This window comes from Plectropomus leopardus, chromosome 9, assembly GCF_026936395.1.
Source record: "Plectropomus leopardus strain MGB_pleo_1.0 chromosome 9, ASM2693639v1, whole genome shotgun sequence".
NCBI classification, from domain to species: domain Eukaryota; kingdom Metazoa; phylum Chordata; class Actinopteri; order Perciformes; family Serranidae; genus Plectropomus; species Plectropomus leopardus.
The window spans coordinates 21,776,962-21,920,621 of record NC_142184.1 but is presented as its reverse complement, the minus strand read 5'-3'; the positions used below and the strand labels follow the sequence as shown (position 1 = coordinate 21,920,621).

General features: G+C 39.6%; 10 protein-coding genes across 21 annotated transcripts in view; 5 read left to right on the top strand and 5 right to left on the bottom strand.

The window, feature by feature from the left end:
• gnai3 (guanine nucleotide binding protein (G protein), alpha inhibiting activity polypeptide 3) overlaps positions 1-11,993 on the bottom strand; it is a 21,510-nt gene extending 9,517 nt beyond the window's left edge. Inside the window, exons 1-4 of the mRNA XM_042491000.2 lie at positions 11,416-11,993; positions 2,614-2,656; positions 1,988-2,129; positions 112-269 (exon numbers count right to left, since the gene is read on the bottom strand). Of these exons, the coding sequence (XP_042346934.1) occupies positions 112-269; positions 1,988-2,129; positions 2,614-2,656; positions 11,416-11,533 (461 nt within the window). The 5' untranslated portion in view covers positions 11,534-11,993. The remainder of the gene's footprint in view (positions 1-111; positions 270-1,987; positions 2,130-2,613; positions 2,657-11,415) is intronic.
• A 7,699-nt stretch (positions 11,994-19,692) lies between these two features.
• gpr61 (G protein-coupled receptor 61) lies at positions 19,693-24,227 on the bottom strand. The gene is made up of 2 exons (XM_042492497.2): positions 23,437-24,227; positions 19,693-21,409 (listed from the first exon to the last, which is right to left on the bottom strand). The coding sequence occupies exon 2, from the start codon at positions 21,168-21,170 to the stop codon at positions 19,752-19,754; it is 1,419 nt and encodes a 472-aa protein (XP_042348431.2). The 5' UTR covers positions 21,171-21,409; positions 23,437-24,227; the 3' UTR covers positions 19,693-19,751.
• A 25,546-nt stretch (positions 24,228-49,773) lies between these two features.
• amigo1 (adhesion molecule with Ig like domain 1) lies at positions 49,774-58,772 on the top strand. Its single transcript, XM_042491093.2, has 2 exons — positions 49,774-50,408; positions 51,635-58,772. The coding sequence occupies exon 2, from the start codon at positions 51,738-51,740 to the stop codon at positions 53,274-53,276; it is 1,539 nt and encodes a 512-aa protein (XP_042347027.2). The 5' UTR covers positions 49,774-50,408; positions 51,635-51,737; the 3' UTR covers positions 53,277-58,772.
• Positions 58,773-60,512: 1,740 nt separating this feature from the next.
• Positions 60,513-67,654, bottom strand: atxn7l2b (ataxin 7 like 2b). The gene is made up of 10 exons (XM_042491937.2): positions 67,496-67,654; positions 66,777-66,851; positions 65,529-65,838; positions 63,983-64,227; positions 63,644-63,726; positions 63,237-63,451; positions 62,650-62,821; positions 62,417-62,538; positions 60,996-61,671; positions 60,513-60,817 (listed from the first exon to the last, which is right to left on the bottom strand). The coding sequence occupies exons 1-9, from the start codon at positions 67,623-67,625 to the stop codon at positions 60,999-61,001; spliced, it is 2,025 nt and encodes a 674-aa protein (XP_042347871.2). The 5' UTR covers positions 67,626-67,654; the 3' UTR covers positions 60,513-60,817; positions 60,996-60,998.
• A 1,302-nt stretch (positions 67,655-68,956) lies between these two features.
• On the bottom strand, positions 68,957-75,225 carry sypl2b (synaptophysin-like 2b). Its single transcript, XM_042492360.2, has 6 exons — positions 75,024-75,225; positions 74,794-74,871; positions 73,066-73,184; positions 72,059-72,260; positions 70,479-70,667; positions 68,957-70,388 (listed from the first exon to the last, which is right to left on the bottom strand). The coding sequence occupies exons 1-6, from the start codon at positions 75,039-75,041 to the stop codon at positions 70,266-70,268; spliced, it is 729 nt and encodes a 242-aa protein (XP_042348294.1). The 5' UTR covers positions 75,042-75,225; the 3' UTR covers positions 68,957-70,265.
• A 4,318-nt stretch (positions 75,226-79,543) lies between these two features.
• sort1b (sortilin 1b) lies at positions 79,544-100,011 on the top strand. The gene is made up of 20 exons (XM_042491507.2): positions 79,544-80,394; positions 84,293-84,352; positions 84,578-84,651; positions 84,742-84,838; positions 84,929-85,090; positions 86,201-86,274; positions 87,358-87,407; positions 88,078-88,205; positions 89,509-89,653; positions 91,062-91,217; positions 91,608-91,714; positions 91,975-92,077; positions 92,264-92,435; positions 93,662-93,852; positions 93,958-94,147; positions 95,105-95,221; positions 95,959-96,067; positions 96,166-96,278; positions 96,462-96,594; positions 97,432-100,011. The coding sequence occupies exons 1-20, from the start codon at positions 80,122-80,124 to the stop codon at positions 97,444-97,446; spliced, it is 2,469 nt and encodes an 822-aa protein (XP_042347441.2). The 5' UTR covers positions 79,544-80,121; the 3' UTR covers positions 97,447-100,011.
• Positions 100,012-100,740: 729 nt separating this feature from the next.
• ngrn (neugrin, neurite outgrowth associated) lies at positions 100,741-103,110 on the bottom strand. The gene is made up of 3 exons (XM_042492217.2): positions 102,679-103,110; positions 101,714-101,824; positions 100,741-101,484 (listed from the first exon to the last, which is right to left on the bottom strand). The coding sequence occupies exons 1-3, from the start codon at positions 102,915-102,917 to the stop codon at positions 100,860-100,862; spliced, it is 975 nt and encodes a 324-aa protein (XP_042348151.2). The 5' UTR covers positions 102,918-103,110; the 3' UTR covers positions 100,741-100,859.
• A 1,097-nt stretch (positions 103,111-104,207) lies between these two features.
• Positions 104,208-113,630, top strand: nfyal (nuclear transcription factor Y, alpha, like). Of its 11 annotated transcripts, none has more exons than XM_042492246.2 (10): positions 104,208-104,366; positions 105,157-105,261; positions 106,571-106,654; positions 107,923-108,069; positions 108,882-109,013; positions 109,112-109,214; positions 109,331-109,500; positions 110,456-110,629; positions 111,142-111,255; positions 112,574-113,630. In XM_042492246.2, the coding sequence occupies exons 2-10, from the start codon at positions 105,181-105,183 to the stop codon at positions 112,637-112,639; spliced, it is 1,071 nt and encodes a 356-aa protein (XP_042348180.1). In that variant the 5' UTR covers positions 104,208-104,366; positions 105,157-105,180; the 3' UTR covers positions 112,640-113,630. The 11 variants fall into 11 exon arrangements, with proteins under 11 accessions (XP_042348180.1, XP_087938345.1, XP_087938344.1 ...); XM_088082219.1 differs by having other exon boundaries at positions 106,571-106,657; positions 109,331-109,482; positions 111,145-111,255; XM_088082218.1 differs by having other exon boundaries at positions 106,571-106,657; positions 109,331-109,482.
• An 819-nt stretch (positions 113,631-114,449) lies between these two features.
• Positions 114,450-139,859, top strand: ahcyl1 (adenosylhomocysteinase like 1). Of its 2 annotated transcripts, none has more exons than XM_042491780.2 (17): positions 114,450-115,135; positions 126,242-126,356; positions 127,968-128,111; positions 128,893-128,993; positions 129,097-129,199; positions 130,555-130,649; positions 130,787-130,893; positions 133,064-133,180; positions 133,290-133,353; positions 133,498-133,586; positions 133,737-133,807; positions 134,108-134,202; positions 135,341-135,439; positions 136,341-136,409; positions 136,554-136,632; positions 137,435-137,555; positions 138,551-139,859. In XM_042491780.2, exons 1-17 carry the CDS (start codon positions 114,944-114,946, stop codon positions 138,555-138,557), a joined length of 1,668 nt encoding a protein of 555 aa, XP_042347714.1. In that variant the 5' UTR covers positions 114,450-114,943; the 3' UTR covers positions 138,558-139,859. The 2 variants fall into 2 exon arrangements, with proteins under 2 accessions (XP_042347714.1, XP_042347715.1); XM_042491781.2 differs by lacking the exon at positions 114,450-115,135 and adding an exon at positions 121,758-121,905.
• Positions 139,860-140,208: 349 nt separating this feature from the next.
• Positions 140,209-143,389, top strand: hspa1b (heat shock protein family A (Hsp70) member 1B). The gene is made up of 2 exons (XM_042491247.2): positions 140,209-140,366; positions 141,328-143,389. Exon 2 carries the CDS (start codon positions 141,350-141,352, stop codon positions 143,267-143,269), a length of 1,920 nt encoding a protein of 639 aa, XP_042347181.1. The 5' UTR covers positions 140,209-140,366; positions 141,328-141,349; the 3' UTR covers positions 143,270-143,389.
• Positions 143,390-143,660: the final 271 nt, after the last annotated feature.

Here is a 143,660-nt window from a genome sequence, read left to right as displayed (position 1 = left end):
AGATTTCTTTTCCTAAATCAGTGCAGTCATCTGTAAATTGACTCATTTAATAGTCTTTCAGTTGATGTTTGGTTTGTTTGTGTGCAGAGAAGTGAACAGTGAGTTCCTCACTATGAAGCAGAGTCATTGAGCTGGTACTCTCGTGATCGATCGAAGCACGTCTGAACTCCAGCGTCGCCCCACAGTCTCTGAATCACGCCGGTCAGCTCTGCCGACATCACCCCTTCCTCTGCTGAGCTCGCCAGGACAAACAGCTGGCGGGCATCATCCTGTGATGAAGACAATAATTGCTGTCATTGTGAACTTTTTCCTGAGGTGATTCATTCAATAAACAAAGACATATTTAATGCAGACTGAATATGATTTTTGTGTCTAAGTGATTAAAGGAGACAACTGCAGTGGCGAAACTGGCTGAAATGTAACAACACAGGGCAAATAAATGTACTTGTTTTTGCCACTGACAGCATCCTATTGTTGATGTAAGTGTCTGGCAACATTATGGAAAGGATTCCTACAAAGAAATGAATGATTTTTCTTTCCCTTTCACTGGTCTTTTTGTTATTGTCTTGCTTTAAGGTCCAGTGTGCAGGATGTAGAGGGGTATGTTGGCAGAAATGAAATATAATATAGAAAGTATGTTTTCTTTAGTGTATAATCAGCTGAAAATTGTAGTGTTTATTTTACCTTGGAATGAGTCATTTATATCTACATTGGGAGCGGATCCTCTTATATGGAGTTTGCCATACTCACCATCATGTTTCTCCATTAGCCTTAAGAGGACAAACCAAACACTGATCTGTAGTGTAAAACTGCTTAATTCAGCGTTTTTACCACTTTAAATCATCTGGTACGTTTGTTTTCGAGAGAAAGAGACCTCTGCAGATAATTTGGCTCCCAGTAAAAACCTCCTGAACAAAGAAAACCTGAGGAATCCTAACTGGAATTATCAGCTGGTTGCAATCTGCAGTTCTCACTGGTAGATGCCACTAAATCCCCCTTCACTTGCATGCTTTACCTTTACAGAGAAGTTTCATTCTTAAATCTCATGAAAGGTGACTTGTTGCAGGAAAAACAATGGTGGAAACATTAGTGAGATTTGGAGAGACGAGTGCCCGGCAGAGTTTGTTGTGTTGGAATACAGAAAGCCTTGCTCAGCATTATAAAAAAAGATGTTCAAGCTCATGGGTGACTATTTAGATGATTTCAACTGGGGGTCGACCGATATTGGTTTTTCAGGACGAATACCAATACCAATTATTAGTGGTTTGGTATTCGTCAATTAGTAGTAGACCAGTAACTGATATTTGGAACCGATATGCATTTACAATAAAAATGAAAATCTGTCTGTCAAGATGTAGAATTGGGACTATAACAAACTCCAACACAAAACTTTGTTTAAATGCCTTTAGCAAATGTTAAATCAAAACTGAAACGTTCAACATCCTTTCCAGAAAAATCCAAGCAACTTTTTTTTATAAAGTCAAGTGAAAATTTAAGTAAAAAATGAATTAATAAAAATATCAACCTGAGATTTTACAAAGTAAAGGTTCTTCCCATGCTGACACTTTCTTTGCACTTTTTAATTAATTAACTGTATCAAATAAAATGCTGATACAGATAATTGGCAAACTGCCAAATATTGGCCCGAGTACTCAACCAGGCCTATAATCTGTTGAACCCTAATTTGCACAATGTGGAAAAGTATTTCAGAATTGAACTTGTCCTTGAGTGAGAGAAAAAAACATTTTATTCTCCTCCTTTTCCATAAAGTTGTCAGATACTTACGATAACAGTCCGAGCCCGTCAGTGACAAAAACAAACTCTTTCAATGTACATACATAGACAATGCACAATTGCTCGTGAGCCTGTTTCGCCGCTGCAGTCACAGGACCGTCTCGCAACACTGGACCAATTTCAAAAATTGTTGTCTGCATTGGTCAAAAACAGGAAAAGAGGGTTCAAAAACACCAAAATTCCTTTTACTTACCGCCCGTGCAGCATCCCCAAAATCTATCTTTAACCGTCCCATGGCCCTGATGATGGCCATGATGGACTGGATGGTGTTGCTGTACACCACCACTTTGTACTGCTTGCACTCCTCTTCTGAGTAACCATCTTCATGAATGATTCTGACACAGAAACAAAATCCAAACAGGCTTTTAGAGTCTGGATAAATATCTGACAGTGTGAACAATAGCTTTAACAAATGTGGGACAGATTACAGATTTGAAACATTTCATGTAACGCTGTCATTAGTGCTGGAATTTGAGCCTCAGTGAGCATGCAGCATGCCTAATGTGGGAACTGGGGGAGTCTATTCAGGTCCTGCCAGGCTGTGGCCGGCCTCTGTGCCCATTGTTTAACACGTTATGCAAAAGGGAGCTTCCTACACCGCCTAAGCAGAGTGAAATGAGGGTCCCACTTTGCCTCCACAGTATTTCTACGAAGATGAGCTCTGTTTGTAACCACAGCTCTCCCCACATTATTAACCTCGGACTACAAGGCTGCAGCTGAAAGTGGGCGTGAGCGACTGTCTTTTATCAGTGTTATGTAAAAAAAAATGACAGCATTTCTTAAAGGATGTCGGGGTTTGTGTTACAAGCTGTAACTTACTTCATCTGCTTTACTATTGTGCTCTTCCCAGATTCCCCAGCACCTGAAAAAAGAAGCGCTTATATGAGAACAGCCACAAAAAGTCACCCACATAATATCTGACAGATCCAGACCCCTCTCACACAGACAATGGATCAAACCAGCTTTTCACAGCGGTTAGACTTAATCTGATCTCATTTAATCACGCATCACACAATGTGCAATATGTTTGCGTCAAAACAGCCGAGAAAAAGCAGCCTTGTGATGGACTTTAAAGGCAGGCATTTAAGGAGGGCCTGAAGGAAAGTACATCATGGTCATGACTTACTTCTTTGCAGCAATGAAACCTTATTTTTCTTTTGTAAAGATGTTTTTATTAAAGCAAAATAGAGAATTTCCCAGAAACAAATACACTCAAACACCCAGCCCTGATATGGTAGAAATTTCTCACTTGGACATAATTGAAAAATAGAGCAAATAAAATCAAGTAAGGTATGAGGTCATGCTAATTAGTGTTGCCATGATACTGGAATTTACAACTTTGATACATTACCTTGAAAGATATTATTAGTATGTTTTGATACTGTTTTCAATATTACAGGGACAAATAGACATTAATCAAAAGTTACATTTTACAAGGCTATAATATGAAAGCGATAACTGTTCTTTCACTTGGTTAGTGGCAGAGAACAGTAGAATGACTAAAGTAAGAGTGAGTAAGAAAGTGCAGCTGGTTCGGGTGTATCGATACTGTAGAAACTCTACTGAGCATTGAAACCCTTTCAGATATTCAGAGTTCATGCATATCAATATATATATATATATATATATATATATATATATATATATATATATATATATATATATATATATATATATATATATATATATATATTCTCTTCATACTGTACGAGATCTTTTCAGGTCTGCTGTAGCAGTTGTTTCCAACTGCTGGGTTGCGGGTCCATTCTTAATGGACTGCAAGGGAACATAACAAGTTTAGAAAAAAAACTTGTTAAAATGTGTTAAAAAATCATAGAAACTGTTGTATGATGATATGCTGCCTCTGCGAAGGAGGAAGTTCAGATTCCCACTTTTGTAAAACACACTTTTTCCCAGCTGTTGCCGCAAATAACATGAAGTATTTTTTATTACGGCTCACATTAAGTCCTTGTCTGTCTCCCAAGATCCAGACTCTAGGGTCGGATTAGATTTCAATTTAATAACATCTGAAATTATTTTCATGATGTATTTCCAAAATTCTGTCAGATAAGAGCAGTGATGAACAATGTGATGCACCAGTCAGCATGTCAGAGAGTATGAGCACATTTGCTATTTGTCATTAGCCACAGACAGACATAGACACCAGTGTCACACGGAGGAATGAGGTGCTAACTGCTTATAATAAAATGTGTGCACCACAGCCTGGAGATTAAGAGGTGCAGAAACACAGAGAGGATGATGGGAAATAGTGTGATGAGCTGCGGCGCCTCTTTTGGGAAGTGTGAGCTTTCACAATATTGTCCATCTGTGACAAGTGATGGACCGATGACCCGCCAGTTGATATCAGAGCCTCCATTTCAATAAAGGCCATTGTGACAATGATGAGCGAGAAAATTATTTCACACGAGGAATCTTTAAATTATTTCTACAACAATCATCCAAACAGGAAACAGTTGTCACGCTTCTGGCTGAGCCAGTGTTTTTCCACTGGAGAGACGATCCCAGATATCTTGCTGTTCTGGCCGTCAGAGAGCAGAGGGGCCATAAAAACATTACATGATTAAAGGGTCCGTCTGCAATCTTAAAAAAACAAACACCAATGTGTTCTGTATATAGTATATCTGATACTTCACACCAAATTTGAACAGTATCATCATAACATGTTAATGAGCACAAAGTGTTCCTTTATCAATTAAAAAGATTATTCTATCCATGATCTCTTATCCAGAGTTACAGGGATTAAATATATTTATTAATTAGAATGGACCTGATTAATTTCTCATTATGATATTGGCAGCCACTTGCTTTTTTTACCATCTGCAAGGAGTTTAACAGTCTGCCATTGCTTCTCTTCTGACCAGCATTACAGATGTATAATTGTATAGCATTTGTACGATAATTTTGCCCTCTGTACAATCAATAGTGACAAAGAGTTCCATAATGTACAATAATTTAATCATTTTGTGACACGATTAGTAGTTGGATTTAATCTGTGTTGTCTCATTTTCATTAATATCCTGACATGATCAGAAAGGCATCTGTGTTTATGTGTTTTTTCTTCACATGACCTCTTTGTACCCAATCATATTCGGTGTGGGCTGAAATGAACGTGACTCACGACCACAGCTGTCATTGGCGATTAAACATTCACACTGAGGTATGCTGTGTTCAAGTCCAGTAGTTTTGAATGCATTAGTGAGCCCAGTTATTTTATTTGTTATTCTGTAGCTTACGGTGTAAACTGTTTTCGTACAAAATATGAATAGGCTTACAGTCATGCTGTTTTGTAATCTAATTTTTGTAATACCAGGCTGTTACAAAAATAATCAGACTGATGGACTTGCGGACTCACACCCACTCCCATGCACCGTAGCTACATCAGCTTGCTTAAAGAGAAGTCGTTTAAATGCATGTTTTGCAAGACACACACGGCACACTTATGCCATCGAAGACGAACTATGGTGAAAGTCAGAAAGGTATGAAACATCACATACCAGCAAAGCCTAATGTGTTGATATTTACTGCTGCAGTACCATGGTTGGCCTCCTGAACAAACTGCCAGCCTGATTAATTGTCCCGTGCTAAATATAGCCCTCCTGACTGATCGATGGTAAGAACACACGTTGTATGTCACTGCTGTGATTTGAGCTCAGGTGTCTGCGGTGGCGAATCAGTGCTTTGCCTCTGTGCCACACGTCGACTCACTCTGGAATCAGTCATTTTTCATAACTGAAGTTTAATTAAAGAGGCATGAAAACATGTGTGCACATGAAACACTGGATGTCAAACTCACACAAGCAGTGAGAAATTATTTCCATAAACATCTGGGGGGGGAGTTTACACTGGCAGAAGAGCCTCCTTTTGCTTAATATAACTGCAACAATTGTTAGCAGGATGTGGACGTTTTCAAGCGCTGGGATTTGAAATATGGATAACTGCTTTGTTTCAAAACAGCGAGAAACAAGTTTGAATGTGAGAAGAATTTGGAAATAAGGATGTCTTAAAATTGTTGTTTCCCTAAAAGGTGGTGAAACACGTTCCTGCTGCCAGTTAGGAATCCTTAGCAGATGAATTTTGTCAAGGAGGCTTACAGTAGAGTAATATGTTTAGATGGCTGGCCAACAAGAATTAAATCCACAGATTCTTTGGTTAAGCTGTCACCAGCAAAAGAGATTTACGCCCGCTCACACAGACAGGGAGGGGAGGACAAATTGTGTTGATCCCTTTCCTCAGTTCTGTCAGTCACCAATTCTCTCATTCATGGCATTTTTGGGGGCTGATCATCAACCGTGGCCTGCTGCCAGTTCACGGACCAATTTTAAGCAGACATTCACTTAGTCGTCCAAACCCATGCAGACTCCAAACCAAGCCTCATTTAACAAGAATCTAAAATGCAGATTTTTTATGAATTGCCATTCGTGGTCAAACCAGAGGCCGTTTTCATTGGAGGGGTGCGCCGGCTCTCCAGCTTTGTGGTTTCATACAAAGAGCAGCAGCCGAACTCCTCTTTGTTTTTCCCCTATAACTCTCATTCCAGCACAGACAGGGGGTGGAGGGCACTGCCTGGAAAAATAACTTCAGCCTCAACTCTGTAGTCAAAACCTTAAAAATATCCATACAATGAGATTTTAGTCTGAATTGTACTTTTGCAGAACCACATGGTCATTCTCACAAATCAGTCAGCTGCAGGTGGGATTCATCCATCGCTGATCCAACAACCATATCAACATGACCTCAGGTTTGACTTCAGTCAGGGCTCGAGTACCTAAAATAGCTCATCTTCCACACAATGAAATGACGCAATCAGGCTGAAATCTATCAACAAAACAGCGGAAACAGATAAAAATCAGCTCACAGTTTTGGGTACAAGTGGCTCTGAAATGTAAGGAAGCAGATTTACTGGCATGGTTTTGTTCTGTCATATCTTGTAGATCAAGGTGCAAGAAAAATCACGTAAACATGAAACTGCCTGTCTTTTTAATGATAATGCTACTACCAGGAATGTGGTCTGACTCACAGGATGTAGACCGTTACTGGTCCCCCATCTAGTTCAAATTCTCCTCCCCTTCTGCTATCTCCCGACACTGGGGCTGTATCTGTAAAAGAACCATTTCTAAGCAGAAGACAATAACGTTATTTTACAGCCTGACCAGGAAAAGCCTTTCTTCCTCCCAGCAGCTTCCTCTATCTCATTCAGATTCATCCTGGGTCTGGGTACGCAGCTGCCTGTACCAGAGAGCAGCGCTCTGTCTGTAGCTACATCTGAGGACCGAAATGTCCCGAAAAGTATACTGCACACTGACTGCAGTGATGATCCTTGACTCCGGGGGGCCCCATACTAAGACGCACTGTCCTAACTAACTGTTTCCAGCTGTCCGAAGGTACCTAGAAGGAGTCCTGCTTAGCCTATACCCTTTTTGACCACAATTAGTTTGCGTAAAATAGGCGATAGACTGTTTTCCCATTGCCAGTAGACAAGCAGACAAGTAGGCCTATGTCTTTCTGTTTGTTTTTTTTTGCTGGTGTGCTTTGTTTTGTATTTTCTTGGTGTGTCACATTCAACGTCACTGACAACCCAGAAAACAAGTTAGTTGGTAGCAGAATGGAAATAACTGAAAATATGACAGAGGTTACCTTCTTTATGTCTCTAACTTATTCAGTTTCCCAAACTTTGTGCCAGCTGAAATTGGAACAATGTTTGAGTGCTGCTTGGACAGAGACGGATGGTATTTTGTGGCAGCCCACCATTGTATCTCTCCAGCAAAGGCGCTATAATTTACGTGTCCACCATGGTGTCATATTTCCATCACTGCTGAGCGAAGCTGGTCGGAGGTGGAGCCAATAAATAGGCCGACCTGTGACTACTGCAGAGTCATTTGACAGGGACTTGCATGCCAAATGTAACCTTTTCCATTAAATACAAAAGCCAATTTTTTTGCAGTGGGAAATGCACCCTCTGATTTTTTTGGGTGGGGCAGTGGAGATGCACTGATCTTTACAGGAGGTTTAAGGGGGTTTATATATTTGTTATTGCAAAATGTACCAATATGAGAGGCTTTCAGGGGCCCCTTTTTTCCTTCCAACTGGTTTGTGTTTCCTGACTGTGCGTCCATGAGAGACTGGCAAAAAAAAAACCAAAAAGAAAAAACACACACACACTTGAAGAATCACATTAGGCTGAGGAGTCTCTGACCAGTGATTAAGATTTTTGACTCTCAGGGTGCAGCCCTACCCAACACAATTTTACAAAAGAACGGTTAGACATTTCTCCAGCGCGTGCAGAGACACTTCAGGTCTTGTTAAGCAAACTATCAGAGATATGGTCCAGAACACAAACAATAAGGACAAAAGCAGGACAACACTTAAAGAATAAATCATGTCTGTTTTGAGATTTGCAAATCGTGGAAATCATGTTAGTCATGATCAGTAACTGTAAGTGCTGACTACAGTAGTTCCTGTTACGGTGATTATTGCTGAGACATGAATAAGTGAAGTAGGAGTGTTTCTCTGATGTAATAAACTTGTTTCAGGGCTTTGCCTAATTCTTCCTACTTGTCCCTCCAGAACAAATCACAGCTACTACCTAATATCTTCAGCAATTGATTTGTCTGTTTAACATCCCAAAACTGATCCTTCTAAAAACAGGTGTTAAGGGGGATTAAACACCATCTACTGTGAAGGAACATGTACGTCATGGGGAGATTTTTCATGATCAATGACATGATGCATCTTGTTGTGACGCAGCTCTCTGGGGGCGATCATTACGTTGTAATGTCTTCAGGAAGTCCTGCTGCGTGAATGAATGTAGTGATGATTTCATTGCGATGACTAATTCAATAGCTGTGCTCAGAATAATCCATTTAATTAAATACTAGTTACTCGTTTATTCTGGTAACATGACATCATGTTACAGGAAAACACACAGTGAGGACTTCACATACAGATATATTCCACTTAAATCTCTCTTAAAACTACATCACTTAATACCACAGTCTCTGTTTATATTCATCGTGTCATTCTTTTGACATGACTCAAGTATCTTGCCCAACATTTTGTGAGAAAAAAGCGACGTGACAACCAAAAGGTCAAAAGAATCACATCACAACTGTATCAGTACAATCAGCTTGTGTAGTGCTCACTTCTTTAAAGTGCAAAACATTCTGAGGGCAACACATATCAGATGCTCTATGTTTAACCGTTTTATTCTTTTTGTACTTCTGTATAGTTTCAGTGGATTTTTGGACCATTCATTAGGTGTACTGTTGGAATAAACGTTATCTGAGCGTACTGAGCGCACAGACAGAGCGCAGTGAAAGTGAAACCTAACCATTCATTCTGCTGGGTCTAAAGGTTTGCTTTCACTCACAAACAGCTGCTCCTCTCTCCCATTTACTGATCAATTATCCACCTCATAAGTCAATACTCCAAGCTACTGCTGAGGAGCAAGAGAAGAGATCTGCCCCCACTGTTTTAAATGTAGAGAGGGGTCACACACACAAGGAAGGAAAACGAAAGTTCATAAAATTATAAATAACTTCTGTTACTAGGCCAAAAGTCCCCTTACGTACATAGAATACAGAGCTTTCTCTCAAACAGCAGTTCCTCTGATGGAGTGTGGTATTGTGCCGGAAATGGCTATAAATTGGGGTCTCGAGATAAATCATCAGGGGTCATCTTGTGATTTCTCAAATTTTTGCTTTTTTTCTTGTGAAATACTAGTTACTTTCACTTCCCTGGGCCTTTATAAGCTCTTCTGACGCCACAACTTATGATGACTGTCTCATTTGAAGGGGTCACAGACTCATCAATGCTGATGCAGAGGTTACACATTATAGATAATGGGATGTGGTGTTAAATAACTTTCTGAAAACTGGCACAGGACAGGAGGTCCTGCTGGAGAGCAGAGAGCATTAAAATGTTGAGTGCTGCTGGATTCAGGGCATTTAATCCCACTGGCACGTCTGTGCAGTCCACACCCACAGTGTGAGGACCAACAAGTATGTGTCAGTAACGAATACCAGCAGGAAGTGCAGAACATACAGTCAGTGGTCAGTACAGTGTCATTAAACTGAACCTGGAAGTCACTAATATCAATCACCTGAAGTTTGAGGTGAGATTACTTAAATTAAACTGTAATGGCCCAACACATTTTCTACTTCTACTACTTATAGAATAACTTAAATTACCAAAGAAAGAGCAGCGCAAGACGAAGAACAATGACCAAATCAACATGGCTGTAATGATTGGTTGATTAATTTGATCATCAGTTGATCAATAGAAAATTAAGGGGCAAGAATTTTGATGTATCTATTAATCGTTAAAGTAACTTTTCTAACAAAAAAAGCCAAATATTACCCAGTTCTGGGATAAAATTATTAAATCGTGTGGCTCTTCTAGACTTTCAACATTTCATCAGACACACAGCAGGATCCCGGGTGAAAGTCCAGGGTTTGTTGGACGTATCCACCATGAATCCTGCCCACCCTGTAGGGACTTTCAAGCTCCTTGTATCACGGCATTACCTAAACTTTCTAACTGATGCCAACCATTGGTATATTATACCACCACGACAGGTGCTGTCCAGATGTTCGACCGCATTATAAACTGATGCCAAAATCACTGACCAAATGGTGATATTTGATGACTTGGGAATGAGAAGAGGCTGTGTAAATGGACGTTTTGATACTGTTTAGCTGTCTTTGAAGGTGGTCCCCTATGACTTCAGTTCATCACTAATTTTAAGGTTTTTTGGTTTCTTTGTTCACCGTGGAGGCATTAGAGAAAAAAAAAGTTTTACTCTTGAACTGCACGTTACACAAGGTGAGTAATTGATACACAAATGATCATTTTGTGGGTGAAGTATTCCTTTAAGAAACCCGAGGACATCGACTTGAGCTTAAGAAAATTGATAGCTGTTTTCTGACACTGACATGATTAATAGGCTATACCAGCAAATGTCAGATTAATACGAAGTCTACAGCCCTAAAAAATCAGTACAGGCTGTATCGTGATTTACAGTGTGTAGAGATACAAGAAGACAAAAGCTCATGATACTCCTCACATTGAACTTGTGCTAAGGTAAAGCTCAGCTTTTTCACAAGTCATTTTGGGACAAATCTGACCCAGTGATGGATTTGTCTTTCTAACACTGACGCCAAATTATGTGGGACAATTAAATAAATTTTAACACAGCATTCCTATTCATACTAACCAGCTACAATACAGATACAATCATTTACTTCTCATTTCTCAGTGTTTACAGGTCAACAGTCTGACCAGAGTCAGAGTTTTGTTTACAGGCACTGAAGTAAAACAGGCCTGCATGAGTTACAGCGTGCTTTGTGACAAGTGACAACACTGAGTCAACAAATAGTGTCCTCTGATTGCAACTCAGAAAGCTCCGAGTTCACCACCAACATCTGGTTTACTTCTAAAACTTCTGTCAGTGGAGACGTGATGAGCCACAGCTGCTTTAAACCAACACAGGGAGGGGTGTGGAGTCATGAAGACTGCAGTGAAAACGTGAAAAGTAATCAAACATTTATTGTTATTCATGCATTGACTTAACAAAAAAGAGAGTGAGAGAAACACAGTTCCTACCGAGAAGAAGCAGTTTGACCTCTCTGGAGGATTTCTCTCTGTCCTCCCGCAGGTTTTTATCAATCATTTTACTCCTCTCCACCGCAGCTTTGTCCTCGGCGCTGATCGTGCAGCCCATTTTCACTTTTTAAAACTTCTTTTCTCTGACTGTCGTTTCAGCAGCTCATTAGTTGAAGGGAAACGCCGTCAGACGCCGTCAAAGGTCGGTGTGAGCTGAAGTTTCCAGCCGAGGAGAAGCGGAGAAACAGAAGAGAGGAGAAAGGCGTTGGCACCGGAGACTCGTCTGTCCAACTGAACCACAGTCTGATACTGAGCTCACACTGCTCCAGTCCACACACTCCTGTCTGTACAGGTGATCACACGCGAGATTCAAAGGGAAAAAACTCCCTTCAAATGTTTTAAATCTTTTTTATCCAAATAATCCGAAGTTTACACTCACGGAGGAACAAAAAAAAAAAACTAGGAAAGAAACTTACAAAATGAAAATTTGAAAGAAAAATCTGAGTATTTCCAACGTTTTTAAGGAAAACCCCGCTGTAAAAACCACCAGGTTTTCCCCTCAAGACTTTTGCTGCTGCGCAGTCGCGCGTTCATCCAGCTGATCCAGTTGCAAACCCCGAAAAGGTACTGAAAAAGGAAAATTGATGCGGCCCAAGGGGCTGATGGGAAATGGAGTCGTGTCTAGACCACCATACGTATGAATTCTGCCAGTGAAGCTTAAATATTGCTCAGACTCGGAAACAAATCGATATGTTTCTTACATACTCTCCCGTGTTGATGTATAATGTCGTTAAAACAGTAAGAAGATGCACGTGCAGGTTTTATATTCGTTTACACTCGTCAGAGTGCAGCACGAGCTTTGTGTGGTGTGAGGGCGCCTCCACTAGATCCACAGGTGAACTGCAGGTGTGGATTTGATAGATCAATCCAATCTGCACTTCACTGCTGAAAGACAAGAAACGACTTCTCTGGCAAAGAGATCAAATTTCAGTTTCAGTCTTTTTTCTTCATGATTTTAAACCTATTTTGTACCTTATGGCAAGCCGAGAACTTCTATTGGATTCAGTCTAAATTGAAGTGAAACATGTAGGCTATCATTATGAAGAGATTGTTGGATTTCATGTGATATCCCACTCTGAATTTACCTCACCAGTTGGCAATTTATGTCAGACTGTGAACTCCTCTGCTAGTTAAAAGGTGGGTAACACATGTTTAATTTGACAACATTCACTATTGCAAGGACACTTTCACAACAAGGAATTATAGTAGGCTTTATATTTTTGTTCTCTCCACCTTGTCTTTAATGTATTGTTACATTGTACATGTGTTGTTTTTTTTCCTCCTTCAACATGATTACACCTTCTACACCTGTGAGCCATGTTTACAGCTTTCTGGTTGATGATGATTCATAGGCCTGCTTGTACCAGCCAATGGCTTTTTTTAATAGTGAATATATAAATTTACCAATGCTTTCGTGATAATAAGCCATCAAAAGAGATGGATGTTAAATTTACAGTATATTTATGATTCAGTCTGGGCTGAGATTGCTTGCACATGGTTCTCATCATGGAAGTGGCTGAGCTAGTGGCTAGCAGCTAACAGTGCTAATGATGTCAACAGCACCCACAGTGTTGACAGAACTAATGGTGTTAACGTGTGGGGGACTGCAGGTGGGTGTGACGCCAGTGACACACTGTATGCGTGAGCTGCGCATGATGACTACCCTGCTGAACTGCTGCAGCTTGCAAGCTTGGGTGTCTGCACTGAAAATGTTGTTGCTGAAGTGCAGCTGCAGAGCAGCATGCTGCTTTAACTATTGTATTTCCACAGTCAAAAGCCATTACTACACTAATTTATGAAACCCTGCAAGCTACTGCTTTGTCAGCAACACAGTCCTGCAAATATTTCACAATAGAGATTCTACTGACAGTCAGCGGGGTTTTATTTTGAAGCAGAAACAGAAACAAGAAAGGTTGAGTAAAACAAATGTATTTGTATTTCTTTATGTCTGTGACGGATACAGACATTGTAACTGTTGTCAATAATATTATTATCAAAAGACCATTTTTCCCTGTCTATTTATGCTGAAAACACATTTCGCTGGAAAAACATTGATAAAACTTCGAATCTGTAGATGTGTTGCATCTGAGCAGCAGTCAAGTTGCACCTGGGCAGTGCTGCTCTAACCTGTTAAGATGACCACAGAAATAAAAAGAAAATTCTGTGACGCACACGCATGGAGACAGTGTGGCTCAGGTGTTATGCTTCTTCGAAAACGCTATTCCACCTCCATGTGTCAGGATGGCATAACACACACATGCAGAAGGGTTGTCTGCCACAACAAAGAACAGAGAAACTGGGAATACAACTCAAAGAGAGGGAGCGTGACTCAATTAAATAGTTGTTTGCTACCATATTAATGCTCTAAATGTTGCATACAGCAGCTTTTATGCAAACTAATTTTGGGCTAGTTTAAGGGATTTCACAAAAATCCCTTAAACTAATGAGACCAGATGACCACTTATCATCTGGATCAAAATCTATTTAGTCCCAATCTATCTATTTAGTCCCAAGCATTTCTTAAAGCATTATATTTATGACTACATTATCTCAAATCAGAAATGATTAAAAGCAATTAAAACAACTTTGTCCTTGGTAACGGCTATTAACTTATCTAACAATTATAAAAGATATTTGCTACAGCTTAGAAATCCTTTATTAGAAAGTGGTGTAGTCATATTATATCATGTATCAGATGCAGATTAAGTAAAGAATTTAATTTCTGAGGTGTAGATTTAGAAAACAATTTTAAAGACCAGGAAAGTTATTTGAAATTTACTTTGCTAGTAGTGATTGGCCAATTATGTCCCTAAACCTCTTTATTGGAACCAGTATCTAGTATATCTTTACTTATGACTTTATGTCTGTGTAACAATCCCTAAATTTTGCTCCAGTCTCGTCCTGCCAAAGCTGCTGTCATCAGCAGGTTACAGAGGCAACAGCTGATTTCAGAGACATAAGGATAAATTGTGTTGAGTGAGAAATTCATGTGATTGAGTTAATCTCTGTGATGGAGACTTTTCACCGCCTCCATGCTCACATCACGTGACTCTTCTGAGGAAGACTGCAGGATGATAGCAGTCAAAACACATCAGAGTAAAATTTAACACTCTTTAATAGTTGTCTGTCAACAAGAAACAAAGTAAAGTTCATGCTCACAGATAGACAGGTTTTCTCCAAACCTGTTGCTCAGATAATCCCAGCTTTCTGTTTAGTTTATAAGAAACACGCTCCACTGATGGACTGAATGACTGAGCACTGCACCCAGTGGGTGGCCCCCTAGAGTGACATGATGATGGCAGCTGCCCTTGAGCACTTTCGCTGGGTGTGTTGTAGTCCATCACAAAGGTCAGGCTGTTTGAACTGTTTCTCTGCGCTGCAGGAGGCGCCCTCCACAGCTCAACATGAAAGCTATGAGTCACACAGGCCAATGGGGAGCAGCACAGGAGAGGGGAAGAAAATTAGGATAATCAGAAAAAAAGAGGAAGAGCCCCGGGTCCTGCTGGGTGGATGGAGTCTATGTTTGGATTTTTCTGGTGAAAAACAACTAAAATTAAATAAAAACTGAAAATGCATCATAACTAAGAAATATTGAATATGCAAAGGTTTTGGGATTTTAATCATGCATCAATGTGCAACTGTTATATCGCATCTACTGCTGGGTAACTTAATCTATAACAATATATTTATACAAAATATTAGTCCTTTAATGTTTTGTATAATTAATTTGAGTATCTGTTTAAGCTATCAGATAAATGGAGTGTACAATATTTTCCTCTAAAATATAGTGGAGTAAAATATAAAGCAGCATAAAATGAAAATACGCAAGTCAAGAAGTCTACAAATATATTGAAAATGTGGTTTCCACCACTAGAAAACATTTAGGAATAATGGCTTAGAATTACATGCTCTTATTGAAAAGCGTGTCCCCAACAATTTGTCCATTAATAAATGCATTTGGGTGTTAATTACATTATGTAGAACCTGATGTTGTGATATGAGGTGGTCAGTGTCTGTAAGGTGTAAGTTCAATTGTCGAGAATTACAATGTCGTCCACAACATCCCCTCACACTGACAAGCCTCAGTATCCTGCCTTCCTCCAAATGTCACTCCTCTTTCATCCTGTTCGCATTGCTCTATTTCACAGAGAGAGAGAGAGAGAAATGCTGGTTCCTCAGTGGTTCTATAGCACATAACATTTTTACACCCTCTATAGTTCTGTTAAGGTTCTCAGCTGCTTCTCAAGCTTAGTTAAGCTCAGTTTACTGGAGAAAGAATCAACACACTATATAAATATATATATATATATATACACACGCACCCACACACACACACACACACACACACACACACACACACACATATATATATATATATATAAACAGAGGCTGCAAACCTACAAACATTTGGTGCAGGATTCTGAATCGTTAAAGCCAACATTATAAGAACTCATTCATAATCATTTATATTTTAAAGGTCTCATATTGTAAAAAGTCAGATCAGCTTTTATTTTTTTATCAAAAAGCAAGTAAAGGTGCTATATAACTACTGTGAAAGTATGAAAGCAATAAATAGAGGGATGCACGCAGTCTGCATTCAGAAGCTGAGCCTTTAAATGAGACGTTAGGACTACAGTGAAGTTTTGATGTCACAAATGGCAACATTCTTATCTACAGATTTCACTATTTGTGTTTCCATTTTTTATATATATATATATATATATATATATAAAGTAATTCTACTGGTCCCCCTTTACGTCTAACAGTGGGTTTTACCATTTCTTAACAAATGAAATGTATTTTAAGGTTGTAACTAAACCTCATATCGCTATGGTTTGCACCTTGACAGCAACAAAAAATACTATATAAAAGCAGAAACTGCACCTGCAGTGATGTTACTGTCATTCCCCTACTGCAATAACAGTGCAGAGATGCCAAGAGTGCAGATGTGGGAGACCTGGACACAGTGACCAATCGGAGCAGACTGGGCTTTTTTGAGAGGTGGGGCTTAAAGAGACAGGCACTAAAACAGAGTTTTTCAGACAGACTGTGAATACAGCTGTTTCAGAACAGACAGTATGCGGAAAACAGAGCATTTTTTGAGCATTAAAGCAAACATGTTCTAGTAGAAACCCAAAATACAAGTATGAACCTGAAAATAACCATAAAATGGGACCTTTGACTCATTCATGATAGGCTTATTATATGGCATCATTCAAGGACTCCCAAGCTCAAAAATAAATAAAAAAAACACTATAGTGCTGTATTTCATCTCTAATGGTTCTGTATAACACTATTTGATTATGGCACTGTGCAGCACCTTTAAAAGATAGGTGCCAAAACACCATTTTTGTTTTAAGTGACAGTGGCAGGAGACAAAGAGATGATGTGGGGATTGATCATGTGATAGATGATCTGAAAATGTGTGGTAGCTACAACAACAACCATGACACTCAATTTAATCTTCTTGCTGTGTCTTTAATCATTTCAGCTGATGGGTATAACTAATACACAAGGGAAAAACAAACCCCAATAATGATTTCAAATAGTTTTTTCAGCTCAGGTACAAAAAGAAAAAAAAGGAGGGTGGGGTGAACATATTGACTGTATTAAAAACAAATAAAGCTGTGGGTGACAGTGTCCATGAATATTCCTGAAGCTGGGAATATTATCTGCCCTTCAGAACAGCTTACATCTCCGTCCTCATAATCAACAGATGGTGGCAGAAATAGAGCTTAAAGCGTTTAATCAGATTGGCCGGGGGCAATTTTGCTGCCAAGGGTAACGGAAATCCAGCTGATTGAGTAGTGGATTCAATCAGCATAAGGGGCTTTGTAATGACCCCCAGACTGCATGAAGTATCAGTGAATTTATTACAACACTGTACCATAAAGGGGAGATGATCAATAATGCCCAATGAGGAAGGGCATTATTGAAATACAGAGGTTAAACTCTTGTTTCTGTATGCTGGTGGAATCAATGTTGTATAAAGTTGTATATTAATAATTTTTAAAGAAATGTATTGTGTGGTTTTAATGTTAAAAAAAAAAGACGCATACATACTGCAAAGCATTGGGGGTTATGGCAACGGTTTCATCTTGTGATTACATTTGGGCTTGCACCATCTTTTTAACAGAAAAGACACATTTTAAAACATGATGACCCCATCTGAAAAACAGAAACAAAGTCATATCTCCAGAAAATTAAGAACATTATGTCTCCTCTGGACAAAGGGGCCTTTTTTATGTTCTGACTCCCAGCAAAATATTCCCTATTCGCCTGGTGTTGGGTGTCTTGTGATCATGCCAACAGTCTGGTACGAGGCAGTCCAAAATAGATGAAGGCAGCAAGAAAGAGCGAGTATAAAAAGAGACAAAAGTGTTTAGTCAGAGATTTGTGCCTTTGTAATTTTCTTTGGAACATTTGTCACTGCTCGTGTGACTTGTGCAAACTGTTTGTTTTCCACCTGAGATCAGAGAAAGTATCACCAGTGTCTTTCATTTGTTGCTAAATGAGGCCAAAGGCGAAGCTTGCCATGTGTAAGCTTTGTCTCACCTGTGTGCTGCCGTGTAGCCACAACAAGCCTGGTTGTTTAGAGCACAAACACAAGCGTGCTCATACTGTTTCTGTGTTTACCTGTAAACAGCACAGACATCACAGGGTGACAGGGACTGGTCGTGGTGTCCGAATCTGTCCACATGCCAGCCTCGTTTCCACAAACTGAAAGTTGAACTGTGCTGCTAGCTGGGTGTTTTCACAAAAGCTTAAATTCTTAACACCATCACTGTCATGCAAATTAAACCAGTCACAATGTTTTTCTTTGAGTGGAAGGGGGTGAAATCACGAGTCTGCTGATGTGAGATGATTTTGGTGAGGAGGTGATAATCACAAGACCGAGAACAGATAAACATGATAATAATGTTCCTGAAAAAAGGCTTAAAATACGCTGCTGTGCCAGCCTGTTTATTATAAATACCACCAGCAGCACCAGCTGTGAAATGATCCCGTTCAGCACACTGAATATTTTAAACAGAGACAATTTTTAAAATGGCTCACTCCTTTCTGCTGGGAAAACAGCTACATTTTGCATTAATTCCTAGGTGTTTTTAGGAGATTTGCAAGTTGAATAAATACACTTTGATGGAAACAGATCCGAAACATTGACAGCTAACTTACAACCTTTACTTTTTTAGGTTTTCTTCCACCAGTCAGTTCTAAAAAAATAGCATTTTGCTGGAGATGAACTAATGTTAAAATAGAGGTGCAGCAGGGTGGTTTTTATGGTTGGATCATCAGTTGAATTAATAATACAACAGCTGTTTGTTCATTAAGAACCTGCTGTGTCAAATTGAATTGATTGTCAAGGGGCTTCTTCAAGTCATTGTAATCACAGTAATGCATGACTTATTTCATACTGTAGATTATATTCAAATGACTGATGGAGAACCAAACTTTTAATGATGAATGGACAAATGAAAACTAACATTTCACTGAGCATTTGTCTCAAAATTGTTTTTAAAAGGTCCTGTATGCAGGATTCAGGGGCATCTGTTGGCAGAAATGGTGTATAATACTAAGAACTATGTTTTCATTTGTGTATAATCACCTGAAATTAGAAATGTTGTGTGTTTGTTAACTTAGAATGAGCCATTGATAATCTACATACGGAGTGGGTCCTCTCCCACAGAATCCGCCATGTTGTTTCCAGAGTAGCCCAGGACAGACAAATCAAACACCTGCTCTAGTGGGTCCATTTGCATTTTCATGTCAGCCAGGTTTGACCCACTGGAGAAGATTCAGTTTGGCAACTTCACCGCAAGATACCAATAAATCCTGCAGACTAGACCTTTAATGGCTCTTATAGTTTTCCATCAACTGTGAAAACTTTGTTCCCCCTGAAATTTTGCTCTCACAGAGTTTCAACACTTCTTTACATTAATGTGATGTTTGTCACACCACTGACCTGTGATAAACACAACAAGGGTTTACTGTCCATCTGCTAATATCACACCGAAAACAGCCTGACCGCTTTATGGCTCTGAAAACATGTAGTGCTTCATGACTGTTGAGATTATGCACATGATATATGCAGCTTTGTCCTTCTCTGAAAAACTGAAATTCTTCATGTTTTGCAGTTCACTGGATTTTTAGCTTAAAAACACTGTTGTAGCATGAACACAAGACGTATTTCATCAACAAATCTTTAGAAAACATGAATAAAACTAAGTATATTTATTGGATTATAGACGGAAAAACAGTCAGTACATGAAAGGCAGCTACAGCTCTGGGACAGTTTTGCAGCAGTTCTCTGATACATGCAGCTCATTGTTCAGCTGTTGCCGCTGTATGAACTCTGAGGTTTCCTCAAGGATCTGCCCTGGGATGTGGAAGTCAGCTGGCGTGTTCTGCTGAACAGCTGATTCCTGAAGGCCCTCAGTCTCTGGCTCCTCTGGGCTGGCTCTGCTGTGAGAGTTGCAGGGCTCCAGATTGCATCCAGTGCCCTGAAGGAACTGCAAAAAATTCTCTTCAATCGAGGCCTCACGGCTCGGCAGCTGCTCCCCTTCGCCCGGCCCGGCCCGCTTGAAGAGGCAGGCCAGGTGGCGGCCCAGCTCCTCACGAATCTGCCGGTTCAGGCAGCCATAGAAGAAGGGGTTGGAGGTGAAGCAGAAATAGCCAATCCATGTGACCACGTCCTCCAGCTGGGCCAGCGAGGCAGGAGAGGTAGACGCCACGGCCGAGTAGAGATGGAAGGAGAAATACGGCAGCCAGCAACAGAGGAACTGACCTCCCACCGCCACCAGGACCACCGCAGCCTTCCCGCCACTGAAGGTCCTATTCGGGGTGGTGCGGGCGCCAGTTCCACCGAGGCTGGCCGCCATGGTGGAGTGGCTGCTGATAGACTCAGACCGTTGCCGTGGCGTGTCCATCCATGTGGGAAGGGGGCCGTGCTGCATGGCTGCTACCCGCGCCACCTTGAACATGTTGCAGTATACCACCAGAATGATAAGCATGGGGCACAGAAAATAGATGAATGTAAAGAAGACCATGAAAAGCAGCCGTGTGGTCCTGCCTCCCACCCAGTGGAGGGAGCAGTGTCTCTGACCCTGAACAATGACTGACGGCGTCCCCATGCCCTGGTTCCCCTGGAGCAGCCATCCCAGAAGAGGCAGCACTGACATTACAACGGCTTTAATCCAAATTCCCACGAGCACCATCACCACCACTCCCACTGTCATCTTCACCTCATGACGCATAGGGTGGACTATGTAGTAGTAGCGCTCCACATTTATGGCAGAGATGGTGAGGATGGCAGCGCTCACAAGACACACACTCAAGCAGAGGTAGCTCCGACACAACGCCTCGTCCGCCAGGATTCGGTCTGACAGCATCCCCAAAGGCATTAACACTAGTGCTGCCAGCAGGTCCACCAGACACAGGTGGAACACAAAGGCAAACTTGCGCAGCTGTGGTGTTTTGGTGATGACAATCATCACGGCTAAGTTCCCCACCACCGCCAGCACGTCAATGATGAGCATAGCACACAGCGCCAAGGACTGGTTCACATCTACCCCACCTCGGCTGCTCGCAACCGATGGGGTTACGTTAGAGATATTCTGATGCAGTGAGGCTGGAAATGTGGGGTGGCTGGAGAGAGAAGTGTTCCAGGAGGGGCTCGGTGTGACGGGACGCTCCATGAGAGGATGGGATAAGGAGGAGAGAGGCCGCTGAACTTCACGGGCCCATCACCCATCCTCCCCTGTCATAGGGTGTCACTGAGAAGCTCAGGCGGTGGTGTCTGTCATGTCAGCTGGAGCTGTGCAGGCCCTGACCCCTGGCAGAATTTAGCCTGGAGCTCTGCAGTCACAGTTCTCACACTTGTAACTTTTAGTGATGTCGTCGTTCTCTCGCCAATATGACCTTTAGATGGAAAGATCTGAAACAGCAGAGAAAGTCCTGGTTAAAAGAAGGCACAGGTGAAGGTTGTGTTAGTTTGATGATGCGTTTGAGTTTACTGGAGGTCACTTAATGATGAAAACTACAGTTTAGATTATGTAATTTTAAGGATATTTTATGATCAAGACATCAATGAAACCTAAGGTAGCAGGTTGTAGTGTGGAAATATGACAACTTGATAGATTTGTCTCATGAAAAACCACCTAAATCATTTTTTTTTTTGCTCAGACTAAAATTACATTATGCAAACATTGGAAAGATAATCCCTAGACCCATCAATCTAATCTACTATTAATGCAAATACTGTCATTATAATCCCGTTGTTTTTAGTCTGTCCGACAATAAAAAGGATAGCAGATGAATTCTAAAGCAATCTCATATTTGTCACTTATATCAAAATGCAAAAAAGGGTTTTTAGTGCAGTCCTTTGTGTAAAAAAGAAAAAAAAAAAAGGTATCATCTTCTCTGTTGCGGTGACTCTGTGAAGCCGTCAGACTTGATGCAGCCTGCACTCACTTGTAGCCTGGGTCATAATTCACTTCATATTTGACATCTGCATCCTCAGATGTGTGTTTTCAGGGCAGCTGGTGCCTCAGGGAGAAGCTAACAGTGCAGAGTGGACCATATGTCGCCCTTAACAGAGTCAAGAAGCAAAGTGGACAAGCGAATGAACTGCGAAACTCAGCACTACAGAGCTGCCTGCTGTCTCAAGTGATGGGAGGACAGGATCAATAAATCATATTAATACAATCATGACACGATAAATATGAAAGCATCCCACGATTTTCTAATTTATGGGGAAATACATTCTGAGAGGCTAAATTCAGTCTGAGAGGCTAAATACTCTTCTGAATTAAACCCATGCAGCTAAATTATCATCTACAATTCATGTGGTAGAGCAGTGAGTGTTTGTGTGGCCAGTGGAGAAGTGGAGAGGCCCCACGCTGTGTTTACTGTCACAACCTCACCTGGACACAACCCCACACACTGTAAAAGCCGTGGAACGAGCACCGAGGCTTTGGTACATTTCCACATGCCGTAACACCTGCATGTGCAAGTTTTCCATTTCACAAGTGTGACAGGCTTCATCCCTGCGAGGCGCCTCTTGTTTTCCTGCCCACATATGCGCACCGAGCACGCAGTCACCAGACAGACGCAGGCGTACGTAAGGTGGCCTTTGCTGAATAGGTCAAAGGGTTACAGTCACCTTCAGCCCAATAAAACAACCAATAAACAAAAATATCTTGGCTACAATGGAACAACAAGCAGCCCTCTGGAGATTCTTAGTCCAGTCTGCACTGATGGTTTTATTGCTCTCTGGTGTCCGGGGTCACTTTGGTGCTCCAGCTAAAGGAAATTATCACCACAACTCTGCATGACCAAAAAAAAGCATCCAAATTGGCGCTGTTAGCTGTTTTGAAGTTGATTTTATCAAGTCGAAACCACAAAAACTGAACAATTTACATGATAACAAGGAACATTAGGGACTTTGTGGCTCACATACAGCACATTCCTCCTGGTCTGTGTGATCAAATCAATGAGATAAGTGCATTTTAGAGTCAAACTCTGCCTCAGAAGCTCTGAAGAAATTCACACAAAATCTTGAGTTTAAGGTGCAGCAGAATCTCAGCATCTGCCTGCTGGAAACCATATGACCCAATAATATGCACATGACACGATGCTTACTGCAAGGAGAGAAACAGCCTGTTGTTCAAGTGTCCCTTTCATTACAAAGCACATTCTCTCCTCAGCAAGTGGCAATCAGGAGTTTAAATAGGAATACATAAAATCTCTTCCCAGAAATGCCATTTTAACACAGATACACCAAGATAACATGACAAAACAAAACATTTGTTCTAGTCTCGTCCTCTTCAGTCAGATCTTGCTCTCTCCACCTTTTCAGCATCCTCACATCCACGCATTAAAACCCACACATCTCCCTACACACTCCGCTAACAGGGCAGGTATGTGTGGAGATGTGTGTGTGATGATAAGTCAGTGACATACCTCAGTCTGGAGAGGGCTGCTTCCTCCTGTGCAGGTTCACAGTCTACTGAAGGAGAGCCGACCTGTTTCGCTTTCTCTCCCCCCCTCACACATACACAGCAAACACACACACACACACACCACGTCACAGACAGAGAGAGAGAGACAGAGAGAGAGAGAGGAGAGGGGTGCTCCTGTGTCTCCTCCTCACCTGGCCCCTTTCATCTCGTCATCACCTCCCACCCAGCCAAGCTGACCGCCCCCCTCTCCATCCCTCCAAACACACACACCTCCTTCCCCTCAGCTCTTGTTCAGCCAGGTCTTCGATTCAGGTGAGAGAGCTAGAAGGAGAGATGGCACAAAAAAAGAGGAGAGGGCTCCTGTCCTTCAGTCTGTGTTACACAAAGAGTGGACAAACATACACACACACTTTCATACACACTCCGTATTGTCTCCGGCACGAGCCTAGGGTAACTGCAGAGCCGTGCAGGGCAGACAAGCAGGCGGCGGGTGGGCAGGCAGTACCCAGCCTACCCTGCTCTCCACTGGGTCTTAGTGCCTCACTTTCTCTGGGCTCCTCATGGAGGGATGGCTTTGCTTTTTCAGCCTCTAGGACTAACCTCCCTGCAGGTCACATCAGGTCCCACCAACGGGTGCAGAAGCCTACAATTAGGATAGAAAATCACATTTATCCTCTGGATCAGCATTTCTCTTATTCTGTCTCCTTATATGTTCAGCTTTCCCTCTGTGCACAATCCGGCAAAAGCTCTCTCACGAGGCTGGATTATTGATTCACAGAGAGGAAAAGAATCCCAGTGGTTAATGTTAATGAGCTGAGATTAACATTTACAAAAGGCCGGCCCACACAACATACATATTATTACACTTAGTGAACTATTTCTTGCCCTGAGGATTGACTCTGTTTACCACTGGAGCGTGAGATATAGTATTGTGCAATTCAGTAGTTAATCACAACCAGAAAATTTTGAGCATGACGGACTGAATTTCCTGCGTTTTGATGTATTTTTATGCTCTAATTTGTGCTTTTTTGCATCACTTTGTGGTGCTACTTTCAAACTAAAAATTGCACCCCGAAATCTACACCTGTGTAATCATCTGCCCATCAATTGCATTTCTTCAATTGCAACAGTGGAGATTTTAAGCCAGGTTAAAAACTTTTAATACGACACTTTATTGAGTTATACATTATTCTGGCAATCATACAACTATTTCCATTCCGAGTATGTTTTCTGTTTATCCAAGTAACACCTGTTTGGAAATTTGAGTTGCTGGGTCAAACCACCAGTTGGTCATGTGATAAAGTCATGTTGCTTGAGTATGCTTCATTATCAATAGTCTGTTGCTAAGGGCATACTTAATTGCTCATTTATGGGCAGTATGCAGTACATTCAGAATACATTCAAAGTATGTAGAGTGCAGTATATATGGCATATTTAAGTCTAAACAATTGATTGAGAAAAATGTATTCGATAATGGAAAAAAGTCTTAATTGGAGCCCTTGTGAGAGTAAGTGGGAACCTCAGGCTGAAAAATGAAGCCAATGTGGAAATGCCAACAACTGCAGTTCATTAAATGGCCACTTGAGGCCAACTCCAAAACAGATTCAGTCTCCATTGAGCTGCATCTTTAAATGCCAGACTTCACAGCAGAAGTAAACATGTTAAAACCCTGGTACAAAACAAAGTTAAGTTTCTTTTGATAATTTCAACATTCATGAGAACTGTAAAGGGAGTGAATTGTTATATAACTCACCTGTTCACACGCGGGGCTGCTTGAGTGACAAGCTGTCTGCAAGGCTTTGCAACAGTCTGTGAGTCAGATCTGCACCTTTCTTTGTCCACAGCTCCAACCTCTTGTTAAATACAGTCACTTTTGGCGCCATATATCCAAGATGGTGACGGCCAAAATGACGAACTGTGATGTCACAGTGGCCGGGTCTATTGTTTAATACAGTCTATGGATTAGAGTCATAATAAAGCTTTAAAATCTTAAGTGGGACTAAGAGAATTCAGCTTGTTTGCAATTCATTTCAGTGAAAATGTACATAATACCTTAATCCATTGATGTGTACATATGAGGGAAAAATGTTGCTAAAAAGACAAGAAAATAAAGTAAGCACCATAGGCAATGTTTTCCAACAAAATAATACAACAGAAAATAAAAACAAGATGAATAAAACATGTTATCAGATTTTCAACAGACCAGAAATATTTAGGCTGAAGCTGTCCAGCTTATTATGCCTACTCCCCTGACAATGCACAGCCTATTTGGCATCAAAAGTAATATCAGACAAAAATATCTAAAGTTGTTTGGATCTATCTCAACCCCAGTGTTTGAATAAAAAGAGAAGAGATATCTGGTAGTTTCAGATCTTATTTTTTTATTATTTTTTTTAAACTTTGTTTAGTGTTGGGTTTTTTTGTAGGTGTTACAGTACTATGATGATATATTTAATGGCATATTGCCTACAAAACACTGACAAGAAACACAGAACATACTGATAAAAATAATAATATTAAAAGAGACAAACCCCCAATAATCAAAAATACATAAATAAAATGCAAAAACACAAACTGCAGGGCTGTATTGGGTGAACGTGTTAAGCTGACTTTTTGATTTAACAAAACAGCGATCAACTTTTCTTTAAGAAGGGGATTCCATACTTAATTAAAGGTCTTTATGGAGCCCCTTAATGAGTATTTTATTTTCTCTAAATTTTTTAGATCTTTTAAAGCAGAACATTATGAATAAAATGAGATGATAAGGACTGACTCTGTTTTCCTATAAATTTGGTCATTTTTGGGTTTATCTCATTAGCTTTGGTATCTTATTTTTGGGTCAGACTGTTGTAAACAGGTTGTTGTTGTTGCCTCTGGCTCATGTCCTCTGTTGTTTTCTCTGTGAATCATACTTTTAGTAATTGTGCCAAATGAGATGTTTTAATAACAATGTGCTTTGCAACCCTTTGATGCATGAAGATGGCTGTTGATTCTGTCAAATCTAATAATTTTATTTCCCTGTTACTGTATTTTACTGCAGATATCCCCTTTGATTTCAAGCCTACAGTATATAAGCTTTATTTTTAGGTTTTCTTGTCTTGATTGATGTGCTGAAAATTGTTTATTCCTCCCTCAGGATTTGCATGAATGGACTGTCCCACACATCAGTGTGTGACATCTCTCTTTCATGCAGTGTATTTCCTGAGGGATTCATTCATCAGTGGAAGCGCAGCTCCACCAACACTGATTAGTTCATGAGTCATTGCCTCTTATTACTGATAAATCAATTGGTAAATTGATCCAAGTACTGTTCAGCCAAGGTTATCTGACATTAGACCAGCTCTATGTTGGTGTTTTTGGGGTGGATTTAGTAGCAGGGACGATCACTCTGTATGCTGCTGCTCATATGATCTGTACGTAAGGAAGAAGGCTGTATCAGATGTTTATTTTCCCTGTTAATTTGTGTGTTTTAACAGTAAATGGTGCAAAGGGGACTGATGATGAATAATGCCCCGAGAGTTTTTGTGTATAATGATCCAGTATGTGATGATAGAGATACAACTAGGGTGATTTGAGGGGGAAACTAGGTATAGAGGAGCCTTTGTTTGTGTTTGTCAATGCTCCACTATTCAAGTTCCATGTATCCCGCGTGTATGTCTGTGTGTGTGTGTGTGTGTGTGTGTGTGTGTCCTGTGACTGTGCTTGTGTCTGAGGTGTTGAATAATGACAGAAATAGCAGACACTTGCTCGTGCCAGCAGCACCAATCACAAGGGAGGGAAATACAATGGTTTCCATGGAAACCCCGACTTCAGCCTCCCTGCTTGCCTGCAACCCCCACCTGCACCACCTCCACCCCCACCTTCATCCCACCACCCCTCCGATCCACCCACAGCAGATAAGAAAAGTGCATCAGCCTCTGAGCACAAACACATACACTCTCTCACTCACACACACACACACACACACACACACACACACACACACACACACACACACAAACTGCAGCCATCAGGAGAAGTGTTCAGTGTATTTTGCAGCCACGTCAAGTCGGTGATTATTCTCAGCTTCCCTTTTCTCTATTTAACTGAACACAGGTGGGCTGATTCACGCTCAATTTCAGCTACTGATCTAATATTGTTTTAACTGTAATTGCAGGTCTCGTCAGGAGGGGGAGCTCTCACATTTAACAAGTAACTGAAGCACACAGAAAACTACACACACCACCTAGAGACCTACTGATAAATGCTCACAGAGCAGGAATTTTAATAACATTTAGTTCTTCATATGGTGTGTCATCAACATGGCCATCAAAGGTTCAGTGTGTGGGATTTAGCAGGGTATTCTGGCAGAAATGGAATATAAGAAAATAAGTATTTTTTTTTGGTGTTTAATCACCTGAAAATAAAAAATTGTGTTTTTGTTACCTTCAAATTAGCCATTTATAGCTACAAAGGGAGGGGCTCCTCGTCCATGGCATGATTGTATTAAAAGAACTGGATACAGGGGCCACATTGATTCCTATGATAGTTTGCTCAGAAGTGCATGAAGCCAAAATTGTTCAACTGCCTTGTATAAAATTGATTAGTACTTCTGACTGTGTGGCCGATGCTAAATGCATCCACTGATTTACAGACGTGACTTACACCATATAGCCTAAATCAATGGGAAAAAGTCTGTTTGGGATGCAGGGGCGTCACGTGATGGTGTAATTACACTTTTTGGCCTATAAAAGTTGGCTTCAAAGCCTGACACATCTCCTGGAGGGCTGTTCCATGGAGTCCACCATGTTGCACTGCCATGTTTCTTTAGTAGCCCAGAATGGACAAATCAAATACTGGCTATACAAAGGGCCATTCCCGCTTTTCCGTTTGCTAATATGGCTAGCAGACAAGCAGTGTCAGAAAAACACAGATTTTTTTAATGTGCAAATTCTTTATTTATTCTGTATAACCAGTTTAAATCACCAGGTTCATTTGTTTAGCAGAGAGAGAGAGACCTCTGCGGATAATTTGGCTCTCACTAAAAATCTTCTGAACTTCTGAATCTTTAGTAATCAGAGAAAATAAGTGAAAACACATTTGCAGGTGCTGGGCTGGCTTCTGTCGCTAACAAACAGAGGAACATCGAAGAAACATTTTTAACATGAAATTGCTTTATTCGGTGTTTATAGTGGTTTAAACGCCTGGTTAATTTGTTTAGAAGAGGAAAAGACCTCTGTGGATAATTTGGCTCCTGATAAAAACCTACCAAACAATGAATTCTAACTTCACAAAGTTTCAGCTGGTTGCAACCTGCAATCCTCACCACTTAAAATCCACCTAAAATCATACACACTGCTATTTTAAATCTAAACACAGACATTTTTGGCCTTAATCAAGTGCACATAGTGCAAGCAAAAGGTGAGGAACACTAGAAATTAGCTCATTTTCTTTAGCTATTTTTTCAAAGTCAAACATGTTCTGGGCAAAAACCATGAAAGCAATATGGTAGTCAACACATTTATAAAGCATGTGGGTAGCCAGTATCTGACCAGAGTTAAATCAGCCTTGCTCCAGTTTCATCCGCCCACGGCACCTCAGAGAACAACATCCACCTGAAGGGCCACATCAGACTGATTACTAACACCCCATAATGCAGATTGGGGGAGGGCACACACTTATCTGAGCTGATAAAAAACCTAACAGCAACATTGTGCTTCCTCATATAATTCAGAGATACTGCTGATCAGAAAGTATGTGAAATTCAGCTATGTGTGGCTGCGAGGAAAAGAGCAGTGATCCAAAATAGATTTTAGGGTGTGTTTTGTCTGTTTAAACTACAGTGATAGAGAGAACGACAGGCTCCGAATGGTGATCTACATGCTCCACTAACTCCTTTAGAGTTATTAGAGCATGTAGATCTTAACATGTTTTATCCTGCCTGATTTTAAACATTTATTCTGCAGCATTTAGGAAACAGCACCTGACCATTTTAGACACATCACATTCTATTTAAAGAAATATCATACTTTACTGCAAAGGTTTTAGTTTTTATAATTTCACTGCAGGACTGAAATCTGCTTTTTGAGAGCTGACTTTAACAATAAAGAAGTATAATTTGGTATAGCTCGCTGGGAGTTGTGGTAGAGCCAGAGAATACACCAGCGACGGTAACTTGTGCTGTTTGATTTCCCAGACTAATGCATTGGAGTCCAAACAGACACAATTAGCCCTCTCTGTTGGCTCCAGGTTGGCACTGTCGTCCTCTGCACACACTGAGTCACTGATGAGTGCCGACGCTCCGGGCGGCTGTCTGTCTGGGGACGCATAACAACACTGAACCTCGAAAAAAGGAGCCAACGATGTAATAAAAATAAAATAGTGAGGACAATATGGCCTCTTGCAGGCATTTGAGTTCCACAGTATCATTCCCTTATCACTGCTATAATCTGTTGGACCATCTTGTTTTTCCTTTTTCAGCATGGTTCATTTGTAGTGATTCAAGTAAACTTTCTATTACTGACTGGAAAAATACAACGCAAGCACGCAGATGCTCGATGACTCTTTTCAGTGTCACACTTTTTATTGTGAGAACATCATGACTTCGAGCTACTGTTTTTTATTCACCATGAGTAGTTTCATGTCTTTGGACTGATTCATTTGTTAATTTCTCATTGCTGTAAAAATGAGTCTTTCTAGTGAAACTCCAAACTGAATGTCTTTTATGACATTTTGATACTGCAGTTGTAGCATCTGGTTGGTGGTGCACTGAGGTGAAATGTCCTTGGTTGAGTCACAAACAGCCTACAGGGGTTTTACTACACTGCGGCAAGATATGACCTTTGTTATAAGGACACACAGCTCAAAACCACTTGAATGGACCTGGTGGACCAGAAACACAGGAGGGGACACTTTGACATGAACTGCTGCACAGCTTAATTAAAGTCAACACATTCAAAACTGTATCAGAGAGGTGAGATTTTTCTCTACAATGATTTCTGATTCTCTGTGCACTTATTCTGTACATGTGGTGGGAAAAATGTTTTTTCTATCTGTAAGGACTGAGCCATCACATAAAAAACACACTTTTTTCTTAAATATTGAAAAATACATTTGAACACACTGTTTATGAAACATGAACAGTGTGATGTCGCTGAAGCATTTGAGGGGTGCGTTAAATAATCAAGTGTTTCAAAACATGCTTGCAAGTCGCAAAAGTTTAAACCGTCATCAGTGAAACATGGCCGGAAACAAGTATATTTTGATTTAAATCAAGTCTTCATCAGGTAGTTTAGAAATCATACAGATGATGATCATAGAAATGAGTGACTACTGTACAGTAGATACAAATCTACAGCCAGCAGCAGGTTACCTTAGCTTAGCATGAAGACACAAAAAGTATTAAAACATCGAGTTGTATTTTTATGGATGGATTATTTCGTGATGAGCAGAGTTATTCCAAGAAACAGTCTTTGATTCTCTGCCTGAACCTGACTGACCCAACCCATCAGGTGCAGGCCAGCCTGCAATTTTTGAAAGATTATTTTTTTGGCTTTTGCTTTTGTTGTATAAGATAGATCAAGCGTGAAAGAGGGAGAGAGAGAGAGGGGATGACATGCAGCAAAGGGTCACAGGCAGGAATCGAACCTGCAGCTGCTGCGGTGAGGACACAGTCTTACATGGGGTGCCCGCTCTACCAGGTAAGCTAATGAGCACCTCAGCCTGTAAATACCTGACATTGCCCCGGACTTTGATCAGGTCAGGTTCAGACCAGTTTCCAGAGAGAGAGAGAGAGAGAGAGTTATATTTATATATGAATTAACAAACGGTTAAGTTTCACTTTTCAGTGTGCTTGGCAGTCTGCTGCTCTGCCAAGAGTACGCGCTGCTGCTCTGTGCTCTGAATAACCAAACAGCCCTCCAAAAATTGCAAATGGTCCAGTTTGTGCCACAGTGTACTGTGGTGCGCAGAGTGACTATTTACGAATGCATCCTGTGTCACAAATGTCTCTTACTGCACTGAAAAGACTTTTGTTGACTTGTAATCAAATGTTTTTACAGTAACATTCATGAATGTTGAAATTAGCTATAGAGACCAAAACCAGGCTGTACCAGGCTGTTAACATGTTTATTTCTGCTGTAAAGGTTGGTATTGTAACATGAGGGTCTATGGGGATTGACTCTGTTTTGGAGCCAGCCTCAAGTGGCCATTCAAGAAACTGCAGTCTTGGCATCCCGCATTGGCTTCATTTTTCAGCCTTCGAGGTTACTGTTTGCTCTCACAACTAAGACTTCCATCAATGAATAAATATTTTTCGATTAATCAAGGTGTTGGCTTCATATTTTCAGCCCCAGAAGTTGTCGCTTTGACAGAAACCACTTGGGCCTGATCAGAGCTCTAGCACATAACCTCAATTTATCCTCAATTTATACTTTGTTTTTTTGCAGAGATTAATCAAAGAAGATATAAAATACTAATCTGTGTGGGCACATGAACTTTGTTACTTATGCAAGCGCCTGTTTACCCCCGTTTTATGCTGAGCTAAACTAATTGTCAGCTATTAGATCGGTGATCAGTCCTCTTCTTGACAAGAAAGTGAGTATGAGTATTTTTTGGAAACGTTCAACTATTCTTTTGAAGCCAATACATGCTGTATCACAGTCTTATCTCCCTTCATCCTCAGCAGCGCATTATCATTAATTCGTAATTTAACTGTTATTACTTCATACAGTAACTAAATTTATGTATTTGAATGTTTATTTCTGTAACACGTGGTTCAAAATACAAACAGCAGACTCGAAGTATGTCTCACAGCTGCAGTGTAATTTTCACAGAAACCAATTGGTGCAGTCAGTAGGTTGATTTATGGCTGTATCGTCAAGCAGAACCAAGGCCGAGGCCTTCACATCCCCCCTCCTCCTGTCACTCATGACAAGTCTCCTCTGATAAAGACAGCACATTTGCATTTATATTCTGGACCCTCTCTCCCATCGTTGCACTCATCAGGAGTCTTGAGCTCAGCAGTATTACATGAAACATCGATATCTACCATAAATATTAGCACTCAGAGCCTTCTGACAGAAATGCATTTCCTGTCAGTGAGCATCTGCACGGCTGAGCCCAAATGCATCTTCACTTAGCCCACCTTTCAATTTTTGGTTTATCCTTTTTGATATTATGGGGTAGGTCGTAATCTGCAACTTTTTATTTTTCATAAGAGGATTATTGTCATTGTCGCTTCAGAGAAAATGTGTAGTTGCATAACAAATGGGCCTATTGGTTTTTTTGTGTTTTAAAAAATACCCTAAGTCCCCCCTCTCCCCCTCCTTTTTTTTTCAAGAATATGTTATCATCTGTACACACTGGAAATAGTAACATGGAAATAAACATTTAAAACAGTGGTGGTCCAACAAAAAGGCTTAATCCATCTTAGTCTGCCTACCATTTAATCTGTGAATACAGAGTTGATCTTTGCATCTGGACTCTGACCTCTTCTGTTCGCGAAGGCAAACATCAAGGCTCAGGCTGAAGAGATTGGGGAGTGATGAGCATGGGGGGCAAGGCTCAGAGTCTACAGGTGGATGGAGGGGTGGAGGGTGGATTGGATTATTTTAACATTAACTGCAGTAAAATAAGAGTATAGAGCGGCTCTTTGAGGCTGTAGGGGAGACTGGGGTTTGTTGGCACACAGCTGGTCCTTTGAGGGTCAAGGAAACAAAAATGTAACATCAAAAATGTTTCTTGACCCACACTCATCTACTGTGTTAAAACACCTTAAAGTCACTAACTTTTGTGAGTGAAACACTTTAGTTTTATTGTATCGAGAGAAAAAAGGTATTATAAAACTGAGCTAAACAGAGATTTTGGAAATGTGCTCCTTCTAGTTCAGAGGCTTAAGAATCAGCTACATGTAAAGATAAGATTTGAAGTCTGTAATGAGTGATCTGGTGAACATAATTTCATCAAAAAGTTGGGTCAAATGTGAGCGGGGTTGGTGGACATACAAATTTTAGATTGTGACTATAAATGTATATTTTGTTTTTAAAAAATGGGTAGACGTTCTATTAAATGTCCCTGTTTTCTATGTGAAAATACCTTTGTCTTGCTTGAATTAAATATTCATTGTTTTCTACTGAATTCTCAATATTTTTTGGTAACTATAGCATTTTAACTTTGTGCCAACCAACAGCATGGTGGAGCTGTTTGGCACAAATGTACAACATGGCTTTAATCATGAATCACCTCATTTTGGAAAGCATTTGTGTACATTCAGACATGTTTAATTATAGCTAAGACCTTTGCTGCTGGTTAGAATATTTTAACATACATTATACTGAAGAAATGCAGCAGAGAGTGAAAACAGACTATAGCCATCCCCTATATGTACTTATATTGCTTTGAGCTAAACACTAATGATGAAGTTATTTATGCAGCACTCATTAGATAACAATGCGCTTTACAAAGAAAGTGCATTATATACTAATCAAAATGAAAAGGTGTAAACTTTAGATGTCATTAGTTTTACCAAACAATTATTAAAATGAAAATGTAAGGCTGATAATCATGTTACATGAAAAGAGATCACCACCTGATTTCAAATCATAATGAGGGGCTTGATGTCCATGTAAAAATTTAATGGCAATCAGTCTAATAGTTGTAAGTAACAGCCTCGCTGCTACAGTAGCAGAAAAGTTGATGTTTAAAATCTTAAGAGAAATAAAAATTAAAAGGTTTCCATGAAAATTCTTCCTTACATTCAGCTGTGACAAACGTAATACACTATTTGATTCTCAGTTTGAAATAAAACTGTGACTGATAAGGCTTATTAGTAACATGTCAAATTTTAATTTATTTTATATGGTAATATTTTCATGCAAGGCAGTTAAATGACGTCAGTTTCTGAACAGCTTAAAGGTCACAAAGTGATCAGTGAAATAATGACTTATTGTGTGTTAATGTCACACTGCTCAGCCTATTCTCTCTGGTTTGACAGCCTATGAAAAAGCATTAGTCACGCTAACTGTACAAATGAACATTAGGTGACAGAAATCGTCATGACATACATATTTATGAGAACATTACAGGACTGCTCAAGTGAAACACTCACACAGCAACTTGCCATGTCTTGAGCACAGTTTTGATCTTTTCACTCAGTCTCATCAAATTAAATGCAGTTTTATCTGCTGGTGGTCATTCGTCTAGAAGCCAGCTCCTATGACACAACTGAAATGAAAACCATCAATATCTGGATGTATGAAGAGAACTGGATACAGTGTTGGAGGCATGGCCCCATTCATTCTTATGAAAGTTACTCAGTGGCACATGAAGCAAATCCTGTTCAACTTGCAGGTATAAAATTACCCAGATCTGACACGTCCATGGTCCCATCGAGCAAGCATGCCAGTGTCTTCTTTAACCCCACCTCCAAACTACACTTTCTCAGGCTCGCACATGTTAATTAAAGCAAACACAATATAACATTACAATATAACTTCGGATTCTGGACGGATTGAATTTTACAATTTTAAATTTTAACTTTTTACAACTATGGGATTGCTAAAATTGTCTGTGGGAGGCTCTAGGATATGTCATTCTTGACTCAGGACTTGACTTTCTTGACTTGGGATTTGTTTTAGGACTTGACTCTGAACTGGGACTGGGACTTGACTCGAGACTTGACTGTCTTGATTAAGGACTTAAATGCAAAGACTCGAGACCGACTTGTGACTTGTCAAACAATGACTTGGCCCCACCTCCGGTCTGCTCAGTATCTGTTTTACTCTCAGCCGTAATCCTTTCTCTGCCATCTTACTCATGTCTTCTGTCCTCATTAGAGCCAGAGAGCCAAGTTGTGCAGGCGGGATGTTGTGAAATACAGACAGATGTTACACAGTTAATAATGCAGGCCAGCTGTCAGCATTCAGAAGGGTGAGAAGCTGGAAATCAGCCAAACAGCCTCCAAGCTAGTCGGGAACTCAGACACAGTGGTTCAACAACCTAAAAGACATTTTGACTTCTGCCACAGCAGCAGGTACAAGTTTACAGTAGCCTACTGTATTTTTCTTTTATCTGCCATCTGCAAAACACGAAAACCTGGAGAAAAGCAAATGTTTGACATTAAGAAATAAACTTATTTGCCTTCTTGCCGGGTTATAGAAGACATATCACTCATATCTGCTTGTTAAACATAAAGCTGCAGCCAGTTTCAGTTAGCTTAGCTTAGCATAAAGGCATCCAGGGGAAAACATCTAGCTAACAGCTAGATGTTGTCACCTGGATGTGACAGCGGTTTGTTTGCTGAATTGTCTTTTATTTTGGTATGGTTGAACTAAATTCAGTATAACTAATAGATAGTTGGATATCATTAGCCTACCCTTGGACGGAGCCATATTAACTTTTAGCTTTTTCCTTTTTTGTGCTCAGCTAAGCTAACCAGCGGCTCACTGTAGCTTTATTTTACAGACAGACATGAGAAAGGTATCATTCTTGTTATCTAATGCTGCAATTTATTGCAATTGGCAGTCATAACGTTAATTCAAGTCAGCTTGCGCAAGATCTGTCTAGCTCAAGATTGCTAAAGTAAATACACCAGATGGCAGCGATTAATCATGGCAGCGTACACAGTGAACTGTATGCAGGATAAACTTTTCATCAATTGTTTTACTTTATTTAGTGTTTCCGTTTACATTCAGTTGATTTGTGCTTGATAGAGTATTTGTGAGTATTTATATCTTTGTCTCTGCGCACAAAAGATGAATGCACACAACAACGTTATACTATTGACTGTAGTGGTTTCATTCGGCACCCGTTTTTAGCTGTTGTACATTATTTTAAAGAGCAAAGACAAGCAGGACAGCTGACTTATTTCATATGCTGCCTCTCTATGCTGATGGGGCTGTGATAATTGATGCTGCTCCTCTGTAGATGCTTGTGAAGCTTAGAGCTTTCTCCGGGCATCCATGTTTTCATGAGAGATGCACTGGGACGTATTTAGATCGGAAGTCAGACCCAGAGTTATCTATGTATATCTGACATGCACTGCTTGTCTGCATGTAAAGCAGTATATGTTCTTTTAACTCAGTGCAGCAATCATTGGATGACACACATAATAAAAAGATGTATATATATCTGCACACTACTTTCTTGTTAGAAATTCCTCTTTTATTGTACATGTTCACAATAATATTTTCACCATGAATAATTTTCTGTACGATAGGGTATAGGCTATGTAGGGGGAAAAATGCCAGCTATCATATTTAAAAGAGAGGAAAAGCATAAGGATAACCCTGCATTTTTTTCTCTATACTTTTTGAAATTAATCTTCACGCTATAGCCTCACATCAAATATAGCATACTGCAAACAAGTGAAAAAAGTGTCACCCATGTAATTACATCTGCTTCCCTCTGCCTTTATTGACCTTAATTGCATATGATCAGTGATATATGCGTGAGCAATCAATAATAATAAAATGTTTTTAATATCATATTATAATTAAACAGAGGGATCTTTCTCTGTGTCTCTTGTAGCCAGATCAGATGTAAAAATAAACCCAGAAGTAGAAACGAGGTTACAAAGAGGACAGTCAAGTGCTCAAGGGCAGCACATCTTCTAAGAATTGCATTGTTTTTCCTGTTTTTTGTGTAAGAGGAAGAGTTTTCTTTGTGCTTGTCACTGAGCACACAGCTCAGTGGTAATGACAGCAAAAACAGGATGGAATTGTAATAATGACCCTGCATTAAACCCGTTTCCCAGAAAACGTCCACACACTACAGAGAGTGGAGGGCTGTGATTAATAGAGGCAACAGCAAGAGAAGCAGAGCCTTTTAAATCCCTTAAAGCTCGCCACAAGGCTGTTCCCAAAGCTGAAGATTATTACAGACTGACACAGGCACGAAACAAATCTGTTTAATTTACAGTAGAGCGCTCTCTTTCTCTCTTTCTCTCTCTCTGTCTTTCTCTCTCTCAAGATCAGGCTTTTTCTCTTTATTATGGTTTTGTTTGCAGTGTGTAGGACGCCCCTGGACCCTGGATAACCATTATCATGACACAGATGTCAGAGACTAAATTTGATTGTGCCAGGGCTGCAGTAGCATTGGTCTATATGAGTCACCCGAAGCCTCTGATGGCTGAAGAAACTTCAATATAATCACTGTGAAAAGTAAAAAAGACTGAAACAAAAGGAACAGGCAAAAGAAGTATTTAGAAAAAAATGATAGTAGCACCACAGTGTAAAATAATTCATTTACAAGCAAAAACATGCAAAATATGAGTTATAGCCACTCTAACTGATATTATTGGAAGGAATGATGCGAAAACGCTGTTGTGTGAATGAAAGGTCAAACTGCAAAAAAGTTTAACATTTCTCACAGGAACTGTTGCCGTGTAAACAGGCCCTTAGTGGCAAACCTACAGATGATTCACCCCGATCCCACTCTCAGCTCATTGAGTATGGATGATTAATCATCAGCCCTCAGTGTCAGATACAGATGCTCAGAGGTGCCCTTTAGCAGCAAGCAAGTATGAGTTGCAGCAGGCGGCTGAATTTTTTTATATTTTGGGCAAGTGCTGCAGTATAAAGAGCAAGAAAGTCTGCTTAAAGCAGGCATAAGGAGAGGTGGATGGATCCAACAAACTCTGGACTTTCACCCAGGAGACCACTGTTTATTTGTAGTGCCAAAACTTTTGGTAAAAACCAAAAGTAATTCATCCATCCATCTATATTCATCTGCTAATCTGTGCTAGGTCAAAAAAGCAGAAGGCTGAGCAAAGCACTCCAGAAATCCCTTCTCCCATTAATGCTTTCCAGTTCCTCTTAGGGGATCTTGAAGTATTCTCAGGCCAGATGAGACATATAATCCCTCCAGCGTGTCCTGGGTTTGCCCTGGAAAACTCCTACAAGTTGTATGTGCCCGTAAAACCTCTAACAGGAAGCACCCAGGAGGCATTCTGATCAGATGTCCAGACAACCACGAGTGACCTCTTTTACTGATATTTTGACTTAATTTCTGTACAGTGGAGGTAAGTGGAGACATGTTGTCCATCTTTGCATAGAGTCTATGGTATTAAGTGGAGTGCTGTTTTTTTGGGGTGTTTGCTAGCGCAGGTAAATGGTTACTATTTCTGAACTTAGAAAAGAGCGATGACTGCTGACAATGAAATTTCAAAAACATGCAAATCCAAAGAAAATGCCTGCTGACTGACGTCACACAGGCAACACTGTCTGGATGTCTAGGGACCCTGTACCTCTGGTACCTATAGCACGTTATATAATGATGTGTAGCGTCACTGACCAAACGTTGGTATTTAAGTTGGGATGAGAATGTTTTGTGTAATGTGCATGCTGACTCACTGTCACACTGTCATGGCTCACTACTGGGACACTTCATTAGCTATCATTAATGTACTTTTTCGACTATGGAAACAAGTAAAAATGCATGCTGTGAAAAAGCCTATAATAGTACATTTTCTGTCTATAAAAACGACCTCTGCTTCTTGAAACTGAACTGTGAATCACTGGAGGGTCTGTGTATCTGCTGAGTGTCCGGTCTTGGCTGGAAGATGGGCACATGGGAGAGCACCCGAAGGCGAACCCACACCTGAATAATAGATACATCCTCCAGCACCAAAGTAACTGACTCATTCACTCGCTCATCATACAGTGCCATCAGCAGCAGCATCAGCAGCTATTATATAACAACTGCAAAGGCCAGTTTCAGCTTAACAGGGTCTGCCTCTCTGCTGTCTGTCTGTCTGTCTGTCTGTCTGGAGCTGCTGCTGAATTGGCTTTTTGGGCTGACCTCCTAGTGCATCGTGGGATTCAACAAACAACATGACAGCAGGACAGTGGAGAGAATGAGTGTTGATGAGATAGGGGAAACGTTTAAAACCTGTTTATAAAATCCTCTTACTCGCACTGGAGTCACTACAGTGCACTCATGCATGAGGGGTGTGCCTTATGCAATCAGAGGCAGTCTGGTTTTGTTTTGGCTGTCACCAGAAGGCCAGAGTTCAGGCAGAACAAGAGGAAGTGATGCTCACAAGGGAATGATCTCATCCCAGTATCTGAAAGTAAACCAGCTAATGATGGGAATCGAGAAGGTACGCTTGAACACTTTCTGAATGCTGACTAAATTTAGATGCAGCATCAATGTGTCCATTAATCGAAGAGGAGTGCACTCAATTACACTAGCAAACACACAAGCTGGCAAGCACACACACAAACACACACATGAGCAAAAATAGAGAATTGATTTCACTCAGCGTCTTCAACCTGAGCTGACATGGAACCTCCTCAGTGTGTGCTCCATTATTCACAGCCCAGAGCTGAATAAATGAAGGCACACAGTAAACACCCTGATCTAATGATGCAACAGGACACTTGTTTTAGAAAGCCAAAGCACATTCCGTCCAGCTCTTTCCCGCTCTGCCACCCTCCCTTCTCCTATTGACGATCTCCCCTTTCAGAACCTCCTCTCCTCCATCAAAGCCTTGCAAACGCCTCCCTCCGTCCTGCTCGTGATCCAGCCACTTGCTTTACGGTTGGAGGACATTACATCAGCGTTTCATGCGAAGGTGCAGCAGATTTATGTTTTCTTTAATCTCTCATGACTGTGGAGGTAAAGCCACTCAGCCTCTCAATTACACTCCCTTCCCCTATCATATAGCACTCCATTATAATGTAATGTTTCCAAATTTAGCTTGCTGAGGTTTAGAGAAAATGATTCCCCGTTACACACGAATTTCATTCATGCACAGTGTGGAATGGCATCCTTATTCCATTTTGCTACTGCAGCAGTGTGCTAGTTGAATGAACATATTGTTAACCCTTTGAACCCTGAGCAAATTAGTGCAGTTTCTTTCAAAACCGTAAAAAAAGTGAATAAGAAACTGGGTAGAAATGTTCCACATATTGCAAGTTGACTGCATTAGTAGATTTAGAAAATTTGTTTCGAATAAGCTTGGAGAAAAAAAAAGGGAAAAAGAAAAAAGCTAGGGAAAAACTATATTACTTATGATCATAATTATATATTCAACCCACTGAAACCTGAGTAAATCCGCTTGATTTCTTCCAAAAAAAAAAGGAAAGAGCCAATAAGTAACTTAACGGTATATGTATTTTTGATAAATTCTAATAATCTAATCACACCTAACTGTCAAGTCAATTTCTCGTTGTCTTTTACTAATTCTTTTTTAGTATTTGCGGGACATTGCTTGCCAAGGTTTTAATTGCCTTTTCCCCACTGTTTTCAAAAGAAATCAAACCAATATTCACATCTATCAGAGGTGGTGTCAACAAACTGTTGAGGATCCAGATTGTAAAGGGTTAACCTGTAACTGCATCTTCTAACATTTTATTATGATGGGGTTTTTTTTTATCTTTGTCTATTGTTGTGTCTTGTTGCTATCACTGTTCTGCATGTCTGCACATAAAGCCTCGCCGTGTGTTGTTGCTTCATGGCGCTTGCATGGCTATTTGTGCTCCGATGCTGTTTGCTGTTTCTGTGTTATTGTTTTGCACTGATGTTCTGCTGTTTGTTGTTGCTTTGCATGACTCGTGTTCTGTCTTGAGAATTCCTGTTGCCTCTTGGACAAATAATCAGTGAGTTCAGCAACATCTCTTATCATTTATATGCTGATGACATTCAGCTGTATTTTTCATTTTAACCTTGATGAGCTCCACAAACTGTCTATATTGGAAAACTGTTTACTCGCTATTAGGAGCTGGATGGTGAATAATTTTCTGCAGTCAAATGTAGATAAAATTGAAGTTTTGATTATTGCCCCAGATAACCTCCCATCGAAAATCAAGCAGAAGCTCGGTACCCTTTCATTTTCCTGTCAATATAGTCTGTAATCTTGGCGTAATATTTGATCATTCCATGAGTTTTGATAATGACATTAAGACACTGACCCAATCATGCTTTTTTTTCATCTCAGCAAAATAGCCAAACTTAGGTCTGTTGTATCAAGAAACAAAATGGAGATGCAAATACTTGCATTCATCTCTTCACACTTAGACTACTGTAATTCTCTTTTCACCGGCCTGAACAAATCCTCATTACACCGTTTAGAAACCATCCAAAATGCTGCTGCTTGGCTCCTAACTCAATTCAACAGATGGTCACATATCACTCCAATTTTAACCTTGTTGCACTGGCTTCCTGATAATTTCAGAATCTATTTTAAAATCTTGTTGCTCACTTACAGAGCCCTACGTGGACTGGCTCAACAATATATAAGTGACCCTCTATTCCCCCATACTACAAGCAGAGCTCTTAGATCCTCTGCCCGGGGTTTTCTAAGTGTTCCTCTGACACATTTCAAGACTCGGGGGGATCATTCCTTCCGACTGGCAGCCCTTAAGCTTTTGAAGAGTCTCCCAGCTTTTTTGTTTGTGAAGCACTTTATGACTGGTGTCTGTGAAAGGTGCTTTATAGATAAACCTTGCTTATAGCTCTTGCTGTCTTTATTGTGTCCTGCTATATTTCTGTGAATTTCATTTTCTTCGTTTTTTTAAAAAAATACCATCTTACCAAAGGACTACATTTGAAAATAGCATAACTGGCTAACACTGGCACATTAATAGATATTTGATTAATGTGTTTTTCTCATAAGTAAAATAAAATAAATGAAATTAAATTAAACTGTATTGTTGTGGTGCAGATAATTAGGCTATTTCTTGTCTTTAACGTACAGAAAAATGTTTATCCTAACATGGCACCACCATCCTTCGGTATAAAAAGAACATCAGATTTGTACCCTGTTACTTCTTTGCATGCCTCCCTCTCAGCCTCATTACACTCCACTCCAAAACGCAGATGCAATTTTCTGCTTCCCCTGGAGCACAATCATTGCCGTTTGACTGGAGAGCTGTAGAGAAGACCTCTTCACTAAGGCTTGATGTGCCACTAGTGGCCACAGGCACAGCCACAGAAAAGTGAAAAGTGAGGGGGGGGGGAACAAAAGCCAAGTGCTCAGCAAACAAGGTCTGCAGGTCAGCATTTTAACCTGTCCACTCTGGCTTGACGGGCTCTTAGAAAAGATAACAAGAGGGACTCTGCTTCGTACACAGTCTGTCATTTGCGGGGAAGTCCTCTTTGCCAAGTAATGGGCTCTGTGTTTGCTGCTGCTGCTGCTGCTGCACCTCTGACGTGCTTCCAAAATGGCTCCACAGCAGGGAGTTATAAGAGACGAGGACAAGAGGCTAGTTATAAGAGAGTGAAAAAACTGAGGAGAAAACCGAAGAAATGTGAGGTGCTGAATACAGAATGTACTGCAGGTAAAAACCAGCAGCACAAACATTCACATCACGATGAACGTTTTGAATTATTTTTTCTGACACAGAGAGCCAAACATTTTCAAGGCAATGAGTCACTGACTATTTAGAGACTTTGCTGCCTTCTCCAGGGGACCTCGTCTTATTGGCCGAGTGCAGGGGCACGGCTCTTGTTGCAAAGACAGAGGATCATCGTTGTTTTCCCACATAGTTAATTAGAGAATAATTTGCTTCCTTAGGGAACAGCTCACATGCATCAACTCCTTTATCTTTGCCCCAAGGAAAGGATTAACAGGTATTAGAGATACAGAAAGGAAATGCTTCCTCTTCCAATATCTCTCTCATTCTCTCTCTATCACAGAGCTGCATTATATCATCTGCTTTGGCTGCCTCTACGGCTCACTTGATTGCAGATGTAATATTTCCAAAGCTTTAAATAGATCTGCAATGGGTCCTCCTCGGCTTGACAGTTTCACCTGACGAAGGTAATTATGCCCAGTTATTATTACAGCAAAGCTTGTAACTGCATTAGTGACAGCTTTAATTAGTGAGTGAAAACAATGTGTACCCTGCCTCTTGATTACATCCATCATACCTGCTGCCCTTTCCCCATGATTCAAGAGAAGCGATCGCCATCGTCGTCGACAGCGCACATGGCTAAAGCGCGGCCTGTTGCTAAGTGATGGGAGAAGAAGATGTGCCAAGATTACAAACAGCTTGGTTTTATCGAAGCATGTGCCGTCCATGTGGGCTATTTCTCTGAGAGATGATTGTCGAGTGACCTTGTTTCATCCCTGCACTTCTGATCAAACACAAAACTGAAATTGTTGCCATGGAAACCCAGAGTAGTCCAGACGCAGGATAAACAAAGATTACGGTTACTTTTTTCCCTCTCAAGACTGTTCCTGCATGTCTCAGATCTTTTGTTTTGAAGCCAGAGGAAAGTGATACTGACCTCTGATGAGCTAAACACCTCACTTAGCTACGGTTACCTGCGTCAGGTACAATACAGTTTGACTGATTTATTTACAACGAATACATTATTAACAGCGTCTTTGGTGCGAGCTGTCTCAGTGTTTACCTGCATAATCATTTAACACCAGATGTGAAAGCATGACACTTGAGCCAATTAACACCTCTAAGTGAGAAAATGAACCATAAATTCACCTGGAGGCCTTTTTTAAATGCGTAACAAACAACAGAAGATTCATCATCATGTGTGCAAACCATACCATATTTTACATTTTAAATCTTTGAACTACAGACACTATTTATAATAAAAATGTATCAAATGAAAATGTGACAACAATGTGATGGTGTGAGAAGGGGTCGCTCATAGTGATGAACCTACAGAGAAATATCACCTGATTCTGCAGCTCCCCTCAGTTTTATGGCAAAGATTTACTGAATGCTGCAAAGTTCACCACAATTCATTTGATATTGCATGCAAGTAATTTGCTTTGAAAGACATTGTTGCATTTTAGGTGAAGTGGTACTGGCCAGTCATGCAAAAAACTTCACTTACATGAGGCAAAAAAACCCCCAACAAAATCTGCAAAAAATGGCAAACTTGGCCCTTGGCAAGAAACTTTGTGGTGAATTGTTGAAAAACTGGCAAAGGCATCCATTTCATATGTCATTGCTCTATCAATTAGGAGTTAGAAGTGGTTATCATATAGGTTAGAAGGGCCTTGCAACACCAACTAGTACGTTCAGACTGTTGTTAGCTGCTTTCAAAGGGATGCCATTTTTCAACCAGCTTTGTATCAAAATAATGTGGGTAGTATGTGTAAATAAACTGCGGTAAACGTCCCCGTCTAACCAGTGCCTCGACAGCAAGTATTTGCATCTTTCTACTATGTAGATATTTTGTTTTATTTAAAGGCCATCTTTCCAGCAGTGACATACCTCTTTGAACGGCTGTTGGCGAAACTACGTTTCTTTATGTTTCAACATGTGGTGATGTTTAGGCTCAAAAAACACTTGGTTATGGTTTAGAGAAGATCATGTTTTGGCTTAAAACACCCATGTTTGGTGACACAAAAGCCGCTAAAAACACAGTGACAATGTGCTAAAAAAAATAAATACACATTTTAGGGCACAATCACCCCTAGAAACATCCTAATGTCTCACTAACAACCATTGTTGTTGGATCTTCATCTCAGAGTACATGTTATACATAACAACAAACAAGGCCATTAAATAGCTGATAAGAGCATTTTTAAACATGCTAATTGGTGTATCAGGAGCCTTCTAACCTATAACTGTAATGCTGATGACCACTAACGCCTATTTAGAAAAAAAATAGTGCATAGTTGTTGATTTCAGGGGGGATGCAGGGAGCACATTCCCCTCAATATTTAGAACATGTGCATCTGTTTTTTTCTATGTTTGCAAACAAGCAGGTTACCTGCTAGCTTGTAAGCATTAACATGCCCACAGCAATGACTAAAAAATTAGCTTTATAGGCATTTTTCATTCATTATTTAGCTGTTCAGCCCACTACTTTACTGTTTTGGTTCACTCTCAATGCATTGTTTGTGGTCTCAATGGTTCAGGAGTAGGTTGAGACCAAAAACAAAGCTAAAAGAAGAAGAAATATTGAACTTAATACTGGCCATGGGGTGGGAAACAAGACTCCAATTGAAGGATAATGTTGCTCTATGTGTCAAGGGTGCATCTGTGTGCTTACAAATTTGCCATATCATCTTAAAAAGTGATTATATGCATATGTGGTTGCTATTACCATTTTAAAAACAGGGTCACAATTGCAAGGAGACAGTGAAAGTAATCATTACTGTCAACAAAAAATAAAGCTTTGCGCCATGTTGTGGACGCAGCTGAAGCAGACAGCACGGAGTCTAGTTGCATTCAGTTGTGTAGGCTGTGTTGTGTAAACCAGTCGGCTTGGAGACAAGAGTGTATGTTTACCATGTCAGCAGAGAAGCCAGGTGGAGCACAGAAAGAGCCTGCTGTATGTAAACACCATTTACATCTGTGTGATGGTGCTGATAATACTGTCAGGCAGAGAATGACGTTGAAAGCTTTCACAGTGCACAGTCTCCATGATGACATGACATTTATGAAATATGATCGGGTCATCTCAGGCGAAGAAACAGCTTCCTGTCCTGTCCTAAGTGCTACAAAGTCACTTAATGCTGGAACTAACTTAATGCTTAAAGAGATGGTTCAGTTTTTTTGAAGTGGGTTTGTATGATGTAGACAGTATGTTACTTACAACAGATGTCAGTCAGCACACCCCCAGTTTGGAAAAGCAGGCTGGAGTCTGGCGTAGCTGTGGAGGACTCGCCAACAAAATGTATTTTAGCCACCTAAAAAAAAAAAAAAAAAGAAAAAATCAACATTAGTTTAAGTGTAGGCTATATTTAAAGTACACTTACAAACTAACCAATCAAGGCAACGGTAAACCAGCAGCTCCTGTGTTTAGCATGATAAAATTACTATAAAAATCTCTCTGAGGCTCAGTGTGCCCAAATATATTTCAAGCTAGGAACCTTAGGACATCTGGGGCCGGCCTACTGACCTTTGCAAGAGTCAGAACAAAAGATCGTGAAGCAGCGTTTTATTATCATGCAGCACAAACCTGGAATAACCTCCCAGATGATGTTAAACAAACCCCGACTCTGATCACTTTTAATTCAAACCTCTTTTCTGCACTTTTAAATAGGGTTTGTTAAAAAAAAGTGAATCATTTATCAGTTAATTTTACCTTTTACATCTTTTCTCTTTACTTTTTTATAGTAATTCTTTATCCTTTAATATCTAATATCATTGGAGTCTGGTGGCTTTGACAAGAGCATAGATGGGGAACTGAAGCTGTTAACGGCTCTCTGACAGAGAGGTGAAGTGGTGAAAATACTCTCAGTATCACATGCATTTACTTTTGATATTGATTTTTTTTTTTTACGTGGGACATGCCTCTCTAAACTGGAGACATGCCTACTGATATCTGCTGCATACAATATACAACCCCTCATCACAATATCCAAACTATGAGTTGAGGATTTCCACTTGCCTTGACTGACAGTTTTCAGAGAAACACACAGGTTCTGTCCCATTTTAAATAATTTAGTATATGCTGATGAATAATGGACTGGGAAAGTAAATTTGGTGGCAGGTGTCTGTTCTCGTGTTCATGGAGAGGCGTTCTCTTTTTTTTTTTTTTTGCCAGCAATCGAGACATCGATCTGTGTTAGAAACCCCATCTGAGCAGGTACACAGAGATAAACAAGAGAAGGCAAGGCCACCTCAGATTTGCCACGGAGCCAAAACAGTCAACGAAAGGCCGCAGGCAGTTGCCAGGCAACACTATCCCTATCACAGCAGGAAGTGGAGTCGAACAGAACATTAATCACTTTCAGCTCCATCTCACCAGAGTCACAGTGCTACAGCACTCTGGTCAGACAGAGGTTTCTCATGCTCAGTGACACTGGTTCGTACCTGTATTTACTGGCATTTTGCTGGAGGCCCACTGAGAAAGACCCATCGCCTGCGCTTATATTATTCACTTAATAATACAATGCAATCTGAGAATTAATATCATATTAGTCCATTTTTGTCCCACCTTCTCAAATGCAGTCTGACTAGAACATAATCAGGAGATTAAGTGTCTAAAAATGATTTGTTTACAGAGGGGAAACTGTTTATTTTGCGCTTGGAGAATTTATTTGGCACCGAGTTTCCTTAAAACAAATCACAAGGGATCTCTGCTTGTAGTTCAGTCTGATTCAAATGTGTTTGTTTCACCTGCCAAAGCACATCTTTTCAAGGCAAGTCCAGCTCCATTTCAGAGTTTCTGAAATTATATCTACTCTGCCATTCTGGTCTGTCCCACAGGGGTTTGATTCAGTCTTTGACCACAACAACAACAACAACAACAAAAAAACATCTCTGTTGCAATGTCTGCAAAACAAGTAAAATCCAAGTGACATTTGAAGTAGAGTAAGGAACAAAAGGTCATGTGGTCTAATCTTTGTCAGATGAGTTTGAACTTAGCTGCAAATCAGCAAAATGACAGAGAAGTATTGAAAATGACCCCGATTTGACTGATATAATTCCAATTCCAGGGTGCCACAGTGCTGATCGCCTGGTGTGTTGTCTGATATATCTCCATCTAATTCCTTGCACCCATTCATATATATCATCTTATAATGAAGTAATGATAATTCATATGACATTAAAATTATCCTGCAGCCCCTGTTGTGATAATATTCATTTATTAAATGATTTCTGGTGGCAATTTGAGTAGGAGGCTACATTGGTGTAGCAGCTTATTGGCAATGCACAGGGCTCTCACAGCTTTGCCAAAGCCAGACTCACTGCAGCAGATCTGTGAATTGAGGAAAACCCGAAAAAAATATCTCAAAAGGCAGCATGTGGGCGGATTCACTTGAGTAAAAAATGACAAGGTTTTCCCCGCTCAGTCGGTGCTCATAAACAGACCTAATCAAATACATAAACACAGTCAGCACTCTAAGTGAGAATGGAACAGGCAACATGAGAAGATCATTGTTGGAGAGCTGGACAGGCTGATGGACAGCTGCCTCACAGAAGCACTCATCCATAAAATAATACGATACAATATACTTTACTGTCCTCGCTAAATTTGTCTTGTCTTGGACTGTACACACTGTACACTGTAATGTACTCAGTGTATGCTACCTGGGCTAATCAACACCTAAATGTCTATAGAAATAATATAATGTGAATGTCTCTTTAGTTTTAAAGACCCTCAAAAATTGGCTGTACAAGCTGTCTGTTTCAGTCACAAGGTTGAAATACAGAATGACTGCAGCTGAATTGATCAATCACAGATAAACTGACAACATGTATTACTCATTCTGAGCCTCAGGAAATGATCAACCAAAGTCCAGTTTATGAACGGGTACACACTCTGAGTACACTCAGATGGTAGTGTGAAGACGGACTGGATGAGGAGAGAAATACGTGTGACTGCTTAGTATGGCCACATTCAGCCACATATCTTATTTTTACCACACAGGGAACATCCAGCCACCTGGCTGTTGGTGTCACCTATCATGCCAACGAATATACACCCACAGAAATCATTTTATCACTTTTGGTTGTCAATGAGACTGTAATCCTTATATCGGTGCAAAAGGGGAAGGTTAACAGGTTGTTTCAGTGAGGAATATGTCAAAGGGTCACCAAGATGAATATATATTTCCTCCTTAAGCTTAAATTTGACCGTTAGGGTTGTTGTACTGAAATAATGATATAACCTCTGCTCTATGGCCACGTTGATCAAAATAGACAAATGATGATGGCAAATATGATGTCTGCACTGAATATCAGACATTGAGCCTCTGGGCTCTGATAAGTAAAAGGCCCCACCACCTCTTCTTTATAGAAGCAAGATAAGCACACATTGTGATGGTTTTTATTTTTTGTGTCTTTGTAGTCGTTTTGTATCTTTTGGAGATAATTTTGTGTCTTTTTGTTTTTGTTTTGTATATCTTTGTGGTTGTTTTGCCCAATTTTGTAGTTATTTTGTGTCTCTTTGAGATAAGTTTGTGCCTTTTTTGTTGTTTTGTATCTCTTTGTGGGTTTTTTTTGCATCTTGGAGTCGTTTTTGGTGGTTTTGTGTCTCTGTGTGGTTGTTTTGTGTCTCTGAGATAATTTTGTGTGTCTTTGTGGTTGTTTTACCCTTTTTGTAGTTTGAAAACAAACGAGAAACTGTGTCTCTTTAGGCTAATTTTCTCTTTTCACAGTCTTTTTTTCCCTTGTGGCCATTGTGCATTTCTTTGGAGTCGTTTTGTGTCTCTTTGAGCTGATTTCCAGTCTTTTTGGACATCTTGTGTCTCTCTCTGGTTGTTTTGTGTCTCTTTGCAGTTCCTTTAGCATTTTTTGTGTTCATTTTGAGTCGCTTTCTGTCCAGTAATATTAGTGACTTTTTGCTATCCGAGGACCCCTAACACTTTGGTGGGTCCATTCAGTAATCCATCCATAGATGTTGGATGTAAACCTACCGCATAGATAACCTGTTATTTATTTATTTACAGCTATAAAGCCCTATATGACTTTTTCTTGGCCAGTTTGACGCTTTCATTCCCTCATATCAACTCTCTCCTGTTAGTTTTCAAGAGCGCGTCTCCGCAGCTCATCTTTAGTGCGGCCAATTTCGGAAAACAGCGCCTTCTGAGCTCACTACCTCCGCCGAAAAACACGCGTCAACCACTGCAGCAATGCTGCACGGAGACAGCAGCGGGCCTACGAGGAGCCACAGGGAAGCTTGTCAGCTACAGACTGCTCATTCTTAATTATCTCCATGGCTGCTGAGGACAGCCGACAGGAGCCGGACCTGCTGAAAATGCACCAATTATCTGCAGAGGACGGATGTGCGTTAGTGTGTGCACAGAGCAATATGTCCCGTTAAGACGGCTGATTAACACAGAGTCGCTTATCGGCGCTTGTCAGTAGTTAAAAAGGGACGTGCGTTGTTTGCTCTTTACGTAATCCTTTTTTGCGTAATTTTGCAGCGGGTATTGGATGCCGCGTGGACCAGGATTATTTTGGCGAGGATATCTGTAGTGCTCTCCCCTCCTCCCTGCATCCGTTGTTGTCCTCAACGGCAGATACGGACTCATTCAAACGGGGACTATTTGTCTGGAGCAACATTGTAAACAGACGAGCGGCTGTTTTAATGAAATCCAGCATCGCTGCATCCCGGTTGAAGGTAGGTGGCTCCTCGGTTTCCTTCTCCATCTCTCGGCTCACGTTTCCATGTTGTGCTCGTTTGTTTTCGAGCAGAATGGTGCATTGCAACGTTTGCACAGCTCTTCCACAAATGGAAAAAGACATTTCTGAATATGACATAACGTAAATGTTTGCATTACTTTCCATCTTTTGATGTATCTAATTTGTTTGTTTGTTATGTTTTCGTGCACAAGTCCTAATTTATGTATCTTAGAGAGATACAGAGAGCGAGGAAGAGAGAGAGTGAAATGGAAACAGGGATAAAATCAATGCATGTCCTCCAGGAGTGTGAATGCACATGTGTTCGCGTGAATAAATGGTGTGTAGGTTATTTGTTTTAAAGGAAACATTGTGCAAAGCAGCAGGATGAAGTTTATATTGCATATAATATATGCACTAGGAAGCTGGAGAGACTGGATGTTTTGAATGTAATACTGCATCTGCACATGGGTGCAAAGGTGGGATGTAACTAAGGACATGGCTTCTCAAGCACTGCAGTATGCACAGCACAGATAGGCCTACTTAAATATTTTCCTCATGGCTAACTCGGCATTTGAGAGGGAGAGATTGCAATCAGCACGGACTGTGCATTTTCCCAGGCTGTGGCTGCACGCTCCTTTATTTGCATGTTAGGCTTTTACTTGCAAAACAATTGATAGGCTCATAAAACATCATGTATTTTTACAATTTTAACTGCTCACTCCATTTTTACTAAGAGCCAGTAAATACACAGGTTAAAGGGGGCCGTTTTTTCTCAATGATAACTATAAATGTAAAACTTCAATAAATAAAAGCTAATGTTTGTTACTTATTGTTTATGCGACCATGCGGGGATATTAACAAGAATGTTTCCAAAACACATTCATGTTTTTGTCAATGGATTATATTTGAATATATAGGCATGTTTTATACCCTTGTTTACAGACATTACTCCATGTAAACAAACATTTTGTAACATCTAAAACAGCAGAATCTCTTATCTAGTGTTTCTCCCTGTATTAGAGAAAGTTCATGTTTTGAACTGAGGTGGTGAGACAGCCCTTTTGTTTACATTATTTTTAAATGCAGTACTTGCCACTATGGTATCTTTGGGATTTGAATATATTACCTCTACAGCATGAATGTGTGTAAGTGTGTCTATATAGTATGATCTATCTATATATCTTATAATATCTGTTTATAGCCTTTGTTTCTGTTTTTTTCCAGCCTTCAATCAGAAATGCCTGGGAATCCTCCAGCTGCTCTTTCCTGCTGTTCTCTGAGAATGGGATCGTAGTGAACCTCTCTGGGATTTAGATTAACTGCTAGCATGTTGCAGCCTTCCACCCAGACAGGTGAACACCTGTTGGAAGTATTACCTCACTGGAGTACGCGTTCGAGATGGGTCCTCTCCCTCACCCTCTGCATGGCTCTCCTCTGGCTTCCAGGAGCAGCGGCATCAACCCTAAACTGCCACAAGACGTGCATCTGTGCCTCAAACATAGTGAGTTGCTCCAAGATGAATCTGACCACCGTTCCGACAGGTCTGCCGTCCTACACCGCTGTGCTGGATCTCAGCTACAATGAGATAGAGCGGCTGCGATCTGAGTGGACCCCGGTCAAGCTCCAGAAGCTCCATAACCTCCTCCTCAGCCATAATGGTCTCCATTTCCTGTCTTCAGAGGCGTTCCTTTATGTGAAGCACCTGCGCTACTTGGACCTGTCCTCCAACAACTTAAAATTTCTGGATGAGTTTATCTTTGAACCTTTGGTCAACCTGGAGGTCCTCTTGCTGTACAATAACCAGATTTCCCAGATTGACCGCTCGGCCTTTATCGGCATGATCAACCTTCAGAAACTCTACTTAAGCCAGAATCAAATCTCCCGCTTCCCCGCGGAGTTGGTCAGAGAAAAGTCCCGCCTGGAGAAACTTAGTCTGCTGGATGTGTCCTCCAACAAGATCAAGATTTTACCCATTGATGAGCTCCAGGTGCTGCCTGCCTGGATTAAAAATGGCCTCTACTTCCACAATAACCCTCTGATATGTCACTGTGATCTCTACACACTCCTTGCCCACTGGTACATCCGAAAGCTCAACTCTGCCGTGGACTTCAAAGACGAATACACGTGTATTCTGCCTGGTCTGCAAAAAACCCAAGTAGGTGTTTTTGACCTCAGTGGTGAAAATATGAACTGCAGCACATTCAAGGAGGCAGATGAAGAGGCTTTTCTGGAGCAGATGCTGATCCTCAACTGCGACACCAAACACAGGAACATGTCAAAGACCTGGATGATGCCTGGGAACGTGGCGGTGACAAATGGAAGCAACCAGACAGCCAAAGTCTTGCCAGATGGAAGTCTGCAGATAAGCCCGGTGAGGACTGAGGACTCTGGGACCTACACTTGCTTCGCGACGAGCGATGTCTTCAATGAGACGATCTACGTGGTGCTGAAGGTTCACAACTTCACCATGAACGGGGGCGGGGAGACCCTGAACACAGCGTACACCACCTTGGTGGGCTGTCTGGCCAGTGTGGTGCTGGTACTCATGTATTTGTACCTGACGCCATGTCGCTGCTTCTGTTGCCCCAATAAAGGTAAAGGTCGTGGTGAAGACAGCATCCACTCATCCATGCTCAGCGTGACCCCTACCCATGACGACCCAGCGCTCAAGGCTGAGCTGAACAGGCATGTGGCGTTCATAGACTCCAAGGACTTGCAGGGTCAAAACGGCAAGCTGAACCCCAATGGGGATGAGGGTGACGATGATCTGGATGCAGAGGCTGGTTCTCTTATGAAGGGGAAGAGGAAGAAGTCCGTAGCAGAGTCCATCAGCTCCGTCTTCTCAGACACTCCCATGGTGGTCTGAGATGAGACGATGGACGCCTCACAACTGGATGTAAATGGTCCAGCGTGAGCCATGTTTTAGGTGATGTAAACTGTGACTTTAACCTTGTGGGAGGAAACGGAGGAACGACGTTCATCTGTAGTTGCTGGCATATGGAAATAAGGATTTCAAAGGGAGTAAAATAACTGTCTTGTTGCCGACAAGGACAATAAGCAGGACTTTTCCAGCATTTTAATCTGTAGCACTTAATATTCATACTGTGAAGGAATGGCAGTGAACAGTGGAAACTACTGAAGTCTTATAGGAGTAAAACGTAGATGATATATTATTGATATCAGCGCTCAGGAAGTGATCAATTCAACTGGTGAAGTGCGGGAAATACATATACAATGCACAGGTTGAAGTTAAATTTGAAAAAACATAGTATATATTGAAACAATGGCTGGCTCATTATTATATTTAGTACAAAAACTAGAATAGATCGCATCTAAAAAACTAACATGAAATTAGAGCATAGGTACATTTTCCCCTCCTTTATGAACACAGGCACTCGCATAGACAGTCACCAGGCTATGAATACATCTGTCGTTAACCTTGAGTCATCTATAGAGAAACAGCATGCCATAAGCCCACATTATATGAGGTCTCAGGCTGATCTGTATAAGTGGGATGAAGAAAATGTGCAGTCATCAGATGTTTAGTCATTTATACTGAGAAAGCAGTAGCAGAAACATCATATTAAGAAGCCATCAAAGGTCATTTCCATCCTACTTTAAAAGTGGTACTTAGTTGCATTCAAATATAAATCATCATTATCTGTATTCATAGTCATATGTGTAGCAATATAGGAGAAAGCTATATCATGGGATCAATTTACATGTAAGTGTAAAATAGCTAACCAGCTTGTGGCAGTTGATTGCTTATACATGAACTGTATATCAAAATAGTTGCCTCTTAGTTATTGCAGATCTTCAGTGTAACCCCAAAGAAGCCTTACAATTACAAATATGAAACTCCTCCAGCAGATTAGATGCAGAGAAGTGTTTTGTCTTGACTGATTATCAACATACTGTCTCAATTCTATATACAGACACGTACCGTCGTCCTTACATGGACTAATAGACTGAGGTGCCACTTACTACAGAACTGCAGGCTCTTCCTCTCAGCCACGTTATAGCATTTGTTTCTCTCAGTCATACAGCATTACGTTAAACACTGAGTTAAAGCTGCCAGCTTGAGTTTATCTCATTGTTTCCTGTATGTGAAATGTGCTACAGACACAAAATCCAGAACTGTTAGTACATTACTAAAAGAACTCAGTTTATTCATAAGTTATAAATTATGTCATAAAATTAAGCATTTGCAGGGGCACACTGTCAGAAGAAACAAACCAGGCCAATGTTTTGGGACCCCCAAAACATGGCTACTTAAATTGGCAAATTCCGCAATGACAACTACAAAATAGAGCTGTTTCGATACCAGTATCGGAAATGCTGCCAATACTGCTTAAAATGCTGGATCGAGTTTAAGTGAGGGTACAAGTCTCAGCACTGATCCGTTACCATTTAATTTATCAATTAACTTTTGTACTTTCACACCTGCATAAGACAGCACTTCTCAATTCTTCTTTGCCACTCTAAGAATCACTTTTCCAGTAAAATGCTGGCAATTTGGCAGCTGGAAAGTCCCACGAGATACAATGCAATGTGTACAGTTTGAAAGGCTCCAAAAAATCTAAGTGAGACCCCAGTCTACCTACCGACAGTCAGCTAGCTACCTGAAACTGTCATACACACTTTAGGTGTAAAGATCGGCACAGTGAAGTCAGAATACCTTTCTGATCACCAGATATGGAGGAAAAAACAACAAGAGGAGGATAAATGACAAGACGGGGTGTCTGGGGTCCTCAATGGGCTTCTTTGCCCAGGGTCCCTCAGACTCTAGGTACACCGCTGAGTATTTGATGTTGTGTTTTTGTCAGATGGACAATTACGAGTTTCCAGTTGTGTTGCCCTGTGGTAGGCAGAGAAAGCTGCACATTGCATCAGCAGGTAAACACTAGAAATAGAGCTTACAGGGTTCCTCCAGAGGATTATCCTGACAAGGCTGTATTATTTGACAGGAGAAAGCTGATTGTAGAGTTTGTAGCTACTGACACAAAAGCACATGTAACACAGAGGATCCTTCAGACGATAACTTGGTTTTTACGATAATAACTGAATCTATTGTGAATTGAATTTACCGTGCCAGACGCCTCACTTGCCACACATTTTTCATTAACAAGGTTTAAAACAGGCATAAACAAAAAAGAGTGATTTCATTAAACTGCGTGGCATTCGTGTCATAATACAACAAGGCCAGCCCATCGTAAATGCTAATTGCATCTTTTGACAGGATGCAGCCTCCCTCTGCTTTCACTGTTTTTGTCTCTCTGAGCAGGAGGGGATAGGTGTGTTATCATGAGTCACAGCGACACAAAGCCATTCTCTGTGGCTCCCTGTACGCTGTCAGCCTCGATTCAGCCCAGATGTGTTTGCTTTGTTTGTGTATCTCTGTCATTACGAGGCTGCCCTCGCTGAAGTTCAAAAGCAATCATTCAACTAGGCGATGAATGTGATGCCCTTTAAGTCGACTCTAATTTGTTTATGAGGGAAACGCCTGGAGCTTCCATTGGACATTTGCTCTCACACTGAGTCATATGATTGATAAGTATAAAAACTTGGAAAGTATAATGTTTGAATTTATTGCTCAATAATTTTTATTTTTCCACTTTAACACCAAAGTACACTCAAAAGTAATCATTTTGTCAATGCTTACGTATTTCAAGTATACATAAAACCTCCCTCTAGATCAGTCGAATAATTCTAACATAACATTACATATTTATGTAATTAAATCAAATAAAGTTGAGTTAAATCAACTATGACATTTTAGGTAACTATAGCTCATAGAAGTTACCTAATACACTAACATTTATGCAATTACTTGTAATAAATTCAGTGTATTTCATTATGTTGAATTTACTTTAATAAAGTGTATAGAAATACCACAAATTCATTCTATATATTTCAAACATGTTGACAAACATCATTATATTTGAATTTATTAACAGTAATTACATAAACTTCATGTCAGAATTACTTTACTCAACTGAATGAATAACAACAAACAAGTGAAAAAAATACATTTATGTAATGAAATCAAATAAAATTGACAGACTATGTGAATTCATGAAACTATAGCTCATAGAAGTTACCAAATTTAAATGAATACACTTCAGTTAATCGTAATAATAATTAATATTAATGTTCATAAAAATATTTTATAATGCATAGAATTTATTAACAGCTATTATATAAACTTCATTAAAGTAAATTCAGCACATTTGAACTACACATAATTTATTGACAATTACAGACACTTTATTAAAGTATATTAGGTAAATTATATGAGCTATAGTTACATAAATTCCCATTATCTATTCATGTCAGTTTCATTTTACTTAACTACAGAAATGGTACTTTTTTTGGTTTATGTTAAAATTATCTGACTCGGTTGGATGGACATTGCATATGTAACTGAAATAAGTAAACCTGACATATGAGTGTGCATATGATAACAGACAGGTAGGTAAAATAACATACATCTTGCAACTAAATGTCAGTATGGCTCTTAAATGTCAAGATGTTCACATTTCTGAGTGCAATAGGTTTTTACGCAAAATTGATGTTATATTCACAGTTGCACTGTGTAACGCAGCATCTTCTGTGTGTGGGTGAGAAGAGGAAGTCACACTTATCAGAGAGGTGGTGTGTGAATCATTCCACTCTCTCACGCACAGGAATACCAGGTGGAAAAAAATTGCAAAAATACCACAAGACGCATTAAAATAAAGCCACATTAAGCACTACTGCTGACTGGCTGCATTTGGCGAAGAATCTATCCCAATTTTACAAATCCAGCCCCTAAAGTTGCCCTATAAAACTATAATACATGTGCTGTTCCCTGCTGTCCCTTGGATTTTTAATATCTGCCTTCTCCGGGCAGCATGAGAAGCCACTCACAGCATCACAAATGACTAAAAATGAAGTGCATACACAGATATTACAGCTGTTGAATAGCACACATTGAACTGCCAGACCATCAAGGAATAGCATGTGTTCGGCCCGCAATATCCCAGTGTCAATAAAGCTCAATCTGCTGTGACTAAGGGGTGGTCTTTTCCTCTGTGTTGTCACTCAAAATACAAGTTGTAGTCGTGTACAGAGAAAAACTAAGTGCTATTGCAAAGGTCCGAACACAGAGGAGAAGAAGAGTGGTTTTGTTATCTCCAAAGCAAATCTGCCTTCCTATATATATCTATATATACAGTATATATATATGTATTAAGACTCACTTTTCTGTGTTCAGTATTGATTAGTTGTGTACTGCTATGTTCTATCAGTGTACTGACTGTATTCTTGTATAATCTGATGTTGTTGATCATTTTGCATTTCGTCTGCCGCTATGCTACTGTTAGTTGTTTCAACATTCAAGTCTTGACCATAAATGTTTATTTTTTAAGCGGGGGTGGGATTTAGTTTTTTATTGACATGGGGTGTATTTTACACTTGACTCTGCTGAAGAATGGTTACACGGAAAATATGTCGAACATTTGTGGAAAAACTGCAAAGGAGGAAATCGTTAATACATCCTAACAGGCAGTGAGTATGTAGCCGCCAGTTATTTTCAGTCAGCATCACAAAGCCATAAGGGATTCAAAGAGAGAGCACAGTGCTTTATCAGGTTGGTGGCAACGCTGGATGATATATGGAGCTGTTAGTGAATTTCGACGGATAATTTACAACAGTTAAAGCAACAAGTTTTCTGTCTCGAAGAAAAGCCAAATATTATTTTTATAAAATCCAGGAATGTAGGAAAATCAAGAGATCTCTGCACCTACATCAATGAATCCCTGAAACACAATGGGTTTTGAATAGATCTGAAGAAAGAGGGTGAATAAATCTTCTCAGGACTATGTCAGTTTTAAGTTCTAATGTAATACGATGCACAACTGTTTTCACGTTTGCAGCATCAACAAGATCTTTGCAGTTCACGGGCCCTTTGCTATTTGCAGTAATGGCACATTAACTCTTTCCTTAATGATCACAGATTAGGGAAGGGAGGGCTCTCCACCGGACATACAGTACATCTATCTCTGCTCATCAATGTAGTAGCAAGTATGGAAACATCCTTGAGGTGGTGCAGCTAAAAGCTCGCTGATTTAACAGTGTGCAACTGTAAGTGTCCACAGAACAAGAATGGAGCTTTTAGCAGCATTAAAAGCAGAGAGTTTTTTGACCACCGCTTCAAAGACGAGCTGGTTGGTCACTGCCATAAAATCTGAAAGGTCTCGCAGCTAAAGTGGAATGGCTTTGCATGGTTCGCTTCTCTGACTGCAAGATAGGTACAACCTAGTAGGCATTAAAGATAAAGAGTACTGATCATTTGACTTAATAAAAAGATCAAAGATTGACACTTTGTGTTGACTCCATTTTATTCTTGTTTGCTCATACTATTTTTGAAATCACTGTACTCCTGTAATGATTTGTTTCTAAATCTTTCAGCTCATACCTAGTGGAATATTTTAAGGACAAAGCTGTGACATTTTGTCAGAGTTACTATGGCTAATGCAGAGCTGCTAACAGAGTAAATATAGAGTAGCTATTTTGGTATAATTTCGACATAACACATGCATTTCCCCAATTACTGACTGAATTTTAGTTACATTTCATCAAAGAGCCTTTCAAGTCTACGTAGATGGAGGGTGTCACAGTAAACATCCTGTGAATTTTAACTGTTATCGTGAACAAAGTTAAGATTTTAATTACCTGTCACATGACCACAATACAGCAGACTAAGTAGGTGTACATACAGTGTGTGCTTATATAACTCAGCAGAAAAGGCCAAGGATTCATCATGGTGCGCTTTTCTGAGGAGCAACATTGATGGCTCAACAACATCTAGTGGTAAAATTTGGTAGTGCAATGTATGCAAATGTTGACATTTAGCACACATCTAAACAATTAAGAATAAATAGAGTTGATAAGTTTGAAGATATTTTCCCTCTGTTCATATTCTGCTGAATTTTCTGCTATTCAACTGTGTGAATAGCAGGAAATTTAGTTCCTTTTCCTTTTCTCAAAAGCTCCATTTGAAACGGAAACTAAACTAGATACACAAACATAATATATATTAAGCAAATGAGATAATTTACCCTCATGATAGAACTTTTCCATCCTGAGGGAAAATACTGTGCAGCAGCTGCAACACAAAGTTGGAAAAGTGCAGATATAAAGAGTGCAATATACAAAGAGAGTAAAAGAACATAACAGCATGTGCAAAATAAAAAAAATACATATAAATTGCATTCCAATATATAAATGTAATGCAAACGATGTGAGCTAATGTTACACATATATCTATATATAAATATAAAGTGCATATACATAAATAAATATATAAAACTTGTATTTATGTATATAAATATGAGGGGTGGTAAGTTACCAAAGGCCACACAGTTCAATAATAGTGATTTTAACCAAAAACGATATGCTGAGATTATGATAACATATGTTGCAATTAAACTGCAAATCATGTCCCCTAAAAGAAAACCAACATCGGCTTTATCTAAGAGGATAAAGTTTTGTCTGTTCATCTCACTTCAGTCATTTTCATTGCAGCAAAATGTATCTAATACAATGAAAAAGCTATTGATTCTGTTATTTCAGTGACTACAAAAACTAAAATAAAAAATATGTGCTAAAACAACTGATACATGACATCTGTGTATAGATAGAATACTGCCACGCAAAATATATTATTGATAACTAATACATGTAAAGTATATATACATGTACATATACATATATACTATCGTGCTGCTTGTCTTAAAACTAAAACATCGTAAATAGAGCAGAAAGTAAGAAGGTGTGAGGGAGTCACTTCACTTTTAGAAACATTTTAATTTTCATAGTGTCCACCTGGTTAAATAGGGACAGCAATACACTTTCTGCCCAACTACTCCACAGTTTTCCAAATACCAAACAGCGCCACCTGGTGTTAAAAAAAATGTCAAGGCAGCAATTTGGGACAATTAGTGGAAAAACTTTCAAATGCACCTGTAAATTTTCATAATTTTAGTAAACTTAAAATTGCAGTTTTACCTTTTTCGCTGTATCAGAACACAACCACAGTAAAATAAAAGAAGACACAAGGTTTTAAGGATTCAAGATTTTTTTTATGTTTTACCATGAAATGACTTTTCATCTTAGCAGCATGATGAGTAGATTGAGGTATTTGTACATTCTTACATAGGTAACAAACTGAGACATTTAGTCGTGTAGAAAAATAGACATTTTACAAAAATACACACATATGGTAACATGCAGACAAATATTTATTCCTGATGTCTGTACATAAAAATATGAACTGAAACATACCCACACACTCATACTGTGGAGGAGGCAGCTGCAGCAGGCCCCTCCTCCAGGGGGTCTTTTTAAGGCTGGCCTCTTTATTGGCTGTGAAGATAAGAAGTCAACAATTTATTAACTGTTGTTCAAAAAATGCAATCAAATTCAGATCTAGAACATGTTCGGTGCCATTCATGTCATTTTCGGCTTTTAGAGATGGATTCACAATTTAAAAAAACACTGATGCGACCTGCAGTGTTGGCTGCCATTGCTCTAGTCTACTCACTTTTTAGGAGTTGGATCTTTTCTCCAGGCCCAAAGCACGCATGTCCCCGATATTCTCTCCATTCCAAGTGAGGAGGCTTGAGCAGGAGGAGGAGGACAAGCCTTGATACTTGGAGGCTCTGGAGTTGAGGAGCTGTGACTCATTGCTGCCTTTGCGCTTCTGAGCAGGACTCCTGTGGTCGTAGTTCGCCACCTTCTCCTGAATACCTTGAGACCTCCCTCTGTTGCGAGGGGAGCGGTGGAGAGGAGGACATGGCTTCTTTCCGAGTGCGAAGTTACCATTTACTGGTCCACGAGAGGAGGGGATGTGTGGCTGACCCTTCTCATTGAGAGGGGGATCCCTGATGTATTTTGGGGGATTGTCCTCACCGCTGTGTGACAGCTTGGCAGCTTTCTGTGCTCCGCTTAGATCTGGTACAAACTCCTCCTCCCTCAGCCGAGCCTTACTGGCTCGCCCGACAGGGTGGCGCAGACGGCCAGGCTCAAGTCTTGCAGATGTGGTGCGAGAAGTTGGTTTGGTACCGTGAGAGTTGTGTTGACTGGTTTTGGTTTCCAGTTGTCCCAGTGAGGTAGACTGAAGGTTAAGGGAGCCTGTGGATTTGAAGGGTCTAGCCCCAGTCCTGACAGGAGATGTGACATGGCGTGACCTGAGACCTGATGATACTTGAGGCATTTTCCTGTAAGTTAGAAGGAAAAACATGAAGCTGATTAGGTTTCCTGTTTTTCATGGAACTGAAAGAAAGTAAATCATTCCAGATACTTTCACTTACCATGGCGTGGTTGTGGTGGATCAGCTGCAGCCTCATTTCAATATGAGACAAATTATCCAGTGGCTGATCTTCTAAAATGTTAGCAAATGCTATCTCTGCAATTCAGTCTGCACAACTGCATCCTTAAGTTCTGAAATCTGACTCCATTACAAGACTCGACGCCAGTTAATTCACGGAAGTTCTTCTGAAGTCTGTCTGTTGATGTTGTGAGAACCAAGGAACTTGGCAAAGCAATACAATTTTTAGATAGAAGATATTTTTTTGATTTTTTGCCTTTATCATAGTATAGTTTAAACAAGAAAGGGGGAGAGAAAGAGGATGACATGCAGTGAAGAGCCGCAGGTTTGAGTCGAACCCATGGTCCCTGCAGCAAGGACACAGTCTCAGTACATGGGTCACCCGCACTACCAGGTGAGCTTATGGGTGCCCCAAGCAATTTTTCTCATCCTCTTCGGATGTTTTATTTCATTTACCATTTTTAAAGTATCAAACTGCATTTGTCATTTTGTCATCACATGATCAAAATCAGTTAATCAGCAATGCACCGGTTTTTTTTTAATACTGGAGCCCAGCTGAGTGCCTACTGCACTTTCCTTCACTTTGTCCTGCTTAAAACAGGGACACTTCTATAGAACAGAGTAGAAACACTTACTTCCACAAGTGTGTGCTGACATGGTGCTCCAACATGGCGCTAAGGGCAAAACGCAAGTGGTGCAAACGCCGGTCGAACGTGAAGATGCTGCAACCCGACATCCGGCATCCAAAAGTGCAAAGCTACAGAACAGAAACAGATGTACAAATGGTGATTTTGGGGGGTACGTGAAGTATCGATTTAAACAATAATTTTTAAGTTACTTTACACTCTGCTACTATTTCTGCACTCACCCCGAGAGGTTTGGGGTGCCAGGTTGTGGCAGGCAGATCTGTGTCTTCCTCCTGCTCATAGTCTTCTTCACTGTCCTCGTCTGACAACAGGGTCTGGTTGAAGGGATGCTGAGGCTGTGTCTCCACTTCCACAGCGCTGTTGCCCTCTTCCCCTGGAACATCTGACAGCCCGCTTTGAATGCAAGAGAAAACACAAAAAAATATTCAGAAACACATTAGCATTAAGATGGTACCATGTGGGTGACAATTTTCAGAACATGTATTTTTCAAATTGAATGTTTTTTCTGATCAACACAATTGTTGATTTTCCATGTTTGTAATGTTTCCCACTTTCACAGCTGTATCTGTTGTGTCAACTCATGATTCAAAATATGAAAACAGGTATAAATAGAGATTGAATGCAAGCTAGTTAACTGTGCTCAACAGGTAACCAGATGTGCATTTGGAGATCTGCAGTTCTTCAACATGCTGCTCTGCATCACTGCAAAGACGTCATTATGTTGTTCAACCCACTATTTATAGAATTGCAACTTTATCTCCAGCAACACAAATTAACATATTAACATGAAAAAAATCTTTTTTCATACCTAGGAACGTGACGGTTGCTGGAGAAACTGTATTTGCTGCCCTGAGTTGTTATTTTTTCTTCAAAAGCTTCCAGATGTTGCACTTTGTCTTTTGATTTGACGAGAAGTTGCTCCATCTCTCGATCTGTGGGGACCGTTTTCTGCTCCTCCGCCAACCGCTCAACGATCTTAGTCCTTCCAGATGGTTTCTGCTGCTGCTGGTGGATGGAGTCATTCTAAGTAAAAAAAAAAAAAAGACAGCACAGGAGAGAAAAAAAGCATTACATCCAACCATAAACAAATGTTTCTGAATCAAATAACAAATGCAACCTCTAAGACGAATACTCTCTGTAAAATATAGCATAACAATACATATACTGCTAACAAAACTGAACAAAAGGTCATTAAAAAGGGAACTGAGAGTTTACATTGCATATAAGCTCCCGGCTGCATGGCTTCTTCCTCTCTGGATCCAGAACTCTGCACTGTTTGTTCAGCTCACATTCTTTCTCTGTGGGATAGAAAGCAAACAGAAGTCAGTGAGCAACAGCAGGACACAGAGAGTCAGCATGATCCATGCCGGTGGAGAGACTACAGACCGCCATATGGTCATTTTTCTAAATAAAAAGCAACAATGATGCATTCAGTCTTCTTCTGCCACTGTATACAACATATCACACCCAGGCTAATACACCAATGTTTAATGATCCTTCATGGCAGAAAAGCAGCAGAGTAAGAAACAACAGAAGTATAAACAGCAGACTTACTGTTGATGTTTTTGTAAACCCGGCTGTAGGTTCTTGTTCCCCGCAGAGCACCGTGAGATTCATTGGACTGCCCAGCTGTGGGCTTCTGCTCTGAGGGTCTCTCTGACGCAGAAGTGGAGGAAGAAGCGTGGCCAGGGGGCAGCGGTCCTGAGTGCCACAGAGGGACCTTGGGGCGAGGCGTGGAGGAGCAGGAGTGGTGTGGGAAGGGAGCGTTCTCCTGAGGGAACTTCTCCACTGAAGGAAAACTGCAGAGGTGGTTAAAGAAGTAAACTTTAGATTTAACTTGTGAGATTTATGCAAGTCGGGATTAAAATTTAGATGCAATAGGTGACCAAATTCAGGTTTATACAAGTTCCAAGTCATTGGGTTTTATGTGCCCACAAAGTTAAAGTTAGGGGAACAGGAACCCCCAATCCTGAAACGCTGTTGTATATGTATATGTATATATATATATATATAAAATATCTTATATCGTTCTATTAACACTAATTTAGGAACAAAATATTTTTTCACAGACAAATTTAAGTGCTACACATCCGCAAACTTCACAGGTAGGCCTATGAAGTAATTAAAAAAGAATCAAAATGAATTAGAAGCCACGCGCTCTGATGATAAAGGATGCAAAAGTATCAAAGCTGAACAGTTTGGGTGTGATCCAAACATGCCCCATAACTTCAGAGTATTGAAAGTCAAAAAGCCAAAATCTATTGAAAAGATATGAATGAGATGATTTCCAAAATTCACAAGGTATCTTTATGCAACAAAAATGTCTACTTCAACACATATTGTTAACGGTTTCCCTTAAAAAACAAAATTTTCAGTGCAGTCTCTGAGTTTATTAGTCTTTGGCTCACTGTGCACAAGGGAGAGATGCACCTGTGTTAACGGGGCAGTCTCTATCAAACATTATTACCAGCAAGGCGGTGGGGCTTTGTCTTAAATAATTACATAATTTTGTTATAATACATAGTCTTCGTCAGCTCCTATTCAAATGAAAGAATGGATAAACTGTTCAATTGGTCAGTGAGAACAGTTGCACCGTGGCTTATTTTAACGGTAAAAAAGAAGCACTCAACTGTGCAGCTTGGTAACAGGAGACTAATGACTAAGGAGAAATAATAAATCATATTAAGATTTTTATTTAATTTGACATTAACTCATATTTCTTAGGATTTGACTGGGCGTGTCAGGTTTAGATTAAGGTCGTACAGGCACAGCAGGGCACATTAGCTGCTGGCTTCCAGGACATTTTTACATGAATTCATTAAATAAGGTGATGCTTGTATCAAAAGGGATTTATATTTAAATAAGCTAATTTTCCACTTGATATAAAAAACTTCATATATATAATTTTTTTAAGTAATAACACACCATTAGACTGAAACTACTCTACTAACATGTTGAAGTCATCAAATCAATATATTTTTGCCTTTCAGGTTTAGTTAGTTTTAAGTAATCAGCAATTAAAAAAAGGCACCTGGGTTTTATTCTTCAAGTCAAACCAATCAACAAGTTAAACATCTACTAAACGAAGCTTAAACAGTACCTCACTGCCTCCCTCTGGGCCTTGCCAGGCCTGTGCTGGTGTGCCGGTGATGCTGCTGAGGAGGAGGCTTCATAACATCTGCCATCTTTCTGCCTCTCTCTAGAAGAGGAATGATTTGAAGGAGGGCGAGCTGGGCAAGGTCGCTGCTGTGGAGCCGAAGTAGAAGACTGTTCACACATCTTAATGAGAGGACCATGGCGCCTCTCACAGTGCTTCTCAAAGGCTTGAGGCTTCACCACCTGACCACAGTAGCTGCACACCACCAGATAGATCTCATCGTGTGCTGGGCAGTGGCCAAATGTGTGCATATCTGTAGAGCAAAATATAATAGAGTTAAAGGTCCAGTGTGTAGGATTTAAGGAGAAATAGTGCCAGAAACTGAATATAATAAGAATGTTTTCTTAAGTGTATAATCACCTGAGAATACGAATCACTGTGTTTTTGTTACTTTAAAATGAGACGTTTATATCTACATAGGAAGCTGGTCCTTCTTTACAGAAATTTCCATTTTACACCGCCACGTTACTACAATGGCCCAGAATGAAAATACCACACACTGGCTCGACATATGGCCATTTCATTTTCTTGTATTGGTCACTGTAGTAAGCAGTCCTTAGACAACAAGAGCAACGGGAAAAACACAGATTTTTTTATGTGAAACTACTTTATTCAATGTTTTTACCAAATGAAATCACCTGGTCTATTTGTTTTTGAGAGGGAGAGACCTCTACAGATAATTCAGCTCATGGTAAAGACCTCCTGAATGTCTAGATCAGAAATAATGGAAGTTATCGCTCAGTTATCTGAGGAAATGGGTGATCACACATTAGCAGGTGCTAGACATGCAGCCTATTTGCTATATGCCAAACAGCATCAGAGAAACACTGATTTGTAACATGTACCTGCTTTTCTGTGTTTTTACCAGTTTAAATCACCTGGTAAGTTTGTTTTGGAGATGAGAGGACCTCTGCGGATAATTCGGCTCTGTTTAAAACCTCCTGAACAATAAACACTGGAAAAAATCACCTAGTTTCACCTGGTTGAAATCTGCAATCCTCACCACTAAATCCCCCTAAATCTGGCACACTGTTCCTCTGAAGGGCAATACATGACTCTGATGTAATGCTGAATGCACTTTGAGTGATTGAGATTTTGATCTTGCACTGTATTTATTGACATAACACATATTCCTTGTATGTACAAACCTACTTGGTAATAAAAACGTTTCTGATGTGTGTCATGAGTCACCTTCTTTCCTGAGGGTCATGGTCTCAGAGCAGCAGTCCCTCCCATACTTGCTGCTGTCTTCAACATTAGACTCAGCTGCATGAAAGGCAAAAACAGTCAGCATGAAATAATTGGATTAGACATAACTGTAACATCTACAAAGAAGCAGGATTACTGATATCTGGGTAACGTTACTGAATAAACCCGGAACATGTCGTTCACATCAGTCCGTGCTCCAGATTTGAGGGGGTTTCCCCGGATTTAATTTAAATTTTAAATGATATCGAGATGAAATTCGTTTGTTAAAACCTCTCCTAACATACATTCACTGCCAGTAAACCCTCTTGTTATGTGGTCCAGTCGCAGCTACTAGCTGGTGAAAATTGCTGTTAGCAAACTGGATAAATCCGTCTTAAGTAGTGTTGTGTTTGGTGACAGTAGCTGGCAGGCTAATGCTAACGGTGCATTCACCTGTCGACAGGTAAGCAGTTCGCGTTGAATTTACAAGCTGCTGTTTAATTACTACATTACAAAATGCCAAATAAACAATAATTAAAATGAGTTTATTGTTTGTTGCCAGTTAACATTGCTAGTAAACGCACCCTGCACTAGGACCCAGCGGGTCTTTTGTTTGGGTCGCCCTGTGTGCCGCTCTATGTGTCTCTAACAACGAATAAATCACAGGACATGGACACTGGGACATGATGGAGACAAGGCCCGGGGCAGGGAGCAAGACTCACCGTCAGATGGTAAAATATTCACCCTATCTACCCAACAACTCCAGCTTAATCCGACAAAATCGTCGAGATTAGGATTTCGCCGATCCACAGCGGCCATTGCTGCCCTTGCGCGTTCACGAGGTGGTGCCATCAGTTCACGCGCATCACGCCCGCGCCAAGAAGCTCGCGGCCGTGTTAAACTGTGTGGTCCTGTGAAATAACAACTAACGATATACAGTGGGGGAAAAAATAATTTATGATAAATACTGTATAAATAACAAGTTTAATCCGTAGGGCCCGTTTTAATATTACACACACTGGTATGGCTTTTTGCACAAAATGCACTTTTCAAAATCAAGCTTTAAAAATATTACACATTATTTTCTACTGTCAGTAGTTTCACTATTAAATACCCTTTAAATGCCAGGTTTTTGTCATGATGCCACTGTGTTTTTAAACGAAAAAAACCAAACCCATCAAATAATTGTTTTTAATATGCTACATGCAAGGTATATATTATATTATATTATATTATATTATATTATATTATATTATATTATATTATATAACATTACATTAACACAGCCTGGGATATGTCCATTATTTGGGGGACATTGATTGAGACCTAGTGGATATAGCATATTTTCTTCATATGCCAAATATGGTAAAAATGATAGTAAGGAAGGTAATTATTCCCAGGAGAATTTTTTGAAACAAATTTAAAAAAAAAAATTCCATTACATCCTACTATACTACAGTTTAATGGCTTTTTACGACATTCAAGGGCTTTTTTAAAAAACAGACTTTTTATGACATACTATGACATTTTCTTTACATTTTATGACATACTATGCTAAGACATTTATAATGGCATACTGTGCTCTAATATGACTTTTTATATGACATTTTTCAGGACAGATTATACCATTACTTTTTATGATTACATTAGCCAATTATTATTTTGCACAGTGGTGCATGATTGCCTGTCATAGCATAGCCCCTTTTTTAAAAATATCTTTTTATCAAAATATTTGAGAACATTTTCAGCATATTTTAACACTAGAGGGTAATTATGGCCTAGGACCGAGGGAGTTGGTATTTGGAAAGCTGGTCTTTATATAGGCCTATCTAAACCTGAATTACAGTGGAGAACTGATGTTCATTTGAAAGCTCATGAAGGTGTGTGATGTTTTTGTCAGCTGATGTTGATGCCTGATGGAAGTGTGTCGGCCATCCAGTGAGTGTTAAACTGTACCACATACTGCCAGGCCTTGCTGTATTAAACAGGTTTCCGCTCTTTAAAGTGTGAGAAACAGGAAGTGTTGTGTGACTGATTAAAGTCCACTTTGTGAATCTTATTCTCAGTGTGAGAAGTGTAATATATTTTTCATGTCTGATAAAAAAAAAAAAAAAAACATTACGCACAGTTTATGTGTTAACCACCACTGAAACAATTAGACGTGAAATTAGACACATAACAAGTCCAGTTCCTTTTTTTAATGATGTAGAAACTTTTATCAACACAGTGGTGCATCAAACTAGAAACTGAATCAAGCGGGACGTTATCAAAATACGAAATCATAATAATGGCAGTTACAGAGAAAAACAGCTCATCTAATAACAAAGTGGCGGTAGAAGCCAAGCAAAAGCAAGAAGGACAGTTAATTAGTTACAGGCTAGAGATCAGTCGACTGTTGCTAACCACTAGCTTAGGCTATGCAAGTAGTAGTACATTGGTTTTGAAATACTACAAGTCCTTGCTGTTTTTTTATTATTATTATTTAAGCATTATAAATAAATAGGGGAAATATTGAAAATCCATAAAGAGCAAACATGCTCGACATACATCAACTACATTCAACATAATACCCTGCTGTTAGCCTAAAATACTCAATTTAGCCTCCCACAGTGAAATGATGAGGTGCAACATGACACTGAAAACAATTAAATCTAATTGCTTTCAACTATTACAAATAATCTCACCATAGCAACTGGATTCAACTATTATTTAATATTATGTCATTGTAACTACATGTTTTGCTGTGTATTGTATGCCTTAGGATTTGACTGAAACTGGATTTTCTCTAGACGTACGTTAATAATAAATGCACTTCAAGTATTTAGTATTTATTAGCTATTTTGTATTTAATAAATCAACAGCCCTGAGTTTTTATTATTATTATTATTATTATTAAGGAAATGCTGATAGCAGAAATTATTTATGGAACAAAAATACGGTTGATGGGTTGACAAAGTGATGTTTCATTCTAATTTATCACCATCAAAGCTGCACAGTCCACATCTGCAGTGCCATCCGAGATAAGGGACGCTGTGGTTTGGATACCTGGCTATAAAGATGTTAAAGGTTCTGGGTGTCACTTTCTTATCACTATTTCTTGTTTTTATCTAATTGGCTGTCTTTACATTTGCAAATTACATTATCAGCTAACGTTATGAAGCAACCAACACCAGAATACAGCCTCAAAGAGAGGTTTCTTGGAAGTTACATGCAGAACCTTTCAAACATGTAAGCTGTGTGTGAGAATAGCATTTTTGACAGCTAGTTCCTGATCCGACTATGAACAGCTCAAGGTTTAGTTCCTCTCCTAAATTTATCTGAGTCCATACAGCACCAAATATAAAATCAATGCTAAGCAAAGAAGGTTCAGTCTTTTTTGGAAATCTTGTAATCATCAGTATTTAAACAAACAAACAAAAAAAAATTAGTACCAAAATGATTCATTCAATACCACTACATGTTAGACGACTCTGAAATGAGGAAGCTGTGCAGTTACGATGGCCTGACTCCCTCGTTCACATCTGCAGGCTGGCTGGCTGATTTGTGGAAAGGTGTTTCCTTGTAAATGAACCAGCAGTTGCCGCCCCACAGGATGAGGTTAAGAAACCCAAAAATCTGCAAAAGGATATTGAGAAATGAGTCAAATGTCTGAAGCACATAAATTTGAGCATGCCTAAAAAAAACACTTATTTGCGTACTACTTACCACAGAGGCATTTAGTCGGCCCATGTGAGGCATAGCACCTGGGCTGCACTTGTTGACAGAACCGCAAACCTTGTTCTGACTTACAAGGGTTACAGGACTGGTGGCCCACTTCACATCGGACAAGCCTTTAGCCCAAGCAGAGGATGATGCCAACCACATGAAGGCCAAGGCTGCAGTCACCAACAGGTCCTGAGAAAAGAAAAATATTCAGTTTAAAACCTTTAAAACAACCACAGCGGTCAAGCAGCTTTATAGACGGAGACAACCTAGTGCAGTATTACTTGGGAACCACACCCTTCCCTGTTTCATTTACACAGCTCTGTTGAATGCACTTCCTCTGACCTCCAGATGGATTCCTGGATGAAGTAAATTCAGCAGCTGATGTCAGATGAACCGTTTTACTCATAAAGCGATAAAAATGCAAATATTGCCTGCATAGTAGCCTTGTTGCGGTACAGAAATTTGTAACTTCGATGCAACAGCTTATAAAATACCAATATATGGACAAACAAAGAACAAAGAACATATGTGTATCTGTCAAAGGGGTTAACGTGAGAAAAGGTGGTGACAAGGAATCACAATATATAGTTCACTTTGCAAATTAAAAAAAAAAGTTTAAAAACAAAGTGATAAATATGTTTATCACTATGTGGGGTGTATGTATTATTTTGTATGACATGTTTTACTGTTGCTTTTTTGTCTCTATTGTTAATTTTGTTTTTGTATAACTTAGTAACTTCGTGGTGAAAGAGTCACTAACGAGACTATGATAAGAAAAAAAGAGGAGGTATAAGAGCTTAAGCCAACAAATTTTCAGTCTATTTTTTTGTCTTCTTTTTTTGTTTTTCCTTTTAATGTAATGCTTTAATGCTATTAATTTTTTTTATTATATGCATTGCTATTGGAAAATTGTTAACAAGGACCAAAATAAATTAATTACCACTTATATTTGATCCAGTTTTTTAAATTCCACTGAGAAATTTGACATCAAGGGCACAAAATTTAGAGTTTTTAATGAAAGATAAATATAACAAGGCTTTAACATGGCTGACAGCTTTTCTTTTCTTGATTAGAACTGTGCTTACTACTGGTCTGTGGTAAACAATAACTTAAATTTTTTTTTTTCATGTGGTAGTCAATTTAAAAGGCGATAATGTGCAAGTAAAAAACAAAACCATGCAAGACCATATGCAACCTTGTGTATGTGTATGTGTATGTGTGTGTGAGTGTATGGGTGTCCAACAGCTGTTGGACAGAGAAGAGAGACAGATAGTAGCATTGATACTGAAGAAAGTGAGAACTGAAACCATTTCAATTATTCAGAATCCATATGTATGTATATGTAGTGATGTTTCTGACAACACCACTGCATAGATAAGAGATAAAACTACATTTATCCATCACTATTGACTTTACACGACAGCTCAAGGGACACATGCAACACTTTCCCGCTCAGTCAACACTGTGTAACTTCATCTCACTCCATTTCTAAGTTATTTATAGATGGAGGAAAGGACTTGACAAAGCACAAACATTTCACCAAAACAGCTGAAACATATGGAGAATCCAGACAAACATACCAAAGTGGGGCCACGGCTGGATTCTCTGTATAAGTGCTGATAGCCCAAATAGAGGACGAGCGTGGCAGTGCTGTAGAGAAAGGCCAACACTCCGATACAGACGTAAAACTGTGCAGATGATGTGTGGTCTCCAGTCAGGTAGCTCGTAGAGGTAGTTTTATTGACATTGCAGTCAGGAACAGTGTAAGGATGCTGCATCAACCTGTGCAAATACAGACAGAACATTTTTGATAATGACATTCCTTTATCAGGGCTCCTACAACTTAAGGCAGGTTAGATTTAAGACTTTTTAAATGCATTTCTGAATGAAATTTAAGAATCTACAATAACAAAAAAACATGAACAGACACTGATTAAGTTTAGGACAATTTCGCCCAAATGTTTAAAACTTTTATGTCACATGGCAGAGACAAGGGTAGAGCAATATCTAGTGTTTGTTGAAGGGCTTCTTGGTGATTTTGTGTTCCTCCCCCTGCGTGTGGGATTCCACTGTCTTAATTCCAATCAGGCTGAAGTTGAAAAACTTTTTGCATAAATTACATAAAGCCTTGAATACACTGCCTTACCAGGTTCAACCATGCTGCAGGCATACTGGCTGGAAAAAAATATGAGTGGTTTTGGTTCCACTATTTTGATCATCATGGAATCCTACTAATTATTACAAATAAAATGAAATAATTCAAAAATGTGTTTAAAAACTAACTATAAAAAACAAATTTAAAAAGCAGATGTCAACAATTATTTTGAGATGATACAACACAAGGTCAGAAAAAAAATGTCATCAAATCTTTCCTTAAATGTCTTAGGGTTTTTAAGACTTTGAAAAAGACTGATTTAAGACATTTTTATACCAATTAAGGCCTTATTTTTGGACACATGAATTCAATGACTTTCAAGACTTTTTAAGGATCCTTTGGAACCCTGTAAAAGCACATACGCAAGTGTTCCAATGAGCCAGTTCCTCACTGTAAAAGGATGTGAGGCTGTGTGTGTTGGCACATACACACCTGAACGGATAGTTAAACTCTGCAGTTATCTCTTGGTTTAGACCTCCTTGGCACGTGATGTTGATGCTGGTAGTGCCGCTGTAGCCTCCGGTTGTCGCAAAGGCAAATATGGCGAACACCTGCAGCCACAGACAGACACAAGATAAGAGAAGATATGACTTTGCATAAGAGTGCTGATCAAACTGTCACACACTTCCACATAGTTTTACGCAACACTTCTAACAGGAAGTCATGTTAATCACCAGATGCCATCACTGTGAATGGTGTGCAGAGTGCACAGCAGAAACACGCAAAATTTACAACTACTGGCTAAGACTAGTAATTATACTAAAAGTTATCAGAAAGTGAAAGCACATTTAGTGATGCCTTGCCAATGTTAAAAGCTAACACATTGTACTGTTATTTGAGTAGATATGTTGTCAGATCTGACAGTAACAGTTAGAACTAATATTACACTGTGAAAATACTCTGTTACAAAAGCCCTTTACTTAAAATGTAACTAAAGTAAAACTAAGTGTGTTGAACTTGACCATAAAACAGCTACATTGGTTACTGGAGCAAAAATTAAAAAAAAACAAAACAAAACAAAAAACAACAGAGAGATAGTTCAAAGGTGGAGGATGATGACTTTGCATTTTGCTGAGCTCTCTCTCTATATTTTTGGGATGGGTGGTTATGGGTTCTGTTGGGGGCAAGTATTGATTTGGGATAATGTAGCTTACAAGTGTATATGTAGTGTTTTTGGGATTATTGTGCTCTTTGTTTTCTCTTGTCTTGTATGTGCTTTGTATTTTTATGTTTTAATGTTTAAAAAAAAGCCAACTGCTAATAAAAGGTTGATCACTAAAAAAGTAGATAAATATAATTGGGAACATGTACTTAAACTATCAACAGTAAAAGTTACCAATGCAAACAAATCTGAAGAAAATAAATTAATTAAAACATTAAAATAGAAAATCAGTTGGCTTCAGTTGGCTTATTGATGAATTAACTCATCATTTCAGCTGTACTTGCACAAATTGTTTGGTAGTTAAATTTACAACAAAACATAATACTTTATAAACCGTTCAAATGTATTTATGCAAGAGTCTAAATTTGTAAAGTAACTACAGCTTTAAGAAAAATGTAGTAAAGTAAAAAGTGCAATATTTCCCTCTGAATTGTAATGGAGTAGGAGTGAAAGTGGCATGAAAACTACAGGCTCTAGTAAAGTAAAAGTACTTCAAATTGTACTTAAGTACAGTAATTGAGTAAATGTACTTAGTTACATTCCACCACTGATTTTTCATGTGCTGACACGTGAAATGTCCCCCCATTTTCACCTGTGCATTATGTGTTTACATATAAAATGAAGTATAAATACAAAAAAAAACTACAAAAAAATGTACTTACATTACACCACTTGCTAGAAAGCAAATTTAAAAATAAATTCTACCTTATAAGATGCATCATGAGCTACAGGTGCTTTCTAGCTTTCAGCTGAAGAAACACAGCCTGTGGTTTACAGACACTGTGATGCAGACCGGTAGACGCCCCCTGAACTAAACACGCATTAGAAACGCTGTTACAGCTCAAAGGACGAGTGTCATAGCTCCTGAGGGCGAGCAGTGGGTCACAAGACAAACATAATCAATTTGTAAGGTATTTTTTTGCCACCAAGCTCACGTGTAACACACCCCGCCATAGGCCATATGGTTAAGAAACAAATAAAGATTTGGAAAAACTTACCCACTCCAGCACCCGGATGAATGCCAACGGCTCTTTCAGTGGTCCCAAGTCAAGATTGAATCCGGAAGAAAGCACTTTCTGATGAGAAATTAACACACAATGCGAGAAACACGCCGTTACAATGCTAAAGACGTCCCACACAAATAACTCTAACTAGGTGTGTTTGCTGGGGGGGGAAAATATGCGCCATTATTAATAACCGTTTTCACGCTTCCTGTCAGCGCCGTTACCTGGGTGACGGAGTCCATCGTGAGTCCGAGATAAAGAGGTGTTTGTAATGTGTGTGTGTGTGTGTGTGTGTGTGTGTGTGTTTTCCCGGGTCTTTAGTTGAGCAGGTCTCTGTTTCTCGAGGATCTTCGGTGCTGCTGCAGGATTGTCAAACTTTTCTCCAACTTCAGCGAATCGTAGTAGATGACACGTGACCACTGACGTTGAGACGTCGACAGGGGCGCTGCAGAGGTCCCTGTGGTCCTGCGGTGCAGAGGCAGTCTTACAGCTGTGAGAGACGGTGTGTGTGGTGTAAATAGGCCTACACAGGTAGAAAACCATGCTTTATTGCTTTTAACGAGCTCAAACAATACATTCATCCAACACTCCCCAAAACAAACACAACACAACTGCTTGTTAACTGTTCATATAGATCTTTGCCCCCCCCCCCTCATCGTTAATTTTCTAAGGCGAAATTTTCTTTGTTTTTGCTTCCTTCTGTTTTTGTTACTTTTCTCTTGTATTAAAGCCTAATCAAATACTGTGTTGTCATATGTGCTGTTCAGCTGCATATGACTTTGACTTTGACCTGGAACACCATTGTCTTTGTGATTAATTGACTTTTCAAATAAAAATAAAAAAATGTGAAAATGAAAAAAAAAGACTGTATGTATGGTTGAGATTTCTGTGTGCTTGTTTTTAGAAGATTATTGTGCACATTTTGTAACAAACCATCACATAGTTTTAATAAAAAGAGCAGCAAAAACATAAACCAGGTTAAAATAATGTATAAAAACATGATTTTCATGAGGTACAGGGATGAAGGTTTGACGGTCACCAGGTGTTTAAAGAGGTTACTGTTTATTTATTTGGTTACTTAATATTTATTTTTTCCTAGTTTATCTTCTTCTTTTTTCCTGAAATTAATAATGTGAAATTGTACATATTTGATTTTGGGTGTATGCATATATGTTTAATTTATTAGAGAACAGCTTTAAATTAATGAGAAACTGGAAAATTAAAATTCAATGATTTATGGAGACGGGATTGGATTAAAGAAATTTTTTTCTTCTTTTCACTCCTTTTCAAATATGTAAAGTCACCATATGTTTGGCCATTTCTTTTGCTTTATGTTTTTCATTGTCTGTAAAATTGCTATTTTGTCTGTCTGCTGTTGTATAATGATTTCTCAATTTTCCTTTTTTACATGTTTGAAATAAATTGGAATCAAATCAAATCGAAACAAATCAAATCAAAAGTGTAGCAATAAATTGGAAATCCCAGTAAATGTCTTACATTTTAATTTGACCAAAGTGCATTGGTATAAACAGTAATATTAAATCATAATCAGCTTCATTGTCCATCTGGGCTATGTTTACACATACCAGAAATTTGCAGTCTGATTCTGGCTTTGATCTCATTAAACCAAGCCAGCAATTTTTGGCTCTAAAAACATTCTGAGAATGGTGCAATGCAACCAATGAAATTGAAAGGCAAATATTGTAGTTTGTACACTAGTATATCAAAACGCCAATTACTGGTTCATTAACTGTTTGTTGTATAGCCTAACTAATAAATTATGATTCTCTTAGAGGTTAAGATACCCAGCATTATATTAAGTAATGCAATTTTCCACCACCTTCAGCAGCTGCAAGATTAAAATAATGTACACATTAATGCATAATGCATAATAGTAATCTAGTAATATAACACAGAGTGAGATACCTGAAAACTTGTCCCTTCTCTGATTGCTATTGCTGGTGTGTAATTATGTGGGCAGCATTTAATGGTGTAGAAGGTCTAATGAAGAGACCTATTGAAGACTGCCTTGTGACTGAATAGCCTACTATAAAAGGTATAAAATCAACTTGTTTAGTTTTGCATTATTTTCTAATTTTGTCACCCTATCTTGTAGGAGACCTTAGTTATTTTAGTTTATATTGTGTTCTCATAGTGCATGTTCGTAAGTGTGCTTTGCTCGATCAAATTGCCATAAACTGACTTGCAGCAAACCTGGGGCTACTTCATGCACAAGCCTGGGAGAACTGGTTGGTTTCTGGGTCTCTAGGTGTATGAATACAGCAAACTCTACCAGGTACATACAGGATGCAGTTATTTCACAAGGCTCTTTCGGGGTCCATTAACAACCCTTTACCCTGAGGCTGGGGTACATGAACAGGTTATGGTACTACTTATATATTTGCTCAAGACAGATGTCCTAACAGCTTAACTGAAACAAAACTCTCCATGCTGCTTCCAAAAAGGTGAAGTGCAACCTTTGCACTTGCAAACTGTTAATATAGATATGTTGATATTAATATCAATACTCACAGAAGACTAGAGTTTGCAGAGTGTAACATGTACAAGGTGAATGGACTGTCCTGGTAATAACTCTTCACTAGAGGTCACTATTTCCACTGACACTACATGAGCATTACTAAACTAACCCTTTTAATACAAACCAAGCCATGGGTTTCCCATGACACCCATCAGTGTAGGTTGAACTCATTCACACTGAGGCGCTCCCATGTAATTTCCTCTGATTTGGTCAGTGGAGATGCTTGTTTTTGGGCTTCATAAACAGGGCAAAATAGGCACACTTGATTCTGTCCAATTTGCATGCCTTCTCTCAACAAAATGTGCAGCCAAATAGGAAAATCTGGGTCCTTGTAAAAAGGCACAGTCCTCATCCTAAAAGAGTACATCTCGAAGGAATAAGAGTGGCTTTGTTCTCCACCTTTTAGTAGTTGACTGGGCTGCCATGGGGGAGGGGCTGCAACTCCATTGTACACTCCCTTTGTGGAGGAATGCTGCTCTACAGATCAAATTGTTTGGCTTTCTGAGTGAATCTGGGAATCAAGAAATTCACAGGAAGACTCTTGATTCACACAACAGATACTCCTGATGCTCCGAGTGCAGCTAAACTGGGGATTTTAGGTCAAGGTTTCAGGGTTTATGAAACCACTGAAACTTGTTTAACAGCTTTTTATTATTGGGCTGTGAAAAGATGACACCGTTTCATTGTTGTTGCAGGTTCACAAACTTGTCGGACAGGTTGTGCCACACCAAAGACTAAACATGAGCATAATCAAATACTGAGCATGACTGTCTGATCAGAATGATCCTCCCTTCAGAGTTTTCCTGCTGCAGCTTGACTAAATAAAGTCCCGTCTCACTCAGCTGAACTTTACATTTGAGATGACCTAAAACTGCATGTTTTTATGTTTCGATACAGTTTGCGGTCTGTATGAATCCATTCAGTCAGGCCCCTGGTACTTATGGTTACAGATTTTTTTCCCTGCATCACATGACCAGTAGTCATGGGTTTGTTATGACCCACTGTCCCATCACATGCACAAATTTAATCAAGAGCACGACACAATTCCTTGCAAATGAATAAATATAATTTAAGAATGCGGCATGCTATACAAAAACGTCCATCCTCTAATTTGCAGGAGTCAAGACCAAATTATGTAAAGTTTAGTTTTCCTCTCTGACCTTTGTCTTCTTGACTATATGAGCACAATCACAAGCTCAGCCTGCAATAAACTCAAAATTGATGAGACATGGATGCAGAGAAATAAATTACCATATTAAATTTTGAATGTTAATGTCTATGTAATAAAGGATCTACTCGAAAATATATGAAAAAGGGGCCACTTGTCTTTTTTACTACAAATCTAATTTCTAACAACATATTTCATTATACTATGTGTTTTTTCCCTTAAAGTGGTATTGTAAATTTGCACAAACAAAGCATTTCAAATACTTTGCAAATGATTTAAATTCCTTGATGGCAAGGCTGTTTCACTGATGGAGAGATTACTCAGATTCAGTATGATTTAATCTGTTTTTTGAGCCCCCAACATAACACCAGAACCAGATGTTTAATCTCTGACAGAGTAACCTGTGGCACAAATATGAAGAAATGACAGTTTATTTTAATACATGGCACATAACACATGTTGCAGTGTTTAGCTTTGTACATATTCAAAGAATTAAACTGAAATGACATAGAATCAGACAGTCATCACACCTATAAACAAAGTCTACAGTGAAAAACACACCTTTGAATTCAAAGCACACATGCTTTTGGGACATCTGTTGGTTTTCATGTGAGGACATGGGAAATATTTCCCCATGACACCTGTGAATTGTGTGTTATTAGTCTACAAAATAAACTAAAAATACAAAAAAAAACCCCAAACTATAACATTAATAAACTATTATCATAATTCAGCAGTGCAAACATTGAGATAAGTTCAAAATAGTGTAAAAGTTGTTTCATTTTCCTGGACACTGAGAAAAAAGGGAACACACAAATCACACAAAAAACCCAAACATATGACAAAAATGCACATGTGCTGAAATTCACATTTTATCTTTGTGATAAACTTTGACTGACAGAGCCTGATGTGTGGACTCATGGGGCTGAGACAATTAATTATAAAGCAGCACTAAATCATTAATTCCACGGCTATTGCAGCGCCTGCATTTTCATTGTCAACCTTTAATATCACCTATATTTAAATAAGTATTACTGACCCCTCAAATAAAACCAGCAGGAGCTTGAAAATGCTATTTTTATTTTTAAATTAAGTTCAGGCTGGTGGAGTTACATGATAGTATCGCTCAACCTATCTTGACAGGCTTTGACAGCTAATTATGCAGCTCCTTTTTCTGACACCGCCCTCTCAGAATTTAAACCAATCAAAATAGCGAATAGGTGGACCAGAATAGAAGACCAGCCAATCACAGCTGTTTCTCTCTGCATAGAGCATTACGACCTAGAGACACAATTTTGTGATCGTTACAGTGATATCATGCTGGCCAAGGAGTTGCAGCACGAATAATTAGTGTTAAATAATTTGCGAAACTGCGACTTATTTTGCCATTTTGTTAAAAATTTCTGCTGCCGCGCGGGGAAACAGCCGGAGCTTTGAGGGCGCTCCGTGTTTTCAAAGCCCGAAATAATCGCTGTCAGGAGGACTACTGTTTTGTTGATGTCATCCGCGGCAGAGCTGTAGCGACCTTCAATTTCCAGTCAAGACCGGTAAACAAAGACTGTTTTTTTGGTGTTTTTTTGTTTTGTTTTCTTCGCCAGTGGCATCAGCAACAAGGATGGGACTTTGGCTGCGCTGTATCCTGCTGTTATGGCTCTTCACTTTCACAGCCGGTTTAGATTTCCAGCAGAGAAGCAAACCCCTCGGACAGTCGCTTTTTTCCAAGCAGTCAAACATTGAAGCGAAAGCTGCTAACATCGTGAAGAGGTCTCTGCCGGCATGGCTGTCGGCATCACTAAACCACAAGAGGAGACGAAGAAGCACCGAGCAGGGCGACTCGTGCAAAGCTGTGCAAGGATCTGACACCAAGTTAACCGGCAACACCCACCGTGTAAGTTACCTGCTGAGGTCCTGTTACTCTTCACACGTCTGACAATTAGCGAGAAAAGGTGATGCGCAGGTGCTAACCAGGTGCACCAACAGGCCTAATCAGCTATTCGGTGACCTCAGACACCTGATGGTTTCGTTTTCCGTGAAACTGTAAGCCCTGAAGCCCAGGATAACAGACAGAGCAGGGGAAAAAAAACGATATAGCACAATATCGCGATATCTTATGTGGTCATATTGTATCGATACAGGGACTCCAGGGATTCCATTTTCGTAACTTAGAAAAGTTATTAATGTTGCAAATACAAATGAAACCTTTGGTAGCTTTGTAAAGAAATTGCTTTATTCAGTCTACAGGATACATTGTTTTGCAATTAAAAATGAGTGAACTGAGAAACTTTATCATCAAAAAGATATTGTTTTTTTCCCCCTGGTAACATAATGTACGATTGAAAAAAGGTAATAAATCGCAATGTATTGCAATATATAGTGTTGCAATACTCAGGATATTGCTTCACTCTTGACATGCACGCTGGTTAGTTCATGCAAATGGATTATTTTTGATCAAATTTAAATGAAACATGGAATGATTGATTTAGATTTAGATTAAATATAACTTTTTGTGGTGCAGATTTTTTTTGACATGCCTTGACATTTTTGCACCACCCTCTCCCCTCTCATAAATAATGAACAGTCCCTAAAGCAAAAACACGCATTTAAAACATCAAAACAACTTACAGAGTCAAAGTCCTCTCTTCCTACACCTTTACCAAAGTCCAAACAGCCATTAAAGGTAACATCTTGCCTATTGGTGACCTGTTTTGGACAGCTGTGATTTCCTCTCTTTAATATTTGGTGCAGTGAAATACAGTGTAGCGAAACAGTAACAACGCCCATTCTCTTCATGCCCTAAGACCTACGTAGGCTCCACTGAAGCGCTGCCAGACTGGTTTACCTCTGAAATGCTCCAGTTATGGCCATGACCTATATCTGATTCTGCTCAAGGATGCAACTGTATTCTGTACTTCAGCATCCCACTTTTCTTTGCCTCACTGAGCGTGAATCTCAGTGTAGACAGGAAATATGCCCAGTGGGATCCATGTGACTGACTGTGTGGATGTTATTTTGTAATTAAAAGCTGTTTGTGTCATAGTGAAACAGTTAGCAAGCAGGAAGTCTGTTGGGATACAGACAGACGACAGTATTTTGTTTTTACTTTCACTTAAATTCTCGGAGGGACAGTAGGCTGATTTTGGTCTCACCAAATTTCTCTGTTTGAGCAAACTTAACCCAGGAAGTGAAAGCACCCAAATTAATTCAGTTTATAAAAATATCTATGCAACTATGCAATGCTCTCCTCAAAATAAACAGGCAGCTGACCTCAGTAGAAACCTGTGCTGCTTATTTGCTTAGCTCCTCATTGCCATGTGACCAACGTTGCATTGCAGTCTTTGTATACTTGGCCCGGTAATCTAAAGTTGACTGAATTCCTAAAGGCTCAGCCGCGTCATTCCCCTCGAGGTTCCTGTTGCAGGTCCCACTGGTGTTGGAGCTGCTTACAGCATGAGCTGCTGAAAGAGACCTGCCTTAAACAGTTTGTGAGTGTTTACACGGTTGAAGATTAAAGTTACTACGCAAGGTTGGAAATGACCTTTTTTTTCCACCTGCCACTGTGGCTGGTGGATTCTAAGATCTAACAGCCACTCAGTAGGTTACTGCTGTTTTTTTTGGCAGGTGAGTGAAGCAAATGTAGCAAGAATTAAACTAAAGATCCACACACTGTATTGAAAGCACCTAGTAAATTTCAGAGCAAGCAATAGAAAGACACAAGCACATTTATCTCTCAGGTGATTTTGATCTGCTTGATTGAGAGACAGTCCACTCTCAGGCAGAGCAGAGCCGACAGGCACGCTCGGACTCTCCCACAGACACCACAAAAGACACCAATATTATACAAAAATATACTGAACATAACACATCAAAAGTACAAAATCCTCAGTACAACACATCAAAAGTTACAATTATATATCACAAATCATCCAAAAATAGCAAAAATGTTTTTGGATGATTTGTGATATATACTTGTAAATTTTTGATGTGTTGTATTTGGTATATTCTTGTATGATATTGTTCTTGGATAACATAGATCTAGTCTGACTGGCCTGATCGGATTGTCTCAGCCTGAGAGTGGATTGTCTGATAATTAAGCAGATCACAATCACCTGAGAGATGAATGTGCTTGTGTCTTTATGTTGCTTGCTTTGCAATGATGATTTGAAAATGCCCGACGAAGGTCTCTGCTAGATCAAAATGTAGCACGTTAAAATGTTCAAGGAGCTTTTAATATAGTGTGCAGGTCTTTTGTTTGATTCTTGCTTTGGTTCGATTTTTTGATCCAGCACCTGTAAAAGTCCTTCAGATGTGCACCTTGTTTGTTTGAAGCAAATATAGCGGCCACGGTGTCAGGATATTAAACCATTATTATAATTATCAGTTACAATGACCCTTAAAAGAATGGAAAGACAAGTTGCTCTGCAATTCATGAACTTTGTATTTTCCTGCTGCTACTTTCTCACTTTCTCTCGCGAGATGGCTCACTCCTTAGCTACTTCCATCATCAGCTCTGGAAAAAACTCTTGTGTTTAAAGGAATAGTTTACCCATAAAACTACCATTCGTATATTACTGAGTCATGTTGTGTTATGTTGAATTTGTGGGTTAAACTTTTTTTCGCATGTCTCCATGGAAAACTGAGAACATATTGATTAATTGGGGACCAACTGCAGAACTATATCAAAACATCCATTTACAAACTCTCACGCAACTTATCCAGTATAATCCAAGAATCATTTATGCCGTCGTTTTCTCGGTGCTTCTCAAACACATGCATTTTCCGTAAAAACCTTAGTAATGAGTCTGGCTTAAAAGAAAGCATAAATAAGTTTCACTTTAAGTTTGGTTTTAAATTATAAGGTTTTAATGAGTAAGTACTAGTAGAAGAAGTAAGTTTATTCACAAATTCAATGTAACACAACATGACTAATTGATTTCCAAATGGTCATTTTGTCGGTTATTGATTTCTTAAATTATTTTTACCATGTGCACAATCAGGCAAGTGAGTTGCTCAATTCAGTGACCTACCGCAGCATTTTACTTGCCCCTGGCAATCTGGCAAACTCAGGGCTGGAAATAAGAAGCAGCCACCAGCCAAATACTGGTAAAATATATAAGTAGCTGCTAGATTTGCTTCATTTACTATTCTTAAAAGACAATGGTAATCTGTTGAGTTGCTGGTAGATTTTGGAATCCACCAGCCACAGTGACAGGAGACAAAAAAAAAAAAATAATAATTTCCAACACTGACTGCAGCCCTATTAGGAATGAGGGCTACTGATTTGGGTTTCGGGATCTTTTTCTCAGGCAGCTGAACTCTCTCTGAAAATTAAAGCAAAGCTATTTTTTGTTTCGAGGCAAACTGCTCAATAGACTTTATTTGCACAAAACTGTCGACAGTGAGTGAAAGTGAAAGTGTGATTCTTGACCTCAGTTTTTAATGTGGTACTCAGTCGCTGTATTCACAAGTCTGCGCTGAGAGCAGTTGGCTCAGAGCCTTGAGCTTGCGGAAATGCTTGTGTGGCCTGATAAGTGGTGCTTCACTGTTTACACTTTGTCATCTCTGATTGACCACATGGTGAGGGCAAACACGATGTCGGTCAAAGTAAAAATACAGTCTGGAGGCAAAATTCAGAAATAGGTTTTGGCTGCAGTTCACCCTTTCTTGTCAGCTGAACTCAGTTTTTTTCTCGTAATTTAGTGTTATTCACAAAGCTGTGTAGACATCCTCAACTTGTGCTGGGATTTGTAATATTTCTAATGTATTTTACATCTGTTTTTTTTTTCCAGTACTCCTTCAATGACCTGAGTGGGTCTGTGTCACTGGCCTGGGTTGGAGATGGCACAGGGGTGAGTGTTTTATTCTTCTCTCATGCTGTATTGCTCCTCTGTGATGTGAGACGACAAACTTTGCTGGATTGTTCAGTGAGTGAAGTGTGTTAAAGTGACAGGGTAGTCTGCCTGCAAATAACTTTGTAGAATACATAATGAATTTCCTCACATCAGGGTCTCATTTACATTAATAAATGATCCAGTGCTCCACTTTCCTCAAGCTGAACCTTTTTCTCTCGGCAGGTCATCCTGGCTTTGACGACTTTTCAGGTGCCCTTCTTCATGTTAAGACTCGGCCAGTCCAAACTCTATCGAAGGTAAGTCTTATCCCACCTGTTGGAAAAACCACAAAGTTTGCATTTGATTTGCATTTCATTTGACTGAAAGAAAAAAAATGTATCTGCCAGTGAGAACTATGGGAAGTCGTTCGAGGATGTCACCAGCCTCATCAACAACACCTTCATCCGATCAGAGTTTGGCATCGCTATCGGGAACTTTGGGAAAGTGAGTCATGTTCTTGTCAACAAATGTAGCGCTCTTGTAGTAAATGCGTTCAGTAGTTTCAACAGTTTGAATTTTGGACTCTGCTTGTAGGTGATCCTGACAGGAGAAGTCTCCGGAGGTCATGCCTCTCGGATCTTTGTCTCAGATGACTTTGGAAAGAGTTTCACCCCCAAGGACCTGCCCTTCCTCCCCCTCATGCAAATGACATACAACCCTGAGAACTCCAATGTGCTGCTGGTCCTCAGCAACAGCGTAAGTATCGAATGATGAAGAGCTAAAAATTATGTTTGGAAAGAAACCAGTTTGGATGTAAGTTGACTCATCTCCATAAACTAAAAAACTCCAGTTCTGCGCCTGTTGGTAGCCCAGATACGTTATTACAGGGTTCCTGTAGATCCTTGAAGTCTTAAAAGGCATTGAATTTGTTATTTTAAAATAAAGGCCTTAGATAGCATTAAATACCTTCATTTAAGTTTTAAGAATGCTGAGATAGGGAAGTAGGATTTAGTATTATAGTAGTATTATAGTAGTATTATTTTGAGACAAAGTCTCAAAGTCTCAAAATAATACTTTTTAAAAACAATTTACTGAATGCCTCTCACATTAACTTCACACAGATCAGGATAGCAGAATAAACAACATTTATATTTTGTGTTCTGGCTGGGATGCTCAGAACAGAGGATCCACTGTCTGTCAGCTCTCACTGTTCCCTGGACAACACGGGAAATGCAAATTCAACGAAAACTGGCTATAGACCTTTTTCACACTAGACATTTTTGCAAGTCATAGTGGAAAAAGCACAGGTGCATTCAGTAACATTAATGATAGGTGCTGCAGTAAGTAATATCAAAATTGCGAAATCCCACATGCAGAGTGAGAAACACATAATTGCCAAAAAGCTGCCAACAAATGGCAGGTATTTCCCAAAAAAGTCATGTTTATTTCAAACATTTGGGCTAAACTGTCCCTATTCTCAGGTAACTGATGTCTGTTTTTATCTTAAAGGTTGGTCATTTTTCATTTGGTCCCAAATTTGCATAAAACGTCATAAATCTAACATGCTTTAAGCTGTAGAAACCCTGAATAAGTAATTGTAAATTTGTAATTAATTCAAGAGGGCAAGCAACCTTTTTCATGCTTTGTTGTGAAAAATTCTTAAGCAGAGGCCAACATTTCACTCCAACATAGCAAGATAACTGCCGCTGGTCAGCCATTTGTTTGCACAGCGTACATTTATTAACATGGTTATGGTGTTTCTGGGCAGCTCTAGCACATTGTTGTGTGACCTGTGTAAACACTGGTGCCATTGCAGTTGACCCATGAGTTCATCATTAATAATACGTCTTTTTTTCCTCTACCCAGTATGAGCTGTGGCTGTCTGAAGATTTGGGCAGCAGCTGGAAAAAGATCCACGACATGGTGTGTCTTGTGAGATGGTAAGAGACAAGAGAGCAAATATTAGCGTTAGCACCTTTATCAGGTGCTCAGTAAACAAACAGCAGTTTTATTTATTATCCCCAAGTGTCTGTGATTTAGGGAAACACATTTATTCAGTGAGATCACGCCACTGTTATTGTTCTGGCCTGTAACAAAGATTTGCAGAAGTGATATGTGGTTTCCGTTAGTCAGTCGTCCTTTGCTTTGGTTTTAGTTCCTCCAGCAGGCTAATTATTACAGGTAGTTAAAACCAGTGGAGTTCAGTCTCTATTTACTGTGCTATATCCATTATTAAAACAAAGCAAATCATGTTGTAACTCCTCCACAGTTATGCTAACTTGCTCTCCCTCTCTGATAGATGTAAGATGTTTATAACCTTAAATAACATGAGACAAACATGCTCATAGTTTTTCCTCCCAAGATGTTTATTGTTGCTCCACCTTTGCTAAACAGGCAGTAAAACTGCATTGCACTGCAGTCAGTGGCTGTTTGACTAGCTCTGTTGTTGCCAAGCCCTTGCAGCACTTTTTTTGTTTTGAGCCACTTCCTGGTATGAGTCACTTAGTAACCTTGGCTGCTCTAAATTTCTTTTTAAACCTTGTTAATGCAATGTCTCCTTGTACCAAGCATTCCTCCTGAAACCTTTTATGACTATCCCAAAGACGCTCGTCTGATCAGGTTCCAGGAAAATGGGTCATTCTTATCTGGAGCAGGAGCTTTCTGTAGTCAAAGCACAACACTCAAAAGACAGTAAATATTTAGGCAGGGCACGGCTGTGTGCTGGTTGAATTTGATAAGCATGCCATATGATGCCTACTTTCACAATGATTCACAACCTACTTTGGAAAAAGATGGAGAATATATATATATATATATATATATATATATATATATATATAAAAAATGCAGATTTCTTCCATCCTGGTTTTGTGGTTTATTGAGATGTGTGAGCTCGCTGAGAGCTGTCAAATCCTCATCAACAAAGCAGCCTACATCTATTCTGCTCACATATCCTCGACTCTGTGGATTTAAAATGTGTGTGTTTATCTGAACATTCTTGGTGATTTTCACTCTGATTCTAGGGGAAGGAAGAATAGCATCTTCTTTACAGCCAGCCATAATGGATCCTGCGGTAAGTGATCCCTTCGTAACACAAAACCTTAGATTAAAAATAAGCATGAACTACGAGTGTTGTGTATGAACATGGAGATTAATGAGGAGTGTTACATGGAAGATGATGTCTGTAAAGACAGTTTAGAGGAAAGGTGTACAATGCAGGATTTGTTTCTCACTGTTTGTAAACAAACAAACAAAAAGTGAAAGCCAACCTGAGATTTGTCCACTTAGCGTTTTATATTTGTGTTTTTCTGTGCTGCATATGCGATTATTCATAGCCTCCTCTGGGACTTTGCATGGTTGAGTACCTGGTCTCTACCTCACCTGCGCGCGGTGCCCATAAACATCCCAAACACAGCAAGCCAAGGAGAAAATAAGAAAATACAGGCAGAGGGCAGAGTCTCTGTAGATAAATACTCTGTCACGCACTTCTAATAGGTCATAGGTGGCAACTGAGAGAAATTAGATTGTTTTTGAAGGAAATCCTGCTTAGTATACCTTTAAAAGATGAGTGTCTACATGTTTTTATTGAGGCCTTTGTTTTCCTTTGATTAACTGGATTTGGATTGGATTACAAATAAATAAAAATACACAGTATCAAAATGTTCATGGTATTATCTCATTTTCCTCTTAAATGCTTCATAGAACTGTTAATTACACTTTTCTTGTTGTACCCTTTTCTTCAGTTGATCGGGGAATGCTGGAACTGAAGAGGACGACAGACTACGGTAAAACCATCAAGACTATTGCCACAAAGGTCTACTCCTTCGGCCTGGGTGGACGCTTCCTCTTTGCGTCTATAATGACGGGCAAGGTCAGTACACAGGAGATCCAAATCACTTGCAGATACAGAAACATGAGCAGGCATTCAGAGGCAAATATACTGATTGTTTAGATCTTTGTGATTGTAAAACATATTCCATTTGAAATGCAGTTTGCTGTTGTGAGGTGACATATGTCATATGTCCAGCCAAACTGTCTGCAGTCGAGTTGCATTGTGGGTAATGTAGACTTCAGGTTTTGACAAAGAAGGTGAATGTGTGGAACAAATGTGATGTTTCTGCTTCTGCAGCCCTGATTGTGAAACTTTTTTTACTTTTCATAATGAGTCAGACAGTGTTATGGTAGAGCTTTGAAAAATCATAAAAGATGGGATAATGTTCAAACCCAACTATCTATATTTACTAAAATGAAAAGAGTCAGCATGGATTACACCTGTCCCTATCTGGGAACAAGTGAGTGAAGATCAGACAGTGTGAAGATGTCCTACATGCTCCTGGCATCAGCAAACAGGCTAAGCGGCGTCTCACTTAGAAAAACGGCTTGCCCCTCTGGCCTATTTTCAGAGCAACAGCAAGCGGTTGTTCACCCTCGCTCAGGACACAAAAGGCTCCCTGAATGTGTTTGTCGCTTGTTGTATATCTGAACACTTTTTTGGCACTCCCTCAGCTTTGGTTGCCTGCTGTATGTTAGGAAGAGGTGTGAGACATGTCACCGTAAGACTTCAATATCATGATTATTGAAAGAGAAAATGACATGGTTTCACAATTCCTGATTATTAGCCACACAATCAATTATTATATGTAATAACAATCATTTTTCCTGATTAAAAATGTCAGTTTTTATAGTGTAACATTTGGCTGCTTAAAAATCATTTCTAATGATTAAAAGGAAATAGGCTACACAGGCAGACAGACAGAAAATGAAAGTCCCTCCCACAGTCCTCTGCAGATCAGGAGGGAGTTGAAGAACACCTTTTTTACTGGTCTGGCATGTAGCAAAGATTTCAAAAAGTGAAATCTGGTGTCTGATAGCTAGTTTTCCTTTTCTGAAGTTTTAGTTCCTCCAACAGATGTCAGATAGATATCGCAGCTATAATTCTTATGGTTATGAAACCCTGATGTTATGTGACTATGTTTATGGCAAAAGCGGTTATTTCAGACATTCTTAGTACATATCTATGAATAGTGTACCAAATGTTAGCTCCATGCAAGCTCATTTGAATATTGTTACACTCAAAACATGTTGCTCTTGTGACACGTTTCCGTTCCTTTTCCTAATTTTATAAATGGAAGTTACAAACAATCTTTCTTTCTTTCCCGCCTCTCTCTCTGCAGGGCACCCTGAGGATGATCCATGTGTCGGTGGACCACGGTGAGACGTGGAACATGGCCCAGCTCCCCCCTGTCGGTCACGAGCAGTTCTACTCCATCCTGGGAGCAAATGATGACATGGTCTTCATGCATGTTGACGAGCCAGGAGGTCAGTCTAGACAGAAACATCAACTGTTTGCTTTTCTTATGGTATCCACCTTTTTCCCAGCCCCCATGATCGCGTGAAATATGGGTGCAGCTCATAGCGTGTACTGTTACTGACCTTGAATCGGCGGTATCCAATAACGTATTACGCCAAGCCTCATTAGCAGTGTGATTGGGAAATAAATCATGTGGAACACACTACCTGATACGCCACAGACGGGATAACATGATCATACCGCTGTCATCTCTGATGGCCGTCTCAAAGCATTGGTGGTTTACTTTTTTAACCAAGCTTGTTACTGATAAGCTTGCCTTGCTATGTTAACATATTGATGAATTTAACAGGCCAGATTGTAGTAACAGTAGGCATCTGCTCCTTCTAAAAGATGATTTATGATTCCTTAGACTCATAAACAGACACAAACACATTTTATGAACATTTAACACAATTCGGTATTAATTTATGTAAAGTGATTAAATGTGACGTTTCCCAGACGCTGCTCTACTCATCTGCCGCTATGACACAGTTTACGCATTTTCATAACTGCTGATTTACTGAGGTGGAGTTCTATTTAGTTAAACATAACACTGATTTTAGCAGCAGACTTCATTAATATCGCTGACATAAATTAGTTAATCATTTTAGGCATTCATTTTTTATACAGTATGATTAGAAAGAAGTACAGTAAATCAGTAACACATTCTCATTCTAGATGATGTTAAACACATACCGTAATTCAAGGTATGCTGCTGAGTTAATTTAATAACAGGCGATTTTCTAATGTAGGCTGAGAATTCAGTCAGACAGGGACAGACAGGGACAGACAGGGACAGACAGGGGTATCATGTTCTGTTGTTAAAGGACAGACCTGTCGTTCTAGGTGTCCTTCTCTTCCACAAATTCTGATTTAATACTTCTCCGCTCTCGAAACTCTTTTGGTTTTATTATTGCACACGCCATTTCAAGGGTAGGGTGTGCATGGAAATTTGGGACAAATAGCGTCCCGTGATGATTCAGTAAGGCATAGTGCATTTTATTTTACAATATAGGACCATCCTGTATTTTACAGAACAAGTGGTAACCTAATCCTTTGTAGGTAGGCAATGGGAACTAAAGCCACTGGGACTAACCATAGAAAGTCAATGGGACTAACAAGCTCACTGCTGCTTCTGCTCTCTCACTGGAAGTTGCACCCATGATCATTTCTACAGTAGCACCTCAGAAAATGAGTTTGATAGCAAAGCAGTAAAAATATCTAAGACTAAGAGGCTGTGTGTTTGGCTACATAAACAATAATGACAAAAAAAAGAAAAACAGAGTTACAGACACGTACTTTTGGCCATATAACCCGAATCTCAATTCTCTCTCTCTAGTATGTGTGAATTACTGTTTTCCTTTTCTTCATCCACAGATACGGGATTTGGCACCATTTATGTATCAGATGACCGGGGCAGTGTGTACTCCAAGTCACTGGAGCGCCACCTTTACACCACCACGGGGGGCGATACAGACTTCACTAACGTCACCTCCCTGCGAGGAGTTTTCATCACCAGTGTCCTTGCTGAAGGTAGCTCTATTCATGTGCCTGTGCTTATATAAAGGAATAGCAACACATGCCCGTTCTCAAATTCCCCTCAGAAAAACATACACATATGACTTCTCCCTTGCATACCGGAGGGAGGGCGTTAAGTAAATATTTAATTAGCTGTTCAGTGTTAGACTCTGTGTTTTTCTGATGCGGCTGGCAGACGCCTCACCAGAAAAAACACATCACCAGCTTCTTATATTTTAGCCTTCCCTTTCTCTCTCCTCAACTCCTCTACATGACCATTCTGTGATAAAGTGATTATTGCAAGGGCTTACTCTTGCTTAGTTAAGGATGTGTATTTCTGATTTTGGGGTGAACTGTCTCTTTAAGGATCCCTGTCATTATGGTGTCCTTGTCTTGCTGTTCCAGATAGCTCTGTGCAGTCTGTCGTGTCCTTCGATCAAGGAGGGGAATGGGTTCCTCTGCGGAAACCCGCCAACACCAAGTGTGATGCTACAGCCAAAGACCCTGACAAGGTAAAAAGAGGAAAATGGTGTGTCTTGACAAGAGTTAAATATAGAAAGTTGATCATGGGATCTCCATGGGAACAGTGTACTTTGATAAATAGATAATGTTTGTGATTAACTTTTGGATTGCAGTGCCAAAAAAGCCAAATACAATGTACGTATTGAGGCAGTTTTTGTTTTGTTTTGTTTTTGATGATTCTTTTCGCCTCTCACAGTGTTGGTACTATAAACAGTCAGATACCAAATTCTGCCTGTGTTTGTGTCCACAGTGCACTCTCCACATCCACGCAGCCTACAGTATCGCCATGAGGCTGAACGTCCCCGTGCTGCCTCTGTCTGAACCAAATGCTGTTGGTCTCATCTTAGCTCACGGTAAATATAAATTCAGAGCTTTCAAACAAGTGTTTTTAAACAATTGTCCAAGTATATTGTATATTCAGTTCTGTTCAGTTTAGTCCACCGGCTTACAGAACAAATGATATTAGCTAAATATATGTAACCCAGGAGTCATTTAAGAGTTTTTTTTTGCCATGTGACCATTTCGGTGAATCTCATCAGGGAGTGTTGGAGATGCCATCTCCGTGATGAAGCCTGATGTGTATGTGTCTGATGATGGGGGTTATACCTGGATGAAAGCCCTCGATGGGCCCCATCACTACGCTATTCTGGACTCTGGAGGGCTCCTGGTTGCTGTGGAGCACACCCCCACTCAACCCATCAACAAGATCAAGTGAGTTACGTGCTGCCTTTAAGTGGAAATTGTGAGCTTGTGGTTAAAACACAAAATCTATTGCACGTTTGATAAGGTAAGATATACTTATATTGCCCCTATATGGATATTTGCTTTGGACTCTGTCCTGCTACTGTGCAACATAAAAGCCAGACATACACATTCAGTCGCAACACACATATGTCAAATAAACCCGTTTTTATAATGTACGTCCTGGGAGAAGAATTCCTCCTCAGTTGCTTTTCTTGAGGTTTCTACCATTTTTACCTGTTAAAGGGGTTTCCTTATCCGCTGAGAGGGTCTGAGAATAGAGGGAAATATGCTGTAGAGCCCTCTGAGGCAAACTGTGATTTGTGATATTGAGCCTTATAAATAAAATTGAATTGAAAACATGGAAAGAAGTTTGCACAAAATGCACAGTGTTGTATTGGTTGTCTGCCTCCAGCTGGCTCTGCTAATGGTTTCAAAATGTTGACAGGTCACTAAAGGTGACTGAGGTTTTGTTGTCCAGGTCCCTCATCTGTAGAACTCACTTTTATCGCTTTTTGATTCTGATGGTATTTACTGTTACTATTTGAATAATTGATTCAGTTTTCTAGTTTTATAATTGTTTTTATCGTAAGGCACTTTGTAGCTTTGTTTTTAAATATGCTACATAAATACATTTAGCAAACACCGCCGCCATTCACTTGCGACTGTCATCATCAACAGTTTAGCAAGCTAACGAGCTGGTAATATAATGCAGTAAATGCAAAGACGTAACAGAGCAAAAAGATGAGGCTGTTGGGAATATCAACATTTTAATCAGACATTGTAGAATTCTGAAAAAAAAACTATACGACGAAAATGTCAATATTTTAACTTATCATTCGCTAAAAACTGAACTGCCATGGCCTCCGTGATTTCTCGAAATGTCAGCAAACACGTTACAACCTGTGAGCTTCCAGAAAATTTCCACTTTTGAATTTGTGAATACTACAAGAGCTAAGCAATCATATGGACTCCTCTGATAAACACAACAAACATGACCTCATTTGAAGCAGCAACAGTTTGTTTGGAGTTTGTATTTGGTGATGCCTTTAGTCTAATTTTATTTTATTCTATTTAATGTATTTTGAATTTATTTTGATTTGCATGCTGTACAGCTCCCTTTTACATGCTGTTGCTTCTCTTCAATGTTTTTTGGGGTTATGCTAATGTTTGCACATTCTTCAATGTCCTGACAGATTCTCTACTGATGAAGGTCAGTGCTGGGGTGTTTACACCTTTACCCAGGAGCCGATCTACTTTACTGGGCTGGCATCAGAGCCTGGAGCTCGCTCCATGAATGTCAGTATCTGGGGCTACAGAGAATCCCTCCTCAGCCAGTACTGGATCTCCACCACCATCGACTTCAGGGATCTTCTCACCAGAGACTGTGAGTGACGTGAGAATTATGTTTAATACAACTGACCTAAACGCAGTATTTAGTCATATGGTCTGAGATTATACGTAAACAGAGTTCAAACATTGATATTGTTAGGTGAGGACAAGGACTATGTACAGTGGTTGGCCCACTCTGATGACATCAGTGACCCCAACGATGGCTGCATGCTGGGCTACAAAGAGAAGTTCCTGCGTCTCAGGAAGGACTCTGTTTGCTGGAACGGACGCGATTATGAGGTCAACACCCAGCCAACCCCCTGCCCGTGCACCCTGGATGACTTCCTGTGGTAAGACACTCCCTGTGTCCCGAATCCTTATTGAATACTATATAAACACAGTATATGCTACACGCAGTTGTCTGTTTTTGCAGGTAGTATACAACATCAAATAAAAATACTTAAAGGTATAGTATGCAGGAAGTGTCGGTTACCGGTAGTAAACACAACATTCAAACTTGCTCCCTCATTCCTGCGTTATTTGTACATTCATTGTAAGATACTGTATTATTTGGAGTTATTGAAATAAAATGTAACACAGCACTGTCACACAAATCACAGAAATTAAACAACACGAATGAATGAATGACTAGAACACTCCTGCTGCTTATGTAACACCAAGGCTCGTGCACTATATAAATAATTAATTTGTGCTCCGTTGTTATTCATTTTGCTGTTAAACACACATGAAAAATTAATGAAAAGAAGATAGGTCTTTTAGTTTATGACTCAACACTCACCAACAGAAGCAAAATGTCTTTCTTCAGATTTGATACCTTTTTAAATCTTTTTGGCCATCCAAAATGAATGTTATTTATTTATTTTTTTTAGCTTTTACTAGCTCCTCTATTGCCTTTGTACATTGCATTGTGGGAGAATATTATCCATTAGCAATAAATTCAATCATCTATTATATTTATTTAGTTTGCATTCTGACTAATAATAATTTCTACTTGCTGAGATAGAAGTACTGCTAACTGACTGTAATGGGCTTTTTATTGACAGTGAGATTACTGGTGTAAAGGCCCACTTAAGCTAATGTAAAAAGTTGTTCATGCAAATGTTCACTCTGTAATGGATGCACTTTGAAGCATGAAATTTTTCCATCAAGTAAAACAAATGAATTGTAACTAAAAAAGTGGAAGTACTGAGTTAAACAAATGGTCAGTTACAAAATAAGCAAGAGCAAGTATACGCTAGTTTCTTCCTTTGTTGCTGACCATCCTGACATCTTCCAACTCTTTGCAGTGACTTTGGATACTACCGCAAAGAGAACAGCTCGGAGTGTGTGGAGCAGCCGGACCTGAAAGGCAAAGTGCTGGAGTTCTGTCTGCACGGCAAAGAGGAGCAACTACAGACCAGCGGGTAAGCCTCAAGCTTCAGCCAGATCTCTTCAACAGATCTCTGCAAGCCACTATTGTTGGTTTATTTTTTAACATTTACAAAGTACTGAAGACAATATTTTGTCATTTGTTTTGAATCTTAACAGTGATAGGTAATAAAAGGTTCCTTTTACATTAATGGCATTAGATAATTGTGATTTCTTTGCAGTCCGTTTCTTTGTATTCAGTAAATCAACAATAATATTAAAACAGTTCATGCGTAAAACATATATTGTACAAGGCCATCAATCCTGCCACATTTTATGGTGGAGAGAGTTTCAGAGGGTGCTTCTCAGAGTTTGTCGGAGAAGAAGACAAATGATGAGAATGAGGAAGTATCTGTCATGCAGAGATCAGTCAGAGGAAGCAGATGAGGGCGAGAGTGAGTCTTGCGTTTTCACTGAGGAAGAGTAAATGCTGACTGTAAAACAAAGGAAGTGTTTGCAAAACCATGTTTGCTTGACCGCACGCAGACTGAAAAAATGAATAATTGTTACACAAAAGGTAACGACAATCCAATTAATCCGGTATGTCCATCAGGTAGGGTTATATTTATATATATTTAATGATGATGAATAAAATAAAACTCAGTAGAATAAATATTCACTCTTGACTCAGCTGCATTTTAAAGAGTCAAAACAAATATACTTTTTAAAAAAAAAATCTATCAGTCAGACCTCAGACTTACTATCATTCACTCGATGTGTCATTTGTCCACAGTTACAGGAAAATCCCTGGAGACAAATGTGAGGGAGGAAACATGCCAGAACGTAAAGAGATCGACCTTAGCAAGAGATGCGTGAGCGACCTGGTGGGCCCTGAACTCCTGGTCGGTACCTTGGTTTCATTTATGCTGTATGTGTACAGTTTATCTGTTCCTGCACTTTCACTTTTACCAGCTTTTGTTGTCTGCTGTTATTTTTACAGGTAGACACTCGCTCCTCTAAGTCTGTACCCATCGTGATAACAGTCTGCATTGTCATGCTACTGAGCGTTGCAGCCGGGGTCGTCTTCGTCAAGAAATACGTCTGTGGGGGCAGGTCAGTGTATCTTTCTGCACTCGTGAATAGTCCAGTTCAGAACCAACGCATGTCCAGGACGGCAAACTGTATTTTTGTAACTGTGTAAACACTCTTCTTTTACTGTCCTTCGTTGCATTGTTATTTTGTATTTTTCTGATGATTTAAAGTGACTCAACGGTATTTTTAATGTGCGTCCGACAGGTTCTTGGTTCACAGGTACTCGGTTCTGCAGCAGCACGTCGAGGACAACGCTGTTGATGAGATGGACGACCCGCTGGAGACCAACCATACTACACAAAATGGCAAGATAGAGTTTCACGAAGACTCAGATGAGGTACAGTGGATACATTTTCTTCCCTCACACTCTGGCTAAGATAGAAATATGGGCACCGTGTTTTTCTTCTAAGACTGGGCCACAGAGGGTTTTTCACTTAAAACCAAATTCATGTAGAAATTCAGAGAAATAAAGCAGTTTGACAACAGCCAAACCAGATCAAATAATCTGCAACAAACCCTGAACCCAAAGACAAAATACTTGAATCATTGTTGTGAAGAGCAGAGAATAATTTCCACTGTTGACTGAAACCTAGAAACTTTGATGTGCTGTCACCTGTACACATTATATTGTTGTTTGATCCAAGTCCAGATGTAGAGTTGGGACTTTTGCATGTCATGAGCCTCATTCATCAACCTATTAAACATTTAGGACCCTACAGTGGTGAATCCTCGCTGCCCCACTGTGCACTCCTACTGTACAGGCCCACCACCTGCTGAAGGAGTAGAAAAGAGAGCAACATAATATAGCGTACAATAATGACGAGATACCAGCTGTTACTTTTTCTCTAAATGTGAATTGTTTTCTCAGTGCTCTCTTTGGCATTTCTGTACTGCAGTTCGTGGTTACTTGTCAGGCGACATACACATCATGACCAAACCGTTTTATGCGGAGATTCCCTCAATACTGCCACAACAAAGACCCAACAATACGCTGGCTTTGCTTTTTTACTCAGAACATTGTTGCTACAAAGTTATGACCTGAATTCACCTGCAGCCAGGCCTCTTGTGTAACTGAGTCAGTATGTAAACAAAACCATAATGCCTTCGTGTTTGCTCACTCGTGTTGTCTCAGGTTTCATCTGTATTTCATTTTCTTGTCTTGTTCTTGTCACAGGACCTGCTGGAATAGCAGGAACAACCTGTCCTGCAACAGAGCAGCAGGTTTCCAGCTCATCCCATGGCCCGACGCTGCTCCCGTCTCTCTTTTGTCTCCAGCTACTTCTTCCTTTCACCTTCTAGTATGAACTTTGGCCCCAGCTACCAGACGAAAGAGTCTGCGTCACTCTGCTGTCATCTATGAAGTATAATGAATGTACGGAGACTTCCTGGGATAATGCCGCAGCTGAGGAGGAAGGAGGTCTTGTAGTGTCGTGCTTCAGTTGTTGATTCTGTTGATTGAGTTCGAGTCTCCAAGTTATTTATTTTAGGGAACGAAGAACTGGCGCAGTAATTTGAACTGCTGACAGAGTTTTTTTGGTTTCGAAGAAAAGCTAGTTGTGTAAATCCACCACCATTGCATTACGGGTCCTGCCTCTCCCATCAGCTGGGAGTGCTCCTGGAAATACTTCTCACCTCTGTTGAAGATCTGTGTCCTTTTTCTCGTGCACTTGTACATAAACCTTTTCCTTTGCCATTTTTGACATGGTATCAATTTGGTAGGCGTTAAAAAGGTTGCTGTTGGTAGCTGGTTAAGAACTGTCCCAAACCATTTGAGTCTTAATCCCTACTTTGAACAAAGTATTTGTTAGTTAAAAAGTGAGCCCCAGATGGCCGAGAGTGTGTAAATTTGAGGTTTTTCGGCCCTCTCCTCCTCTCTGGGTGCTGATTTGTGAAATCCCCTGTGTGTATTTGGAATACAAGCCTGCATACGTTTTACTCTGTGGCTTTAAGATCCACAGTTGAAGTAATAAAATGCGAGTGCAAATGTCCTTTTGCAAAAGGTTTGACAGCAATAACATGTTTAGGTTCAGCATATTGTTCTTGCATGTTAAATAATCCTAATGGCACAATAATGTATCCAGTTGCTCTGTTTGATGATTGGAGATGTGACTGCGTGAAACACATTCACAAATGCATCAATGTACAGGATGGTGAAGTGTGTCTGTTTAAAGACAGGGTTTGTTCAAAAACGCGTCTGCAGTTCTAACTGCCCAAAGCACAAGGTCCTTTGTAAGCTTAGAGTTTGTAGTTTTTCCTAAATGTGACCTAATGATTAAGACTGTAATAATCACTGTAGTCATACACGAGTCGTGTTTATAATCATCTGAGCAGTTTTTGTACTAACAAATCTTTGAATTCATGTAACAAATTGCAGTTTGAAGATGTTCGGAAATGACATTAATAATAGTTTGATAGTAAATATCCACAGATATTTTTACATCAGATTCAGAAAACTTCGATATGGTTTGTTGACAGAAGCACAGTAGCAATGCTAAAAACTATTCAATCAGGGACTGTGCTTAATTTATTAGGGCAGGGGGTGGCTGGGGTGCAACTTTGCTTTTTCGCTTCTTTTTAAATAGTGTAATTTTGGAGAATTTTAAAGTAAACTTGGATTTAAAACTCACTCGTGGGTTTTGCGGTTCTCACGGTATTGAAAAGAAATACAAAATGCAACCATGTAAAGTTGAATGGCCCTTCCTTAAGCCAAATTAAAATACATAACTCCCTCCTCAGTGCTTAAAAAATAATCTGAAGTGCCCCCATTTTGCACCACCCTCTCCCCTCTCATAAATAAAAAACAGTCCCTAATGTAAATGTTGTATAGCATAATTAACACTGTAGCCGATTAGAGTTAACAGACATGGCTGTTGGACTTTTTTAAATTGGTATTTGGAAATTCACTAAAACAACATGGTTATTGAAAGTTTCTCATTTTACAGTAAATTGCTGTTTTTCTTCTTTCTAATCAAACTGCTGAAATTTTGAAAATGGTTTTTTTTGGCTAATGCCGCTGATCGAATCTGTCCTGTCTATCACGTCATGTCTTACAGGGCTTTTTTTTTCTTCTTGTAAACATTTATTGCACAATTTTTGTCTGTCTTGTGTTAAATATGTTGCTTTAATACAGGTTTATTTATTTGTGATTTGCAGGTTCAGAGTGCAGTGAACTGGATGTGGTTATACAAGTGCCTGGTGTGAGGATATGATGCTCCCCATGTGTGGCCAGCATCTATTTACTGATTATTATTTATATCAACTAATGTGTAACCAGTTCCATCCAGTTTGTCAGAGACACCTCGAAGTTGCACTTGTTGCCTAAGATGAATTGAGCGGTGACGGACATGTGTGTGTTTTGAACAGCATGTTAACTCTCAATATTTAAATCCACCGTGCGTTGTGAAGAAAATAGCCTACGATAACCTGGTTATTCTCTCTGTCATGTCTTGGCATGATGCATAATTATAAATGGTGTTTTGACGAGAGAGTCAACTCAATTCAAACACAGAGTGGATACAGGGTTATTATGTAGCTGCTATACTGGGAGACACTTAGCGAGTTATTTTATGATGGTTTACTGCATTAAGTGAAAGTAACATATTTTTCTTACAGTTTAAAACTGCTGTATAAATTAAGTCATTGTGATGGTTCTGTAAATATACAAGGTTACATCTTTGTATCTGCTATGTTTCTTTCTTCTGTATATTTGAGGCAATTTTCTTTGGGTTTGCCAATAAATTCATATGTTCCTCTATTTTTGTCCTGCAATTCCTGTTTTACAGCACGGTAAAAATACAAACCTGGGAAATGGCACAAAGCTAAAATCAGCATTGCTGAATGCCTCACCGTGGCTGACTAATGTCCTGCAAGTCACTGATTTTTAAATGTCTCTGTATCATCTCATTAGCAATTTTTACTCAGTCTTGTCTCGGCCTCGGAAAAAGACGACTTGGAATTTTATTTCAAGACCGTTCAAGATGATGAGAGACATTGTGTCTTTTGAGACTAATCGCAAGGACCAAGAATTTGTTATATCAAGTTGGATTAAGTTTTTGATAAATATAAAGAAAGGAACCTGATCAGAAGCAAATATTGTTTCAAATGTATTTATTTTCTAGTTAGAGAATTAAAGAATGCCACCACACATACTGATACATGGTGCCCCCTTATTCGAACATTTCAGTTCGTAGTTTGTAGTTAACACCGTGGTTTCTGTCACAGCACGTCAGTCAACATTTTCACACGGTTTATAGAGGGATCGACCACCAAAACACATTCTGGTTGTTGGATGGCTGCTGCAAACTGGAGTTTCATCTGTGTTATCTGCCTAATTTTACAAAAACTACATTCAGATTCCTGTTTACCTATTTATAGGTAAACAGCTCCCTGCCTTGGCTATATATTCATCTCTAAATGACTGTGGAAACAAGAGAATATGGGAACAAATACAGAGATTGAGAAATAAAAACATGGGAAACAAATGTTGACAAAAACAGTTTGAAATTATTTTATTTAGGCTCTTCAGTAATAATCTGTTCAGAAAGTCACTGAGCAGATTACTATAAGATGTCCAACCTGGACATGACAGGACATGGAAAATCCTCAGATTCTATACAAAAAGTTGCCCTGTGCATCAAAAAAGTCATTCCCAACTTGCACCACAGGGTTTGGCTTTTCCATTTCCATAAACTCTTCAAGCTCTTCTTCAGTAAACAGCCGTCCATCCCAGCTGTCCTCGTCCTCCTCGTCCTCCTCGTCCTCCTCGTCCTCCTCGTCCTCTTCGTCCTCCTCTGTAGGATCTGTGTTAAAAGTGCTGTCCTCTTCTTTTGATCTCGTCATGGGGACATCTTTACTGATACCGGCTCTGAACTGGGTGGGCAGAAGAGTAACAGGGGCGGGACTCTTGTCCAGGGATCCTGAGCCCTCACCTCGAAGCATCAAAGTCTTTGCAGCAACAGGCACCACTGCGCCTTTACTACCTCCAGGTGGAAGTGCAGCTGCTGTGCGGTTTCCAGGCAGTTTCAGCCTGTCCTGCCCTGTCCCAGCACCTGAGGCCAGCACCTGCTGACTGACTTCAGCCATTACTTTGGCATCCTGCGCAACTTGTCTCTCCGCAGTGGGAACAAACTTGCTCCTGAGGACTCTCAGGATGACATCAGGGGTGACAGAGAAGCCCTCAGCCAGACGCTGGACTGTCCACTCCTCTGGCTGCTCCTGCTTCAGATACCTGAACAATGATATGGGGTATAAATTAGAAAGAATCTAAAAAGCATGTTTTATTTAGTTTATATTTACCTAAAAAATAAGATTTGTTGTGTTTTTGTTATCTTAGCATGAGCTGTTTATATCTACATAGGGAGCGGGTCCTAAATCTTACACACTGTTCCTTTAAGCCCATTTATGCCGACATAAAGGCTACTTCTTGGGTGCATGGTTTGACTGAGAAAACAAATCACCTGATCTGCTCAATAGCAGCCCATGTCAGCTTCCTCTGTGGCGCTCCTGCTGGAGTCATCTGTCTTCTCAGTATGTGATATTTCACAGTCCTCTGCCTTTTCCTCCCCTCCCTGAAAAATACAATAGAGGTGGCTTCATTTTCCACAGACTGTAAAGACAATCAAATGTACTTCACTGATCCCCAGGGGAAATTGCTATTCCTTACAGCTGCTTTGATGTAATAAGATAGATGAAATAAGAAAAGTAAATGTAAGTTGTATTTTTAATATAAAAACAAAATATCTGTATTTTGCTACAATGTGTAACACTGGTATGTCAGTAATTAAGAACATAAAATATGATGAATATGCTAAATATGTAAAGTGTGTAAAATATATAGAAATATGTGCATTATGCTACCACAATGTAGAAAACTAAGGAATATAAATAAAATACATTATGCTATAATGCACAGTGTTGGGAAGGCTTCTATTATTTATTAACTACTTTAATCACTCAGTTAAAGTAATGTTAAATATTACATTTGATTAACTTCCAAAGAAAAAAATTAAAAGAGGGCAATAAAGCTGAAAAAACCTAAATGTTGTGCTCAGATTTCTCTCAACAGCTTTGCTACAAAAGGCATCCCTGCACAGCAAAAAAAAAAAAGCAAAGCAACAGAAAAAATGTTTTATTCGACATATAAACTTTTTACTGAAAGATTTGTTAATGTAACTCATTTGTAATTACCATTTTGATTAATTAATAATTTAATGACTTATTTTTTCTCTGATACTGATTAAAATGACATTTATTTTGTCATTTAATCGCTATAATTGGTTACATGTAACAAGTTACTCCCCATCACTGATAATGCACAACAATACGTACATAGATAGACATAACAATAAGACATATGTGCGTCCACAATTAAATGTAATTTATTTTTGTTCTTTTTAAATACAAGAGAAATTATGATTCTTACTCAACCAAAGCCTGTAGCTTGTCTTCTACTTCCTCCAAATCCTCCAGTTCGCGTTCATCAGACATCTCATGACTGTATCTGTCTGATGCTCTGTCCCTGAGGACATCATGACTCTGTCCCCTCCATGTCCTACTGGCCCCTCTGCTGGCAAATCGACAGCCGTTAACAGAGACCGAGGGCATCACTGTCAGAGCACCGAGTCTGGACAGCAGGGACAGGAGCCGGACAGGTCGGGACATCCTCACAGACAGTCTGTCCTCCCTTTATGAGACAATATTGTGAGCTTGTTTTGCCCAGAGAGGAGGGTCACTCAATCTCCATGCCGATATTTTACAAAAGGGGAGCCACCTTCACCAAAACAAACCCCATGTTACCTCCACGGACCCCACAGACACGCTACTGGAAATCGTTGATGTACTTCCGCAAACATGACTCTCAAAACATAGAGACGGCGCGTTACTGCTCCCTACCGGAGCGGAGGTGCACTTCACCTGCTGAGGGGCTCACATGCGTGACTTGAGCATATTCATAAAGATTCATGTCTTTATATACAGTCTGTGGGCTTGAACTGAACAAAGAGGCTCTCCTGTAACACATGTAATGTCTCCTCAAACCAGTGGTTAAAGGACATGTTTTTATTTATAAACAGATGTGTTAGCAACCCTCTTTCCATCTTTTTGTTTTGATTGAATTTAACTCAATGTTGAACACTCTTGCTCTAACAACATAAAAAGTAACAGGTTTTTAGAATATTACAAAAACTTGTTTGATAAAAACCCTCTGATGTGAAAAGAATTATTTCTGTTTTCTTCCGATGTCCATTCTCATTTTATTTATTTTCGTATATCTTAGAATATGTAAAAATATATTCCTTATAATACATAATAATAATCTAGAATACATATAATATTGTACTGTATTGCTTACATGTATATTTTTACACACTAACATACTCAACATACTATACATTATTTTAAATATTTAGATATTTACATACTGTATCTATGTTGTCGCTTTTGTTTTTATGTTCTTTTTCATGTATTTGAAATAGTTTCAGATATATTATCTTTATTACTATTACTATATTATCTTTCCTGCCACAAGCCATCCACCTGTACAATAACTCACCTCTGTCTGCGCTTTAAACTCCGGTCTTAGCTCCATGTCACTCTACACTGCTGACTTTATTTTTATTTATTCAGATACTGTTCCGCACTTTACACATGTATATATGTACAGTCTCTTAGTTTTTTTTTTTTTTTTTTAGGTTTTTTTAAGCATATTCCTTTATATTCTATTAATAATGTGTGCTCTTTATTCTCTGTTCTTACTGCATGGCACTGCTACATCCCAATTTCTCAGTTTTGAGATCAATAAAGTATATCTATCTATCTATCTATTACTAAATACTAATATTTTTCAATGTTTAAGATGTATTATTTGCCTGTACAATGTACTGTATAAATTCAAAATTGTAACACACAACAAAAAAAAAAATGTCGACCTCTGCCGGTCCCCCCGGGCCCTGCACCGCTCTGTCCCCGGTGCTCATGTGTCACGCTGCAGCTGCGCACCTCCTCCCAGGCGCCGTTGTTTCATTTGCGCCATTTTGTCCGCTCACTTTGTTGATTGGGCTTTAGCGAGCTGTACTAGAGCCAATCAGAGGGAAACCGGACAGCGAAGATACGGTAAGGGAGACCCGATTGAAGGCATTGGTAGTTGTCAGCACGGATTGGTTTGCCATGGACCAACCAAATTACTAACCCAGCTAAATGCAAAAAAGTCGGATGGCAGTTTGATTTCGACCGCTGCGTCCCGGCTGGTTAAGTTGTCTCTGAAATGTTGGCTGCAGAGACGAAACATGATCTCTGCTGCTCCACAAGCCTTCAGCTAACGTTAGCTAAAATAACAAATCGCAAACAAAGGGTTGGTTGATAATGCTAACGTCCTACCATCAGAAAAAAAAACGCATACCCGCAAATTATTGCCGGCTAAGATGAACAACAACCCGCCCAAAGCCTGGTGTTAGCCGTTTTCCTCTTATGTAGCCTCTCTTCAGTGCTTTGAAGCATTTACAACGTTTTTGTAGCTAGCTAACTGACGTTAGCCTTCTTAGCTCCTACGATAATATCCTGTTAGCAAAACACCCTGTTAAATCAAGCTAGTAGCGGACCTATATTAGCCAGTGTGGGGTTAATGTCACCTCTACATTTAATAGGTAAAATTGTGTATATTATGACGCAAATTACCACGGTGAGTTAGCATTAAAAGGCCCGCTAATATGTCCCAATGTGGGTAATGTTTAACGCTTTCAAACAATGAGCTGGCAGTAACGGTAGATGTCGTTTGGAAACACCTTTTGTCTGGATGTTTGAGAGGATTTGAGGTCACTAAAGACGCACAGCTAAGAATAATACATTTTAACATCGATTAATACTGTATTTATCTTTTCTTTCTTTCTTGTTTGCTTGTTACTAGAGAGGGTTGTGACAATAACAAGCTATGGAGCAGTACACCACTGCCACCACCACCACCGGGGAGCAGATAGTTGTGCAGACTGCCAATGGACAGATTCAACAGCAGGTGAGCTCAGGATTGTCTTTGATAAATATGGTCACATGAGAATAAAAAGACATGACTGTCCGAGTTTACTCAGTGGAGAGGTCCTTGTTGTGGACTGGCAGTCTAAAAAAGGCACCCGAGGCACTCTGATTATAGTTAAAAATCCTTTATTCTTATATGGTTAATGAACCTCAGGAAAGTCCTGATGAAGTAGAACTGTGTTTGTTTATCCATGTGAAAATAGTGAAATTTTAACTATAATCAGAGTGCCTCGAATGTCTTTTTACAGGGTTCCTGCAGATCCTTAAGTCTTGAAATGTATTGAATTCACTGATCGAAAAATAAGACTGTGTGGGCCATATGGCTGAGGCTTCTGCAGTGGCCCCGGTTCGGGTCTGGCCTGTGGCCCTTTGCTGTGTGTTGTTCCCCTTCTCTCTCTCTCCCACCTTTTGTATGTGTCTAGAGTTGTCCTATCATAAAGGGAAGAATGCCCCCTCCCAAAATAAAAATAAAATTAATAATAATGTTTCAGATTTCCTTGAAATACTCATTGAAAGGAAGTATTGGTTTATGAATCACTTTTTTCTGATGCCGCACTGTAAAATCTCAAAAAATTGGTTACATCTATTTTTTTGTTAAATAATTTAATAAATTCCTTTCCTCAAACTCATCATGATTGGAACACAAGCAGCTGAATCTCACAAGCAAATAGGGAGACACAAAATCGACCAGAAAACCAAACCAAAATGCCAAAAACCGTCTACTTCTGTTGGTTAACCCAATAGATGTTTTTATGATAATATAATATGTACATTGTCTTCCGTGTGTTCCACTCTAAAAAGGGTTGTTTTGTCAACATTTGACACGGATAAAGTTACTATTTCACTGGACAACAAAAACCTGTCATGTTTTATGTTGTCCTTCTATTTTGGTGATTAGAAAATTGATCTTAAACTTAATTTCGAGAGGCATTTAAAAATGTCTGAAAAGTCTTAAATCTACCATGCTTTAAGATGTAGTAACCCTGTTTTTAAAGCGCCAGCCCACACCACGGACCTCTACACCAAGTAGGCTTAGACAGTCATTGCTTTTTACTGCTATGTGACTATTTGCCCTTCCCTTGAAAAGTACCCAATTAAAAAAAAAAAACAAATTACAATCACCTACACCTATTGTATTGAACCAGTTCCGCACTCTGTAACCCTCCACTATTAGATCACAGGTAACAGGGGTCCAGGATTAACATGTTCTGGTGGACTCCAGATCCAATCTGTTTTCCTAATAATTGTCTGAGACTGTATTGTCCTGTATTATCCTGCCTTGCCTGCAGACACAGGGCACAGTGACGGCTGTGCAGCTGCAAACTGAAGCGCCAGTGGTGACGGCCTCAGGCCAGCAGGTGCAGACACTCCAGGTAGTGGTGTCACCGCCGCCGCCCTGTGTCAGAGTCACGACAGTGTTGCAGCCAACGAGTTTGCATGCTACAAGCAAGGCTATTTTTTCACGACCCATCTCTGTGCTGTTTGGTTCATCCTCCCTCCCCAGCATGTCTTCCGGCTGCCTGAACTGCATGTTCCTCGGCACAGTGTGTTGTGCGTCAGCCTCAGGTTTCCGCTTGTGCTCTCATGACTACTGTTTGTGCGAGTTGTGTTTGTGTCTTGCTTTAAAAAGCAAGTTATGCAAGTCAGACGTTGTTCTTCCCAATGAAGACAAACGCCATTTGAAACACGAGTCATATGGATGTGTTTTGCAGTTAGCAGAAGAACCAGTACTGAACAGTATGGATCCATGCTGTCACTTTTCATCATCTAGCTATATTTTTCTTATTGTCTAGTTGCAAAATGGCAGTGGATTCCTTCCTGCTGGCATTTTTCTGTTGCCAAAGGCTTTCAGTTGTCCATTGTGGTCACTCACTCATTTATGGATGCTAATTAGACCATCTATAGTTGCATTTGTGAATGCAAATTAATTTGATGGCAGCATTTTGTCTTGTGCTTTAAGCAAATGAATGAGTTGAAATGAACTTCATGTAACCTTTTGGTTCATTAGCAGCATCCCAGTAAATACAAAACCACTGAATATAGAGGTTTTGTATTTTCCAGTTGTAGCCTAACTGTGCATAGGGTACAGTTTGGATTAACTTAAGAAAAGGATGGTTTCATGTTTGTACATCCGAAAACAGAAATCATCAGATAATTTCATCCATGATGTGGTATTCTGGATGTAAGGCTGGGCAATATATTGATATTACTTGGTCATTATGATATGAGACTACATATGGTTAAAGATATTTGATATCGTAATATTGTAAGTGTTTTTTCTGGTTTTAAAGGCTGCATTACAGTCAAGTAATTTTCTGAAATTAACCAGACTGTTCTAGCTGTTCTGTTATTTGCCTTTACCCATTTAGTTATTCCATCCACATTACTGATGATCATTTATCAAAAATCTCATTGTGTAAATATTTTGTGAAAGCACTAACAGTCAACCTTACAATATAGCAATATCAAGGTTTTTGGTCCAAAATATTGTGATATTTGATTTTCTCCATATCGCCCAGCCCTACCTGGATGTTCTTGATTTGACATCATTTGCCTGCATCCTTGTGAGTCACACATAAGTGATATTGAGGTAGCAAGCACCAGCAGTCATGCTGTAACAGTTTTCTTTATCTCTCTGTAGGTCCAGGGACAGCCTCTGATGGTCCAGGTGAGCGGTGGGCAGCTCATCACATCATCAGGGCAACCCATAATGGTGCAGGCAATGTCGGGGGGTCAGGGTCAAACCATAATGCAGGTCCCTGTATCTGGAGCCCAAGGACTACAGCAGGTGAGAGAGAAGGCTCAGTTAGAAGGTCAAGATCTGTATTAAAAATGTACCACATTACATTTTATTCCTTGTGTAGTGGTTTTGGCTGATGTGAAAGGTGGGTGTTAATGCCAGAGATACCCCAGATCCTGAAAAAAACTGAAAAGACATTGATTACATTAAACTAAAAATAAAGTCTTAATTGGTATTAAAATTATGTAAATTAATCTTTCAGTTCATTGTCTTAAACTTGTCATGATGAGAATCCAAGAAAAGAATCTCACATGCAGAGTGAGAAACACAATAACTGAGAAAACCAGCTTGAAATGCCAGATTTTTCCCACTTCTGTTGGTACACCAAATAGATTCATTTATGATAATATAATATGTTTATTGTCTTCCATGTGCTTCACACAAAAAATGGATTTGTTTTTTCAAAATTTGACATAGAATATTAACTTTTTTATATTGGACAAAAATGTTTTATGTTACAATAAACATTTGGGCAAAATGTAATTGTCCTTCAGTTTTGGTCATGATAAATTTGTTCTTAAATTTCAGCATTTAAAAAGTCTTAAATATTACTTGCCTTACGCTGTGGGAACCCTGAATATTTTGGAATGAGAAGCACATCAGTTTCTGTATGTTTTACTGATGACAAATGCTTCTTACTTGCAAGAACTAGAAAATAAGTGTTTTCCTAACAGTTAATCTGTGTTTCAGGTAACTGCAGTGAAATGTAAATGAGACAAGAAAAGGATATGCCTGAATTTGCCACTTTATTGCACAGTGAATTGACGTCAGTCTGTGGATGGTACTTTGTCCGTGTGTAGATCCAGCTGGTGCAGCCAGGTCAGATACAGCTGCAGGGCGGGCAGACTCTCCAGCTCCAGGGCCAGCAGGGTCAGCCCCAGCAGATCATCATCCAGCAGCCCCAGACAGCCATCACCGCTGGACAGAACCAGGTGCTATATTCTGACCAGTTAAAATGGCAAATCTATTTAATCAAATGATTATTAATATGATTTCTGAGTGTCTAATCTCCTTTCTTGTGGTCACACAGGGGCAACAGATCAGCGTGCAGGGCCAACAGGTGGCACAGACGGCTGACGGACAGACCATCGTGTACCAGCCTGTTAATGCAGATGGCACTGTCCTGCAGCAGGGTATACTCAATTTTCTCCTACCTTTTCTATTTGCCCTCTACTTTGTAGACGTTATGAACAAGAGCCTCACTGAGTTATCATGTTGCATAAGAACTGTGTTGATAATCTGTTTGCAGGAATGATCACAATTCCAGCTGCCAGCTTGGCAGGCGCCCAGATAGTACAGGCAGGGGGTGCCAACACCAACACTACTAACAGCGGCCAAGGCACTGTGACCGTCACCCTGCCCGTCTCCGGTAACATGGTCAATGCAGGTGGAATGGTCATGGTAAGACCCTGTGCAGAGGTACCCAGCATCTTCTTACCTTTTCTTTAAACTCTTGACTCACACGGTGTGGTGGAGGTCACTTTTAAAGGCACCACGTGTATTTTTTTTAATTCATAATATTTGTGCTAATCATAACTTACTTTCTCTGTCCAATTTGAAATTGTAGAAATGTGGAGTAATAATTAACTGCACAGTATGAAAAAAACATCATGTTGCAGTTATTTCGACAAGTATTGCGATACGAGTTGTGATTTTATTGGGAATGTTCATGTTTTTTTGGGGGGGTCTATACCCAACAAGCATGATCCCTTACGTCTTGAATGTGATCTGTAGGCCGAGGCATCTCTAGCACCACAATGCTTAATTTATTATGGCATGCTGTAACACATTTTACCTTTATCAAAAATTGCAGCTCCTGTGATGATGATATTGCATGTGCCCATATTGCAGTTTCGAATATATTTTTATTAATTGTACAGCCCTAGTCGTAATGTATTTATAGTCTTTTAGTGGAATCATATTGTGGTGGTTTGATGAACTACTTATTTGGTAATTAATTCTGTTAAAATCTGATAAAAGTTGAGTCTAGTTTTAGTTCAGTTTGTTGAACCATGCCATTAATTTTACTGAATATTACTGTTTGTTTAAAGCCCCTTAACACCTACCGTCAAGTATTTAGGACTGTATGGGCGTTTACAGATGGCTGTAATTTTGGTTGACATATCCCTCACCACTCCTGCACTTGTTAGGGCGTGACAACGTACACCTTTATGATTCTTATTAGGTCATGCAACTCCCAGCACAGCTCCACCCAGAGTTGGTCTTTAGAGAAGCAGATTTAGCTAGAATGACTGAAAACATCTGTATTTGCACAGTAATTACTTGTTTGTGTTAACATGCTGATATACATGTATGCTTTCCATCCTAGAGGCTCTAAACACTGTGTCCTTGTTTGTGTCTCTCCCTCTGTTAGATGGTGCCTGGAGGCGGTGCAGTTCCCACAATGCAGCGTATCCCACTGCCAGGGGCTGAGATGCTGGAGGAGGAACCTCTGTACGTCAACGCCAAACAGTACCACCGCATCCTGAAGCGCAGACAGGCCCGGGCCAAGCTGGAGGCTGAGGGCAAGATCCCCAAGGAAAGGAGGGTGAGGGACATTGTCCATAATGTCATACCACACAAATGGGAATGTTAGGTTCTCTTTCTCACTGCATGCCGATTACAAATGCAAATGTTTGAATCCCTTGCTCCTCTCTTTACCAGCTACTTGTTTATTTTATCTACCATTTCACATAAGGCTCAGTCATTATATCACCTTGTATTATGAAAGTGGCACTCTGTGATTTTATAATGGGGTTTTGGTGAGAGCCAAAGTGATGAGCTGAAAGCTGCACAGAGCTGGGATTGGCTCCAGCACTCTACAACTCTGTAAAAGATAAGCAGTTAGAGATAATTAAAAAAAACAAAATACAAATTTCCACCTACCTCTAGTGGTGTTTGGCCACAAACCCTTAGAGAAGGATATCTAAAAACCTTGACAAGTACCTGCATGGCTAGATAGCACGAGAGGCAGGTACAAACTTGTTTTACTTTTTATGGGATCAGCAATGTGACCTCAACCAGCAATGTTCCAGTATGACACAATCCACTTTGTCACAGCAGAAATACCTACACGAGTCTCGCCATCGTCACGCAATGCAGCGTAAGCGAGGAGATGGAGGACGTTTCTTTTCACCTAAAGACAAGGAGGAAATGGCACTTGCACTGGCGCAGGTAAGAAGCTGTGCATAAAAATATCACCTATATAACCACTAGGTAATAACAGATGTATACTGACCCAAGCCTGTAAATCTGGTAATAAATTATCAACTCAGCACGTAAAGTAATAGTCTCAAAGGTTTTCATTTAAATAGATGTCTATTATCATCGACCATCACCGAATGAGGTTACACAATTTTGACTGAGCTGATGGCCCACTGATAAAAGTATTGTAATATTTATATATTTACTGTTTTATGAACTGGGTTTCAAGGGAGACATTTTTAGATAAAATGCTGAATTAGTACCTGCAGATGCAAACCAAGTATGTCCTACAGCTGCAGCTTCATATTGAAAATATTTAACCGGCAAAACAGGAGTTGACTTTTATTATAAGTATTGTCAGTGACAGGGAATGCAAATTATTACTATTATTTTTTTTTGTAAGCTCAGCACAGACTGCTATTGTTAATCAAAAACACATCTACAAAATAGTTTTGGCGGTATCGCCGTATACTTAGGTGTTTAGAAATCACAAAGGTATCATTTTAATACCATCAACAATACAGATGCTTCTCTTTCTATGAAACTGCCAGAGATGCTGAAGTGATGTAGTACACAGCTTATGCCACCAGAGGTCAGTCTCTACTGGTGGACCCATAGACTGGATATAAAGATGGATGACATGACAGCTCCCCTGAAGTGAGGCTAATCAATCTCGAATGGTGTCTGACTGCAGTACAGGTTTTAAGGCCCGCCCCTCCATGTTAGTGAATGGACATGGGCCAAACTAAAAACTCAGTACACGCAAAAAAAATGTTTACCGAAGATGGTTTCTGTCACTGAAGGTAGTTCTCATTTCAAACTTGGCACAAACATTATAGTAGACTCAACTGATTAGAATTTGGGGGTCAAAGGTCAAGGTCACTGACCTTGCGTCCATCCCATTTTCGTGAACGCAATATCTGCGGATGGCCTCATGGTAGTTTCCTCAAATTTGGCACACTTGGACTTAAGAATGAACTGACTAGAATCTGATGGTGGACGGTCAAAGGTCAAGGTCGAGGTGACCTGGTACAACATGTTTTTGGCCATAATTCAAGAACCACCTTGAAACTGCGCTGGTCATTTAGATCTTCTGAGTGTGAAGCATCCATGTTTTCGCAGACATGGATGTAAACTGTAGGTGCAACTTGACTGGTGTGCAGAGGCATACCACCGCGTGACAGTATATCTAGTTTAAATAAGTGCTATCTCATTTTGAAATGAAACTTCTCATAATTTGTTATAGTGACTTCACTGGATCTTTCTCCTCCTTCTTCTCCTCCTCCAGCAACAGCAGGAGGTCGCCCAGGCAGCAGCAGATGACACGGTGGCTCAGATGATCCGAGTCTCATAGCACTGTCACCAACATCATCACTTCTCTCTCTGAACTCAACCCTGCCTGAGACTCTTCACCCCAGCTAACTTGATCTGCCATACCTACTCCTCTCACTTAAACTCCCTCCTGCTTCATTGTCATACACCAGAACATAGCACCACCACCAGGTTTCTTCTATTATCTCTCCACTCCTACACTGGTCTTCCAGGGAGCTGACCATGTGGCTGCAGAGCCTGTGGACTGTTCTGGTCTCCTTCTCTGAAATCGAGGATGCTTCCGCCCTCAGCTAATCTGGTAGAGCCTTTTAAGACCAGCTTTTTATCTTCATAAGGATCTGTTTGGACAATAATAATGAGGCATGAAGTTGTGGATAACCAGGGGTAGTCACACAGAGCAAATAACAGCTTTGAAGCCACGTCAGACCTTGGTCTGTTAAAAAGATGAGAATTTGTCACCAGTTGATACTTGTTGCTTTAAATATTTTTTGTAAATGGTACAGATGTTGTTTTTTTCAGAGACACTCATTAAGTATTGGTGTCCCAAATCTTATATGTGATGCCCTGTATTTTGAAATTTCATTTTTTCTACTCATGTACTGTGGGGGTGGACTCGACATCATAAGTCCAACCTGTCCACTGAGAAAAAAACTGAAATGTGATAATAATGTGAAGATATTGTACAGAATTTCTTTTCTTCCCCAGTGTGTATTGGATGTACTTACTAATTTGCCCAATTCTGTGGATGCATTTTATATAATTTCGTGGCTAGAAATAGTGTTTATAGGAAAAAAATGAGTGTTTCAGTGTTTCATCACACAACACATTCTATTCATGTAGTTACTTCTTCATCGCTCAGTCCACCAAAGTGTTTTTGGTTTTCATTGTAGATAATAGGTTTTTTTTTTACCCATCAGATGCAGTTCTGACATGTTTTTTGGGGTTTTTTTATATAATGGAAAAAAAGGTTTGGACATTCATGAAACCTATGTCAAATAAATTTTATGAAGTGACTCAAGTGACTCATTTCTCAAAATGCACTTTGGTTAGTTTTCTCTGTCATGTTCAATCAGTAATAATGCATCTAATTTTATAAATTGATAATACAGTTTTGTACTAGGGCTGGCATGCTATTAGATTTTTACTACATGACTATTGTGGCCAACCTCAGTACATTTACACATGGGAAAAAAAGGTAATGAACAACTTGGTAGAGAAGTCCTTCAATCTGCAAGATAGTAGGAGATTTTGAAAAAATATGTTTGTTAGAAAAGCATGGGAAAATGTACTATATTTCTAATTATCAGAATTATTATAGTTTTTTTAAAATGTTTTTTTCTCAGCTAATATCCCTGTTTTTTTTCATTTTCAAGTAATTTTCTTCTACTTCTCACTAATGTCTTGCTTATTTCTGTGTCATTTTATCTCAAGTTGGTCATTGCTCTCTTCCCATGTTTTTGAAGAACAATCAAGCCAATTTGCCCAATTTGCCCAGGTTTAAAGGGGTTGCTTTATATAACCTAGAGTCTATGGACGTAAGTATAAAATAGTATAAAAAGTAAAGGACTTCAAGTACTTCAAAAATATTTTAAATAATTCTACCCAAATTGATGAATTCTGAGCAGATTATAATTAAGACAAAATTAATCATAAAACTTTAACTGATTAATTAATTTTATTTATTTGCGAAATGGGACGATGTTTTTCAGACCTTCGAGATGAAAGACTGTCCCGAGTAAGCTCAGCCAATCAGGCGCTGTAGATTGTAGACGTTAGTATCGCGGCCAGCCAATCATAAGGAGGGAGGCGGGACTTGGGGACATTGATATACTGCAGCTATTGAAACAGGACATCTAGGTCACACTTGCACCGACTTACAAGTAGTAACGAGCAAATGTGACGTAAATAACGAAAGCTGGCGCTACTTTTAATTAAGAGAAACGAGCCACAGCCGTTACCTAACCGTTTTCCTCCGCACCGGCGCTGAGTGGCGGATCACCGCCTACTCACTGCCCACTTATTCAGGTGACAGCCTCAACAAACCGCCCCCACCTCCCCTTGGAGATGTTGCTGTCTGTGGATGGCAGCAGACCTGGAGGACCGAAACAAGTGTTTGTACCGGCGTTGTAGAAAGTAGCAACGATAGAGAACAGGTTAATCTCTCTTAAAGTAGGCTACTTATTGCTCCGCGCTGAGGTCTAGGGAAGTGCTCCAGCAACGGTCATTTTAAGCCACGAAGCTTAAGAAGACGACACAGCCGTTAGTCTGACTCAGAGCCGGCTTTCTGCCTTTCTCCGGTAACAAGTCTCCACGTCTCCTGGATGCGATGACAGACTCGGTTGTGGACAGCAAAGCGGAGGTGAAACAAGCCACGAAATATGTCAAAGAGACGGAAAACGTTGCGGAGAAATACTCTGCGATGACTGTGAGCAAGAACAGCAGTGATGTGAACATGAACGTCGGGGAAATGCCTTCCGCAGCGTTCACCGCAGTCCCCACACTGAAATCCGTCAAGAAGGTAAGAAATGCTCGCCATCACTCACTGCATATACTGAACACAGACACTGTGAGGACTGTAGGCAGGGACATGCGAGGGGGACACAGCCACCAAGGTACGCACTGTACTGCAGTCAAGTCCTACTGTACACAAGGCCAGGACATGTACTGTAGATTTATCATGTATTTATAAGGCACCATCTGCAAGTTGACAGCAGGGAGATTAGTGCATGTGATGCTGCAGTGTAACAGTTACTGTAGCTGAGGGATCCCTGCATCCCACACCGAGCTGCAGAGTGAAAAATATTATTTTAAAATAGTCATATTCTGGCTGGGTTATATGTTGATATTACATCGGTAATTTGAATTTATCGTCATAGAGATAGGATATCGTAGTATCGTAAGTATTGTCTTTTCCTGGTTTTAAAGGCTCCATTACAGTAAAGTGGTGTAATTTTCTGAGCTTACCAGATCCTTCTAGCTGCTATTTTCCTTTATAATATCCACATTACTGATGATTAATTATGGAAAATCTTATGGTGTCAATAATTCAGGGTTCCCACAATGGAAAACCTGGAAAAGTCATGGAATATCATTATCACATTTTCCAGGCCTGGAAAAGTCATGAAATTAGTACAAATCATTGAAAGTTCTGGAAAAGTCATGGAATTTTGTTGTGTGTAATGAAACTGTTTCAGTAATCCTCCATGTGTAACCTTCCACATAATGTAACACAGCAGCAAAATAATTTTCCTGAGTTAATAATGTAACGCAGCTATAAAAAGCTTCTATGTGACAAAGGTTTGTCTCCTATCACGTACATTTTTCCATTTTCTCCTTGCGCTCCCTCTCCTCCTTCCAGTTTGAAATTATGTATGAATACAATTTGAATCTGATATGTTTGAAAAAGTGGGGCAAGAACTTTTTTTTGTTCTTGTGGGTCCTATGGGTGGTAACACTTTTAGCCATATTGCCCAGCCCAAAGTAAGATTAAAGAATGTGAGAAGTTGGGACACATAGAAACGCTTCACTGTCTCACATGTGGTCTAAACACAGCTTTTGCAATGTTATGACTCAGGTGACAACATATAATTTCACAGCAGTTTTCATCAAGACTGGATTATTGTTAAAATCTGCCTACATAAAGCCTTCCTGTTTATTTAAATCACAATATCTAAATTTACATCATGCCAGCATCCTGTGGGCAGGAAACAACTAAAAGCCATGTTGAGCTCTTAAACCTCCAACTTAAGGCCTCTGCAAAGTGAGATAATACATGGGCTAACATACCTGCGCTCAGGGGGTCTGCACACTGCATATGAGGTATTTAATGATGTGCTGGCTTTGCTTTATGAAAAAATTTCAATGCCAACGTCAGTCACAATTTCTTTTAACTCTTTAAAGGTGTAAGGTTGTGAAAATCTTATTTGAAAAAATGTATCGTGTCTGCACCATAAAATCACCCTTGTGTTTGTGATATCATACTTGAGTTTGTCAGGAGGAGTGTGTTGGAGGGGGGTATTATCATTATTAGTAATAAGCACAGCATGATTAAAAAAAAAGCTTTAGCACCCAAGGTCCTGTGAGAAAAGGCCTTACATTTCTTGGCTGTTACACAGCAGCACAGAACAATCATCAGTAAAAGAGTCCCTTGAGATGGCTGCTCATATCATTACAGATGATCCACCGTGTGTAACAGCTGGCAGCAGATAAACATGAAACAGACAGTGGATCCAATATTGAAAACTTTTGCTTCTACTGTGCTTTAGGGTTCATGTTTGATTGTCCTTGAGCTGAGCAGACTGGTTTTGTGAAACTTTTTTTTTTTTTTTTTTTTTTACCAAGACTGATTCACAGAGGTGAAGATAAAATTCCCTGGGACCCTTGAACCCATTGTATTCCCAAGTTTTCCACCTTGATTGTGGAGCATTTTTTGATCCCTCAAGGTCATTGGTTCCCAACTGGTCTACCTAAAGGGTCTAGATTTCTCCCTAGACATAAGTGCCATACAGTCGAGGAATTAAGACGTTTTCACTTTTATTTCACAAAATGTAGGCTATATGATGGCTTGCAGCACAAAGAAATTAAACGCACTGCAACAATAAACAGAAAGGGCACTGTGAAATAAAAACACTTTTCCGGAATTTCACCGTATTTCAAAATAAAGTATGAATTTTACAAACTTGAGACGTCAAGACTCACTTGTTGTCCATTCAGATTGGACCCATGACCCACTATTGGACCTCAAACCACCAGTTGGGAACCACTGCTCAAGGTGACCTTTAACTTGTGGCATTTGTCCTTTGTAGTTGTGAACTCTGACCCGACATATAAAAGTATGGGTAAGTATACTGTCATGTAGGTCAGCAGATAGATTGATCTCCTAATTTTTATGCATTTTAATGTATTGTAGTTGTCTTTCATTTGTAGATATTGAAAATGAATGTATTTATGAGGCTTTATAGTATAGTGTTTACCATCACTGCAATCTTGATACCTGCGTTTAGTTTGGTTACTGTTCTGGCACCGACTGCTGAACTTCATGTAACCTTTAAATCTCACATGCACGAGTGGTTGCCACACTTCTTGATGCTGTGTCTCGATCATGATTCTTTTGCCTCATTATATTTTGTATGTCATCTGCATGTAGCCTTGAAAATAAACTTTTAAAATGGAGATCATCAGAGCTCTGTAGAAGCCTGGCAGAATTGAGAGATGAAGTGATAAATCTGAGAAGTCACGATGACATGCAGCACCCAGCTAACTGCACTGTCAGAGGAAGGCAGCTAAAACTGAATATTTCCTACAAAGTTTTATACCCCTTCACATTACAAATGTTGCATTGATTGTCCTTATGTAACAATGTCTGGGTGCATGGTGCCTGTTGATAAAACCAACCAACAAATAAATATAGACTTAAAGGGACAGTTCAAATCAAATGACATATTCCTCCTCTTACCTGTAGTGCTATTTATCAATCTAGATTGTTTTGGGGTGATGGGCTAAGTGTTGGACATATCAGTTGTAGAGATGTCTGCCTTCTCTTGAATATAATGAACTAGATATCACTCAGCATTACTGTTAGCTCACACCACTGAGCTTAGGTAACGTTACTATGCGTGGATGAGGACGCCGTTAATGTTTACATCTCTGTTAGCCTCTTGTTCATAAGTAGATGCATTGTTACTTTTGAGCAGTGGTGGATGTAGTTTGTTAGGAAGAAAATAGTTTTTACATAAAACTGCTCACAACAAGGTCTGTGGGTTATCTTGAATTGCCGGGCCATGTTTTCTGGAAAGAGACATTGCTGTTTAGTGTTTTGTAATGTTTTTTTTGGCACTTTGAGCACCAAAAGCTGAGCATTATCTAGTTCCATTATTCTGGAGAGAAGGCAGACATCTCTACAGCCAACATTTCTTAACACTCAGCAACTCACATGAAAAACAATCTGATTTGCTGAATAGTGATTCAAGTAACATATAAAACATAAAAATACGTATTTTTGATTTTGGGGTTAACTGTCCTTTTAGAAATCAACATAGACCTAAATAATTGTCTTAGACAGTCTCAACAAAAACTTAAAAATCTGTATAGAAATATGATCACAAGAGGTGGACAAAATAATCACCATAATAAAAATATCTATTTTCCCAGCAGCGGGGCTCACAGACTTCAGAATATTAGTTCCGACCCCCTGTCTGACAAGGCAATAATGTGTGGACTGCGAGTCCCCTCAGGGAGTCTGATTGAAAACATATTGGATGGTAGGAATGTGCACTCCGCTTATGAAAACAAAGCCTTGTGTTATGAATAAATGTGAGAGCCTGGTGTCAAACAGAGCCACCTGTTTTGCGTGGAAAAAATGAATGAGTAAAACAAATAGTGCAAATGACTGCGAAATAAGATGAAACTAATTAAAACTGCAGAAAGTAGTACTGATGAAAAAGAGGAGCTGGATGTCTGTTGAAGTTTGGAGGCTGGTGTATTGTCACATAATCTACTGAGAGGTACTATGTACAAAAACAATCAATGCTACAAAATGAAATGAAGTGTGTGTGTGTGTGTGTGTGTGTGTGTGTGTGTGTGTGTGTGTGTGTGTGTGTGTGTGTGTGTGTTGCTCTGCCTTCTTTCTCTCTCTCTCTCTCTCTCTCTCTCTCTCTCTCTCTCTCTCTCTCTGTGTGTGTGTCTCTCTCTGTCTCTCTGTGTGTGTGTGTGTGTCTCTCTCTCTGTCTCTCTCTGAATCAATCCAGCAGTTACACAATACGCCCCCCCTGGGAGCAGGAGTCATCCATTGTGGATTTGTTCATGTATCATCATCATTTGTATCTGATCCCTGCAGGGCTGTTTTACATAAATTCTCTAAAATGTTGGCACCTTATTTCCACTATCTCGCCGTGTTTGTCTGCCAACATTATGACAGAGTTTCATGAAGGTCAAATGCAGATTTTCTTTTCCCCTGGTAGGTTTAAACAAAGGTGTGGAAATGTACAGTAAATGGTGTGTGTGTTTTTATATATATATATAGATATATATATATATATATATATATATGCAAGAAATTAGGGAAAATGTGTTGGTGTAAAAGAAAAAAAATAATGAAAAACCTGTATTATATTTAGCATAATTACATATTTAAAGTTATGTTACAAAATTATTCAAATTTTATGCACTTTTGTATTGTCTTAGGGTTAGGGTTAGGGAAACAAACCTTTTAGGGTTACTCTAACCCTAACCTTATTTCATACTAATTTTCAGGTCATTTTCTTGTACTTTTTACTTATTTCTTGCTACGTTTTGGGTCATTTTTTTCAATGCTCATTTCCTTCCTCCCATGTTTTAGAAAGAAATTAAGCCAATTTGCCAACATTTTAAAGGATTAATGTCATTTATAGCTAAATTTAAAAACAGAACACTGACAACAGTTTCTTTCAAGTTTATTGAGACTCAGTCTGCGGCAGCCCACACAAGTGAAGCACTGTGTTTGTACCACAGTGTGACCCATATTAACATTGAGGGAAAAGTCACCATAAGCTGAGAAATATAACACATCCATACTGACTAGATTCATCGTATCCCGGCTGTGTTTTCAGTAGTGCCTTTAGGTATTTCCTGTAAAAAGAATCTCTCCAATTTAACTCTTTGATACCTGAATCATCGTCATTGTTGTTGTGCAGTGTTAAAACGCCTTTGATTTAAACCTTTGAAACCATAGCAAATTGGTTTTCTTGGATTTCTTTTGAAAATGTGGAAAAAGGGCAATGAGTCACTTGGAAGAAATGTCCTGCCAAATTGCAAGAAATTAGTAAAAGGTGACAATAAAATGAAATGAAAAAAGAGAGGGAAAATTATTAGACAAATTAGAAAAATGTAGGGGAAAACTACACATATATTTATTATAATTATATATTTAAAAGAATGTTATTGCTATTATTTTAGCATTTTTGTTTTTAGGTCATTTCCTTGTTTGTTTTTGTTTTTTATTTTTTTTATTTTATTTATTTATTTTTTTTTGCTAATTTCCAGATATTTTCTTGCATCATTTACTATTTTTTGCTAATTTCTTTGGGGTCATTTCTTGTAAAGTTGCTCATTGCCTTCTGGAAAGAAATCTGGCCAATTTGCTCAGGTTTCTAAGGGTTAACAACAGCTCCCTGGCCTTACTTCTACAGTTTTGGAAAAGAAATTATATTTCAGCTGTTATAGGTTGCATTTGCTTATGTCTGTTTGTGAAATGTGGTTCTATCTTGATTCACAAATCATTTAGGTGTGTGGTAATGAGTGTAGCTATAGTTTGTGCCAAAGGTCACGTAGTTCTGGAGGAAGGATTAGCACGGCCTATGTTTTTTGCACAACACTGTAATCCGTTGTGCATGCATTGATCTAAACAGGCACCTTTATAGACTAAAGGGAGCTCAATGATATAACACCTGTCTGAGTTTGCTTTACTATCTGTACTCCATATGCACTCAGTTAAATCTTAGAAGAATACTTGAGGCCCTCTGTCTTTGCCCTGTTGACACCTATGAGTATACAAAGATCTACATGGATTAGACTGGATGTGTTTTCAGTCAGATGGCGCTGTTGAGCTCTAGTGGTGTCCGGCTAAGTAGTCAAAGTCACCTCATGCCGTGTCCACACTGAATCCTATACACTGACGGCTGACAGTCACACCACAGCTTAAGTCTGTGACCTGGCCTGCTATCTAAAAGAGAAAGGGTATTTTTAGCTGTAGGATGGAGGACTGGATGGGGCGCTTATTGATGCAGCAGAAGGCTAATGGAAACAGGGTTTAATTCCTCCAGTCAATCCCCTTTCATTTAGAACGTCAAATCAGGAGTGCAGCTTGAAAGTAAAAGCTGTAGCAGATGTGTTTTTTTTGTGTGTGTGTGATTTCTGTTCAAAATTCTTGTTTGTGCATATGAACACATCTGAATCTTTTGACATTTGCTCTCTCAGCACTTAAAGCATAAAATACAACCTCCTGACTTTAGCAGCTGGTTGTCAAGGGCAGAATCAGAGAGTGAAAGAGAGAGAGAGAAGCTCAGTGGGAACAGCCTTCCCTTTCTCTCCAGGCCTCTCTCTCGCTCTCTTTCTCTCTCCAGGTTGGCCATTAGAAATCATGATAATAGGTGGGAACCTCCCCCCAGCTCTGCCTGGGAGTGTTCTGGGATAATAGCATCAGGGACACCTAGTACCATCACACAGAGGACACACGGGCACAGGGAAGTAGGCTGGAAAACTGGACAGTGACTGGCAGCCATGGCACACAAACATGGGCACGGGAGAGAGAGGGTGAGTCGCTATTAATGCATTAGCAGGAACTCTTCCAGCACACTTACTCTTAAAGATGCTGATTATCCCACTTACAGACGTGCCAAAGTTACTGTTGTCATATTGCAACTTTTCTTCTTTTTGCAGTTATGTAGACTGATTATTTGCAATGCAATGCAGACCACACAGAAGTGTTTCTATTTCGCTTGCAACAAAAATTTTTCAGCTGAAATGCTGGCGAGTATAATCTTCTCCTCAAAAGGCCAAGGGTGAACACAGAGCTGGAATAGTTTACTGTGTAAGAGTAGCACAACCAGAATGCTGCCTTAAGTAACTCTTCATCATAAATCAGGGCTCTCTTGTTTTCCTTAATGCTGTAACCGCAAGAGGAGTCTCTGATTTTTCTATGGATTTGGGGCATGAACAATTCAGAGATTCAAGAGACTGATGCAAAGCAAACATGAAAGAACTATTTTGCAAGTGAACGAGACAAAGCGCGCTCTCAATTGTGAAAACAGAGACATGCAGAGATCTCCTCAGTTCACACTGTCTCACAAGCTTCTTGAATTTCTTTATACCGACACAGCAGATGTTGAAGGTGTCACTGCCTATGGAAAGAGGAATTGTGAGATATAAACACTCAGTGAGTAAAGTTACTAGTGTTCTAGCCATATCTGCTACAGTCAACTTTCATTTTAAATGTATGGCGTAGCAGTTACCCATACATTTTTCAACTTTTAGGTGAAAATGTAACCATAGTCTCACATAAGGCAAAAGTAGTATGGTTTTGTTAAGCGATTTTCCTCAGGAATCTTAAATGATGGTAGTGGTGGTCTTAAAAACCCCATTCAATCAGTTTCCACGAACATTTGTGTGGGGACTACCAGGTAACTGAGTCATGCGTGCGAGTTTCACCCAGCTGTGAACTCACGCTCCTCTCAGAGTTACGTTTGACAGTGGAAATAATTTCTTTACATTAAATACTGCCTTAATGTCATCATTGCTCTTCAGTGTCATAGTCATTAACAGCAAGCATGTAAGACGTGGTTGTAGGCTGATGTCTGTATATACAGTGTACATCCCTCTCAAATGTGACCCAGCTCACTGTTGTTAGTCTGGCGTTTATGTGCTCCCGGATTTATCATCTGTGTGTTGTGTCAACTCAGCTGGGCTGCATGGTAGTTTGTAGTCCAAACACAGTGTATGGACATTTAAAATAAGAGAACAAGGAAATCCCGCACCACTGTCACAATGGTGAATGAAAGCATTTTAATGGATTTATCACTGAGACAAAGCAAGTGTTTAATGGGGAGAACGAAGATGTGTAGAAATGTAAGTGCAGAAAATTGACTGTAACCTTGAACTCTAACACCACAGTTTTGTAATGGAGGGTATACGCTGGTATATGTGGTATACCCACCTTTTTTTTATGGCCATTTACATTATACCCTCATATCAGCCAAAAGCCACTGGAATATATTGGACAGTATACACACTTCCTCTTTGGTAACCTACCCATTTAGTAGTGCACCCAACTCATCAAAAACCACTACACCACTGCAACACCATTAAAGAAAAACATTTGTAAGTTTAATGTTCAGGAGTTAGAAAGTAAAAGCAACAAGAAATGTGTGAATGGGTTTCAGTGGCTTTTACCATCCTCCACCCATAAAAGCACATGTAAACTGTCAATATAAAACATCAATATTCTGAATACTCACCCCAAGACATTTTACTTTTTACTTCATAGCTTTGACAAGGAAAAAATGGAGGAATACAGGAAGAAATAATTCAAATAAAAATGTGTGAATGCCCATGTGGAAAATCGTCCAGCCCTCTTCATTCCATGACTTTATACAATGTTGTGACATTATACAGTGTTGTGAGAAAGACAACTTTTGAGCTTGGATTTCATCCAACACACTTGCCACTAAGCCACAGAAGACACCTGTAGGCTTTCCTGGAAAGGCAAAGAGAGAGTGCGTCTCGGCAGGTGTCTGTGCAAAACCTCATCAGGCTATTAGCACCAGCAAGGTAACATTAAAGGGGAAGTACACCCATTTTCAGATTCATACGTGTTATTCCTTTGGTCTAAGATAGTCCAAAAGTCTTAGTAAAGAAAGAAACAAATACTCTGTGATTCCAAAAAACCAGGCTCCCATTCATTGTTCAAGAAGCAGCTCCAGACTTTATACCCTGGCATCACAAGTTTGAGACTTAAGCTGGTTTCACACCACTGTGCGATAACCATAACCGTGCTGACAACCACCTATTTACAAGAGGGTTCCCCCCAAAAGTAAAGCATTTTTAAAAGTGCCTGCTGCTGGTGCAGTCCATAGCTGCAATGCCAGGGCAAGCTTGTAGCTGCACACTGTAGAGAGATAAGGAGAATCACTTAAATTACCAAAGATTTTTACATGTTTGGACAGTTACCAGTCATCTGAAGTTGGTTGAATTGTCCCCAGTGTTTCTTCTGGTTGTCCTCAGTGATGTAATGGTAGTTGAGGAGGTGTGTGTACTGCTAGAGAAGATGGGTAGGTTACAGAGGAGAATGTGAGAATTATCTTAAATATATTTGAATAGCTTTTTGATTGATAGGTGGGTATATTATAAACAGCCAGAAAAAGAGGATATTATACCCTTAATACTTGTATATACCCTCCACTTCACCACTTGTTTTCCTTATATGTTGATAGCACTGTAACTGCAGAAATTTAGACACCAACACTACTCCGTCCTGTTTTCTCTTTTGCTTCCCTGACGTCAGCTAATTGATTCACCAGGCAGGCGACAACTGTCAGAGGTTCACTACGATGAACCCAGCGTGGGAGAGCAAAATCTGTGCACATGCACATGGACATGGGTGGCAACCACGTCATAACCCAACTGTAATGCTGAAAACCACTTCCCCTCTACTGCTTTCCCCTAATTAAAATGACTAGAGGCGGCGAGTAACTACTTGGCAGTGTGAAAGACCCTTCACTTCTCTGGTATCTGACTGTAAAAGAGAGTGGATCATGTACAAATGCTTTAAATTTGACTAGTAGAAGTAGAGTGGAAATAACATATCAGAATTCTTAACATAGGTGGTGTTCTCCTTTAACAGTTGTTTTAGGCTGGATAATGTTGCTGAACCTGCAGTATTGGATCTGTCGATGGCAGTGGTCAGAAAGCGGTTGTGTGCCAGTGTTTGCCAGATAATGGCATTGCGTCTTGGAACAGGTGGATGAAAGTCGGAACCTATTGGTCTAAATCTAAATAACAATATGAGGTTCACACCTGAAACCCACCTGCAGACCTTCTATTTAAAATGCTGACTAACTTGTTTACGTGTGACACTGTACGTTTCTTACAGACTATTAATTACTCTGCAGGTGTAAGCAAAAGAGAAGCTGCAGCCCACCTGAGCTTATAAGCATCCAAAAATAAGATATTTCTGCATTCAGGTTGGAATTGTTCCTGACTTTGGTGTAATTTTTGTGAGTTTGATGGCACTGTTGGACTGTAACTAGAAACTCCTCGCAGTCCTGAGTGACCCATTTAACTAAAGGACCCGACAGTTATGACTCCCCACTGTTCCTCATGTTGACAACTAACTGTTGTCTGCTAGTGCAGCCAGATTGTTACAGTTTCAGGGTGTTAGAATGACACTTAGTGGACTTGTCAGATTGTCAGTCTAATTGTAGCCTGCCAAGCCAAATTTACAGGAGGCGCTGGCCTGTATTTAACAGCTAGATGATTAGATTTTTTTTTTAAAGAAAATTGCATCAACTTCTGTTTTTTTGTTGTTTTTTTTTTTTTACAGTAACCTCAAAGAATGGACAGATGAGACTTTAATCTTCTGTTAAAGGCTAGTTGAGAAAATAGCCAAGCTAACTGTGTGCTGATCCACTTTATGTGTTTCCAGGTCTTTGATCTTGAGCCCTTTGAAGGGTTGGGCTGACACGATGAACCACACCAACAACTGAAGCCTGTGTATTTGAACAAAGCAGAAATCACAGAGCAGGAGGGAGCATCTAAAAATAGGCATCAGCATCCTTTCTTCCTGATCCACCTGTGATTTATTGTAATACACTCAGGTGATTTACCTTTGAAAGGACAGTTTTAGGGGCTGAAACAGCAAAATGAGTCTAAATATAAACTAAACGAGTGTGAGCAAATTACCTAAAGCATAGCTGAGTGTGTTCATGCGTAATGAGGATGGTGCTTATCCTTGCTTTCTCTCCTCGTTTCACTGTTGACACTTAATCTGTGCATACAGACAGCATAAAAGTCAGAACATGAAGTCAGTAATATCCAAATTTTTGTTTGCCTTTTATGTTTACATTGTGCACTATTGTGTTCTGCTTCTCTCCAGATCCAGTTTGCGAACACTGAGGACAAGCAAGAGTTCAGCAAGTACCCCACCAAGGCTGGCCGCCGCTCCCTCTCCCGGTCCATTTCACAGTCCTCCACAGACAGCTACAGCTCAGGTACTGCACACCTCAAAGTTTCAATACACGTCCATGAGATGTTAAAACACTTAGGTATTTTTACAGGCTGACAGTGATTATGAACTATTCCTGTTGCAAATGAAGACCATTGTAAGACCTCCACCCACAAAGGTTTATAGTAATGCTTATGTTCATTTAAAAAAGTGACAAATGAATTTAATTAATTAATTTATTATTTATTTTTAAAGCCCTTAACTTCTTTGGAATTAAGTGCCCTCGCCTATCCACAGATGCAGTACATAAGCATATGTATTTGCTAGAGATACATAATGTATCCTTTTTAAACTTTTTTTTTTTAAAATAATATGCCTATATGTCAACAATAGCCCTGGCAGGAGACATTATGTTTTGGGTTGTCTGTCCATTTGTCCAACTGTCCCATTCTCCTGAATGCAATATCTCAAAAATACCTTGAGGGAATTTCCTGAAATTTGGCAAATTTCCACTTTGACTCAACGATGAAATGCCTACAGTTGATGGTCAAAGGTCACTGTGACCTCATAAAACATGTTTTTGACCATAACTCAAGAATTAATATGCTAATTATGACAAAATTGCACACAAATGTCTAATAGGATAAAATGATAAAAGGATGACATTTTACATTACAAAGGTCATAGGGCAACTTCACTGTGACATCATAATGTTCTGCACTACTTTTCTGGCCGTTACTCTACACCATAACTCAGGAACAGAAGGGGAGACATTTGGTCAGATAATGAATTGGTGACATGTCCGGCCTGAAAATGTGCTGATTTTATAAATCGTCAGTGTTTGAGGGTTCCACGTTTTAGAATTTGTAGCTTCTTTGCAGCAACATTTGAAGCACTGACAACTGTCATGGCTCTATGTGAGTCTGAACAGACATGGAAGTAAACTGTAACTGCAAGTTGACTGGCTCAAGGAGGCATATAACTGCAAGGTGGTAATTCTACTTTTTTTAAATCATCATTGCAATGTCAACTTGCGTGATAATCAAATAGAGAAAACTGCCATAATGTATGCAAGGATGTTTAATTCAGCAAGCAATTGGTTGTACTGACTGTACACTGAAAGCAGCGTAAAGGCAGAACTGAGTACACTTCAGTTTGCAATATTGTTATTGCAACATTCAACAACATTATCACATATTGCATATTTCCTCATAGCTAATATGTGTTTGGGATGATTTAGGATTATTGTTGATTTTCCAACTGTGAGACATCTTTGTTTGTACACATCTAGATCACAGTTCTTTAAGACAACATATTTAAGGGACTCATGTCAAGATGAACATTTATATTTTTGGTGCTTATTTAAAAAATGTACTTTCAGCCAACATGCCAACATCAAATTTTCATACCCATAAAAATATCCCTTATAAATATCAGTATAGGGTTCAAAAATCAATTAATGGGCTAGCTATACACACAAGTACACTGTTTGTTGCAATAAACATGAACATGTGCTGAATATACAGTTTACACATACATACACAAGAAACACACATGCTCCAACCCTCACACAATGGGTTTGGAGTATATATTTCATAATTGGCTCCTTTTGTATGTCTTTCCACAATAGTGACCTTTTGTGTTCTCTGTTTCACAGCTGCATCCTACACCGACAGCTCTGATGATGAAACCTCCCCCCGGGACAAGGCCCAGGTCAACACCCACGGCAGCAGTGACTTCTGTGTGAAGAACATCAAGCAGGCCGAATTTGGCCGCCGAGAAATTGAAATTGCAGAGCAAGGTACATTTGACCTTAAGTGCACACAGGCGTTTTATTGATTATTGGTTTTCTTTTCCTCCTTCTAAAGTTTTAGCCAAGAATGTATGTAGTTTTTTGTCTCTTATTGAATCTGTTTCACTCATGAGCTTGCTGTATCAGACTTCAAGGTTGGTGTCAAGGTAGTTTTTTTTTCTGTGATTTTATTGTGATTAAGCTGGATAAAGACTTGCTACCATTACTGTTGATACAAAGGAAGCTTTGTGCTACCTGTTGTTACTTTGTTCCCAGATACGTATCATATGGCATCTGTTTTGCTGCTTGGACACCATTTGATAATGGTCCTCTCCTCCTGATTTCAAAATAGTTTATGACCCGAGGCTGAGGCAGTGTCAATATTATTCTGGAAACATGATCGGAGCTCTGTCTTTCATTTCTATTCATCACTTATTATTTATTTTCTTCTTTTACCTCTTCACCCATCACAAGCATTTTGGATTTTTGTATACACATCTCAGGCTGCAAATGTGTCTCTCTGGCTGTTTACATAGGCCATGTGAGTAATAGGTAGGTGTGTGTGCTTGACGTGTGTTCTTCAGGCTTGAAGCCTGGGCGACAGCAGCTGTTGCTGACATTGTTGTTTAATCAGTCTTCATTTTACAGCCATTTTCTGCACATCCACCTTGTTGAAAGGGCTTATTTCTGTGTTCAAAATGACCCATCATTCTTCTCTCTCCCGAAACAAAACCTGACCTTTAGCCTCCACCAACTTGTGTTCTGTGTTCTTGTGTCTGCTTTTCACCAGACATGTCGGCCCTGATCTCTTTGAGGAAGAGAGCCCAGGGGGAGAAGCCGCTGGCTGGGGCGAAGATAGTGGGCTGCACCCATATCACTGCTCAGACTGCAGTACGTCCTCTCATTCTGTTCTCTACACATCACTGTAACTTGCTTTGTCTTTTTCTTTTTTGCCTCTGCTACCTGTTCATGTACCTTTTATTTTCCATCTTAGGTCCTGATCGAGACTCTGGTAGCCCTCGGAGCGCAGTGTCGCTGGACTGCCTGCAACATCTACTCCACTCAGAATGAGGTAGCTGCTGCTCTTGCTGAAACAGGTAAACTCCTCTCTTCTCTAAGACACAACATGTGAAATGTTATCAGAGTCAGCTTCTAAATGACAAGAACAAATCATCATTATAACATGTTTATAAGTTAAGTCCAAGGAGTTATCTGCAGGTCTAAAATGTGATGCTGCCAGTCATTCTTTCTAATGACCAAAGGGGGGCGATTTCACAGTGACCCTACCTCAAACTTGATTTATTAACTCAGCAAACATTTTCCTAAGGAGTTTATGATCTTAATCACTAGTTTCAAGTCTAGTCTTCAATACAACATGATGGTCATTATGCAAATTTTTACCCCACTTAGAGTAAAGTAGATGATAAAGCAAGGTATGCTCTAGGTCGTTGCTACCTTGTGCTTTACAAGTTGCTATTACAGCTTTGTCCTCAGGTTATCATACAGATCCTTGCTCCTCAACAGCTCCACTCCCCATCCAAATATGGTCACTTCTGGCCCCTCCAAAAGCTAACAACTATTTAACCAATCCCAGATTGCTCCTGCAGTATAAATATCCAGGTTAAGTGAGGTTATTTCTTCTTTTCCTCTTCTTCCTTCTGGCTGTTTAGTAAAATGAAGTGAACTGATCACCTGGAGTTTTCCCAACAGATTATTCTTCTAAAGTCCTCTGCAGTCAGTGTTCAGGTTTTGTGGACCTTTTGGATGTTTTGAACCTTGCCATGACACCTGGATTCCCCTAAATTACCCCAGTGAACTGAACTTTTGAAGTAAATACCCCCAACCCCCCCACCGCCTTTCCACTCATTGAATTGTGGGAATTTGTACCGTTGCGTCCTGTCTGTGGTGTTCATAGTCACTGGGCTTCCACACTGGCCTTATGTCTTCTGTGCATCACTGGTTCATAAACTTATTTTAAAATCTAATGTAGCTCATTCCTTTGCTACATAAGGCTTCAAACAGTAGTCCACAAACTAATGTGTGACCTCATGGTGGCTATGTCCACTTATTTTATACAGTCTATGGTTTGTGGGTTAACATAGATATAAAAAAGACATTTTTGACAATCAAAAAACTATTAATAACATGATTGCGATTATATCAAAGGTTTCTGTTTGCTAAAAACAAGCTGATTATAAGTCTCGATTTAACATAATAGATGTTTACAGTGTATTGAAAAGTGTTGTTGCATATGTTTTGATTTTGTTTGAAATAGCTTGTGTTGCAGTTAAAGATGAACACTAATGCAAAGTGTAAAGCAGCCCATCTGTGCATGGTGTGCGTTCACTGTGTAATGTTCCCCTAATGGACCTGTTGCTCCTGCAGCTGTCCAGTCCTCCTGTCCTCTGTTGTCTGTCTTTGCTCAGAGGAGTGTGTGTTTTGTTTCCTGCAGGGGTACCTGTGTTTGCATGGAAGGGTGAGTCAGAGGACGATTTCTGGTGGTGCATCGATCGCTGTGTCAACACGGAGGGCTGGCAGGCCAATATGGTATCAACCTGACGATCCCATGATGAATTTAACACCAATCTTAGACTGTTGGCCTCTATTTGTTCTATTCCTGCTCCACTATCATGGATTGTCAAGATTATCTTTCATGCAGTTAACTCGTCTGTGGTTTTCCTTAGATCTTGGATGATGGCGGAGATTTAACCCACTGGGTTTACAAGAAGTATCCAAGCGTCTTCAAGAAGGTTCGAGGAATTGTGGAGGAGAGTGTCACTGGAGTTCACAGGTGAGATAGGGCTTAGATTTGATGAGTTTGGGGGTTTTAAAGGAAGAAAGGAAACATATTTTCCTACACCCTGTGTCTGATTTTGTCGTTTTGGCCACTATTTGAAACACGGGAACTGTATTTGTTGTTGATGAATAAAGTGTGGGTGGTGGCCAAAGGTGTGACTGTTACCAGTAATGGCCAAGAATATAAGAATAATAGAAATGATCTTTTAGCCTCCAAGAAATCACAAAATGGATTATGTCTGTGGCATAGCTCATGACAGCCCTTAATGGACTATAAATAAAACTCTGGCAATTTCCTTGGACTTATTTGTATTGATCAGATCACAGGAGTTATTTCATGTCAGTCATTTTAGCCGTAGGAAAGTAAAATCTTGCCTTGTGTCCCAGAAATAACCCAAACAGAACTAATGGAGGTCTGCAAAACAATGTAAACATTTCATGAATAAGGATCACAATTGATGAGGAAGGTTTTAAAGTTTTAGACGACTACAAATATTAAGGAACAATAGTAGATGCCAAACTGACATAGAATTGAAACACCTGTGTTATTTAAGATTTAAGATCCATATAAGATTTGTGTCGTCTATATTTAATGTGAGACAGTTCAGAATGGACAGATATATATTTGTCCTTTTCTATCGCTTCTTTGTGGAAACCATTTAACTCTGTTCTATGTCTAGTATGGTTCCTGGACAGCAGCAAGACTGCATAACAATACCTACCTTCCGACTTTCCTTCCTACCTACTTACTGTCCTTCCTACCTACCGACCTACGTATCGACCCTCCTTCCTTCCTACCTACCTTTCTTCCTACCTACCTACCAACCGACCAAACTACTTCCTTCCTACATACATACCTACCGTCCTTCCTTCCTTCCTTCCTTCCTTCCTACCCACCGACTTACCTACCTACCTACCTTCTTTCCTTCTTACATACCTACCTACCTACCCTCCTTCCTTCCTACCTACCGATTTACCGACCGACCGACCTACTTACCTACCTTCCTTCCTACCTACCTACCTATATCTGCCTACCTGTATCTCACTTACTCTCAAGTAGTTCATCCTCTTTCAATGCAATTTGTGTTAAGCATACACTTACATTCCTTTTGACATTGTTTCAGTTGCTATATATTATAAGTTAACAGCTTTTTTAACTGATGCACTTAATTTTGGGTACAGGTTATTTGGGCTTGTTTTTATAGCTTTTCTCATTTGCTAAAACAAAATAAATAAAACTGGGATTCACTTTATCTTCATCATCACCTTCTCGGCAGAGCAGAAGTTAACACAGATCTCACAGCAAAACTCAAAACTGAATTGCAATAACTGTGTAAAACTAAAGGAAAACATCTATTCACAGCAGATAGAAATGACTTGCATTTTAATGAAATTCTAAAGCACCTGTCTGTCCCCTGTGCTGTTTTTTGCAAGCATGGATCAGTAAGGGCAAAGGCACGTATGAATGAATAAGAAATGTGCTAATTCAAAAGATGAAATTTGGCTTCTTTTTTTTTAACTGTGTGTCAGCAGGGCACCTCAAAAATGTAAAAAGAAATTGCAGGTGCAGACCGCTTCAGGATTTCTTATCTCCAGTAAAATAATCTTTAGAGAAAATAATACAGCTCATGCTGTGATATGCTTGGCTGCCCTTTGTTTCATAAGTGTTGTAATATTTTGCAAACAAAATAAGTTGTTATGGCCAGTGGCTTTCTATTCAGGCCTATGTGTGAAGTGTTTTAAAAATGTAACTTTTAAATGGACAAATAAGACAAACGGTAACTGAGTTTTAATCTGCCTCTAAAATCCATTTCAGTGAGGTCTTTACATTATTTTGTCCTCTAGATGGAGTTAAGCTGGGAGCAAAATAAGCATCCTGATGAATGATATATACTGGGTATCAGAAGCTGTTACATAAACCATAGTAGTATTAATACACACTGACACTGTAGATTGAAAAGGTCACCGGCCCGATTTGACTGGAGCCTATTTGAGAAACACGATAAAGCTGCACTGCAGGTCACAGCAGCTGTGCATGTAAGACTCTCAATGGAATCAATTAGCCAGACGCTCCGCAAAGCAGAAGGTCACACAGGGCCGCAGCTCAATTTGCATGTAGTTGTATACATGTGTGTGCCTGAACATTTTCTCATATGTCCTCTCAGATTGTACCAGTTGTCTAAGGCCGGAAAGCTGTGTGTCCCTGCCATGAATGTGAACGACTCAGTCACCAAGCAGAAATTTGACAACCTTTATTGCTGCCGTGAATCTATCCTGGATGGGTGAGGAGGATTGAATCATGCAGAAACCAGACATTTTTGTGATTGTTAAGATTTTCTGTGTTTAGGTTGTGCAGATGGATAAATGAGTGTGTCATTTTGTCTCTGCCAGCTTGAAGAGGACCACAGATATAATGTTTGGAGGCAAACAGGTGGTCGTGTGTGGTTATGGAGAGGTGAATCACTCTTTTATTTCAGAAATTTTTGGGAAAAAAATCACACTTTTGATGGAATGACTGTATTTTCTTTGGTGCAGCGAACCGTTTTACACGTATTGTAGATTTCTGTTTACAACTACTGCACTGTCCTGTGGTGTGTAGGTGGGGAAGGGCTGCTGCACTGCTCTAAAGGCCCTTGGAGCTATTGTGTGCATCACAGAGATTGACCCCATCTGTGCCCTGCAGGCATGGTGAGTCACTAACATTCAGCACTGTTTTGTATTATGCTCCACTGTCTACATTGTGCATCAGAATAACTATGATCTAAAAATGCAGTTTATAACCATCATGTGTTTTCAGTGTGTTTGTTTCTTAAACTATCTTCATGTGTATCCACACAGCATGGACGGCTTCCGAGTGGTCAAGCTGAGTGAGGTCATCCGGCAGATGGACGTGGTGATAACTTGCACTGGTGCTGTGCCCCATGCAGTGACATCCATTACTTCTGCTTTGATAATCACAGTGTTTTCAGCAATTGAAAGCATGCCTTATTTAAATATCCTAGTTTACATCTCAGGGTCAAAAAACAACATCTGAATGCTAAAATGCTTTTTGGGTCTGTGTGTTAGATGATAGCAATCACAATTTACATGTAGCTGTAAATCCATTCTTAAAACAGAAACAGGTGCACTCTGAAACTCTGTAATCATGACTGACTCCCACTTGTTCACAGTGACTCTGTTACTCTGTTATGCGTCTTTTTTTCAAATAGGCAACAAGAATGTCGTCACCAGAGAACAGCTTGACCGAATGAAGAATGGCTGCATCGTCTGCAATATGGGGCACTCCAACACTGAGATTGATGTGGTAATGTGGTACTTTATTTGTATGAGTGTGCTGTAAATATGCGTGTGTCAGGAAATTTACATTTTAAATGTATAACTTTAAGAACACACACAGCAGGTGCAGAACAATAACTGTATATAAAGATGGGCACTGTAAAAAAAAAAAAAAAAAAAAAAAAACCAGCCAAGCCAAAATATCCCACTGCAATCTTGTGCTGGTGACATCATGGAGCCAGAGTCTGCACAGTAGCAATCTCTGTAGTATCAAGTTTACGCCCATGTTACTTGTCTCGCCCATCAGTAGCAGCACCATCGAAAATGGGCACACCAATTGGCATACAGACAGCTGTCAATCATCATGTCAAACCCCCTTTCTTAAGCATTAAATAACTAATTAAAACCAAATAATAATAAGAAGTGCCTCAAATGATAGAAACCTTTTTTTAGTACTTTGAGTTTTTAGTTTGGCCCATGTCCCATTCACTTACATGGAGGGGTCGGGGTTTATGACCTATAACTCTCTCACTCTTGGTGTGTATAAAACAAACACACTTCTGTGTTTTTTAAACCTATTTTTTTCAAGACATAGCATGTAAAAAAAAACTCCATTATTTCTTAATATTTAGTCAATTCAGTCTTTGGTATTTAAAAAAATACATAAAAAATTGTAGTCTGTTTCTGTGGTCACCCTATGCTAAAATTACATTACATATGAAACATGTATGAAGAAAAAAGTTCAAATGAGATTAAAAATCAGTGAGGTGCTCTAGTATAATCAAGGAAGGGTCGCCAAATCCTTAAAACCTACTTGTTTTCCCTGACATCTCATATCATATTTTCTCATTGTATAAAGTAGTATATATAAAGTCTTTGGTTGAACTCAGATCCAAGGCTTAAAGTGCCTGGTTTAGAGAATGCCTCCCTCTTGAAGAGTAACTTCTCTTAATCCTCCCCTGTATCTGACAAACATGCCCTCTCAAATCCTATATATTTTAGACTGGATAATCCATTTCCATGAACTGTGCTGCTTCTGGATAGATCTATGTTTTTTATGTCCCTCTCTGCTTTGCATTAAACCCCTCTCATCTGTGTTCTTTTAACTTTATTTTATTTTTATGTGTAATGCAGTTGTAGAACTAACCTGTGTTTTATGTGCTCAGGCAAGTCTGCGCAGCCCTGAGCTCACCTGGGAGAGGGTGCGCTCTCAGGTTGACCACATCATCTGGCCTGATGGGAAGAGAGTTGTTCTGCTCGCAGAGGTAATGTCCATCTACAGAACTTTTACACCCAATGGTTTTAGCACTACTTTTAAACTGACAACCTTATTGTTTAAACTCAGACTACTTTTGTATTTATAGCAGGCTCAGAAGCATTTATATTATAAAATATTGTTAAAAATCTTAATATGAATATTTTTGTGATAACTGTTGGCTGTCCAACATAAAGGGTAGAATCCCGATAATTACCCGGTGGTCAGAGACAGTCCACCCCCAAATAAAAAATACATGTTTTTCCTGTTACTTGTAGTGCTATCTATCAGTCTAGCTTGTTTTGGTGTGAGTCATAGTGTTGGAGATATTGGCCATAGAGATGTCTGCTTTCGCTCTAATATAGTGAACTAGATGACACTTAGCTTATGGTGCTCAAAGCACCAAAAAAATACATTTGAAAAACTCAACAGCAATGACTCTTTCTAGAAATCATGACCTAGTTACTAAAGATAATCCACAGACCTTGTTGTGAGCAGTTTCATGTAGAAACTATTTTCTTTCTACTGAACTACTTCTGCCAACCGTATCACCACGCAGAAGGAAGCGTGCATTTACTGCTACTTAACTAGCTAGCAATGTTACAGTTCAGCCGAGGAGAATGCCATGAATGTTTACAACCTGAACTGTCAGGAGGACGAGCTTCTTGTCCACGAGTGGATGCTTCCTCCCGTCTGTGTGGGGGATGCAGGTATTTGGGTGTAAACAGTTTCTTTTACCTGGGGTAACATAGCATACAAAGGCCTGCATGTGTCTCACTGTAAGTCAGCGCACAGCTACTGTGCTCTCTGTGTTCATTCAGCAGCTGCATAGCTTCATGTTATTTCTTATTGTGCAGCGTCTTGTGCATCTATCTCCTCAGTGCAGTTAATTTGTGGATGTTATGTTTCAGGGCCGCCTCTTAAACCTGAGTTGCTCCACAGTGCCTACGTTTGTGTTGTCCATCACTGCTACAACTCAGGTTAGTAGTTTTGCCTTCTCCATGGTATCTGTCACTGACAGTTGTACTCTTACTACACTCTCCTGCTGCTCTGTGGAAACACATGTACTTTCCTGTAACTCACTGTGAGTGTTACAGCCATTGTTTGCTCTGTGTTGTCTGTAGGCCCTGGCCCTGATCGAGTTGTTCAATGCTCCAGAGGGCCGTTACAAACAGGATGTTTATCTGCTGCCCAAGAAGATGGGTAAGAAAAAAATGGCATGGCTTTGTCTTAGGTGTATAGATTTATTAAAAGAACAATAATTTAGTTTACAGTTTCTGTCAATATCTTTGGCTCATTTCTCCAATGGGAATTAATATTCTCAAAACAACGTGTGAACCCACAAACCAGAAGGAAATAAAATTGTTAGCAACCTGGCCAAGTATCTTTACTTAGTAGGTTATATATTATTTTCCTTGTTTTTGTATTTTTAAATTCTGCTGTGCACATTCTGCACGGTCTGTTTACCGTGATATAAGGCAGTTACTCTACATGGATGAATACAGTAATACAGTAACAATTTCCATGGCAGATTGTGTGCAATGTGTGATGTGAAACCTCGTACTGTTGAAACTGTCATTTCTGTTTGATACACAATGATATTCAGTAAGCTAAACAAAAAACCCTCCGGTACAGTAACCATTCAGTGTCAGTAAAGAAATGGGCCAAGAGTGACTTTTCATTTGAGAAAATGATTTAATTTTGAAGCATGAGCTAACTGTTTTGGGTGAGATATGACCTTTTGCAGGTGAGCTAAGGTGTTGTGCTGAACTATAAAGGCCATTTTTAAAAATGCACCCGGAGTTTTGAGAATATAATTTCTGTTTCAAGAAATGAGCAAAAGCGATGAAGAAAAACTGTAACAAGATGTGGTCAGTTTGTTGCTCATTGTTGCCACCTTCTGACTTAACCTAAAAAATACATTACCCAGTCAGCCGAATATGGCATACACAAGAACAGATATCTTTCCAGACCGTGTAGATTCCTGTCTGTCTCTGTCCTCCAGATGAGTATGTGGCCAGTTTGCACCTACCAAACTTTGATGCCCACCTGACAGAGCTCTCTGACGAGCAGGCCAAGTATATGGGCCTCAACAAGAACGGACCCTTCAAACCTAATTACTACAGGTTGGTTACACCATATACCCAGTGTTGGAAAGTAACTAAGTACCTTTACACAAGTACTGTACTAAGTACTATTTTAAGCTACTTGTTCTTACTTCAGTGTTTAAAGTTTATGCTATTTCCTAATTCTATGCTGGTACATTTCAGATGGAAATATTGTCATTTTTACTTCACTGCATTTTTTAATGACTTTATTTACTAATTACTTAACAGATGAGTGTTTTCAATGTTATGCATCATTATACAGTAAATTAAAACACCCTACAGTATAAAAATTGATAAAACATTAACATTAAAATGAATCTTAAATGTCACTTTATCCTAATAATAATAATAATCTAAACTTATGTATAATAATTGTGTAACTAAAGTGCCCATTTGACAGCAAAGTGAGTACTCTTACTTTTATACTTTAAATACATTTTCCTAATTAAACTTCAAAATCACTATTGCCAAACCTACTAGACTCCCTATAAATATACAGTAATTTTATCATCATAAAAACACACCTCATTCAAAGTTGACAGAAACAAAATGAAACTTTGAAAAGACATTTGTCTTTTCGCTGTTCCAACAAAAAAAAACAACAACTCTGGTTTGGTTGAAAAAAGGAAAAGGTCTATCTCTGTAGGTATCCTTTCCATAATGTTGTCAGACTCTTGTGATAACTATCTGAGCTGTAAGAGGCAAAAACCAACATTTTTGTAGTTGTAGATTGCTCAGTTGCCCCGGTTACAAGTGGCTACATTGCAGCCTATTTTACTGCTGCCAGCTGCAGCAGTCACCTCAATACTGGAACAATTTCAAAAATGACTGTCTCCATAAGCCACTCAAACGAAAAAAAGAGAAAATATGATCCACGTTGTAAAGTACTAAAGTTATCCTTTAATATTTATTCCACTACTGCATATACCATATATGTCTTCAATGTCTAGCATTACTAAATGTGTTGATGATGTGTTCACCTGTGTACACTAACACTGTGTTCGTGTTCACAGGTATTAACGAGAGCATCTGATGCTGTGATCCTCGACACACAGTTGTTCCTGGGATAAACAGAGATATCTATTTTATTTTCTAAATTGCTACAAAATGGAGGAATTATTTTAATTATGCTGAATGTAACTTATTATTGGCACTTCAGACATAGTGTTAATTATGAAATAGAAGACATGTAGGAAACATATGATGTATAACCAACTAACATTTTACATGACTTGTCACGTGTTGAAAAGAAAAGCCTGCCTGCATGCTTTCATGTGTATGTAATCATTTAGTTGCTATGCTTCTGTTGCTAGATCACAAAGCTGTTGATTTGTTTGTTTACTCTATTTACGCACTGTGCCAAATGATGGCCGTAAGAATGGAACAGATATCATGTATGTTTTGTCTGACGATGATCTTATTAGTACATTCCATGAGCCAGGGTTTGGGCTCAGCCAAAACAAACTCTGCATTACAATGTTCAATAGTTTAGATTAAATTTTGTTTTTAATTGCGATAGAAAATCTCATTGAACGGTATCTGCATCCATTCCCTAAAAGGTATCATCCAGTCATCAACAAAGTACTGTGATGAAATATAGCACTTGTTGTTTATTAAAAGAATTTATAATAGCCTGTGAAAGGCTGAGTGCATTTTAAATCCCTGACTCTTGGTGCTGGCATTCAGCACTTATCCCAAAACTAATTTGAAACACCCACTGGTTCTTCTGAATAAATTCAAATCAAAGGGATGTTTCATGTGCTAGTAACAGATTAAGATGTTTATGTTATTTTAAAGAAGACAGGCTGTATGAATTCCTAAAAAGGAAGCTCTGAAAAGGTTTAAAACGTTTTTTAAATTGACTCTGACTTTCTTCTTTTAAGTTTCCATTTGCTCACTCTAATTCCAGCAGAGCTCTGTCTCAGCGATCAGCAGCAAGGTCTCTTATACAGTATATGGACTGGATAATACCTTTAATGCCATGGTATGATTGTGCCTTTTTTAATCATTTACATAAATATCAGCACTGACCTTAATTAAATGAACATTCCTTATTTGTAGAACCACATCTGTTAGTGGTGTATTTAATGTCTTCCTTCCACTGCTTCTGTATTAATTGTAACTCTAATGTATGAGCTGTGTGTTGAGAAACAATATTAGACTTTTATGTTTGCCATATGACTGTTGCTGTCTTAATTTGATCCGACGGGGTCACCTAAAGTAAAATTTCATGTGATCAAAATACATAAGTGTGTACTATGCATGTAAAAGAATGCATTAAATCAGCAATAAAGCAAGTTCTTTTAACAGAGAAAAATTCAACTTTAAACAAGTCAGGGTGTGTTTGAACCAAGAAAACTGAATCAGAGAGACCTCTAGCTCAGTGGTTGGGTAGTTAAAGTCTTTTTCCCCATTATTTTGGGGGATAAAGCACATATTCACAGCTTCTACCACTTCTACATACCCCCTTCAGTGTGCCTTACTGCTACATTCTCCACATTGTGTTCCCTCGCCGTCAGCCCTACTGGCCGAGCTTCAAACTGCTGTCCCACTCTGGAATATTCACCATCTCTCTCGCACCAGGCCAGCTGCAGTAGCTGCTAATATTAACCATGAGTCATTAAGCTTGGAGGAGGAGGGGGACTGGGAGGGAGCTGGGAGCTTCTGGAAACCTGGTAACAACTATAAAAGCAAAGGGCCAGAGTCAGTGCAGGCATTAGATTAAGAAGAAACATATCGAGGGAAACACTGCCACAAAGGAAACTACTCAAGGAGACTCTGCTGAGATCCTTCAACATCTTCCAGCAACAGAGAAGCTCATCACTTAAAGTAAGTAGCAATTAATTATCCCATTATGGTTAAATTAGTTTGAATGGAAATCAGTGCAGACTTCTGTGATAGTGATGGGTTTATCCTCAGATATTGTTTTCATCTACTTACATGTACTAATGTATCAATTCTGCTTCATATTATGTCTTTATTAATGATCAAAGAAAAATTAAAGAAACAGCTGAATTTGAATATCTTATTATAGAAAAGGTGTTAAGATTATTTCAAGCAATTTTGCATATATAAAAGTCTGATTTAGGGAATACATAATTAAATTGATATGGTTGAAATTCTATTTCATTATTATATAACATCTAAATATTTCATATTTGTTTATATTTTTTGTGGTAGAGCGATTCAATTATATTAAACTTGTGCCATCAAACATTACATAACTAATGATAAAAAGGTTTTTTAACCAGTGTTTCCTTAATTTTAACCATACATTTTTGTCAGATAATTAGATCTGGGTTCCCATGAATTTCACAATCTCATTTTCCATGCCTGGACAAGTTATAGAGTTAGTTAAAATCATTAAAAGTTTTGGAAAAGTCATGGAAATTTGTTGTGTATAATAAAATGAATTGTTACAGTATTCCTCACTGAATAACCTATCGCATAATGCTACAAACATAACCAACTGTTAGAGACTGGAAAAGGTTGCTGTTTAGTTTTCATACAATAATTAACATTTGGAGTAAAGTTCACAATACAGTTTTGTCCATGTTATATGTTTTGAATAGTCAGTAACTTTTATTACAGTGAAGTCATGAAAAAGTTTGAAATTGTGTCCATGAAAATGAGTTGGAACCCTGTTAGATGGACAAAAATCTTAGCACTACAAACATTTTAACCATTTTACTGACATCAGTAATCTATGTGATTTTATTTAACTGCAGTGATAAGGGCTTTCATCTGTAGCTTTAGAAAATTAAAATGTGATTTTCCCCTTTTTCCCCAGGAACTCTAGAAAAACAATCAAAATGTCATCAGCAAAGGGAGTATCTATTGGCATTGATCTGGGCACCACCTATTCTTGTGTGGGGGTTTTCCAGCATGGCAAAGTGGAGATAATCGCCAACGATCAGGGCAACAGGACCACCCCCAGTTACGTGGCCTTTACTGACACAGAAAGGCTCATTGGAGACGCTGCCAAAAACCAAGTTGCCATGAACCCCACCAACACAATCTTTGACGCCAAACGACTCATCGGAAGGAAGTTTAACGATTCCATTGTCCAGTCTGACATGAAACTCTGGCCTTTCAAGGTGATCAACGATAATGGAAAGCCCAAAGTCCAGGTGGAGTACAAAGGAGAGATCAAAGCCTTTTACCCAGAGGAAATTTCCTCCATGGTCTTGGTTAAAATGAAGGAGATCGCTGAAGCCTACCTGGGACAGAGGGTGTCAAACGCAGTCATCACAGTCCCAGCTTATTTCAACGACTCCCAGAGGCAAGCCACCAAAGACGCTGGAGTGATCTCTGGACTGAACATTCTCAGGATCATCAACGAGCCCACAGCAGCAGCCATCGCCTATGGCCTGGATAAAGGTAAAAAACGGGAGCGCAATGTGCTCATCTTTGATCTTGGTGGAGGCACCTTCGACGTTTCCATCCTGACTATCGAGGACGGCATCTTTGAGGTTAAAGCCACTGCAGGAGACACACACCTTGGTGGAGAGGACTTTGACAACAGGATGGTCAACCACTTTGTAGAGGAATTTAAGAGAAAACACAAGAAGGACATCAGCCAAAACAAGCGAGCAGTGAGGAGACTGCGTACAGCTTGTGAGAGAGCAAAGAGGACCTTGTCCTCCAGCAGCCAAGCCAGCCTTGAGATCGACTCTCTGTTTGAGGGTATTGACTTCTACACCTCAATCACAAGGGCTCGATTCGAGGAGCTAAACTCAGAGCTCTTTAGGGGAACACTGGAGCCAGTCGAGAAGGCCCTGCAGGATTCCAAGATGGATAAGTCCAAGATCCATGAAATCGTCCTGGTTGGTGGCTCCACAAGAATTCCCAAAATCCAGAAGCTCTTGCAGGACTTTTTTAATGGCAGAGAACTTAACAAAAGTATTAATCCAGATGAAGCCGTGGCTTACGGTGCAGCAGTCCAGGCTGCTATCCTCATGGGCGACACTTCAGAGAACGTCCAAGATTTGCTGCTGCTGGACGTAGCTCCCTTGTCTCTGGGCATTGAGACTGCAGGTGGAGTTATGACTCCTCTAATCAAACGAAACACCACCATCCCCTCCAAGCAGACCCAGATCTTTTCCACATATTCGGACAATCAGCCAGGTGTGCTGATTCAGGTGTATGAGGGTGAGAGAGCCATGACCAAGGACAACAACCTCTTGGGCAAGTTTGAGCTCACAGGTATCCCTCCTGCTCCCCGAGGTGTACCACAGGTGGAGGTCACATTCGACATCGATGCCAATGGCATTCTGAATGTGTCCGCCATCGACAAAAGCACCGGCAAAGAAAACAAAATCACCATCACCAACGACAAAGGCCGCCTCAGCAAGGAGGAGATAGAGCGGATGGTGCAGGACTCGGAAAAGTACAAGGCCGAGGACGACATGCAGAGAGAGAAGATTGCAGCAAAGAACTCGCTTGAGTCATACGCCTACCACATGAAGAGCAGTGTCGAGGACGAGAATATGAAAGGAAAGATTAGCGAGGAGGACAAAAAGAAGGTCATTGACAAGTGCAACCAGACGATCTCCTGGCTGGAGAGCAACCAGCTGGCAGAGAAAGACGAATACGAGCATCAGCAGAACGAACTAGAGAAGGTGTGCAAGCCAGTTGTGACCAAGTTGTACCAGGGAGCGGCACCATCAGGAGGTTGTGGCAGCCAGGCAGGAGGCAGCTCCAAGGGCCCCACTATTGAGGAAGTGGACTAAAACCACAGGCGTTTAAAGGAATACTTTGGCCATATCACTGTTGTTTGGTACCACAAATGATGTACTATCACTGTTCATTTATTGATTTGTCATAATAAAAAAATACTTTAAAAAATATAACTGTCTTTAATTTGTTTTTTATAACGCACAATTTACAATTTTGTATATGTTGACCTACTGTAAGGGTTATTCCAGTCTGAAACTTGCATAACTTTGTAACTTGTAACTATAAACCATAAATAGACTGACCTTTTCTCTATTTAAAAAGTGAGCATCGGTAACTATTGTTTATTTTTGAGGCTCTACAAATTACACTATTATTTATCTTAGGGCTTACTTCTTAGAAGATCTGGTGCTCATCAAACTCACTCTGCAGACTGCTTTGGGCTGC

Bases quoted from the DNA above. Each gene is read 5' to 3' on its own strand.
- gpr61 (XM_042492497.2), bottom strand. From the start codon at position 21,170: ATGGAGCGTCCCGTCACACCGAGCCCCTCCTGGAACACTTCTCTCTCC.
- amigo1 (XM_042491093.2), top strand. From the start codon at position 51,738: ATGTTGCAGCCTTCCACCCAGACAGGTGAACACCTGTTGGAAGTATTA.
- atxn7l2b (XM_042491937.2), bottom strand. From the start codon at position 67,625: ATGGCACCACCTCGTGAACGCGCAAGGGCAGCAATGGCCGCTGTGGAT. The intron at 66,852-67,495 runs GTGAGTCTTGCT...CCTTTCATGCAG, and splicing joins GAATATTTTACCATCTGACG to CTGAGTCTAATGTTGAAGAC. The intron at 63,727-63,982 runs GTAAGTCTGCTG...TCTATCCCACAG, and splicing joins GGTTTACAAAAACATCAACA to AGAAAGAATGTGAGCTGAAC.
- sypl2b (XM_042492360.2), bottom strand. The intron at 73,185-74,793 runs GTAAGTTTTTCC...CTGTGGCTGCAG, and splicing joins TCATCCGGGTGCTGGAGTGG to GTGTTCGCCATATTTGCCTT. The intron at 70,668-72,058 runs GTATGTTTGTCT...TTCTTTTCTCAG, and splicing joins CCAGCCGTGGCCCCACTTTG to GACCTGTTGGTGACTGCAGC.
- sort1b (XM_042491507.2), top strand. From the start codon at position 80,122: ATGGGACTTTGGCTGCGCTGTATCCTGCTGTTATGGCTCTTCACTTTC. The intron at 94,148-95,104 runs GTAAGACACTCC...AACTCTTTGCAG, and splicing joins ACCCTGGATGACTTCCTGTG to TGACTTTGGATACTACCGCA. The intron at 96,068-96,165 runs GTCGGTACCTTG...TTATTTTTACAG, and splicing joins TGGTGGGCCCTGAACTCCTG to GTAGACACTCGCTCCTCTAA.
- ngrn (XM_042492217.2), bottom strand. From the start codon at position 102,917: ATGTCCCGACCTGTCCGGCTCCTGTCCCTGCTGTCCAGACTCGGTGCT. The intron at 101,825-102,678 runs GTAAGAATCATA...TGTATTTTTCAG, and splicing joins AAGCTACAGGCTTTGGTTGA to GGAGGGGAGGAAAAGGCAGA. The intron at 101,485-101,713 runs GTGATTTGTTTT...ATCATTGTTCAG, and splicing joins GCTGCTATTGAGCAGATCAG to GTATCTGAAGCAGGAGCAGC.
- nfyal (XM_088082215.1), top strand. From the start codon at position 105,181: ATGGAGCAGTACACCACTGCCACCACCACCACCGGGGAGCAGATAGTT. The intron at 105,262-106,570 runs GTGAGCTCAGGA...CCTTGCCTGCAG, and splicing joins ATGGACAGATTCAACAGCAG to ACACAGGGCACAGTGACGGC. The intron at 106,658-107,922 runs GTGGTGTCACCG...ATCTCTCTGTAG, and splicing joins AGGTGCAGACACTCCAGGTA to GTCCAGGGACAGCCTCTGAT.
- ahcyl1 (XM_042491780.2), top strand. From the start codon at position 114,944: ATGACAGACTCGGTTGTGGACAGCAAAGCGGAGGTGAAACAAGCCACG. The intron at 133,354-133,497 runs GTGAATCACTCT...TGTGGTGTGTAG, and splicing joins TCGTGTGTGGTTATGGAGAG to GTGGGGAAGGGCTGCTGCAC. The intron at 133,587-133,736 runs GTGAGTCACTAA...GTATCCACACAG, and splicing joins ATCTGTGCCCTGCAGGCATG to CATGGACGGCTTCCGAGTGG.
- hspa1b (XM_042491247.2), top strand. From the start codon at position 141,350: ATGTCATCAGCAAAGGGAGTATCTATTGGCATTGATCTGGGCACCACC.